The 138,640-nt window shown below is 49.5% G+C and overlaps 11 protein-coding genes across 11 annotated transcripts in view; all 11 read left to right on the top strand.

Annotated features, from left to right (window-relative positions):
* Window positions 1-9,362, top strand: part of LOC148592942 (uncharacterized) — a 14,636-nt gene extending 5,274 nt beyond the window's left edge. The window contains exons 3-4 of the mRNA XM_088533033.1: window positions 3,185-6,793; window positions 9,280-9,362. Coding sequence (XP_088389159.1) covers window positions 3,185-6,793; window positions 9,280-9,362 — 3,692 coding nt within the window. The remainder of the gene's footprint in view (window positions 1-3,184; window positions 6,794-9,279) is intronic.
* A 5,218-nt stretch (window positions 9,363-14,580) lies between these two features.
* Window positions 14,581-37,893, top strand: LOC148592941 (uncharacterized). Its single transcript, XM_088533032.1, has 4 exons — window positions 14,581-14,683; window positions 21,747-25,355; window positions 31,720-35,328; window positions 37,811-37,893. Exons 1-4 carry the CDS (start codon window positions 14,581-14,583, stop codon window positions 37,891-37,893), a joined length of 7,404 nt encoding a protein of 2,467 aa, XP_088389158.1.
* Window positions 37,894-41,809: 3,916 nt separating this feature from the next.
* Window positions 41,810-43,235, top strand: LOC148592940 (uncharacterized). The gene is made up of 2 exons (XM_088533031.1): window positions 41,810-42,994; window positions 43,224-43,235. Exons 1-2 carry the CDS (start codon window positions 41,810-41,812, stop codon window positions 43,233-43,235), a joined length of 1,197 nt encoding a protein of 398 aa, XP_088389157.1.
* Window positions 43,236-51,247: 8,012 nt separating this feature from the next.
* On the top strand, window positions 51,248-56,654 carry LOC148592939 (polycystin family receptor for egg jelly-like). Its single transcript, XM_088533030.1, has 3 exons — window positions 51,248-52,430; window positions 56,241-56,386; window positions 56,553-56,654. The coding sequence occupies exons 1-3, from the start codon at window positions 51,248-51,250 to the stop codon at window positions 56,652-56,654; spliced, it is 1,431 nt and encodes a 476-aa protein (XP_088389156.1).
* Window positions 56,655-61,184: 4,530 nt separating this feature from the next.
* Window positions 61,185-64,933, top strand: LOC148592938 (polycystin family receptor for egg jelly-like). The gene is made up of 2 exons (XM_088533028.1): window positions 61,185-62,367; window positions 64,851-64,933. The coding sequence occupies exons 1-2, from the start codon at window positions 61,185-61,187 to the stop codon at window positions 64,931-64,933; spliced, it is 1,266 nt and encodes a 421-aa protein (XP_088389154.1).
* A 3,890-nt stretch (window positions 64,934-68,823) lies between these two features.
* Window positions 68,824-73,474, top strand: LOC148592937 (polycystin family receptor for egg jelly-like). The gene is made up of 3 exons (XM_088533027.1): window positions 68,824-68,851; window positions 69,875-70,891; window positions 73,392-73,474. Exons 1-3 carry the CDS (start codon window positions 68,824-68,826, stop codon window positions 73,472-73,474), a joined length of 1,128 nt encoding a protein of 375 aa, XP_088389153.1.
* A 3,890-nt stretch (window positions 73,475-77,364) lies between these two features.
* LOC148592936 (polycystin family receptor for egg jelly-like) lies at window positions 77,365-82,014 on the top strand. The gene is made up of 3 exons (XM_088533026.1): window positions 77,365-77,392; window positions 78,416-79,432; window positions 81,932-82,014. The coding sequence occupies exons 1-3, from the start codon at window positions 77,365-77,367 to the stop codon at window positions 82,012-82,014; spliced, it is 1,128 nt and encodes a 375-aa protein (XP_088389152.1).
* Window positions 82,015-85,926: 3,912 nt separating this feature from the next.
* On the top strand, window positions 85,927-90,572 carry LOC148592935 (polycystin family receptor for egg jelly-like). Its single transcript, XM_088533025.1, has 3 exons — window positions 85,927-85,954; window positions 86,978-87,994; window positions 90,490-90,572. The coding sequence occupies exons 1-3, from the start codon at window positions 85,927-85,929 to the stop codon at window positions 90,570-90,572; spliced, it is 1,128 nt and encodes a 375-aa protein (XP_088389151.1).
* A 12,487-nt stretch (window positions 90,573-103,059) lies between these two features.
* LOC148592934 (polycystin family receptor for egg jelly-like) lies at window positions 103,060-107,714 on the top strand. The gene is made up of 3 exons (XM_088533024.1): window positions 103,060-103,087; window positions 104,111-105,127; window positions 107,632-107,714. Exons 1-3 carry the CDS (start codon window positions 103,060-103,062, stop codon window positions 107,712-107,714), a joined length of 1,128 nt encoding a protein of 375 aa, XP_088389150.1.
* Window positions 107,715-111,627: 3,913 nt separating this feature from the next.
* Window positions 111,628-114,044, top strand: LOC148592933 (polycystin family receptor for egg jelly-like). Its single transcript, XM_088533023.1, has 3 exons — window positions 111,628-111,655; window positions 112,679-113,741; window positions 113,978-114,044. The coding sequence occupies exons 1-3, from the start codon at window positions 111,628-111,630 to the stop codon at window positions 114,042-114,044; spliced, it is 1,158 nt and encodes a 385-aa protein (XP_088389149.1).
* A 6,151-nt stretch (window positions 114,045-120,195) lies between these two features.
* On the top strand, window positions 120,196-122,309 carry LOC148592932 (polycystin family receptor for egg jelly-like; the record flags this gene model as incomplete). The annotated part of the gene is made up of 2 exons (XM_088533042.1): window positions 120,196-120,223; window positions 121,247-122,309. Coding segments are annotated over exons 1-2 (1,091 nt in total), but the record flags the coding sequence as incomplete, so codon positions are not given.
* Window positions 122,310-138,640: the final 16,331 nt, after the last annotated feature.

Below are 138,640 nucleotides of genomic sequence, written 5' to 3'. Positions count from 1 at the left end.
GAACAGGAGAGTGATGCCCACTGTGCTTCTGACACTCTGCTAGCTCTCCATTTTACAGAGGAAACCAACCTTTTGCCACAGGGAGACAACAGAGCTAAATAGAAAAGTCTGGGGCTCTGCTTCTGTGGCCTCTAGTCTGCGTGGTATTATACTGGTCCTTGGGAGCAGCTAAACACTTTCTCAGTTGTAAATAACTTATTCTGTTCAAGGAGCTATGAAAAATGTTAAGAAAGGAATGTCTGATCCCATGACGTGGCAGCAACACACCATTTGCTTGCCCAGGGCTGCTGCTGGCACCAGCCATGGTGCATACACTTGAGCGGAATTCAGGAGCAACTGTCTAGAGGTCATCTTGACCCTTTGCTACATCCCAATAATCTCAGGTCGTAACACAACCGCCCAGCTCTGCCACCCGTGCTTCCTACAATCTCCACACTTTCCAACAGCACAAAAGGTGCCAGCACAACAGCACATGCCATACATGCCCACTTTGTACGCAGCGACAGCAAAAAGATTCACGCTGATCAAACCAACTCCCGCCCCTTTCCCCAAATGGCCTGTCACTCACCCATTGGCAAACACATCCAGTGCACATACATGGAGCTTCTCCAGCTCACTCAGTGCCTGTGATTTTGCCAGCATCATCGTTCTTCTCACTGCACTGTCCAGCTCTCTTTTGAGCCACACTGAACTTCCAGCGCCAAGCAGCTCCAATCCATTAGCGATGGCAAGCGCCATTGCTGCAGAAACCAGCGCATTAGAGCTTGCCAAGTAGAGCATTTACCTCTACATAAATTCCTGAAAGGGGCTTGTTTTGCCTGCTTCTTCGTTTGCTTTTTTGTTTGTTTCAAATGGGAACTGTCTTGTAGGTGAAAGCAGTCCCAGGCTTTAAGACATCATCCAGCAGTATCCAGGTGAAGAAGTAAAGGTTACACTTGGTAAAACTTGCATCTGCTGCTTTTAACTTGGAGAGACAGCCCTCACCATCTCCTAGGGTCTCCTTATTGCTCCAGGTTGCACCCTGTAACAGAGAAAGACAACTGCTAGAAAACAGACGATACTGAACTTCTTTGCATTCACACAAGCAAGGCAAATTCAAAAGTAAGCAAGCTAAAGGAGGAAAAGAGAAACTTTATTTTCAGGGAAGAGTTAACTTAGTAGGATGATGGAGATCCTGGCTTCTTTAAGGCATGAGTTTATGTAGTTTATGTCTAGTGGGGGATTTTCCAGTGTCGAGTAGCAAGAGCTGACTGGCTGGAGCTTTGCCCTGCAGATGGAGTATTTAGCATAGCTCTCTGAAAGAAGGCTATTTATTTATTTATTTATTGCTCTCTACTCACACCTTGCCTTAGTGGCCATGTGGCAGCTGGCTTCTGAGGTATCCCCTTCTCGTCTCAGCCAGCCACTTTTTCTCACAAGCCTTGCATGAAGGTCACATGTGTGAGGCCACAAGCTTCTGGTTCCATTTGGCTGAAACATGCACGCACACATGCACGGGCCTTGCTGAAGCCTTCTTTCCTGAACAACCTGAAGTAAAAAAGCCCTGTCTCAAGCACTCACAAGCTGTATTTCTTGAGAGACACTTGCAGAAGACAGAGACACTGCCCAGACACTTTAGCCAGCTCTGGCCAAGGCCAAAGACTGGCCCCTGCTTTAAGACACGAGTTTACTAACAGGATCTGGTGCTTCTTTACCCAGAGCCGTGTCCCTTGTGGAGCCTCTGCTGGCTCTCAGGACCCTCTGCTTCTTCCAGGTCACTCTTTGCACACCTGCTATTGCTCAAGGGACTTTTCCAGAGCTCTGGAGCTCACCAACCTCTCATACTCCCCAAAGATTCCCCAGAACGTTGTTAAGCCTCCTGACCTACCTAACCTTTTCTTGTGGATGAGCGCGTGTCATGCTGACACCTCCTTGCACCTCTTGGTATTTCCTGAAGAAGGCCCTCATTAATAGAACTTTTTCCCAAATACAAATATTCTCTGGGTTGATTCCTAGCTTTTTTTGCTTGCTCGTTTTCGGCTTTGGTTTTTGTGTCTGTTTAACTGGTAACATGACAGCAAACTCTGAGTCACCGCAGAGGAGGCTCCCGCTCCAAGTCGCGGCTCTCGCCGACTAATTCTCACTAACACGGACTCTCTCTGGCAGTGTTAAATGTGGAAAATGCCACAGGCTTGCGGTAGGAACTGCCAAGAAGGAAAGAAGGAGATACGTGTACAGGTACCTAAGAACATAAGCAGCAGAGTGGGAAGGGGAGAAGATGCTGCAGCAGGCACCATGGCTGCAAAGTGAGCGCTGACAAGGAGCAGAGCACCAGGGCCCAGGAGCCTCTGCGGAGCAAGTAGCGAGCGCGGGCAGAGCTGGACCCAGAGCAGGAGGCAGCGCAGAGCTCGCCCCAAAGGCCCCCGGCCTGGGAGAGGCCTGTGAGGGGCTGGCAGGGGCCACCCGCGTGAGGGCCGCTCGCAGCCGACACACAACACGGGCCGCCCTCGCGCCAGCGCCCGTTCTGCGGAGGGCAGCGGGCAGGGGCTCCGCGGCACTCGCAGCACATGGCCACAGCAGCCTCGGCTCGCATCGGCCTCCCTGTGAGGACCCGCTTAGCGGGAGGAGGACAGGCAGGGAGGAAGAACAAACCGCACAGGGTGCTAAAGGCCCCTGCCCGCCGTGCAGCGGCCCTCAGCCTGCAGTCCCTCAGGGGCACCATGACCCTGCTTTGCCAACTCCATCCGCCCAAGAGCGGCCCCACAGCACCTCCGCAGCATCCCCAACGCCTCCCGCCCCATGAAGGGGGAGCCCCTGGGGGTCGCCGGTGGCCAGCCAGGGTCAGGGCCACCTGGGACGTGGGCAGAGCTGCAGCTTTGGGCAAGCTGGCTTCAGGGGGTGGTTTGTTCCAGAGCGGGGGGCAATAGAAGGAGCCGGGCGGCCCCCCCCACGCCTCAGAGGGGATGGGAAGCCCCATTGTTGGGTGTCGTCGCCAGGGGCCACCTGCTTCCTTGATGCCCTCGGGACCCAAGGTGCCCAGCGCAGGGCAAGTGGCCCTGAGGGCACCTCTGGAGCCCAGCGCGCCTGCTTTGTGCAGCAGCAGCAGCACCAATGGCTCTCGGGCCACGGCTCTCCCTCGGCCAAGCGGTGGCGGCGCCAGCGCTGGCCCTTCTGCTCCTCTGGCTTCCCGGCGGCTGCCCTCCAGCCTTGCGGGATGCTGCTCCCCTTCTGCAACCCTCGTCCCTCCTCGTCGTCTCCCTGAGCCCTCACAGACACGTCTCACAGAGACCGGGCATGGAGCACGGCATCTCCTGCTTATGGAGTAAGCCCATGAATCAGGGTTACCAGCCAGCCCCTGGAGCACAACTGCAGCCACAGCCCCCACTGCATTGCTCCTGCTACATCAACCCTGCCTGGGGGAAGAATACACCTTGCTGGTCTGGGCAGCTTGTGCTGCAGGCAACCCTCCTGCCTGGAAGAACGCCACCAGCCACAGCCTCCAGCTTCATTACAATGCAGTGCTCATCAGCTTCATGCTCTGCTCCTGGGGGCCTTCATCACAACTTGAGCATTGAGATGTGCGGGCAGGATATACGACTGCCAGGATTTGGCCCACACATTCACCCGACCCACGGCGGGGAGGCAGTAGAGCTGGGCTGGTGCGCACGCCTCCAGAGTGCAAAGTGGCAATACCGTTTTAGCAGCCACGGAAGCAACTCATCTGCCCTTCTTCCCAGCAACGATCATGAAGAGGCACTACCACCGTCTGCTTACCCAGGAGTCGAGGTGCAACCAACATGTGCAACCCACTCCAACTACGGTTCGACTGTACGCTACAGGCACCATGTGCTCCGTTTAGCTTCAGTCAGCATTGAGCAGATGCCGCACATCAGCTACAAGTGTTCTCTCAAAGTCGAGCTTAACTTACAGCGTGGTCTCAGGATCAGCTCCAAGCTCCTTAGTGTTCCTCACCAGCCCCTTCGCCTCTCCTCGAGTCTTCAGCCTCTTGCACTTAGGGCACTGGCCTACAGGCTGCAGGACACACAGGGTAGAGGAGGTTGCTTCAGTTCCTGCAATTTTTTGACTTTCCAGTGCAACTTCTGTGCTGTACCTGCTCTTCCACAGCTTGGTGAGATGCTAGTGGCGAGCCTCTCCTTTCACGTGGATGGAAAGAACTTCAAAAGCTTGACAGGAGAATCGCATCTAGTCAGTGGTAAAGTGGGCATAACCGCAGGTGGAGAAACTCCGGCCTATGTCAACCTTCACCCTGGCAAAAGCAAGAGAGACACTTACATTTTCAGGTACAGCCGTGGAACTTTTTATACAACTGAAGAAAACCGCACAGACATCAGTTCTCCAGATGGCTCCAACATATGCTACATATTCTACCAACATCAGGAGCTTTCCTACTTGTTCTCCATCGAGTTTGTGAATATTCACTGGTATAAAATCAATATTAATATGCTACAATGTGAGTGGACCTACAATCTGCAGTTATTTGGAACAAAAAGCAACCATCTTATTCAGAATAACAGTTATACCTGCAACAATCACGTAAGTAATGCCGCACGGTTTGTCCATTGCTCTGTTCTGCCTTTTCATCCGGAAAAGTACGCAGGGTTTGTGGCAGAAGTGAACTGCACGAGGAATGGACTGACGCCAGCTCTTTTACAAGTCAGAGTGAATAATTATGCCTCAAAAACCATAGGACCATTGGTGGCTTGTCAGCAAAAGCCCTGTCAGAGACACAAGGTTTGGATTCAGAGACCTACCGTTCATCCTTCTCTCCTACGTCAGGAAAAGGGGGCACCTTTTCACCTGACTGTCAGAGCGCTGGTAGGCTGCAAAAACAGTTTAATGATTAGGCCTTTGTGGCGAATTTATCCTGTTGAGGATACAGAAGCTGTCCCAGACTGGTCAAGACCTATAAACTCATGTGTGATGCACGGTATAAATTCCATATGCATAACTGTTGCCAAATCTACTTTAGATTATGGGCTGTATCTTTTTCATTTCTTTGTCAAAATAACTGCATATTGGAGTAAAAGAGATCTCGATGGCTCAGACAGCATTTATATTCAGATTGACAGATCTGATCTAATTGCAAATATTGCAGGAGGCACATTCTGGACAGTGGGTTTTTCTGACAGGTGGACTCTAGATGGCTCTTCATCCTCTGACCCTGATTCAGTGGGAATCGGGTTTCCTTGGTACTGCGCTAGAAGGCTCTCGGGCTGTGCAGACGTGAAATTGAGTGTAGGAAAGAAGTGCCATCCAGTTCAGAGAAATTTGAAGTGGTTAACATCTTCAGATCCAGTTCAGACGGTGGCAGCAGAAACCCTCTGCAGAAACACTATAAATTACTTTGGTCTAGCGATACAAAGAGAGCCGAGACAGAGTTACGCTGACCATAGTGTTCATGTGAAGCCTGGATCCCCACCTGTTCTGAATGCAGTCTGCCTTGAAAACTGTGGTAAAACTGTAATGCCTACAGAAAGACTTACGTTACCTGGCATGCCGAGAGCTTCTCTTTCTCATCGTAAGAATGTCAATGGTGATGGAAGTAAACAAGTTTTCTTCACTGTGGAAAATTTAACCAGCATAGTTTTCCCTGGAGAAGTAGGAACTGGAATGGAAGCCAAAAACAGGGCTTTCCCTCTCACCAAAAAGGAAAATTGGAATGCTGCCGCTACTTCCTCTGCCATAATAATATGCAAGAATTGTTTTTATCCAAAGCTGGAAAAGGAGAATGATTCCAAATTGGCCAGCGATGCTGTGATTTCCACTGTGCTTCAAGAATTTGACAAGAACCTGCTCCCTCGGATAGGTTATTCATCAGGAATTGCAAGAGCACTGCTGGGGCACAAAACACTTGTAAAAGGCACAGTGTCAAACATAGTCACTTTCAACATCACGTGGCTGGCAGCCAAAGTAATAGTGATGCCCAACGCTGTGAATGTGGAAAAAGCTTTGGGAGCAGCCATAACTCAAAACCCTGTGCCCCTTTTAACAGTTGTGCTAATTTTTCTAGCCTACCTTGTTTTGGCCCTCTGGGCCATGACAAAAGACAAGGCTGACAAGGACACCGAGGACAAGAACCCCATTCTGCCAGACAAGGAGCCTTTTGATAAAGTGCACTTTGCGGTCACGTTGTACACAGGCAGTCGCTTAGGAGCTGGAACCACCGCAGATGTTTTTCTTCAACTCGTTGGCCAGGATGGCACAAGTGACGCCTTTTGCTTACGACACCCACATCTTCCGTCATTCCATCAGGGAAGCACCGATACATTTTTGCTAACTGCAGAGAAAGATTTGGGAGATATTTGTGCCTTAAGGGTCTGGCACAACAACAACGGGCCTTCTCCAAGCTGGTTCCTGAGCAGAGCAAAAGTTGAAAACGTGGACACCAACAAGACCTGGTTCTTTATTTGCCGCAAGTGGCTTGCGCTCAACAAGGATGACGGCTTACTCCAAAGGACATTCCTTGCCATGAGCCCCAAAGCACGTCTCGGCAGAATTGACTATTTTTTGATTAATCTTGAAGCAAAGCTGAGAGATGGTCACCTCTGGTTCTCAGTTTTTGCTCATCCTGGCACCGGCACTTTCAGCAGGCTCCAAAGGTTAACGTGCTGTTTGGCAATGTTACTACTGAACCTGCTTGTTAATTTTATGTTCTTTAGGGCTGACAAAAAGGAAGAATCCCCACTACCTGTGAGCGTTATGAGATCAATAGCATTAGCAGCCGAAAGGGCTTTGATTACGATACCTGTGCAGATGCTCCTCATTTCCTCATTTAGGTATTCCCAGAAGGAACGTTTTAATGCATTAGAAGGGGACAACATTCAGAGACAGAAGACACCACAAAGCGCTGTCCCCTTGTTCTTTCGCAAGAGACCAGCATTAGTTTTTTGCCAGGGATGTGTCTGCCTCTCCTGGACATTAATTACAGTTGTAACGGGGCTGTCTTCATTTTTTATTGTCTTCTATGGCTTGTCTTATGGGCAAGAGACCTCACATCAGTGGCTTTTAGCATCTTCAGTCTCCTTTGCGAAGAACATCTTCTTTTTCCAACCGCTAAAAATCCTGTTTTTCTCTGCCCTGAGTACACTCCTTCACAAATATTGTCAAAGTATTCCGTGGCCAACTCAGGAAAATTATTCTGACTTTAAGCCAGATAAAGCAATGGAGACGGAAGAGGAGGTGAGAGAGATGCACCGTAAACTTGTTCAAATCTTTCCCTTCACTTACATTGCACGTGAACGCCACACCAGACGCCGAGAAAGGAAAGATTATCTTAAGAATAGTTCCAGTATCATCCACTTAGGGTTGAAGTCAATATTATTACTTTTTGCTTTTTTAAAGGTCATAAGGTTTAAGAAGGGAGCAGCTATTGGGAAATTCAACTTATTTCATCCCATCAATTTCAGCCTCAGAGGAGACATCACTGACATTTGGGGCTCAGGGACAGAAAAATAAATGGGAAAGAGTGGTTTATCTGCTCATATGAGCAACACGGGATATTGTATTTAGCACTCTGTGCTTTGTACTTTTCAAATAAATGCTCATCATTGTTTAACTTAATTAGTCATTCTTGCCTGAATTGATTAGTAAATTTTAAGGAGTTCTTAACACTCAGCCACTTGCTTTGGACTCTGTTCTGGTTTTCTCCCAAATTTTGGCCTTGTATCTACCTCAGTGGTACTTTCCCGTCATGGCAGCTGATACCTCTTTTACATAGACAATGACTGGAGAACGAGGCTATGAGGGGTAATCTGGCCTCTGGCAAAGAGGCCATGAGCGGATCTATGCTAAGCTAAACTAAGAGAGAGCTAAAAAAGGTGAGTGCTCTGAAAATGCTGATAAAACCTTTGCTCCTCAAAGCATAAGCAATAAAAGACGAGAGGATGATTTATTGTGCTTTGACCCGGCACAGTTAAATTAGGAGTTCTTAACACTAACAGCACATTTACATTTGTATGTGTGTTTTTACTTTTGCAAGGCATCCATGTCAGCCTCTCCAATAGTATAAAGAGTGTAAAATGGCCTTTCCATAGAATGCTGTTTGCCCAAGAAAGCTCTAAGGGCACGTTAATGGAGGGATTTCTTTTACCCTCCAAGGCACAAAAGGCCATTACTGGAGTATCCCCGAATGCAAACAAACGTTTGATTCCGGTAACACTCTAACATCCTCTCTTACCTGGCAGTTCACGAAACCAAGCGCAAGTCAGTCAAGCCCAATGGCTTAACTGCTGCCATTCGGAGCAGCCACGGCTGCAGTGCAACTGCTCATCTTCCCCAGCACTATCCTTGTCTTAAACTTGCTTCTGCACCACACTCTTAGTCCAAAATAAAGCTGCCCAGCCTCCTTCTCCAAGGAAGCCCCTGCTCCCAGAGGGGAAATACAGAGACTCGCAGAAAAAAAGAAAAAAGCATAAAAGGAGAGCACACAGCAACATACCCTTACCTAGTGAAGGAGTGAACTCTCCAACGAGGATCAACCAGCACAGGAGAAAGAAGTGCAAAACCTGATTTCTTGTCCCGCTGCTCTTTTCCTGGGAAAAACAAAGTGCAAAGCCATTGATAAGTGGGACACCAGCACAATATCTTTTTAATGATATCTCTTATCTATTTATTAAAAATTTGGGAAAAAAAAAAAGGACACATATATGGTCACAAGCATTTTTGCAAGGCTTACTGGGCTGAAGTCCTCGGTTCTGGGCTTAAGTGGCATTGCTGTTGCTTTTCTTTCTGCCTCCTTCCAGAGAGGCAGTGACAGGATGCAGGCAGCAGCTCACGGAGGGAGTCTCTTCCCCAGTTGCTTTGTGGCGCAGGGAGGATATTTTGGTTTCCTCGGGGAGCGGGGGAAGCATTTCTGGGCAGAGGTGGTAGGAGCTCATCAAAGGGCATGCTGCCAGTTTGAAAGCTCAGAGCTGGACTACAATTAGTATCTGTAACCCATCTCTGTCTCTTCTTTTTGGAAAGAGACAATAGGATTCTTATATTGCAGATCCAACCAGCCCTGCCCACTGGGATCAATCTGCAGTACCTGAGTTGGGATAGAAGGCATCGTTCTCCCTTCTTTTGTGATTCCAATGAAAAGGTACCCTAGGAGGGGGGACACTGTTTAAGTGAAAACTTCACTGGGGTTAGATGGTAAAATGTGACAAGAATTCCCTTGGGTTTTTTTTTGTTTGTTTGTTTGTTTGTTTTGGGTGCACGTGCTAGAGATCTAGCATGACTTCCAAAGAGCTTCTGAAAAAATGTGCCAAGCTCTTGTGGACTTCACCTGCCTCTTTATAGCATCGCTCACCATGCCAAGACGCAAATTCAGGACTCCAAAGTCCACTGTTAGAATTGCCATAATGATCAAGTACTTGGGCTGAGAAGATGCCCTGGCTGCATGAACTGTAAGAAAGCCATACAAGACCAGTCCTGTCATGGCTGTCAAGGGATAAGCTTTGGTCTGGAAAGCTGGAGAAAAGGGAATCTCTCCATTCTCTAGAGTTCCATTTGGGCAGTGACTAATACGATGCAGTTCCAAAAGCCCTTTGTTAAAAGGGATGCAGGCGCCTTCCTATCCCTCTGTCATCAGGAGGTTTCTCATGCGCTTGCCAGGCTACTTCCCAAGAACTGACGGGCTAAATTGCCCAGCGGATGACAAATTGCATGTTTCTCTAGCAAACCGAAAGCATTTCCTCTCTTTGCTGCTCTTTCTTGCATTACTCTCTTTCTCAAAACATGAGAGTGGCCCAAATTGTGGAGGCGACAGATTGTCCACTCTCAGCTCTGAAGGAGCTGACTTTGTATACAGACCCGCTATGCTTCAGCTAGCTGCACAGGCATGAAAACGTCAGCTCTCTTCACCCTTGAGCGGCAATCAAGCCAACAGGAACAAGGGCTCCAAACATTTCCCTCATATTTTACCTTTGTTCATAAATCTGTGCTCATCCCTTTGCTTGACAGACAAGAAAAGTGAAATGTGTGCCTTGCTGTCCACCAAGACCTACCTTCATGATACTGAACAGGAGAGTGATGCCCACTGTGCTTCTGACACTCTGCTAGCTCTCCATTTTACAGAGGAAACCAAGCTTTTGCCACAGGGAGACAACAGAGCTAAATAGAAAAGTCTGGGGCTCTGCTTCTGTGGCCTCTAGTCTGCGTGGTATTATACTGGTCCTTGGGAGCAGCTAAACAGTTTCTCAGTTGTAAATAACTTATTCTGCTCAAGGAGCTATGAAAAATGTTAAGAAAGGAATGTCTGATCCCATGATGTAGCGGGAACACACCATTTGCTTGCCCAGGGCTGCTGCTGGCACCAGCCATGGTGCATACAGTTGAGCGGAATTCAGGAGCAACTGTCTAGAGGTCATCTTGACCCTTTGCTACATCCCAATAATCTCAGGTCGTAACACAACCGCCCTGCGCTTCCATCTGTGCTTCCTACAATCTCCACACTTTCCAACAGCACAAAAGGTGCCAGCACAACAGCACATGCCATACATGCCCACTTTGTACGCAGCGACAGCAAAAAGATTCACACTGATCAAACCAACTCCCGCCCCTTTCCCCACATGGCCTGTCACTCACCCATTGGCAAACACATCCAGTGCACATACATGGAGCTTCTCCAGCTCACTCAGTGCCTGTGATTTTGCCAGCATCATCATTCTTCTCACTGCACTGTCCAGCTCTCTGTTGAGCCACACTGAACTTCCAGCGCCAAGCAGCTCCAATCCATTAGCGATGGCAAGTGCCATTGCTGCAGAAACCAGCGCATTAGAGCTTGCCAAGTAGAGCATTTACCTCTACATAAATTCCTGAAAGGGGCTTGTTTTGCCTGCTTCTTCGTTTGCTTGTTTGTTTGTTTCAAATGGGAACTGTCTTGTAGGTGAAAGCAGTCCCAGGCTTTAAGACATCATCCAGCAGTATCCAGGTGAAGAAGTAAAGGTTACACTTGGCAAAACTTGCATCTGCTACTTTTAACTTGGAGAGACAGCCCTCACCATCTCCTAGGGTCTCCTTATTGCTCCAGGTTGCACCCTGTAACAGAGAAAGACAACTGCTAGAAAACAGACGATACTGAACTTCTTTGCATTCACACAAGCAAGGCAAATTCAAAAGTAAGCAAGTCAAAGGAGGAAAAGAGAAACTTTATTTTCAGGGAAGAGTTAACTTAGTAGGATGATGGAGATCCTGGCTTCTTTAAGGCATGAGTTTATGTAGTTTATGTCTAGTGGGGGATTTTCCAGTGTCGAGTAGGAAGAGCTGACTGGCTGGAGCTTTGCCCTGCAGATGGAGTATTTAGCATAGCTCTCTGAAAGAAGGCTATGTATTTATTTATTTATTGCTCTCTACTCACGGCTGGCCTTAGTGGCCATGTGGCAGCTGGCTTCTGAGGTATCCCCTTCTCGTCTCAGCCAGCCACTTTTTCTCACAAGCCTTGCATGAAGGTCACATGTGTGAGGTCACAAGCTTCTGGTTCCATTTGGCTGAAACATGCAGGCACACATGCATGGGCCTTGCTGAAGCCTTCTTTCCTGAACAACCTGAAGTAAAAAAGCCCTGTCTCAAGCACTCACAAGCTGTATTTCTTGAGAGACGCTTGCAGAAGACAGAGACCCTGCCCAGACACTTTAGCCAGCTCTGGCCAAGGCCAAAGACTGGCCCCTGCTTTAAGACAAGAGTTTACTAACAGGATCTGGTGCTTCTTTACCCAGAGCCGTGTCCCTTGTGGAGCCTCTGCTGGCTCTCAGGACCCTCTGCTTCTTCCAGGTCACTCTTTGCACACCTGCTATTGCTCAAGGGACTTTTCCAGAGCTCTGGAGCTCACCAACCTCTCATACTCCCCAAAGATTCCCCAGAACGTTGTTAAGCCTCCTGACCTACCTAACCTTTTCTTGTGGATGAGCGCGTGTCATGCTGACACCTCCTTGCACCTCTTGGTATTTCCTGAAGAAGCCCCTCATTAATAGAACTTTTTCCCAAATACAAATATTCTCTGCGTTGATTCCTAGCTTTTTTTGCTTGCTCGTTTTCGGCTTTGGTTTTTGTGTCTGTTTAACTGGTAACATGACAGCAAACTCTGAGTCACCGCAGAGGAGGCTCCCGCTCCAAGTCGCGGCTCTCGCCGACTAATTCTACCTAACACGGACTCTCTCTGGCAGTGTTAAATGTGGAAAATGCCACAGGCTTGCGGTAGGAACTGCCAAGAAGGAAAGAAGGAGATACGTGTACAGGTACCTAAGAACATAAGCAGCAGAGTGGGAAGGGGAGAAGATGCTGCAGCAGGCACCATGGCGGCAAAGTGAGCGCTGACAAGGAGCAGAGCACCAGAGCCCAGGAGCCTCTGCGGAGCAAGTAGCGAGCGCGGGCAGAGCTGGACCCAGAGCAGGAGGCAGCGCAGAGCTCGCCCCAAAGGCACCCGGCCTGGGAGAGGCCTGTGAGGGGCTGGCAGGGGCCACCCGCGTGAGGGCCGCACGCAGCCGCCACACAACACGGGCCGCCCTCGCGCCAGCGCCCGTTCTGCGGAGGGCAGCGGGCAGGGGCTCCGCGGCACTCGCAGCACATGGCCACAGCAGCCTCGGCTCGCATCGGCCTCCCTGTGAGGACCCGCTTAGCGGGAGGAGGACAGGCAGGGAGGAAGAACAAACTGCATGGGACGATAAAGGCCCCTGCCCGCCGTGCAGCGGCCCTCCGCCTGCATCCCTCAGGGGCACCATGACCCTGCTTTGCCAACTCCATCCGCCCAAGAGCAGCCCCACAGCACCTCCGCAGCATCCCCAACACCTCCCGCCCCATGAAGGAGGAGCCCCTGGGGGTCGCCAGTGGCCAGCCAGGGTCAGGGCCACCTGGGACGTGGGCAGAGCTGCAGCTTTGGGCAAGCAGGTTTCAGGGGGTGGTTTGTTCCAGAGCGGGGGGCAATAGAAGGAGCCGGGCGGCCCCCCCCCCCCGCCTCAGAGGGGATGGGAAGCCCCATTGTTGGGTGTCGTCGCCAGGGGCCACCTGCTTCCTTGATGCCCTCGGGACCCAAGGTGCCCAGCGCAGGGCAAGCGGCCCTGAGGGCACCTCTGGAGCCCAGCGCGCCTGCTTCGTGCAGCAGCAGCACCAATGGCTCTCGGGCCACGGCTCTCCCTCGGCCAAGCGGTGGCGGCGCCAGCGCTGGCCCTTCTGCTCCTCTGGCTTCCCGGCGGCTGCCCTCCAGCCTTGCGGGATGCTGCTCCCCTTCTGCAACCCTCGTCCCTCCTCGTCGTCTCCCTGAGCCCTCACAGACACGTCTCACAGAGACCGGGCATGGAGCACGGCATCTCCTGCTTATGGAGTAAGCCCATGAATCAGGGTTACCAGCCAGCCCCTGGAGCACAACTGCAGCCACAGCCCCCACTGCATTGCTCCTGCTACATCAACCCTGCCTGGGGGAAGAATACACCTTGCTGGTCTGGGCACCTTGTGCTGCAGGCAACCCTCCTGCCTGGAAGAACGCCACCAGCCACAGCCTCCAGCTTCATTAAAATGCAGTGCTCATCAGCTTCAGGCTCTGCTCCTGGAGGCCTTCATCACAACTTGAGCATTGAGATGTGCGGGCAGGATATACAACTGCCAGGATTTGGGCCACACATTCACCCGACCCACGGCGGGGAGGCAGTAGAGCTGGGCTGGTGTGCACGCCTCCAGAGTGCAAAGTGGCAATACCGTTTTAGCAGCCACGGAAGCAACTCATCTGCCCTTCTTCCCAGCAACGATCATGAAGAGGCACTACCACCGTCTGCTTACCCAGGAGTCGAGGTGCAACCCACATGTGCAACCCACTCCAACTACGGTTCGACTGTACGCTACAGGCACCATGTGCTCCGTTTAGCTTCAGTCAGCATTGAGCAGATGCCGCACATCAGCTACAAGTGTTCTCTCAAAGTCAAGCTTAACTTACAGCGTGGTCTCAGGATCAGCTCCAAGCTCCTTAGTGTTCCTCACCAGCCCCTTCGCCTCTCCTCGAGTCTTCAGCCTCTTGCACTTAGGGCACTGGCCTACAGGCTGCAGGACACACAGGGTAGAGGAGGTTGCTTCAGTTCCTACAATTTTTTGACTTTCCAGAGCAACTTCTGTGCTGTACCTGCTCTTCCACAGCTTGGTGAGATGCTAGTGGCGAGCATAGTTTTCCCTGGAGAAGTAGGAACTGGAATGGAAGCCAAAAACAGGGCTTTCCCTCTCACCAAAAAGGAAAATTGGAATGCTGCCGCTACTTCCTCTGCCATAATAATATGCAAGAATTGTTTTTATCCAAAGCTGGAAAAGGAGAATGATTCCAAATTGGCCAGCGATGCTGTGATTTCCGCTGTGCTTCAAGAATTTGACAAGAACCTTCTCCCTCGGATAGGTTATCCATCAGGAATTGCAAGAGCACTGCTGGAGCACAAAACACTTGTAAAAGGCACAGTGTCAAACATAGTCACTTTCAACATCACGTGGCTGGCAGCCAAAGTAATAGTGATGCCCAACGCTGTGAATGTGGAAAAAGCTTTGGGAGCAGCCATAACTCAAAACCCTGTGCCCCTTTTAACAGTTGTGCTAATTTTTCTAGCCTACCTTGTTTTGGCCCTCTGGGCCATGACAAAAGACAAGGCTGACAAGGACACCGAGGACAAGAACCCCATTCTGCCAGACAAGGAGCCCTTTGATAAAGTGCACTTTGCGGTCACGTTGTACACAGGCAGTCGCTTAGGAGCTGGAACCACCGCAGATGTTTTTCTTCAACTCGTTGGCCAGGATGGCACAAGTGACGCCTTTTGCTTACGACACCCACATCTTCCGTCATTCCATCAGGGAAGCACCGATACATTTTTGCTAACTGCAGAGAAAGATTTGGGAGATATTTGTGCCTTAAGGGTCTGGCACAACAACAACGGGCCTTCTCCAAGCTGGTTCCTGAGCAGAGCAAAAGTTGAAAACGTGGACACCAACAAGACCTGGTTCTTTATTTGCCGCAAGTGGCTTGCGCTCAACAAGGATGACGGCTTACTCCAAAGGACATTCCTTGCCATGAGCCCCAAAGCACGTCTCGGCAGAATTGACTATTTTTTGATTAATCTTGAAGCAAAGCTGAGAGATGGTCACCTCTGGTTCTCAGTTTTTGCTCATCCTGGCACCGGCACTTTCAGCAGGCTCCAAAGGTTAACGTGCTGTTTGACAATGTTACTACTGAACCTGCTTGTTAATTTTATGTTCTTTAGGGCTGACAAAAAGGAAGAATCCCCACTACCTGTGAGCGTTATGAGATCAATAGCATTAGCAGCCGAAAGGGCTTTGATTACGATACCTGTGCAGATGCTCATCATTTCCTCATTTAGGTATTCCCAGAAGGAACGTTTTAATGCATTAGAAGGGGACAACATTGAGAGACAGAAGACACCACAAAGCGCTGTCCCCTTGTTCTTTCGCAAGAGATCAGCATTAGTTTTTTGCCGGGGATGTGTCTGCCTCTCCTGGACATTAATTACAGTTGTAACGGGGCTGTCTTCATTTTTTATTGTCTTCTATGGCTTGTCTTATGGGCAAGAGACCTCACATCAGTGGCTTTTAGCATCTTCAGTCTCCTTTGCGAAGAACATCTTCTTTTTCCAACCGCTAAAAATCCTGTTTTTCTCTGCCCTGAGTACACTCCTTCACAAATATTGTCAAAGTATTCCGTGGCCAACTCAGGAAAATTATTCTGACTTTAAGCCAGATAAAGCAATGGAGACGGAAGAGGAGGTGAGAGAGATGCACCGTAAACTTGTTCAAATCTTTCCCTTCACTTACATTGCACGTGAACGCCACACCAGACGCCGAGAAAGGAAAGATTATCTTAAGAATAGTTCCAGTATCATCCACTTAGGGTTGAAGTCAATATTATTACTTTTTGCTTTTTTAAAGGTCATAAGGTTTAAGAAGGGAGCAGCTATTGGGAAATTCAACTTATTTCATCCCCTCAATTTCAGCCTCAGAGGAGACATCACTGACATTTGGGGCTCAGGGACAGAAAAATAAATGGGAAAAAGTGGTTTATCTGGTCATATGAGCAACGCGGGATATTGTATTTAGCACTCTGTGCTTTGTACTTTTCAAATAAATGCTCGTCATTGTTTAACTTAATTAGTCATTCTTGCCTGAATTGATTAGTAAATTTTAAGGAGTTCTTAACACTCAGCCACTTGCTTTGGACTCTGTTCTGGTTTTCTCCCAAATTTTGGCCTTTTATCTACCTCAGTGGTACTTTCCCGTCATGGCAGCTGATACCTCTTTTACATAGACAATGACTGGAGAACAAGGCTATGAGGGGTAATCTGGCCTCTGGCAAAGAGGCCATGAGCGGATCTATGCTAAGCTAAACTAAGAGAGAGCTAAAAAAGGTGAGTGCTCTGAAAATGCTGATAAAACCTTTGCTCCTCAAAGCATAAGCAATAAAAGACGAGAGGATGATTTATTGTGCTTTGACCCGGCACAGTTAAATTAGGAGTTCTTAACACTAACAGCACATTTACATTTGTATGTGTGTGAAACTCATACAGTTTTCTACTTTTGCAAGGCATCCATGTCAGCCTCTCCAATAGTATAAAGAGTGTAAAATGGCCTTTCCATAGAATGCTGTTTGCCCAAGAAAGCTCTAAGGGCACGTTAATGGAGGGATTTCTTTTACCCTCCAAGGCACAAAAGGCCATTACTGGAGTATCCCCGAACGCAAACGAACGTTTGATTCCGGTAACACTCTAACATCCTCTCTTACCTGGCAGCTCACGCAACCAAGCGCAAGTCAGTCAAGCCCAATGGCTTAACTGCTGCCATTCGGAGCAGCCACGGCTGCAGTGCAACTGCTCATCTTCCCCAGCACTATCCTTGTCTTAAACTTGCTTCTGCACCACACTCTTAGTCCAAAATAAAGCTGCCCAGCCTCCTTCTCCAAGGAAGCCCCTGCTCTGAGAGGGGAAATACAGAGACTCGCAGAAAAAAAGAAAAAAGCATAAAAGGAGAGCACACAGCAACATACCCTTACCTAGTGAAGGAGTGAACTCTCCAACGAGGATCAACCAGCACAGGAGAAAGAAGTGCAAAACCTGATTTCTTGTCCCGCTGCTCTTTTCCTGGGAAAAACAAAGTGCAAAGCCATTGATAAGTGGGACACCAGCACAATATCTTTTTAATGATATCTCTTATCTATTTATTAAAAATTTTGGAAAAAAAAAAAGGACACATATATAGTCACAAGCCTTTTTGCAAGGCTTACTGGGCTGAAGTCCTCGGTTCTGGGCTTAAGTGTCATTGCTGTTGCTTTTCTTTCTGCCTCCTTCCAGAGAGGCAGTGACAGGATGCAGGCAGCAGCTCACGGAGGGAGTCTCTTCCCCAGTTGCTTTGTGGCGCAGGGAGGATATTTTGGTTTCCTCGGGGAGCGGGGGAAGCATTTCTGGGCAGAGGTGGTAGGAGCTCATCAAAGGGCATGCTGCCAGTTTGAAAGCTCAGAGCTGGACTACAATTAGTATCTGTAACCCATCTCTGTCTCTTCTTTTTGGAAAGAGACAATAGGATTCTTATATTGCAGATCCAACCTGCCCTGCCCACTGGGATCAATCTGCAGTACCTGAGTTGGGATAGAAGGCATCGTTCTCCCTTCTTTTGTGATTCCAATGAAAAGGTACCCTAGGAGGGGGGACACTGTTTAAGTGAAAACTTCACTGGGGTTAGATGGTAAAATGTGACAAGAATTCCCTTGGGGTTTTTTTTGTTTGTTTGTTTGTTTGTTTTGGGTGCACGTGCTAGAGATCTAGCATGACTTCCAAAGAGCTTCTGAAAAAATGTGCCAAACTCTTGTGGACTTCACCTGCCTCTTTATAGCATCGCTCGCCATGCCAAGACGCAAATTCAGGACTCCAAAGTCCACTGTTAGAATTGCCATAATGATCAAGTACTTGGGCTGAGAAGATGCCCTGGCTGCATGAACTGTAAGAAAGCCATACAAGACCAGTCCTGTCATGGCTGTCAAGGGATAAGCTTTGGCCTGGAAAGCTGGAGAAAAGGGAATCTCTCCATTCTCTAGAGTTCCATTTGGGCAGTGACTAATACGATGCAGTTCCAAAAGCCCTTTGTTAAAAGGGATGCAGGCGCCTTCCTATCCCTCTGTCATCAGGAGGTTTCTCATGTGCTTGCCAGGCTACTTCCCAAGAACGGACGGGCTAAATTGCCCAGCGGATGCCAAATTGCATGTTTCTCTAGCAAACCGAAAGCATTTCCTTGTCTTTGCTGCTCTTTCTTGCATTATTCTCTTTCTCAAAACATGAGAGTGGCGCAAATTGTGGAGGCGACAGATTGTCCACTCTCAGCTCTGAAGGAGCTGACTTTGTATACAGACCCGCTATGCTTCAGCTAGCTGCACAGGCATGAAAACGTCAGCTCTCTTCACCCTTGAGCGGCAATCAAGCCAACAGGAACAAGGGCTCCAAACATTTCCCTCATATTTTACCTTTGTTCATAAATCTGTGCTCATCCGTTTGCTTGACAGACAAGAAAAGTGAAATGTGTGCCTTGCTGTCCACCAAGACCTACCTTCATGATACTGAACAGGAGAGTGATGCCCACTGTGCTTCTGACACTCTGCTAGCTCTCCATTTTACAGAGGAAACCAAGCTTTTGCCACAGGGAGACAACAGAGCTAAATAGAAAAGTCTGGGGCTCTGCTTCTGTGGCCTCTAGTCTGCGTGGTATTATACTGGTCCTTGGGAGCAGCTAAACAGTTTCTCAGTTGTAAATAACTTATTCTGTTCAAGGAGCTATGAAAAATGTTAAGAAAGGAATGTCTGATCCTATGATGTAGCAGGAACACACCATTTGCTTGCCCAGGGATGCTGCTGGCACCAGCCATGGTGCATACAGTTGAGCGGAATTCAGGAGCAACTGTCTAGAGGTCATCTTGACCCTTTGCTACATCCCAATAATCTCAGGTCGTAACACAACCGCCCTGCGCTTCCATCTGTGCTTCCTACAATCTCCACACTTTCCAACAGCACAAAAGGTGCCAGCACAACAGCACATGCCATACATGCCCACTTTGTACGCAGCGACAGCAAAAAGATTCACACTGATCAAACCAACTCCCGCCCCTTTCCCCAAATGGCCTGTCACTCACCCATTGGCAAACACATCCAGTGCACATACATGGAGCTTCTCCCGCTCACTCAGTGCCTGTGATTTTGCCAGCATCATCATTCTTCTCACTGCACTGTCCAGCTCTCTGTTGAGCCACACTGAACTTCCAGCGCCAAGCAGCTCCAATCCATTAGCGATGGCAAGTGCCATTGCTGCAGAAACCAGCGCATTAGAGCTTGCCAAGTAGAGCATTTACCTCTACATAAATTCCTGAAAGGGGCTTGTTTTGCCTGCTTCTTCGTTTGCTTTTTTGTTTGTTTCAAATGGGAACTGTCTTGTAGGTGAAAGCAGTCCCAGGCTTTAAGACATCATCCAGCAGTATCCAGCTGAAGAAGTAAAGGTTACACTTGGTAAAACTTGCATCTGCTGCTTTTAACTTGGAGAGACAGCCCTCACCATCTCCTAGGGTCTCCTTATTGCTCCAGGTTGCACCCTGTAACAGAGAAAGACAACTGCTAGAAAACAGACGATACTGAACTTCTTTGCATTCACACAAGCAAGGCAAATTCAAAAGTAAGCAAGTCAAAGGAGGAAAAGAGAAACTTTATTTTCAGGGAAGAGTTAACTTAGTAGGATGATGGAGATCCTGGCTTCTTTAAGGCATGAGTTTATGTAGTTTATGTCTAGTGGGGGATTTTCCAGTGTCGAGTAGGAAGAGCTGACTGGCTGGAGCTTTGCCCTGCAGATGGAGTATTTAGCATAGCTCTCTGAAAGAAGGCTATTTATTTATTTATTTATTGCTCTCTACTCACGCCTTGCCTTAGTGGCCATGTGGCAGCTGGCTTCTGAGGTATCCCCTTCTCGTCTCAGCCAGCCACTTTTTCTCACAAGCCTTGCATGAAGGTCACATGTGTGAGGCCACAAGCTTCTGGTTCCATTTGGCTGAAACATGCACGCACACATGCACGGGCCTTGCTGAAGCCTTCCTTCCTGAACAACCTGAAGTAAAAAAGCCCTGTCTCAAGCACTCACAAGCTGTATTTCTTGAGAGACGCTTGCAGAAGACAGAGACCCTGCCCAGACACTTTAGCCAGCTCTGGCCAAGGCCAAAGACTGGCCCTTTGCCCCTGCTTTAAGACAAGAGTTTACTAACAGGATCTGGTGCTTCTTTACCCAGAGCCGTGTCCCTTGTGGAGCCTCTGCTGGCTCTCAGGACCCTCTGCTTTTTCCAGGTCACTCTTTGCACACCTGCTATTGCTCAAGGGACTTTTCCAGAGCTCTGGAGCTCACCAACCTCTCATACTCCCCAAAGATTCCCCAGAACGTTGTTAAGCCTCCTGACCTACCTAACCTTTTCTTGTGGATGAGCGCGTGTCATGCTGACACCTCCTTGCACCTCTTGGTATTTCCTGAAGAAGCCCCTCATTAATAGAACTTTTTCCCAAATACAAATATTCTCTGCGTTGATTCCTAGCTTTTTTTGCTTGCTCGTTTTCGGCTTTGGTTTTTGTGTCTGTTTAACTGGTAACATGACAGCAAACTCTGAGTCACCGCAGAGGAGGCTCCCGCTCCAAGTCGCGGCTCTCGCCGACTAATTCTCACTAACACGGACTCTCTCTGGCAGTGTTAAATGTGGAAAATGCCATGGGCTTGCAGTAGGAACTGCCAAGAAGGAAAGAAGGAGATACGTGTACAGGTACCTAAGAACATAAGCAGCAGAGTGGGAAGGGGAGAAGACGCTGCAGCAGGCAGCATGGCTGCAAAGTGAGCGCTGACAAGGAGCAGAGCACCAGGGCCCAGGAGCCTCTGCGGAGCAAGTAGCGAGCGCGGGCAGAGCTGGACCCAGAGCAGGAGGCAGCGCAGAGCTCGCCCCAAAGGCCCCCGGCCTGGGAGAGGCCTGTGAGGGGCTGGCAGGGGCCACCCGCGTGAGGGCCGCTCGCAGCCGCCACACAACACGGGCCGCCCTCGCGCCAGCGCCCGTTCTGCGGAGGGCAGCGGGCAGGGGCTCCGCGGCACTCGCAGCACATGGCCACAGCAGCCTCGGCTCGCATCGGCCTCCCTGTGAGGACCCGCTTAGCGGGAGGAGGACAGGCAGGGAGGAAGCACAAACCGCACAGGGTGCTAAAGGCCCCTGCCCGCCGTGCAGCGGCCCTCAGCCTGCAGTCCCTCAGGGGCACCATGACCCTGCTTTGCCAACTCCATCCGCCCAAGAGCGGCCCCACAGCACCTCCGCAGCATCCACAACGCCTCCCGCCTCATGAAGGGGGAGCCCCTGGGGGTCGCCGGTGGCCAGCCAGGGTCAGGGCCACCTGGGACGTGGGCAGAGCTGCAGCTTTGGGCAAGCAGGTTTCAGGGGGTGGTTTGTTCCAGAGCGGGGGGCAATAGAAGGTGCCGGGCGGCCCCCCCCACGCCTCAGAGGGGATGGGAAGCCCCATTGTTGGGTGTCGTCGCCAGGGGCCACCTGCTTCCTTGATGCCCTCGGGACCCAAGGTGCCCAGCGCAGGGCAAGCGGCCCTGAGGGCACCTCTGGAGCCCAGCGCGCCTGCTTCGTGCAGCAGCAGCACCAATGGCTCTCGGGCCACGGCTCTCCCTCGGCCAAGCGGTGGCGGCGCCAGCGCTGGCCCTTCTGCTCCTCTGGCTTCCCGGCGGCTGCCCTCCAGCCTTGCGGGATACTGCTCCCCTTCTGCAACCCTCGTCCCTCCTCGTCGTCTCCCTGAGCCCTCACAGACACGTCTCACAGAGACCGGGCATGGAGCACGGCATCTCCTGCTTATGGAGTAAGCCCATGAATCAGGGTTACCAGCCAGCCCCTGGAGCACAACTGCAGCCACAGCCCCCACTGCATTGCTCCTGCTACATCAACCCTGCCTGGGGGAAGAATACACCTTGCTGGTCTGGGCAGCTTGTGCTGCAGGCAACCCTCCTGCCTGGAAGAACGCCACCAGCCACAGCCTCCAGCTTCATTACAATGCAGTGCTCATCAGCTTCATGCTCTGCTCCTGGGGGCCTTCATCACAACTTGAGCATTGAGATGTGCGGGCAGGATATACGACTGCCAGGATTTGGCCCACACATTCACCCGACCCACGGCGGGGAGGCAGTAGAGCTGGGCTGGTGCGCACGCCTCCAGAGTGCAAAGTGGCAATACCGTTTTAGCAGCCACGGAAGCAACTCATCTGCCCTTCTTCCCAGCAACGATCATGAAGAGGCACTACCACCGTCTGCTTACCCAGGAGTCGAGGTGCAACCAACATGTGCAACCCACTCCAACTACGGTTCGACTGTACGCTACAGGCACCATGTGCTCCGTTTAGCTTCAGTCAGCATTGAGCAGATGCCGCACATCAGCTACAAGTGTTCTCTCAAAGTCGAGCTTAACTTACAGCGTGGTCTCAGGATCAGCTCCAAGCTCCTTAGTGTTCCTCACCAGCCCCTTCGCCTCTCCTCGAGTCTTCAGCCTCTTGCACTTAGGGCACTGGCCTACAGGCTGCAGGACACACAGGGTAGAGGAGGTTGCTTCAGTTCCTGCAATTTTTTGACTTTCCAGTGCAACTTCTGTGCTGTACCTGCTCTTCCACAGCTTGGTGAGATGCTAGTGGCGAGCCTCTCCTTTCACGTGGATGGAAAGAACTTCAAAAGCTTGACAGGAGAATCGCATCTAGTCAGTGGTAAAGTGGGCATAACCGCAGGTGGAGAAACTCCGGCCTATGTCAACCTTCACCCTGGCAAAAGCAAGAGAGACACTTACATTTTCAGGTACAGCCGTGGAACTTTTTATACAACTGAAGAAAACCGCACAGACATCAGTTCTCCAGATGGCTCCAACATATGCTACATATTCTACCAACATCAGGAGCTTTCCTACTTGTTCTCCATCGAGTTTGTGAATATTCACTGGTATAAAATCAATATTAATATGCTACAATGTGAGTGGACCTACAATCTGCAGTTATTTGGAACAAAAAGCAACCATCTTATTCAGAATAACAGTTATACCTGCAACAATCACGTAAGTAATGCCGCACGGTTTGTCCATTGCTCTGTTCTGCCTTTTCATCCGGAAAAGTACGCAGGGTTTGTGGCAGAAGTGAACTGCACGAGGAATGGACTGACGCCAGCTCTTTTACAAGTCAGAGTGAATAATTATGCCTCAAAAACCATAGGACCATTGGTGGCTTGTCAGCAAAAGCCCTGTCAGAGACACAAGGTTTGGATTCAGAGACCTACCGTTCATCCTTTTCTCCTACGTCAGGAAAAGGGGGCACCTTTTCACCTGACTGTCAGAGCGCTGGTAGGCTGCAAAAACAGTTTAATGATTAGGCCTTTGTGGCGAATTTATCCTGTTGAGGATACAGAAGCTGTCCCAGACTGGTCAAGACCTATAAACTCATGTGTGATGCACGGTATAAATTCCATATGCATAACTGTTGCCAAATCTACTTTAGATTATGGGCTGTATCTTTTTCGTTTCTTTGTCAAAATAACTGCATATTGGAGTAAAAGAGATCTCGATGGCTCAGACAGCATTTATATTCAGATTGACAGATCTGATCTAATTGCAAATATTGCAGGAGGCACATTCTGGACAGTGGGTTTTTCTGACAGGTGGACTCTAGATGGCTCTTCATCCTCTGACCCTGATTCAGTGGGAATCGGGTTTCCTTGGTACTGCGCTAGAAGGCTCTCGGGCTGTGCAGACGTGAAATTGAGTGTAGGAAAGAAGTGCCATCCAGTTCAGAGAAATTTGAAGTGGTTAACATCTTCAGATCCAGTTCAGACGGTGGCAGCAGAAACCCTCTGCAGAAACACTATAAATTACTTTGGTCTAGCGATACAAAGAGAGCCGAGACAGAGTTACGCTGACCATAGTGTTCATGTGAAGCCTGGATCCCCACCTGTTCTGAATGCAGTCTGCCTTGAAAACTGTGGTAAAACTGTAATGCCTACAGAAAGACTTACGTTACCTGGCATGCCGAGAGCTTCTCTTTCTCATCGTAAGAATGTCAATGGTGATGGAAGTAAACAAGTTTTCTTCACTGTGGAAAATTTAACCAGCATAGTTTTCCCTGGAGAAGTAGGAACTGGAATGGAAGCCAAAAACAGGGCTTTCCCTCTCACCAAAAAGGAAAATTGGAATGCTGCCGCTACTTCCTCTGCCATAATAATATGCAAGAATTGTTTTTATCCAAAGCTGGAAAAGGAGAATGATTCCAAATTGGCCAGCGATGCTGTGATTTCCACTGTGCTTCAAGAATTTGACAAGAACCTGCTCCCTCGGATAGGTTATTCATCAGGAATTGCAAGAGCACTGCTGGGGCACAAAACACTTATAAAAGGCACAGTGTCAAACATAGTCACTTTCAACATCACGTGGCTGGCAGCCAAAGTAATAGTGATGCCCAACGCTGTGAATGTGGAAAAAGCTTTGGGAGCAGCCATAACTCAAAACCCTGTGCCCCTTTTAACAGTTGTGCTAATTTTTCTAGCCTACCTTGTTTTGGCCCTCTGGGCCATGACAAAAGACAAGGCTGACAAGGACACCGAGGACAAGAACCCCATTCTGCCAGACAAGGAGCCCTTTGATAAAGTGCACTTTGCGGTCACGTTGTACACAGGCAGTCGCTTAGGAGCTGGAACCACCGCAGATGTTTTTCTTCAACTCGTTGGCCAGGATGGCACAAGTGACGCCTTTTGCTTACGACACCCACATCTTCCGTCATTCCATCAGGGAAGCACCGATACATTTTTGCTAACTGCAGAGAAAGATTTGGGAGATATTTGTGCCTTAAGGGTCTGGCACAACAACAACGGGCCTTCTCCAAGCTGGTTCCTGAGCAGAGCAAAAGTTGAAAACGTGGACACCAACAAGACCTGGTTCTTTATTTGCCGCAAGTGGCTTGCGCTCAACAAGGATGACGGCTTACTCCAAAGGACATTCCTTGCCATGAGCCCCAAAGCACGTCTCGGCAGAATTGACTATTTTTTGATTAATCTTGAAGCAAAGCTGAGAGATGGTCACCTCTGGTTCTCAGTTTTTGCTCATCCTGGCACCGGCACTTTCAGCAGGCTCCAAAGGTTAACGTGCTGTTTGGCAATGTTACTACTGAACCTGCTTGTTAATTTTATGTTCTTTAGGGCTGACAAAAAGGAAGAATCCCCACTACCTGTGAGCGTTATGAGATCAATAGCATTAGCAGCCGAAAGGGCTTTGATTACGATACCTGTGCAGATGCTCATCATTTCCTCATTTAGGTATTCCCAGAAGGAACGTTTTAATGCATTAGAAGGGGAAAACATTCAGAGACAGAAGACACCACAAAGCGCTGTCCCCTTGTTCTTTCGCAAGAGACCAGCATTAGTTTTTTGCCAGGGATGTGTCTGCCTCTCCTGGACATTAATTACAGTTGTAACAGGGCTGTCTTCATTTTTTATTGTCTTCTATGGCTTGTCTTATGGGCAAGAGACCTCACATCAGTGGCTTTTAGCATCTTCAGTCTCCTTTGCGAAGAACATCTTCTTTTTCCAACCGCTAAAAATCCTGTTTTTCTCTGCCCTGAGTACACTCCTTCACAAATATTGTCAAAGTATTCCGTGGCCAACTCAGGAAAATTATTCTGACTTTAAGCCAGATAAAGCAATGGAGACGGAAGAGGAGGTGAGAGAGATGCACCGTAAACTTGTTCAAATCTTTCCCTTCACTTACATTGCACGTGAACGCCACACCAGACGCCAAGAAAGGAAAGATTATCTTAAGAATAGTTCCAGTATCATCCACTTAGGGTTGAAGTCAATATTATTACTTTTTGCTTTTTTAAAGGTCATAAGGTTTAAGAAGGGAGCAGCTATTGGGAAATTCAACTTATTTCATCCCATCAATTTCAGCCTCAGAGGAGACATCACTGACATTTGGGGCTCAGGGACAGAAAAATAAATGGGAAAAAGTGGTTTATCTGGTCATATGAGCAACGCGGGATATTGTATTTAGCACTCTGTGCTTTGTACTTTTCAAATAAATGCTCATCATTGTTTAACTTAATTAGTCATTCTTGCCTGAATTGATTAGTAAATTTTAAGGAGTTCTTAACACTCAGCCACTTGCTTTGGACTCTGTTCTGGTTTTCTCCCAAATTTTGGCCTTGTATCTACCTCAGTGGTACTTTCCCGTCATGGCAGCTGATACCTCTTTTACATAGACAATGACTGGAGAACAAGGCTATGAGGGGTAATCTGGCCTCTGGCAAAGAGGCCATGAGTGGATCTATGCTAAGCTAAACTAAGAGAGAGCTAAAAAAGGTGAGTGCTCTGAAAATGCTGATAAAACCTTTGCTCCTCAAAGCATAAGCAATAAAAGACGAGAGGATGATTTATTGTGCTTTGACCCGGCACAGTTAAATTAGGAGTTCTTAACACTAACAGCACATTTACATTTGTATGTGTGTTTTTACTTTTGCAAGGCATCCATGTCAGCCTCTCCAATAGTATAAAGAGTGTAAAATGGCCTTTCCATAGAATGCTGCTTGCCCAAGAAAGCTCTAAGGGCACGTTAATGGAGGGATTTCTTTTACCCTCCAAGGCACAAAAGGCCATTACTGGAGTATCCCCGAACGCAAACGAACGTTTGATTCCGGTAACACTCTAACATCCTCTCTTACCTGGCAGCTCACGAAACCAAGCGCAAGTCAGTCAAGCCCAATGGCTTAACTGCTGCCATTCGGAGCAGCCACGGCTGCAGTGCAACTGCTCATCTTCCCCAGCACTATCCTTGTCTTAAACTTGCTTCTGCACCACACTCTTAGTCCAAAATGAAGCTGCCCAGCCTCCTTCTCCAAGGAAGCCCCTGCTCTGAGAGGGGAAATACAGAGACTCGCAGAAAAAAAGAAAAAAGCATAAAAGGAGAGCACACAGCAACATACCCTTACCTAGTGAAGGAGTGAACTCTCCAACGAGGATCAACCAGCACAGGAGAAAGAAGTGCAAAACCTGATTTCTTGTCCCGCTGCTCTTTTCCTGGGAAAAACAAAGTGCAAAGCCATTGATAAGTGGGACACCAGCACAATATCTTTTTAAAGATATCTCTTATCTATTTATTAAAAATTTGGAAAAAAAAAAAAGGACACATATATGGTCACAAGCATTTTTGTAAGGCTTACTGGCCTTAAGTCCTCGGTTCTGGGCTTAAGTGGCATTGCTGTTGCTTTTCTTTCTGCCTCCTTCCAGAGAGGCAGTGACAGGATGCAGGCAGCAGCTCACGGAGGGAGTCTCTTCCCCAGTTGCTTTGTGGCGCAGGGAGGATATTTTGGTTTCTTCGGGGAGCGGGGGAAGCATTTCTGGGCAGAGGTGGTAGGAGCTCATCAAAGGGCATGCTGCCAGTTTGAAAGCTCAGAGCTGGACTACAATTAGTATCTGTAACCCATCTCTGTCTCTTCTTTTTGGAAAGAGACAATAGGATTCTTATATTGCAGATCCAACCAGCCCTGCCCACTGGGATCAATCTGCAGTACCTGAGTTGGGATAGAAGGCATCGTTTTCCCTTCTTTTGTGATTCCAATGAAAAGGTACCCTAGGAGGGGGGACACTGTTTAAGTGAAAACTTCACTGGGGTTAGATGGTAAAATGTGACAAGAATTCCCTTGGTTTTTTTTTTTTTTGTTTGTTTGTTTTGGGTGCACGTGCTAGAGATCTAGCATGACTTCCAAAGAGCTTCTGAAAAAATGTGCCAAACTCTTGTGGAGTTCACCTGCCTCTTTATAGCATCGCTCGCCATGCCCAGACGCAAATTCAGGACTCCAAAATCCACTGTTAGAATTGCCATAATGATCAAGTACTTGGGCTGAGAAGATGCCCTGGCTGCATGAACTGTAAGAAAGCCAGACAAGACCAGTCCTGTCATGGCTGTCAAGGGACAAGCTTTGGCCTGGAAAGCTGGAGAAAAGGGAATCTCTCCATTCTCTAGAGTTCCATTGGGGCAGTGACTAATACGATGCAGTTCCAAAAGCCCTTTGTTAAAAGGGATGCAGGCGCCTTCCTATCCCTCTGTCATCAGGAGGTTTCTCATGCGCTTGCCAGGCTACTTCCCAAGAACTGACGGGCTAAATTGCCCAGCGGATGCCAAATTGCATGTTTCTCTAGCAAACGGAAAGCATTTCCTCTCTTTGCTGCTCTTTCTTGCATTACTCTCTTTCTCAAAACATGAGAGTGGCCCAAATTGTGGAGGCGACAGATTGTCCACTCTCAGCTCTGAAGGAGCTGACTTTGTATACAGACCCGCTATGCTTCAGCTAGCTGCACAGGCATGAAAACGTCAGTTCTCTTCACCCTTGAGCGGCACCCAAGCCAACAGGAACAAGGGCTCCAAACATTTCCCTCATATTTTACCTTTGTTCATAAATCTGTGCTCATCCGTTTGCTTGACAGACAAGAAAAGTGAAATGTGTGCCTTGCTGTCCACCAAGACCTACCTTCATGATACTGAACAAGAGAGTGATGCCCACTGTGCTTCTGACACTCTGCTAGCTCTCCATTTTACAGAGGAAACCAAGCTTTTGCCACAGGGAGACAACAGAGCTAAATAGAAAAGTCTGTGGCTCTGCTTCTGTGGCCTCTAGTCTGCGTGGTATTATACTGGTCCTTGGGAGCAGCAAAACACTTTCTCAGTTGTAAATAACTTATTCTGTTCAAGGAGCTATAAAAAATGTTAAGAAAGGAATGTCTGATCCTATGATGTAGCAGGAACTGCTGGCACCAGCCATGGTGCATACAGTTGAGCGGAATTCAGGAGCAACTGTCTAGAGGTCATCTTGACCCTTTGCTACATCCCAATAATCTCAGGTCGTAACACAACCGCCCTGCGCTTCCATCTGTGCTTCCTACAATCTCCACACTTTCCAACAGCACAAAAGGTGCCAGCACAACAGCACATGCCATACATGCCCACTTTGTACGCAGCGACAGCAAAAAGATTCACACTGATCAAACCAACTCCCGCCCCTTTCCCCAAATGGCCTGTCACTCACCCATTGGCAAACACATCCAGTGCACATACATGGAGCTTCTCCCGCTCACTCAGTGCCTGTGATTTTGCCAGCATCATCATTCTTCTCACTGCACTGTCCAGCTCTCTGTTGAGCCACACTGAACTTCCAGCGCCAAGCAGCTCCAATCCATTAGCGATGGCAAGTGCCATTGCTGCAGAAACCAGCGCATTAGAGCTTGCCAAGTAGAGCATTTACCTCTACATAAATTCCTGAAAGGGGCTTGTTTTGCCTGCTTCTTCGTTTGCTTTTTTGTTTGTTTCAAATGGGAACTGTCTTGTAGGTGAAAGCAGTCCCAGGCTTTAAGACATCATCCAGCAGCATCCAGGTGAAGAAGTAAAGGTTACACTTGGTAAAACTTGCATCTGCTACTTTTAACTTGGAGAGACAGCCCTCACCATCTCCTAGGGTCTCCTTATTGCTCCAGGTTGCACCCTGTAACAGAGAAAGACAACTGCTAGAAAACAGACGATACTGAACTTCTTTGCATTCACACAAGCAAGGCAAATTCAAAAGTAAGCAAGCCAAAGGAGGAAAAGAGAAACTTTATTTTCAGGGAAGAGTTAACTTAGTAGGATGATGGAGATCCTGGCTTCTTTAAGGCATGAGTTTATGTAGTTTATGTCTAGTGGGGGATTTTCCAGTGTCGAGGAGGAAGAGCTGACTGGCTGGAGCTTTGCCCTGCAGATGGAGTATTTAGCATAGCTCTCTGAAAGAAGGCTATTTATTTATTTATTTATTGCTCTCTACTCACGCCTTGCCTTAGTGGCCATGTGGCAGCTGGCTTCTGAGGTATCCCCTTCTCGTCTCAGCCAGCCACTTTTTCTCACAAGCCTTGCATGAAGGTCACATGTGTGAGGCCACAAGCTTCTGGTTCCATTTGGCTGAAACATGCACGCACACATGCACGGGCCTTGCTGAAGCCTTCCTTCCTGAACAACCTGAAGTAAAAAAGCCCTGTCCCAAGCACTCACAAGCTGTATTTCTTGAGAGACGCTTGCAGAAGACAGAGACCCTGCCCAGACACTTTAGCCAGCTCTGGCCAAGGCCAAAGACTGGCCCTTTGCCCCTGCTTTAAGACAAGAGTTTACTAACAGGATCTGGTGCTTCTTTACCCAGAGCCGTGTCCCTTGTGGAGCCTCTGCTGGCTCTCAGGACACTCTGCTTTTTCCAGGTCACTCTTTGCACACCTGCTATTGCTCAAGGGACTTTTCCAGAGCTCTGGAGCTCACCAACCTCTCATACTCCCCAAAGATTCCCCAGAACGTTGTTAAGCCTCCTGACCTACCTAACCTTTTCTTGTGGATGAGCGCGTGTCATGCTGACACCTCCTTGCACCTCTTGGTATTTCCTGAAGAAGCCCCTCATTAATAGAACTTTTTCCCAAATACAAATATTCTCTGCGTTGATTCCTAGCTTTTTTTGCTTGCTCGTTTTCGGCTTTGGTTTTTGTGTCTGTTTAACTGGTAACATGACAGCAAACTCTGAGTCACCGCAGAGGAGGCTCCCGCTCCAAGTCGCGGCTCTCGCCGACTAATTCTCACTAACACGGACTCTCTCTGGCAGTGTTAAATGTGGAAAATGCCATGGGCTTGCAGTAGGAACTGCCAAGAAGGAAAGAAGGAGATACGTGTACAGGTACCTAAGAACATAAGCAGCAGAGTGGGAAGGTGAGAAGATGCTGCAGCAGGCACCATGGCTGCAAAGTGAGCGCTGACAAGGAGCAGAGCACCAGGGCCCAGGAGCCTCTGCGGAGCAAGTAGCGAGCGCGGGCAGAGCTGGACCCAGAGCAGGAGGCAGCGCAGAGCTCGCCCCAAAGGCCCCCGGCCTGGGAGAGGCCTGTGAGGGGCTGGCAGGGGCCACCCGCGTGAGGGCCGCTCGCAGCCGCCACACAACACGGGCCGCCCTCGCGCCAGCGCCCGTTCTGCAGAGGGCAGCGGGCAGGGGCTCCGCGGCACTCGCAGCACATGGCCACAGCAGCCTCGGCTCGCATCGGCCTCCCTGTGAGGACCCGCTTAGCGGGAGGAGGACAGGCAGGGAGGAAGCACAAACCGCACAGGGTGCTAAAGGCCCCTGCCCGCCGTGCAGCGGCCCTCAGCCTGCAGTCCCTCAGGGGCACCATGACCCTGCTTTGCCAACTCCATCCGCCCAAGAGCGGCCCCACAGCACCTCCGCAGCATCCCCAACGCCTCCCGCCTCATGAAGGGGGAGCCCCTGGGGGTCGCCGGTGGCCAGCCAGGGTCAGGGCCACCTGGGACGTGGGCAGAGCTGCAGCTTTGGGCAAGCAGGTTTCAGGGGGTGGTTTGTTCCAGAGCGGGGGGCAATAGAAGGTGCCGGGCGGCCCCCCCCACGCCTCAGAGGGGATGGGAAGCCCCATTGTTGGGTGTCGTCGCCAGGGGCCACCTGCTTCCTTGATGCCCTCGGGACCCAAGGTGCCCAGCGCAGGGCAAGTGGCCCTGAGGGCACCTCTGGAGCCCAGCGCGCCTGCTTCGTGCAGCAGCAGCACCAATGGCTCTCGGGCCACGGCTCTCCCTCGGCCAAGCGGTGGCGGCGCCAGCGCTGGCCCTTCTGCTCCTCTGGCTTCCCGGCGGCTGCCCTCCAGCCTTGCGGGATACTGCTCCCCTTCTGCAACCCTCGTCCCTCCTCGTCGTCTCCCTGAGCCCTCACAGACACGTCTCACAGAGACCGGGCATGGAGCACGGCATCTCCTGCTTATGGAGTAAGCCCATGAATCAGGGTTACCAGCCAGCCCCTGGAGCACAACTGCAGCCACAGCCCCCACTGCATTGCTCCTGCTACATCAACCCTGCCTGGGGGAAGAATACACCTTGCTGGTCTGGGCAGCTTGTGCTGCAGGCAACCCTCCTGCCTGGAAGAACGCCACCAGCCACAGCCTCCAGCTTCATTACAATGCAGTGCTCATCAGCTTCATGCTCTGCTCCTGGGGGCCTTCATCACAACTTGAGCATTGAGATGTGCGGGCAGGATATACGACTGCCAGGATTTGGCCCACACATTCACCCGACCCACGGCGGGGAGGCAGTAGAGCTGGGCTGGTGCGCACGCCTCCAGAGTGCAAAGTGGCAATACCGTTTTAGCAGCCACGGAAGCAACTCATCTGCCCTTCTTCCCAGCAACGATCATGAAGAGGCACTACCACCGCCTGCTTACCCAGGAGTCGAGGTGCAACCCACATGTGCAACCCACTCCAACTACGGTTCGACTGTACGCTACAGGCACCATGTGCTCCGTTTAGCTTCAGTCAGCATTGAGCAGATGCCGCACATCAGCTACAAGTGTTCTCTCAAAGTCGAGCTTAACTTACAGCGTGGTCTCAGGATCAGCTCCAAGCTCCTTAGTGTTCCTCACCAGCCCCTTCGCCTCTCCTCGAGTCTTCAGCCTCTTGCACTTAGGGCACTGGCCTACAGGCTGCAGGACACACAGGGTAGAGGAGGTTGCTTCAGTTCCTGCAATTTTTTGACTTTCCAGTGCAACTTCTGTGCTGTACCTGCTCTTCCACAGCTTGGTGAGATGCTAGTGGCGAGCCTCTCCTTTCACGTGGATGGAAAGAACTTCAAAAGCTTGACAGGAGAATCGCATCTAGTCAGTGGTAAAGTGGGCATAACCGCAGGTGGAGAAACTCCGGCCTATGTCAACCTTCACCCTGGCAAAAGCAAGAGAGACACTTACATTTTCAGGTACAGCCGTGGAACTTTTTATACAACTGAAGAAAACCGCACAGACATCAGTTCTCCAGATGGCTCCAACATATGCTACATATTCTACCAACATCAGGAGCTTTCCTACTTGTTCTCCATCGAGTTTGTGAATATTCACTGGTATAAAATCAATATTAATATGCTACAATGTGAGTGGACCTACAATCTGCAGTTATTTGGAACAAAAAGCAACCATCTTATTCAGAATAACAGTTATACCTGCAACAATCACGTAAGTAATGCCGCACGGTTTGTCCATTGCTCTGTTCTGCCTTTTCATCCGGAAAAGTACGCAGGGTTTGTGGCAGAAGTGAACTGCACGAGGAATGGACTGACGCCAGCTCTTTTACAAGTCAGAGTGAATAATTATGCCTCAAAAACCATAGGACCATTGGTGGCTTGTCAGCAAAAGCCCTGTCAGAGACACAAGGTTTGGATTCAGAGACCTACCGTTCATCCTTCTCTCCTACGTCAGGAAAAGGGGGCACCTTTTCACCTGACTGTCAGAGCGCTGGTAGGCTGCAAAAACAGTTTAATGATTAGGCCTTTGTGGCGAATTTATCCTGTTGAGGATACAGAAGCTGTCCCAGACTGGTCAAGACCTATAAACTCATGTGTGATGCACGGTATAAATTCCATATGCATAACTGTTGCCAAATCTACTTTAGATTATGGGCTGTATCTTTTTCGTTTCTTTGTCAAAATAACTGCATATTGGAGTAAAAGAGATCTCGATGGCTCAGACAGCATTTATATTCAGATTGACAGATCTGATCTAATTGCAAATATTGCAGGAGGCACATTCTGGACAGTGGGTTTTTCTGACAGGTGGACTCTAGATGGCTCTTCATCCTCTGACCCTGATTCAGTGGGAATCGGGTTTCCTTGGTACTGCGCTAGAAGGCTCTCGGGCTGTGCAGACGTGAAATTGAGTGTAGGAAAGAAGTGCCATCCAGTTCAGAGAAATTTGAAGTGGTTAACATCTTCAGATCCAGTTCAGACGGTGGCAGCAGAAACCCTCTGCAGAAACACTATAAATTACTTTGGTCTAGCGATACAAAGAGAGCCGAGACAGAGTTACGCTGACCATAGTGTTCATGTGAAGCCTGGATCCCCACCTGTTCTGAATGCAGTCTGCCTTGAAAACTGTGGTAAAACTGTAATGCCTACAGAAAGACTTACGTTACCTGGCATGCCGAGAGCTTCTCTTTCTCATCGTAAGAATGTCAATGGTGATGGAAGTAAACAAGTTTTCTTCACTGTGGAAAATTTAACCAGCATAGTTTTCCCTGGAGAAGTAGGAACTGGAATGGAAGCCAAAAACAGGGCTTTCCCTCTCACCAAAAAGGAAAATTGGAATGCTGCCGCTACTTCCTCTGCCATAATAATATGCAAGAATTGTTTTTATCCAAAGCTGGAAAAGGAGAATGATTCCAAATTGGCCAGCGATGCTGTGATTTCCACTGTGCTTCAAGAATTTGACAAGAACCTGCTCCCTCGGATAGGTTATTCATCAGGAATTGCAAGAGCACTGCTGGGGCACAAAACACTTATAAAAGGCACAGTGTCAAACATAGTCACTTTCAACATCACATGGCTGGCAGCCAAAGTAATAGTGATGCCCAACGCTGTGAATGTGGAAAAAGCTTTGGGAGCAGCCATAACTCAAAACCCTGTGCCCCTTTTAACAGTTGTGCTAATTTTTCTAGCCTACCTTGTTTTGGCCCTCTGGGCCATGACAAAAGACAAGGCTGACAAGGACACCGAGGACAAGAACCCCATTCTGCCAGACAAGGAGCCTTTTGATAAAGTGCACTTTGCGGTCACGTTGTACACAGGCAGTCGCTTAGGAGCTGGAACCACCGCAGATGTTTTTCTTCAACTCGTTGGGCAGGATGGCACAAGTGACGCCTTTTGCTTACGACACCCACATCTTCCGTCATTCCATCAGGGAAGCACCGATACATTTTTGCTAACTGCAGAGAAAGATTTGGGAGATATTTGTGCCTTAAGGGTCTGGCACAACAACAACGGGCCTTCTCCAAGCTGGTTCCTGAGCAGAGCAAAAGTTGAAAACGTGGACACCAACAAGACCTGGTTCTTTATTTGCCGCAAGTGGCTTGCGCTCAACAAGGATGACGGCTTACTCCAAAGGACATTCCTTGCCATGAGCCCCAAAGCACGTCTCGGCAGAATTGACTATTTTTTGATTAATCTTGAAGCAAAGCTGAGAGATGGTCACCTCTGGTTCTCAGTTTTTGCTCATCCTGGCACCGGCACTTTCAGCAGGCTCCAAAGGTTAACGTGCTGTTTGGCAATGTTACTACTGAACCTGCTTGTTAATTTTATGTTCTTTAGGGCTGACAAAAAGGAAGAATCCCCACTACCTGTGAGCGTTATGAGATCAATAGCATTAGCAGCCGAAAGGGCTTTGATTACGATACCTGTGCAGATGCTCATCATTTCCTCATTTAGGTATTCCCAGAAGGAACGTTTTAATGCATTAGAAGGGGAAAACATTCAGAGACAGAAGACACCACAAAGCGCTGTCCCCTTGTTCTTTCGCAAGAGACCAGCATTAGTTTTTTGCCAGGGATGTGTCTGCCTCTCCTGGACATTAATTACAGTTGTAACGGGGCTGTCTTCATTTTTTATTGTCTTCTATGGCTTGTCTTATGGGCAAGAGACCTCACATCAGTGGCTTTTAGCATCTTCAGTCTCCTTTGCGAAGAACATCTTCTTTTTCCAACCGCTAAAAATCCTGTTTTTCTCTGCCCTGAGTACACTCCTTCACAAATATTGTCAAAGTATTCCGTGGCCAACTCAGGAAAATTATTCTGACTTTAAGCCAGATAAAGCAATGGAGACGGAAGAGGAGGTGAGAGAGATGCACCGTAAACTTGTTCAAATCTTTCCCTTCACTTACATTGCACGTGAACGCCACACCAGACGCCGAGAAAGGAAAGATTATCTTAAGAATAGTTCCAGTATCATCCACTTATGGTTGAAGTCAATATTATTACTTTTTGCTTTTTTAAAGGTCATAAGGTTTAAGAAGGGAGCAGCTATTGGGAAATTCAACTTATTTCAGCCCATCAATTTCAGCCTCAGAGGAGACATCACTGACATTTGGGGCTCAGGGACAGAAAAATAAATGGGAAAAAGTGGTTTATCTGGTCATATGAGCAACGCGGGATATTGTATTTAGCACTCTGTGCTTTGTACTTTTCAAATAAATGCTCATCATTGTTTAACTTAATTAGTCATTCTTGCCTGAATTGATTAGTAAATTTTAAGGAGTTCTTAACACTCAGCCACTTGCTTTGGACTCTGTTCTGGTTTTCTCCCAAATTTTGGCCTTGTATCTACCTCAGTGGTACTTTCCCGTCATGGCAGCTGATACCTCTTTTACATAGACAATGACTGGAGAACAAGGCTATGAGGGGTAATCTGGCCTCTGGCAAAGAGGCCATGAGTGGATCTATGCTAAGCTAAACTAAGAGAGAGCTAAAAAAGGTGAGTGCTCTGAAAATGCTGATAAAACCTTTGCTCCTCAAAGCATAAGCAATAAAAGACGAGAGGATGATTTATTGTGCTTTGACCCGGCACAGTTAAATTAGGAGTTCTTAACACTAACAGCACATTTACATTTGTATGTGTGTTTTTACTTTTGCAAGGCATCCATGTCAGCCTCTCCAATAGTATAAAGAGTGTAAAATGGCCTTTCCATAGAATGCTGCTTGCCCAAGAAAGCTCTAAGGGCACGTTAATGGAGGGATTTCTTTTACCCTCCAAGGCACAAAAGGCCATTACTGGAGTATCCCCGAACGCAAACGAACGTTTGATTCCGGTAACACTCTAACATCCTCTCTTACCTGGCAGCTCACGAAACCAAGCGCAAGTCAGTCAAGCCCAATGGCTTAACTGCTGCCATTCGGAGCAGCCACGGCTGCAGTGCAACTGCTCATCTTCCCCAGCACTATCCTTGTCTTAAACTTGCTTCTGCACCACACTCTTAGTCCAAAATAAAGCTGCCCAGCCTCCTTCTCCAAGGAAGCCCCTGCTCTGAGAGGGGAAATACAGAGACTCGCAGAAAAAAAGAAAAAAGCATAAAAGGAGAGCACACAGCAACATACCCTTACCTAGTGAAGGAGTGAACTCTCCAACGAGGATCAACCAGCACAGGAGAAAGAAGTGCAAAACCTGATTTCTTGTCCCGCTGCTCTTTTCCTGGGAAAAACAAAGTGCAAAGCCATTGATAAGTGGGACACCAGCACAATATCTTTTTAAAGATATCTCTTATCTATTTATTAAAAATTTGGAAAAAAAAAAAAAGGACACATATATGGTCACAAGCATTTTTGTAAGGCTTACTGGCCTTAAGTCCTCGGTTCTGGGCTTAAGTGGCATTGCTGTTGCTTTTCTTTCTGCCTCCTTCCAGAGAGGCAGTGACAGGATGCAGGCAGCAGCTCACGGAGGGAGTCTCTTCCCCAGTTGCTTTGTGGCGCAGGGAGGATATTTTGGTTTCTTCGGGGAGCGGGGGAAGCATTTCTGGGCAGAGGTGGTAGGAGCTCATCAAAGGGCATGCTGCCAGTTTGAAAGCTCAGAGCTGGACTACAATTAGTATCTGTAACCCATCTCTGTCTCTTCTTTTTGGAAAGAGACAATAGGATTCTTATATTGCAGATCCAACCAGCCCTGCCCACTGGGATCAATCTGCAGTACCTGAGTTGGGATAGAAGGCATCGTTTTCCCTTCTTTTGTGATTCCAATGAAAAGGTACCCTAGGAGGGGGGACACTGTTTAAGTGAAAACTTCACTGGGGTTAGATGGTAAAATGTGACAAGAATTCCCTTGGTTTTTTTTTTTTTGTTTGTTTGTTTTGGGTGCACGTGCTAGAGATCTAGCATGACTTCCAAAGAGCTTCTGAAAAAATGTGCCAAACTCTTGTGGACTTCACCTGCCTCTTTATAGCATCGCTCGCCATGCCCAGACGCAAATTCAGGACTCCAAAATCCACTGTTAGAATTGCCATAATGATCAAGTACTTGGGCTGAGAAGATGCCCTGGCTGCATGAACTGTAAGAAAGCCAGACAAGACCAGTCCTGTCATGGCTGTCAAGGGACAAGCTTTGGCCTGGAAAGCTGGAGAAAAGGGAATCTCTCCATTCTCTAGAGTTCCATTGGGGCAGTGACTAATACGATGCAGTTCCAAAAGCCCTTTGTTAAAAGGGATGCAGGCGCCTTCCTATCCCTCTGTCATCAGGAGGTTTCTCATGCGCTTGCCAGGCTACTTCCCAAGAACTGACGGGCTAAATTGCCCAGCGGATGCCAAATTGCATGTTTCTCTAGCAAACGGAAAGCATTTCCTCTCTTTGCTGCTCTTTCTTGCATTACTCTCTTTCTCAAAACATGAGAGTGGCCCAAATTGTGGAGGCGACAGATTGTCCACTCTCAGCTCTGAAGGAGCTGACTTTGTATACAGACCCGCTGTGCTTCAGCTAGCTGCACAGGCATGAAAACGTCAGTTCTCTTCACCCTTGAGCGGCACCCAAGCCAACAGGAACAAGGGCTCCAAACATTTCCCTCATATTTTACCTTTGTTCATAAATCTGTGCTCATCCGTTTGCTTGACAGACAAGAAAAGTGAAATGTGTGCCTTGCTGTCCACCAAGACCTACCTTCATGATACTGAACAAGAGAGTGATGCCCACTGTGCTTCTGACACTCTGCTAGCTCTCCATTTTACAGAGGAAACCAAGCTTTTGCCACAGGGAGACAACAGAGCTAAATAGAAAAGTCTGGGGCTCTGCTTCTGTGGCCTCTAGTCTGCGTGGTATTATACTGGTCCTTGGGAGCAGCAAAACACTTTCTCAGTTGTAAATAACTTATTCTGTTCAAGGAGCTATGAAAAATGTTAAGAAAGGAATGTCTGATCCTATGATGTAGCAGGAACACACCATTTGCTTGCCCAGGGCTGCTGCTGGCACCAGCCATGCTGCATAGACTTGAGCGGAATTCAGGAGCAACTGTCTAGAGGTCATCTTGACCCTTTGCTACATCCCAATAATCTCAGGTCGTACCACGACCGCCCAGCGCTGCCACCCGTGCTTCCTACAATCTCCACACTTTCCAACAGCACAAAAGGTGCCAGCACAACAGCACATGCCATACATGCCCACTTTGTACGCAGCGACAGCAAAAAGATTCACACTGATCAAACCAAATCCCGCCCCTTTCCCCAAATGGCCTGTCACTCACCCATTGGCAAACACATCCAGTGCACATACATGGAGCTTCTCCAGCTCACTCAGTGCCTGTGATTTTGCCAGCATCATCGTTCTTCTCACTGCACTGTCCAGCTCTCTGTTGAGCCACACTGAACTTCCAGCGCCAAGCAGCTCCAATCCATTAGCGATGGCAAGCGCCATTGCTGCAGAAACCAGCGCATTAGAGCTTGCCAAGTAGAGCATTTACCTCTACATAAATTCCTGAAAGGGGCTTGTTTTGCCTGCTTCTTTGTTTGCTTGTTTGTTTGTTTCAAATGGGAACTGTCTTGTAGGTGAAAGCAGTCCCAGGCTTTAAGACATCATCCAGCAGTATCCAGCTGAAGAAGTAAAGGTTACACTTGGTAAAACTTGCATCTGCTGCTTTTAACTTGGAGAGACAGCCCTCACCATCTCCTAGGGTCTCCTTATTGCTCCAGGTTGCACCCTGTAACAGAGAAAGACAACTGCTAGAAAACAGACGATACTGAACTTCTTTGCATTCACACAAGCAAGGCAAATTCAAAAGTAAGCAAGCCAAAGGAGGAAAAGAGAAACTTTATTTTCAGGGAAGAGTTAACTTAGTAGGATGATGGAGATCCTGGCTTCCTTAAGGCATGAGTTTATGTAGTTTATGTCTAGTGGGGGATTTTCCAGTGTCGAGTAGCAAGAGCTGACTGGCTGGAGCTTTGCCCTGCAGATGGAGTATTTAGCATAGCTCTCTGAAAGAAGGCTATTTATTTATTTATTTATTGCTCTCTACTCACACCTTGCCTTAGTGGCCATGTGGCAGCTGGCTTCTGAGGTTTCCCCTTCTCGTCTCAGCCAGCCACTTCTTCTCGCAAGCCTTGCATGAAGGTCACATGTCTGAGGCCACAAGCTTCTGGTTCCATTTGGCTGAAACATGCACGCACACATGCACGGGCCTTGCTGAAGCCTTCTTTCCTGAACAACCTGAAGTAAAAAAGGCCTGTCTCAAGCACTCACAAGCTGTATTTCTTGAGAGACGCTTGCAGAAGACAGAGACCCTGCCCAGACACTTTAGCCAGCTCTGGCCAAGGCCAAAGACTGGCCCTTTGCCCCTGCTTTAAGACAAGAGTTTACTAACAGGATCTGGTGCTTCTTTACCCAGAGCCATGTCCCTTGTGGAGCCTCTGCTGGCTCTCAGGACCCTCTGCTTCTTCCAGGTCACTCTTTGCACACCTGCTATTGCTCAAGGGACTTTTCCAGAGCTCTGGAGCTCACCAACCTCTCATACTCCCCAAAGATTCCCCAGAACGTTGTTAAGCCTCCTGACCTACCTAACCTTTTCTTGTGGATGAGCGCGTGTCATGCTGACACCTCCTTGCACCTCTTGGTATTTCCTGAAGAAGGCCCTCATTAATAGAACTTTTTCCCAAATACAAATATTCTCTGCGTTGATTCCTAGCTTTTTTTCCTTGCTCGTTTTCGGCTTTGGTTTTTGTGTCTGTTTAACTGGTAACATGACAGCAAACTCTGAGTCACCGCAGAGGACGCTCCCGCTCCAAGTCGCGGCTCTCGCCGACTAATTCTCACTAACACGGACTCTCTCTGGCAGTGTTAAATGTGGAAAATGCCACAGGCTTGCGGTAGGAACTGCCAAGAAGGAAAGAAGGAGATACGTGTACAGGTACCTAAGAACATAAGCAGCAGAGTGGGAAGGGGAGAAGACGCTGCAGCAGGCACCATGGCTGCAAAGTGAGCGCTGACAAGGAGCAGAGCACCTGGGCCCAGGAGCCTCTGCGGAGCAAGCAGCGAGCGCGGGCAGAGCTGGACCCAGAGCAGGAGGCAGCGCAGAGCTCGCCCCAAAGGCACCCGGCCTGGGAGAGGCCTGTGAGGGGCTGGCAGGGGCCACCCGCGTGAGGGCCGCTCGCAGCCGCCACACAACACGGGCCGCCCTCGCGCCAGCGCCCGTTCTGCGGAGGGCAGCGGGCAGGGGCTCCGCGGCACTCGCAGCACATGGCCACAGCAGCCTCGGCTCGCATCGGCCTCCCTGTGAGGACCCGCTTAGCGGGAGGAGGACAGGCAGGGAGGAAGCACAAACCGCACAGGGTGCTAAAGGCCCCTGCCTGCCGTGCAGCGGCCCTCAGCCTGCGGTCCCTCAGGGGCACCATGACCCTGCTTTGCCAACTCCATCCGCCCAAGAGCGGCCCCACAGCACCTCCGCAGCATCCCCAACGCCTCCCGCCTCATGAAGGGGGAGCCCCTGGGGGTCGCCAGTGGCCAGCCAGGGTCAGGGCCACCTGGGACGTGGGCAGAGCTGCAGCTTTGGGCAAGCAGCTTTCAGGGGGTGGTTTGTTCCAGAGTGGGGGGCAATAGAAGGAGCCGGGCGGCCCCCCCCACGCCTCAGAGGGGATGGGAAGCCCCATTGTTGGGTGTCGTCGCCAGGGGCCACCTGCTTCCTTGATGCCCTCGGGACCCAAGGTGCCCAGCGCAGGGCAAGTGGCCCTGAGGGCACCTCTGGAGCCCAGCGCGCCTGCTTCGTGCAGCAGCAGCAGCACCAATGGCTCTCGGGCCACGGCTCTCCCTCGGCCAAGCGGTGGCGGCGCCAGCGCTGGCCCTTCTGCTCCTCTGGCTTCCCGGCGGCTGCCCTCCAGCCTTGCGGGATGCTGCTCCCCTTCTGCAACCCTCGTCCCTCCTCGTCGTCTCCCTGAGCCCTCACAGACACGTCTCACAGAGACCGGGCATGGAGCACGGCATCTCCTGCTTATGGAGTAAGCCCATGAATCAGGGTTACCAGCCAGCCCCTGGAGCACAACTGCAGCCACAGCCCCCACTGCATTGCTCCTGCTACATCAACCCTGCCTGGGGGAAGAATACACCTTGCTGGTCTGGGCAGCTTGTGCTGCAGGCAACCCTCCTGCCTGGAAGAACGCCACCAGCCACAGCCTCCAGCTTCATTACAATGCAGTGCTCATCAGCTTCATGCTCTGCTCCTGGAGGCCTTCATCACAACTTGAGCATTGAGATGTGCGGGCAGGATATACGACTGCCAGGATTTGGCCCACACATTCACCCGACCCACGGCGGGGAGGCAGTAGAGCTGGGCTGGTGTGCACGCCTCCAGAGTGCAAAGTGGCAATACCGTTTTAGCAGCCACGGAAGCAACTCATCTGCCCTTCTTCCCAGCAACGATCATGAAGAGGCACTACCACCGTCTGCTTACCCAGGAGTCGAGGTGCAACCCACATGTGCAACCCACTCCAACTACGGTTCGACTGTACGCTACAGGCACCATGTGCTCCGTTTAGCTTCAGTCAGCATTGAGCAGATGCCGCACATCAGCTACAAGTGTTCTCTCAAAGTCAAGCTTAACTTGCAGCGTGGTCTCAGGATCAGCTCCAAGCTCCTTAGTGTTCCTCACCAGCCCCTTCGCCTCTCCTCGAGTCTTCAGCCTCTTGCACTTAGGGCACTGGCCTACAGGCTGCAGGACACACAGGGTAGAGGAGGTTGCTTCAGTTCCTACAATTTTTTGACTTTCCAGAGCAACTTCTGTGCTGTACCTGCTCTTCCACAGCTTGGTGAGATGCTAGTGGCGAGCATAGTTTTCCCTGGAGAAGTAGGAACTGGAATGGAAGCCAAAAACAGGGCTTTCCCTCTCACCAAAAAGGAAAACTGGAATGCCGCCGCTACTTCCTCTGCCATAATAATATGCAAGAATTGTTTTTATCCAAAGCTGGAAAAGGAGAATGATTCCAAATTGGCCAGCGATGCTGAGATTTCCACTGTGCTTCAAGAATTTGACAAGAACCTTCTCCCTCGCATAGGTTATCCATCAGGAATTGCAAGAGCACTACTGGAGCACAAAACACTTGTAAAAGGCACAGTGTCAAACATAGTCACTTTCAACATCACGTGGCTGGCAGCCAAAGTAATAGTGATGCCCAACGCTGTGAATGTGGAAAAAGCTTTGGGAGCAGCCATAACTCAAAACCCTGTGCCCCTTTTAACAGTTGTGCTAATTTTTCTAGCCTACCTTGTTTTGGCCCTCTGGGCCATGACAAAAGACAAGGCTGACAAGGACACCGAGGACAAGAACCCCATTCTGCCACACAAGGAGCCCTTTGATAAAGTGCACTTTGCGGTCACGTTGTACACAGGCAGTCGCTTAGGAGCTGGAACCACCGCAGATGTTTTTCTTCAACTCGTTGGCCAGGATGGCACAAGTGACGCCTTTTGCTTACGACACCCACATCTTCCGTCATTCCATCGGGGAAGCACCGATACATTTTTGCTAACTGCGGAGAAAGATTTGGGAGATATTTGTGCCTTAAGGGTCTGGCACAACAACAACGGGCCTTCTCCAAGCTGGTTCCTGAGCAGAGCAAAAGTTGAAAACGTGGACACCAACAAGACCTGGTTCTTTATTTGCCACAAGTGGCTTGCGCTCAACAAGGATGACGGCTTACTCCAAAGGACATTCCTTGCCATGAGCCCAAAAGCATGTCTCGGCAGAATTGACTATTTTTTGATTAATCTTGAAGCAAAGCTGAGAGATGGTCACCTCTGGTTCTCAGTTTTTGCTCATCCTGGCACCGGCACTTTCAGCAGGCTCCAAAGGTTAACGTGCTGTTTGGCAATGTTACTACTGAACCTGCTTGTTAATTTTATGTTCTTTAGGGCTGACAAAAAGGAAGAATCCCCACTACCTGTGAGCGTTATGAGATCAATAGCATTAGCAGCCGAAAGGGCTTTGATTACGATACCTGTGCAGATGCTCCTCATTTCCTCATTTAGGTATTCCCAGAAGGAACGTTTTAATGCATTAGAAGGGGACAACATTCAGAGACAGAAGACACCACAAAGCGCTGTCCCTTTGTTCTTTCGCAAGAGACCAGCATTAGTTTTTTGCCGGGGATGTGTCTGCCTCTCCTGGACATTAATTACAGTTGTGACGGGGCTGTCTTCATTTTTTATTGTCTTCTATGGCTTGTCTTATGGGCAAGAGACCTCACATCAGTGGCTTTTAGCATCTTCAGTCTCCTTTGCGAAGAACATCTTCTTTTTCCAACCGCTAAAAATCCTATTTTTCTCAGCCCTGAGTACACTCCTTCACAAATATTGTCAAAGTATTCTGTGGCCAACTCAGGAAAATTATTCTGACTTTAAGCCAGATAAAGCAATGGGGACGGAAGAGGAGGTGAGAGAGATGCACCGTAAACTTGTTCAAATTTTTCCCTTCACTTACATTGCACGTGACCGCCACACCAGACGCCGAGAAAGGAAAGATTATATTAAGAATAGTTCCAGTATCATCCACTTAGGGTTGAAGTCAATATTATTACTTTTTGCTTTTTTAAAGGTCATAAGGTTTAAGAAGGGAGCAGCTATTGGGAAATTCAACTTATTTCATCCCATCAATTTTAGCCTCAGAGGAGACATCACTGACATTTGGGGATCAGGGACAGAAAAATAAATGGGAAAAAGTGGTTTATCTGGTCATATGAGCAACGCGGGATATTGTATTTAGCACTCTGTGCTTTGTACTTTTCAAATAAATGCTCATCATTGTTTAACTTAATTAGTCATTCTTGCCTGAATTGATTAGTAAATTTTAAGGAGTTCTTAACACTCAGCCACTTGCTTTGGACTCTGTTCTGGTTTTCTCCCAAATTTTGGCCTTGTATCTACCTCAGTGGTACTTTCCCGTCATGGCAGCTGATACCTCTTTTACATAGACAATGACTGGAGAACAAGGCTATGAGGGGTAATCTGGCCTCTGGCAAAGAGGCCATGAGCGGATCTATGCTAAGCTAAACTAAGAGAGAGCTAAAAAAGGTGAGTGCTCTGAAAATGCTGATAAAACCTTTGCTCCTCAAAGCATAAGCAATAAAAGACGAGAGGATGATTTATTGTGCTTTGACCCGGCACAGTTAAATTAGGAGTTCTTAACACTAACAGCACATTTACATTTGTATGTGTGTGAAACTCATACAGTTTTTACTTTTGCAAGGCATCCATGTCAGCCTCTCCAATAGTATAAAGAGTGTAAAATGGCCTTTCCATAGAATGCTGCTTGCCCAAGAAAGCTCTAAGGGCACGTTAATGGAGGGATTTCTTTTACCCTCCAAGGCACAAAAGGCCATTACTGGAGTATCCCCAAACGCAAACAAACGTTTGATTCCGGTAATACTCTAACATCCTCTCTTACCTGGCAGCTCACGAAACCAAGCGCAAGACAGTCAAGCCCAATGGCTTAACTGCTGCCATTCGGAGCAGCCACAGCTGCAGTGCAACTGCTCATCTTCCCCAGCACTATCCTTGTCTTAAACTTGCTTCTGCACCACACTCTTAGTCCAAAATAAAGCTGCCCAGCCTCCTTCTCCAAGGAAGCCCCTGCTCTGAGAGGGGAAATACAGAGACTCGCAGAAAAAAAGAAAAAAGCATAAAAGGAGAGCACACAGCAACACACCCTTACCTAGTGAAGGAGTGAACTCTCCAATGAGGATCAACCAGCACAGGAGAAAAGTGCAAAACCTGATTTCTTGTCCTGCTGCTCTTTTCCTGGGAAAAACAAAGTGCAAAGCCATTGATAAGTGGGACACCAGCACAATATCTTTTTAAAGATATCTCTTATCTATTTATTAAAAATTTGGAAAAAAAAAAAAAAAGGACACATATATAGTCACAAGCCTTTTTGCAAGGCTTACTGGCCTTAAGTCCTCGGTTCTGGGCTTAAGTGGCATTGCTGTTGCTTTTCTTTCTGGCTCCTTCCAGAGAGGCAGTGACAGGATGCAGGCAGCAGCTCACGGAGGGAGTCTCTTCCCGAGTTGCTTTGTGGCGCAGGGAGGATATTTTGGTTTCTTCGGGGACCGGGGGAAGCATTTCTGGGCAGAGGTCGTAGGAGCTCATCAAAGGGCATGCTGCCAGTTTGAAAGCTCAGAGCTGGACTACAATTAGTATCTGTAACCCCATCTCTGACTCTTCTTTTTGAAAGAGACAGTAGGATTCTTATATTGCAGATCCAACCAGCCCTGCCCACTGGGATCAATCTGCAGTACCTGAGTTGGGATAGAAGGCATCGTTTTCCCTTCTTTTGTGATTCCAATGAAAAGGTACCCTAGGAGGGGGGACACTGTTTAAGTGAAAACTTCACTGGGGTTAGATGGTAAAATGTGACAAGAATTCCCTTGGGTTTTTTTTTGTTTGTTTGTTTGTTTTGGGTGCACCTGCTAGAGATCTAGCATGACTTCCAAAGAGCTTCTGAAAAAATGTGCCAAACTCTTGTGGACTTCACCTGCCTCTTCATAGCATCGCTCGCCATGCCAAGACGCAAATGCAGGACTCCAAAGTCCACTGTTAGAATTGCCATAATGATCAAGTACTTGGGCTGAGAAAATGCCCTGGCTGCATGAACTGTAAGAAAGCCATACAAGACCAGTCCTGTCATGGCTGTCAAGGGATAAGCTTTGGCCTGGAAAGCTGGAGAAAAGGGAATCTCTCCATTCTCTAGAGTTCCATTTGGGCAGTGACTAATACGATGCAGTTCCAAAAGCCCTTTGTTAAAAGGGATGCAGGCGCCTTCCTATCCCTCTGTCATCAGGAGGTTTCTCATGCGCTTGCCAGGCTACTTCCCAAGAACTGACGGGCTAAATTGCCCAGCGGATACCAAATTGCATGTTTCTCTAGCAAACCGAAAGCATTTCCTCTCTTTGCTGCTCTTTCTTGCATTACTCTCTTTCTCAAAACATGAGAGTGGCCCAAACTGTGGAGGCGACAGATTGTCCACTCTCAGCTCTGAAGGAGCTGACTTTGTATACAGACCCGCTATGCTTCAGCTAGCTGCACAGGCATGAAAATGTCAGCTCTCTTCACCCTTGAGCGGCAATCAAGCCAACAGGAACAAGGGCTCCAAACATTTCCCTCATATTTTACCTTTGTTCATAAATCTGTGCTCATCCGTTTGCTTGACAGACAAGAAAAGTGAAATGTGTGCCTTGCTGTCCACCAAGACCTACCTTCATGATACTGAACAAGAGAGTGATGCCCACTGTGCTTCTGACACTCTGCTAGCTCTCCATTTTACAGAGGAAACCAAGCTTTTGCCACAGGGAGACAACAGAGCTAAATAGAAAAGTCTGTGGCTCTGCTTCTGTGGCCTCTAGTCTGCGTGGTATTATACTGGTCCTTGGGAGCAGCTAAACAGTTTCTCAGTTGTAAATAACTTATTCTGTTCAAGGAGCTATGAAAAATGTTAAGAAAGGAATGTCTGATCCTATGATGTAGCAGGAACACACCATTTGCTTGCCCAGGGCTGCTGCTGGCACCAGCCATGGTGCATACACTTGAGCGGAATTCAGGAGCAACTGTCTAGAGGTCATCTTGACCCTTTGCTACATCCCAATAATCTCAGGTCGTAACACAACCGCCCTGCGCTTCCATCTGTGCTTCCTACAATCTCCACACTTTCCAACAGCACAAAAGGTGCCAGCACAACAGCACATGCCATACATGCCCACTTTGTACGCAGCGACAGCAAAAAGATTCGTGCTGATCAAACCAACTCCCGCCCCTTTCCCCAAATGGCCTGTCACTCACCCATTGGCAAACACATCCAGTGCACATACATGGAGCTTCTCCAGCTCACTCAGTGCCTGTGATTTTGCCAGCATCATCATTCTTCTCACTGCACTGTCCAGCTCTCTGTTGAGCCACACTGAACTTCCAGCGCCAAGCAGCTCCAATCCATTAGCGATGGCAAGTGCCATTGCTGCAGAAACCAGCGCATTAGAGCTTGCCAAGTAGAGCATTTACCTCTACATAAATTCCTGAAAGGGGCTTGTTTTGCCTGCTTCTTCGTTTGCTTTTTTGTTTGTTTCAAATGGGAACTGTCTTGTAGGTGAAAGCAGTCCCAGGCTTTAAGACATCATCCAGCAGTATCCAGCTGAAGAAGTAAAGGTTACACTTGGCAAAACTTGCATCTGCTGCTTTTAACTTGGAGAGACAGCCCTCACCATCTCCTAGGGTCTCCTTGTTGCTCCAGGTTGCACCCTGTAACAGAGAAAGACAACTGCTAGAAAACAGATGATACTGAACTTCTTTGCATTCACACAAGCAAGGCAAATTCAAAAGTAAGCAAGCCAAAGGAGGAAAAGAGAAACTTTATTTTCAGGGAAGAGTTAACTTAGTAGGATGATGGAGATCCTGGCTTCTTTAAGGCATGAGTTTATGTAGTTTATGTCTAGTGGGGGATTTTCCAGTGTCGAGTAGCAAGAGCTGACTGGCTGGAGCTTTGCCCTGCAGATGGAGTATTTAGCATAGCTCTCTGAAAGAAGGCTATTTATTTATTTATTTATTGCTCTCTACTCGCGCCTTGCATTAGTGGCCATGTGGCAGCTGGCTTCTGAGGTATCCCCTTCTCGTCTCAGCCAGCCACTTCTTCTCACAAGCCTTGCATGAAGGTCACATGTGTGAGGCCACAAGCTTCTGGTTCCATTTGGCTGAAACATGCAGGCACACATGCACGGGCCTTGCTGAAGCCTTCTTTCCTGAACAAGCTGAAGTAAAAAAGCCCTGTCTCAAGCACTCACAAGCTGTATTTCTTGAGAGACGCTTGCAGAAGACAGAGACACTGCCCAGACACTTTAGCCAGCTCTGGCCAAGGCCAAAGACTGGCCCTTTGCCCCTGCTTTAAGACAAGAGTTTACTAACAGGATCTGGTGCTTCTTTACCCAGAGCCGTGTCCCTTGTGGAGCCTCTGCTGGCTCTCAGGACCCTCTGCTTCTTCCAGGTCACTCTTTGCACACCTGCTATCGCTCAAGGGACTTTTCCAGAGCTCTGGAGCTCACCAACCTCTCATACTCCCCAAAGATTCCCCAGAACGTTGTTAAGCCTCCTGACCTACCTAACCTTTTCTTGTGGATGAGCGCGTGTCATGCTGACACCTCCTTGCACCTCTTGGTATTTCCTGAAGAAGGCCCTCATTAATAGAACTTTTTCCCAAATACAAATATTCTCTGGGTTGATTCCTAGCTTTTTTTGCTTGCTCGTTTTCGGCTTTGCTTTTTGTGTCTGTTTAACTGGTAACATGACAGCAAACTCTGAGTCACCGCAGAGGAGGCTCCCGCTCCAAGTCGCGGCTCTCGCCGACTAATTCTCCCTAACACGGACTCTCTCTGGCAGTGTTAAATGTGGAAAATGCCACAGGCTTGCGGTAGGAACTGCCAAGAAGGAAAGAAGGAGATACGTGTACAGGTACCTAAGAACATAAGCAGCAGAGTGGGAAGGTGAGAAGATGCTGCAGCAGGCACCATGGCTGCAAAGTGAGCGCTGACAAGGAGCAGAGCACCAGGGCCCAGGAGCCTCTGCGGAGCAAGCAGCGAGCGCGGGCAGAGCTGGACCCAGAGCAGGAGGCAGCGCAGAGCTCGCCCCAAAAGCACCTGGCCTGGGAGAGGCCTGTGAGGGGCTGGCAGGGGCCACCCGCGTGAGGGCCGCTCGCAGCCGCCACACAACACGGGCCGCCCTCGCGCCAGCGCCCGTTCTGCGGAGGGCAGCGGGCAGGGGCTCCGCGGCACTCGCAGCACATGGCCACAGCAGCCTCAGCTCGCATCGGCCTCCCTGTTGAGGACTCGCTTACCGGGAGGAGGACAGGCAGGGAGGAAGAACAGGGTGCTAAAGGCCCCTGCCCGCCGTGCAGCGGCCCTCAGCCTGCAGTCCCTCAGGGGCACCATGACCCTGCTTTGCCAACTCCATCCGCCCAAGAGCGGCCCCACAGCACCTCCGCAGCATCCCCAACGCCTCCCGCCTCATGAAGGGGGAGCCCCTGGGGGTCGCCAGTGGCCAGCCAGGGTCAGGGCCACCTGGGATGTGGCCAGAGCTGCAGCTTTGGGTAAGCAGGTTTCAGGGGGTGGTTTGTTCCAGAGCGGGGGGCAATAGAAGGAGCCGGGCGGCCCCCCCCACGCCTCAGAGGGGATGGGAAGCCCCATTGTTGGGTGTCGTCGCCAGGGGCCACCTGCTTCCTTGATGCCCTCGGGACCCAAGGTGCCCAGCGCAGGGCAAGCGGCCCTGAGGGCACCTCTGGAGCCCAGCGCGCCTGCTTCGTGCAGCAGCAGCACCAATGGCTCTCGGGCCACGGCTCTCCCTCGGCCAAGCGGTGGCGGCGCCAGCGCTGGCCCTTCTGCTCCTCTGGCTTCCCGGCGGCTGCCCTCCAGCCTTGCGGGATACTGCTCCCCTTCTGCAACCCTCGTCCCTCCTCGTCGTCTCCCTGAGCCCTCACAGACACGTCTCACAGAGACCGGGCATGGAGCACGGCATCTCCTGCTTATGGAGTAAGCCCATGAATCAGGGTTACCAGCCAGCCCCTGGAGCACAACTGCAGCCACAGCCCCCACTGCATTGCTCCTGCTACAACAACCCTGCCTGGGGGAAGAATACACCTTGCTGGTCTGGGCAGCTTGTGCTGCAGGCAACCCTCCTGCCTGGAAGAACGCCACCAGCCACAGCCTCCAGCTTCATTACAATGCAGTGCTCATCAGCTTCAGGCTCTGCTCCTGGAGGCCTTCATCACAACTTGAGCATTGAGATGTGCGGGCAGGATATACGACTGCCAGGATTTGGGCCACACATTCACCCGACCCACGGCGGGGAGGCAGTAGAGCTGGGCTGGTGTGCACGCCTCCAGAGTGCAAAGTGGCAATACCGTTTTAGCAGCCACGGAAGCAACTCATCTGCCCTTCTTCCCAGCAACGATCATGAAGAGGCACTACCACCGTCTGCTTACCCAGGAGTCGAGGTGCAACCCACATGTGCAACCCACTCCAACTACGGTTCGACTGTACGCTACAGGCACCATGTGCTCCGTTTAGCTTCAGTCAGCATTGAGCAGATGCCGCACATCAGCTACAAGTGTTCTCTCAAAGTCAAGCTTAACTTACAGCGTGGTCTCAGGATCAGCTCCAAGCTCCTTAGTGTTCCTCACCAGCCCCTTCGCCTCTCCTCGAGTCTTCAGCCTCTTGCACTTAGGGCACTGGCCTACAGGCTGCAGGACACACAGGGTAGAGGAGGTTGCTTCAGTTCCTACAATTTTTTGACTTTCCAGAGCAACTTCTGTGCTGTACCTGCTCTTCCACAGCTTGGTGAGATGCTAGTGGCGAGCATAATTTTCCCTGGAGAAGTAGGAACTGGAATGGAAGCCAAAACCAGGGCTTTCCCTCTCACCAAAAAGGAAAATTGGAATGCTGCCGCTACTTCCTCTGCCATAATAATATGCAAGAATTGTTTTTATCCAAAGCTGGAAAAGGAGAATGATTCCAAATTGGCCAGCGATGCTGTGATTTCCACTGTGCTTCAAGAATTTGACAAGAACCTTCTCCCTCGGATAGGTTATCTATCAGGAATTGCAAGAGCACTGCTGGAGCACAAAACACTTGTAAAAGGCACAGTGTCAAACAGAGTCACTTTCAACATCACGTGGCTGGCAGCCAAAGTAATAGTGATGCCCAACGCTGTGAATGTGGAAAAAGCTTTGGGAGCAGCCATAACTCAAAACCCTGTGCCCCTTTTAACAGTTGTGCTAATTTTTCTAGTCTACCTTGTTTTGGCCCTCTGGGCCATGACAAAAGACAAGGCTGACAAGGACACCGAGGACAAGAACCCCATTCTGCCAGACAAGGAGCCTTTTGATAAAGTGCACTTTGCGGTCACGTTGTACACAGGGAGTCGCTTAGGAGCTGGAACCACCGCAGATGTTTTTCTTCAACTCGTTGGCCAGGATGGCACAAGTGACGCCTTTTGCTTACGACACCCACATCTTCCGTCATTCCATCAGGGAAGCACCGATACATTTTTGCTAACTGCAGAGAAAGATTTGGGAGATATTTGTGCCTTAAGGGTCTGGCACAACAACAACGGGCCTTCTCCAAGCTGGTTCCTGAGCAGAGCAAAAGTTGAAAACGTAGACACCAACAAGACCTGGTTCTTTATTTGCCGCAAGTGGCTTGCGCTCAACAAGGATGACGGCTTACTCCAAAGGACATTCCTTGCCATGAGCCCCAAAGCACGTCTCGGCAGAATTGACTATTTTTTGATTAATCTTGAAGCAAAGCTGAGAGATGGTCACCTCTGGTTCTCAGTTTTTGCTCATCCTGGCACCGGCACTTTCAGCAGGCTCCAAAGGTTAACGTGCTGTTTGGCAATGTTACTACTGAACCTGCTTGTTAATTTTATGTTCTTTAGGGCTGACAAAAAGGAAGAATCCCCACTACCTGTGAGCGTTATGAGATCAATAGCATTAGCAGCCGAAAGGGCTTTGATTACGATACCTGTGCAGATGCTCCTCATTTCCTCATTTAGGTATTCCCAGAAGGAACGTTTTAATGCATTAGAAGGGGACAACATTCAGAGACAGAAGACTCCACAAAGCGCTGTCCCCTTGTTCTTTCGCAAGAGACCAGCATTAGTTTTTTGCCAGGGATGTGTCTGCCTCTCCTGGACATTAATTACAGTTGTAACGGGGCTGTCTTCATTTTTTATTGTCTTCTATGGCTTGTCTTATGGGCAAGAGACCTCACATCAGTGGCTTTTAGCATCTTCAGTCTCCTTTGCGAAGAACATCTTCTTTTTCCAACCGCTAAAAATCCTATTTTTCTCAGCCCTGAGTACACTCCTTCACAAATATTGTCAAAGTATTCCGTGGCCAACTCAGGAAAATTATTCTGACTTTAAGCCAGATAAAGCAATGGAGACGGAAGACGAGGTGAGAGAGATGCACCGTAAACTTGTTCAAATCTTTCCCTTCACTTACATTGCACGTGAACGCCACACCAGACGCCGAGAAAGGAAAGATTATATTAAGAATAGTTCCAGTATCATCCACTTAGGGTTGAAGTCAATATTATTACTTTTTGCTTTTTTAAACGTCATAAGGTTTAAGAAGGGAGCAGCTATTGGGAAATTCAACTTATTTCATCCCATCAATTTCAGCCTCAGAGGAGACATCACTGACATTTGGGGCTCAGGGACAGAAAAATAAATGGGAAAAAGTGGTTTCTGGTCATATGAGCAACGCGGGATATTGTATTTAGCACTCTGTGCTTTGTACTTTTCAAATAAATGTTCATCATTGTTTAACTTAATTAGTCATTCTTGCCTGAATTGATTAGTAAATTTTAAGGAGTTCTTAACACTCAGCCACTTGCTTTGGACTCTGTTCTGGTTTTCTCCCAAATTTTGGCCTTGTATCTACCTCAGTGGTACTTTCCCGTCATGGCAGCTGATACCTCTTTTACATAGACAATGACTGGAGAACAAAGGCTATGAGGGGTAATCTGGCCTCTGGAAAAGAGGCCATGAGCGGATCTATGCTAAGCTAAACTAAGAGAGAGCTAAAAAAGGTGAGTGCTCTGAAAATGCTGATAAAACCTTTGCTCCTCAAAGCATAAGCAATAAAAGACGAGAGGATGATTTATTGTGCTTTGACCCGGCACAGTTAAATTAGGAGTTCTTAACACTAACAGCACATTTACATTTGTATGTGTGTGAAACTCATACAGTTTTTACTTTTGCAAGGCATCCATGTCAGCCTCCCCAATAGTATAAAGAGTGTAAAATGGCCTTTCCATAGAATGCTGCTTGCCCAAGAAAGCTCTAAGGGCACGTTAATGGAGGGATTTCTTTTACCCTCCAAGGCACAAAAGGCCATTACTGGAGTATCCCCAAACGCAAACGAACGTTTGATTCCGGTAACACTCTAACATCCTCTCTTACCTGGCAGCTCACGAAACCAAGCGCAAGTCAGTCAAGCCCAATGGCTTAACTGCTGCCATTCGGAGCAGCCACGGCTGCAGTGCAACTGCTCATCTTCCCCAGCACTATCCTTGTCTTAAACTTGCTTCTGCACCACACTCTTAGTCCAAAATAAAGCTGCACAGCCTCCTTCTCCAAGGAAGCCCCTGCTCTGAGAGGGGAAATACAGAGACTCGCAGAAAAAAAGAAAAAAGCATAAAGGGAGAGCACACAGCAACATACCCTTACCTAGTGAAGGAGTGAACTCTCCAACGAGGATCAACCAGCACAGGAGAAAGAAGTGCAAAACCTGATTTCTTGTCCCGCTGCTCTTTTCCTGGGAAAAACAAAGCGCAAAGCCATTGATAAGTGGGACACCAACACAATATCTTTTTAAAGATATCTCTTATCCATTTATTAAAAATTTGGAAAAAAAAAAAAAAAAAGGACACATATATAGTCACAAGCCTTTTTGCAAGGCTTACTGGGCTTAAGTCTTCGGTTCTGGGCTTAAGTGGCATTGCTGTTGCTTTTCTTTCTGGCTCCTTCCAGAGAGGCAGTGACAGGATGCAGGCAGCAGCTCATGGAGGGAGTCTCTTCCCCAGTTGCTTTGTGGCGCAGGGAGGATATTTTGGTTTCTTTGGGGAGCGGGGGAAGCATTTCTGGGCAGAGGTGGTAGGAGCTCATCAAAGGGCATGCTGCCAGTTTGAAAGCTCAGAGCTGGACTACAATTAGTATCTGTAACCCCATCTCTGTCTCTTCTTTTTGGAAAGAGACAATAGGATTCTTATATTGCAGATCCAACCAGCCCTGCCCACTGGGATCAATCTGCAGTACCTGACTTGGGATAGAAGGCATCCTTTTCCCTTCTTTTGTGATTCCAATGAAAAGGTACCCTAGGAGGGGGGACACTGTTTAAGTGAAAACTTCACTGGGGTTAGATGGTAAAATGTGACAAGAATTCCCTTGGGTTTTTTTTGTTTGTTTGTTTGTTTTGGGTGCACATGCTAGAGATCTAGCATGACTTCCAAAGAGCTTCTGAAAAAATGTGCCAAACTCTTGTGGACTTCACCTGCCTCTTTATAGCATCGCTCACCACGCCAAGACGCAAATTCAGGACTCCAAAGTCCACTGTTAGAATTGCCATAATGATCAAGTACTTGGGCTGAGAAGACGCCCTGGCTGCATGAACGGTAAAAAAGACATACAAGACCAGTCCTGTCATGGCTGTCAAGGGATAAGCTTTGGTCTGGAAAGCTGGAGAAAAGGGAATCTCTCCATTCTCTAGAGTTCCATTTGGGCAGTGACTAATACGATGCAGTTCCAAAAGCCCTTTGTTAAAAGGGATGCAGGCGCCTTCCTATCCCTCTATCATCAGGAGGTTTCTCATGTGTCGCAGTTGCTGCGCTCCTCCATGCTGGCTGTGCTGCAGGTCTTCTCCTGCGCTCCCTTGCGCTGCAGCTTCTGACCTCGGCCAGAACCCCCAGTGCCACGTCCACCAGCTCTGCCTCGGTCATGCAACAGATGGTTGCTGCCCTGCCGGCCCCTGCCCCTGGCCAGCCCCTGCCTCTGCCGCTGGTACCGCCGGGCTGCCGTGGGGGGAGGCCCAATCGGTGCTGCAGGCTGTTCTGCCGCTGCCATCCGGGCAGGCCGCAGCCGCCGGCTGCCTGCCGCCATCTTATGTACCCGCCCCGAGAGAGGGGGCGGTCTGCGCAGGGCTCCGGGCATGCGCTCCGCCCCGCAGAGGTCATGGCCGCCTCCGGGGGCGCCAGCCCCCGAGCCCACCGGCAGACCAGCCACAATCCCCGACAATTCCCCCTTTTTTTTTTTTATTTGTGTTGCAATTCTTTCTTCACTTCCACTCGGCCAACTGTTGCGCAGGTGTAGTAAGTGAAGTCTTCCTTGTCAGGTGAAGTCTTCCTTGTCAGGTGTTCCACACCTTCGAGAGGTGTCAATACCATTCCACACCTTCGAGAGGTGCCAGTCCACACCTTCGAGAGGTGCCAATCCCATACCACACCTTCAAGAGGTGTCAGTCCACACCTTTGAGAGGTGCCAATCCCATACCACACCTTCAAGAGGTGCCAGTCCACACCTTCGAGAGGTGCCAATCCCATTCTACCACACCTTCGAGAGGCGTCAATCCCATACCACACCTTCAAATGGTGCCAGTCCCATATCACACCTTCAAGAGGTGCCAGTCCCACACCTTAACAAGGAGTCGAATCACAAGTCCGGATAGCTGCTTCCCTGCTGCTCTCAGGTTCCACCAGGCTCCGCTACCACTACCAGTCGTCAGGTGGTCCGCTTCTTGTTATCACGTCGGGTTCTTGTTATCACGTCGGGGTCACCATTTGTCGCAGTTGCTGCGCTCCTCCATGCTGGCTGTGCTGCAGGTCTTCTCCTGGGCTTCCTCGCGCTGCAGCTTCTGACCTCGGCCAGAACCCCCAGTGCCACGTCCACCAGCTCTGCCTCGGTCATGCAACAGATGGTTGCTGCCCTGCCGGCCCCTGCCCCTGGCCAGCCCCTGCCTCTGCCGCTGGTACCGCCGGGCTGCCGTGGGGGGAGGCCCAATCGGTGCTGCAGGCTGTTCTGCCGCTGCCATCCGGGCAGGCCGCAGCCGCCGGCTGCCTGCCGCCATCTTATGTACCCGCCCCGAGAGAGGGGGCGGTCTGCGCAGGGCTCCGGGCATGCGCTCCGCCCCGCAGAGGTCATGGCCGCCTCCGGGGGCGCCAGCCCCCGAGCCCACCGGCAGACCAGCCACAATCCCCGACACTCATGCGCTTGCCAGGCTACTTCCCAAGAACTGACGGGCTAAATTGCGCAGCGGATGCCAAATTGCATGTTTCTCTAGCAAACCGAAAGCATTTCCTCTCTTTGCTGCTCTTTCTTGCATTACTCTCTTTCTCAAAACATGAGAGTGGCCCAAATTGTGGAGGCGACAGATTGTCCACTCTCAGCTCTGAAGGAGCTGACTTTGTATACAGACCCGCTATGCTTCATCTAGCTGCACAGGCATGAAAACGTCAGCTCTCTTCACCCTCGAGCAGCAATCAAGCCAACAGGAACAAGGGCTCCAAACATTTCCCTCATATTTTACCTTTGTTCATAAATCTGTGCTCATCCGTTTGCTTGACAGACAAGAAAAGTGAAATGTGTGCCTTGCTGTCCACCAAGACCTACCTTCATGATACTGAACAAGAGAGTGATGCCCATTGTGCTTCTGACACTCTGCTAGCTCTCCATTTTACAGAGGAAACCAACCTTTTGCCACAGGGAGACAACAGAGCTAAATAGAAAAGTCTGGGGCTCTGCTTCTGTGGCCTCTAGTCTGCGTGGTATTATACTGGTCCTTGGGAGCAGCTAAACACTTTCTCAGTTGTAAATAACTTACTCTGTTCAAGGAGCTATGAAAAATGTTAAGAAAGGAATGTCTGATCCTATGATGTAGCAGGAACACACCATTTGCTTGCCCAGGGCTGCTGCTGGCACCAGCCATGGTGCATACACTTGAGCGGAATTCAGGAGCAACTGTCTAGAGACCCTTTGCTACATCCCAATAATCTCAGGTCGTAACACAACCGCCCTGCGCTTCCATCTGTGCTTCCTACAATCTCCACACTTTCCAACAGCACAAAAGGTGCCAGCACAACAGCACATGCCATACATGCCCACTTTGTACGCAGCGACAGCAAAAAGATTCGTGCTGATCAAACCAACTCCCGTCCCTTTCCCCAAATGGCCTGTCACTCACCCATTGGCAAACACATCCAGTGCACATACATGGAGCTTATCCCGCTCACTCAGTGCCTGTGATTTTGCCAGCATCATTATTCTTCTCACTGCACTGTCCAGCTCTCTGTTGAGCCACACTGAACTTCCAGCGCCAAGCAGCTCCAATCCATTAGCGATGGCAAGTGCCATTGCTGCAGAAACCAGCGCATTAGAGCTTGCCAAGTAGAGCATTTACCTCTACATAAATTCCTGAAAGGGGCTTGTTTTGCCTGCTTCTTCGTTTGCTTTTTTGTTTGTTTCAAATGGGAACTGTCTTGTAGGTGAAAGCAGTCCCAGGCTTTAAGACATCATCCAGCAGTATCCAGCTGAAGAAGTAAAGGTTACACTTGGCAAAACTTGCATCTGCTGCTTTTAACTTGGAGAGACAGCCCTCACCATCTCCTAGGGTCTCCTTGTTGCTCCAGGTTGCACCCTGTAACAGAGAAAGACAACTGCTAGAAAACAGATGATACTGAACTTCTTTGCATTCACACAAGCAAGGCAAATTCAAAAGTAAGCAAGCCAAAGGAGGAAAAGAGAAACTTTATTTTCAGGGAAGAGTTAACTTAGTAGGATGATGGAGATCCTGGCTTCTTTAAGGCATGAGTTTATGTAGTTTATGTCTAGTGGGGGATTTTCCAGTGTCGAGTAGGAAGAGCTGACTGGCTGGAGCTTTGCCCTGCAGATGGAGTATTTAGCATAGCTCTCTGAAAGAAGGCTATTTATTTATTTATTTATTGCTCTCTACTCACGCCTTGCATTAGTGGCCATGTGGCAGCTGGCTTCTGAGGTATCCCCTTCTCGTCTCAGCCAGCCACTTCTTCTCACAAGCCTTGCATGAAGGTCACATGTGTGAGGCCACAAGCTTCTGGTTCCATTTGGCTGAAACATGCAGGCACACATGCACGGGCCTTGCTGAAGCCTTCTTTCCTGAACAAGCTGAAGTAAAAAAGCCCTGTCTCAAGCACTCACAAGCTGTATTTCTTGAGAGACGCTTGCAGAAGACAGAGACACTGCCCAGACACTTTTGCCAGCTCTGGCCAAGGCCAAAGACTGGCCCTTTGCCCCTGCTTTAAGACAAGAGTTTACTAACAGGATCTGGTGCTTCTTTACCCAGAGCCGTGTCCCTTGTGGAGCCTCTGCTGGCTCTCAGGACCCTCTGCTTCTTCCAGGTCACTCTTTGCACACCTGCTATTGCTCAAGGGACTTTTCCAGAGCTCTGGAGCTCACCAACCTCTCATACTCCCCAAAGATTCCCCAGAACGTTGTTAAGCCTCCTGACCTACCTAACCTTTTCTTGTGGATGAGCGCGTGTCATGCTGACACCTCCTTGCACCTCTTGGTATTTCCTGAAGAAGGCCCTCATTAATAGAACTTTTTCCCAAATACAAATATTCTCTGGGTTGATTCCTAGCTTTTTTTGCTTGCTCGTTTTCGGCTTTGCTTTTTGTGTCTGTTTAACTGGTAACATGACAGCAAACTCTGAGTCACCGCAGAGGAGGCTCCCGCTCCAAGTCGCGGCTCTCGCCGACTAATTCTCACTAACACGGACTCTCTCTGGCAGTGTTAAATGTGGAAAATGCCACAGGCTTGCGGTAGGAACTGCCAAGAAGGAAAGAAGGAGATACGTGTACAGGTACCTAAGAACATAAGCAGCAGAGTGGGAAGGGGAGAAGATGCTGCAGCAGGCACCATGGCTGCAAAGTGAGCGCTGACAAGGAGCAGAGCACCAGGGCCCAGGAGCCTCTGCGGAGCAAGCAGCAAGCGCGGGCAGAGCTGGACCCAGAGCAGGAGGCAGCGCAGAGCTCGCCCCAAAAGCACCCGGCCTGGGAGAGGCCTGTGAGGGGCTGGCAGGGGCCACCCGCGTGAGGGCCGCTCGCAGCCGCCACACAACACGGGCCGCCCTCGCGCCAGCGCCCGTTCTGCGGAGGGCAGCGGGCAGGGGCTCCGCGGCACTCGCAGCACATGGCCACAGCAGCCTCAGCTCGCATCGGCCTCCCTGTTGAGCACTCGCTTACCGGGAGGAGGACAGGCAGGGAGGAAGAACAGGGTGCTAAAGGCCCCTGCCCGCCGTGCAGCGGCCCTCAGCCTGCAGTCCCTCAGGGGCACCATGACCCTGCTTTGCCAACTCCATCCGCCCAAGAGCGGCCCCACAGCACCTCCGCAGCATCCCCAACGCCTCCCGCCCCATGATGGGGGAGCCCCTGGGGGTCGCCAGTGGCCAGCCAGGGTCAGGGCCCCCTGGGATGTGGCCAGAGCTGCAGCTTTGGGTAAGCAGGTTTCAGGGGGTGGTTTGTTCCAGAGCGGGGGGCAATAGAAGGAGCCGGGCGGCCCCCCCCACGCCTCAGAGGGGATGGGAAGCCCCATTGTTGGGTGTCGTCGCCAGGGGCCACCTGCTTCCTTGATGCCCTCGGGACCCAAGGTGCCCAGCGCAGGGCAAGCGGCCCTGAGGGCACCTCTGGAGCCCAGCGCGCCTGCTTCGTGCAGCAGCAGCACCAATGGCTCTCGGGCCACGGCTCTCCCTCGGCCAAGCGGTGGCGGCGCCAGCGCTGGCCCTTCTGCTCCTCTGGCTTCCCGGCGGCTGCCCTCCAGCCTTGTGGGATGCTGCTCCCCTTCTGCAACCCTCGTCCCTCCTCGTCGTCTCCCTGAGCCCTCACAGACACGTCTCACAGAGACCGGGCATGGAGCACGGCATCTCCTGCTTATGGAGTAAGCCCATGAATCAGGGTTACCAGCCAGCCCCTGGAGCACAACTGCAGCCACAGCCCCCACTGCATTGCTCCTGCTACAACAACCCTGCCTGGGGGAAGAATACACCTTGCTGGTCTGGGCAGCTTGTGCTGCAGGCAACCCTCCTGCCTGGAAGAACGCCACCAGCCACAGCCTCCAGCTTCATTACAATGCAGTGCTCATCAGCTTCAGGCTCTGCTCCTGGAGGCCTTCATCACAACTTGAGCATTGAGATGTGCGGGCAGGATATACGACTGCCAGGATTTGGGCCACACATTCACCCGACCCACGGCGGGGAGGCAGTAGAGCTGGGCTGGTGTGCACGCCTCCAGAGTGCAAAGTGGCAATACCGTTTTAGCAGCCACGGAAGCAACTCATCTGCCCTTCTTCCCAGCAACGATCATGAAGAGGCACTACCACCGTCTGCTTACCCAGGAGTCGAGGTGCAACCCACATGTGCAACCCACTCCAACTACGGTTCGACTGTACGCTACAGGCACCATGTGCTCCGTTTAGCTTCAGTCAGCATTGAGCAGATGCGGCACATCAGCTACAAGTGTTCTCTCAAAGTCAAGCTTAACTTACAGCGTGGTCTCAGGATCAGCTCCAAGCTCCTTAGTGTTCCTCACCAGCCCCTTCGCCTCTCCTCGAGTCTTCAGCCTCTTGCACTTAGGGCACTGGCCTACAGGCTGCAGGACACACAGGGTAGAGGAGGTTGGTTCAGTTCCTACAATTTTTTGACTTTCCAGAGCAACTTCTGTGCTGTACCTGCTCTTCCACAGCTTGGTGAGATGCTAGTGGCGAGCATAATTTTCCCTGGAGAAGTAGGAACTGGAATGGAAGCCAAAACCAGGGCTTTCCCTCTCACCAAAAAGGAAAATTGGAATGCTGCCGCTACTTCCTCTGCCATAATAATATGCAAGAATTGTTTTTATCCAAAGCTGGAAAAGGAGAATGATTCCAAATTGGCCAGCGATGCTGTGATTTCCACTGTGCTTCAAGAATTTGACAAGAACCTTCTCCCTCGGATAGGTTATCTATCAGGAATTGCAAGAGCACTGCTGGAGCACAAAACACTTGTAAAAGGCACAGTGTCAAACAGAGTCACTTTCAACATCACGTGGCTGGCAGCCAAAGTAATAGTGATGCCCAACGCTGTGAATGTGGAAAAAGCTTTGGGAGCAGCCATAACTCAAAACCCTGTGCCCCTTTTAACAGTTGTGCTAATTTTTCTAGCCTACCTTGTTTTGGCCCTCTGGGCCATGACAAAAGACAAGGCTGACAAGGACACCGAGGACAAGAACCCCATTCTGCCAGACAAGGAGCCTTTTGATAAAGTGCACTTTGCGGTCACGTTGTACACAGGGAGTCGCTTAGGAGCTGGAACCACCGCAGATGTTTTTCTTCAACTCGTTGGGCAGGATGGCACAAGTGACGCCTTTTGCTTACGACACCCACATCTTCCGTCATTCCATCAGGGAAGCACCGATACATTTTTGCTAACTGCAGAGAAAGATTTGGGAGATATTTGTGCCTTAAGGGTCTGGCACAACAACAACGGGCCTTCTCCAAGCTGGTTCCTGAGCAGAGCAAAAGTTGAAAACGTAGACACCAACAAGACCTGGTTCTTTATTTGCCGCAAGTGGCTTGCGCTCAACAAGGATGACGGCTTACTCCAAAGGACATTCCTTGCCATGAGCCCCAAAGCACGTCTCGGCAGAATTGACTATTTTTTGATTAATCTTGAAGCAAAGCTGAGAGATGGTCACCTCTGGTTCTCAGTTTTTGCTCATCCTGGCACCGGCACTTTCAGCAGGCTCCAAAGGTTAACGTGCTGTTTGGCAATGTTACTACTGAACCTGCTTGTTAATTTTATGTTCTTTAGGGCTGACAAAAAGGAAGAATCCCCACTACCTGTGAGCGTTATGAGATCAATAGCATTAGCAGCCGAAAGGGCTTTGATTACGATACCTGTGCAGATGCTCATCATTTCCTCATTTAGGTATTCCCAGAAGGAACGTTTTAATGCATTAGAAGGGGACAACATTCAGAGACAGAAGACTCCACAAAGCGCTGTCCCCTTGTTCTTTCGCAAGAGACCAGCATTAGTTTTTTGCCAGGGATGTGTCTGCCTCTCCTGGACATTAATTACAGTTGTAACGGGGCTGTCTTCATTTTTTATTGTCTTCTATGGCTTGTCTTATGGGCAAGAGACCTCACATCAGTGGCTTTTAGCATCTTCAGTCTCCTTTGCGAAGAACATCTTCTTTTTCCAACCGCTAAAAATCCTATTTTTCTCAGCCCTGAGTACACTCCTTCACAAATATTGTCAAAGTATTCCGTGGCCAACTCAGGAAAATTATTCTGACTTTAAGCCAGATAAAGCAATGGAGACGGAAGAGGAGGTGAGAGAGATGCACCGTAAACTTGTTCAAATCTTTCCCTTCACTTACATTGCACGTGAACGCCACACCAGACGCCGAGAAAGGAAAGATTATATTAAGAATAGTTCCAGTATCATCCACTTAGGGTTGAAGTCAATATTATTACTTTTTGCTTTTTTAAACGTCATAAGGTTTAAGAAGGGAGCAGCTATTGGGAAATTCAACTTATTTCATCCCATCAATTTCAGCCTCAGAGGAGACATCACTGACATTTGGGGCTCAGGGACAGAAAAATAAATGGGAAAAAGTGGTTTCTGGTCATATGAGCAACGCGGGATATTGTATTTAGCACTCTGTGCTTTGTACTTTTCAAATAAATGTTCATCATTGTTTAACTTAATTAGTCATTCTTGCCTGAATTGATTAGTAAATTTTAAGGAGTTCTTAACACTCAGCCACTTGCTTTGGACTCTGTTCTGGTTTTCTCCCAAATTTTGGCCTTGTATCTACCTCAGTGGTACTTTCCCGTCATGGCAGCTGATACCTCTTTTACATAGACAATGACTGGAGAACAAGGCTGTGAGGGGTAATCTGGCCTCTGGCAAAGAGGCCATGAGCGGATCTATGCTAAGCTAAACTAAGAGAGAGCTAAAAAAGGTGAGTGCTCTGAAAATGCTGATAAAACCTTTGCTCCTCAAAGCATAAGCAATAAAAGACGAGAGGATGATTTATTGTGCTTTGACCCGGCACAGTTAAATTAGGAGTTCTTAACGCTAACAGCACATTTACATTTGTATGTGTGTTTTTACTTTTGCAAGGCATCCATGTCAGCCTCTCCAATAGTATAAAGAGTGTAAAATGGCCTTTCCATAGAATGCTGCTTGCCCAAGAAAGCTCTAAGGGCACGTTAATGGAGGGATTTCTTTTACCCTCCAAGGCACAAAAGGCCATTACTGGAGTATCCCCGAACGCAAACGAACGTTTGATTCCGGTAACACTCTAACATCCTCTCTTACCTGGCAGTTCACAAAACCAAGCGCAAGTCAGTCAAGCCCAATGGCTTAACTGCTGCCATTCGGAGCAGCCACGGCTGCAGTGCAACTGCTCATCTTCCCCAGCACTATCCTTGTCTTAAACTTGCTTCTGCACCACACTCTTAGTCCAAAATAAAGCTGCCCAGCCTCCTTCTCCAAGGAAGCCCCTGCTCCCAGAGGGGAAATACAGAGACTCGCAGAAAAAAAGAAAAAAGCATAAAAGGAGAGCACACAGCAACATACCCTTACCTAGTGAAGGAGTGAACTCTCCAACAAGGATCAACCAGCACAGGAGAAAGAAGTGCAAAACCTGATTTCTTGTCCCGCTGCTCTTTTCCTGGGAAAAACAAAGTGCAAAGCCATTGATAAGTGGGACACCAGCACAATATCTTTTTAAAGATATCTCTTATCTATTTATTAAAAATTTGGGAGAAAAAAAAAAAGGACACATATATAGTCACAAGCCTTTTTACAAGGCTTAGTGGCCTTCAGTCCTCGGTTCTGGGCTTAAGTGGCATTGCTGTTGCTTTTCTTTCTGGCTCCTTCCAGAGAGGCAGTGACAGGATGCAGGCAGCAGCTCATGGAGGGAGTCTCTTCCCCAGTTGCTTTGTGGCGCAGGGAGGATATTTTGGTTTCTTCGGGGAGCGGGGGAAGCATTTCTGGGCAGAGGTCGTAGGAGCTCATCAAAGGGCATGCTGCCAGTTTGAAAGCTCAGAGTTGGACTACAATTAGTATCTGTAACCCATCTCTGTCTCTTCTTTTTGGAAAGAGACAATAGGATTCTTATATTGCAGATCCAACCAGCCCTGCCCACTGGGATCAATCTGCAGTACCTGAGTTGGGATAGAAGGCATCCTTTTCCCTTCTTTTGTGATTCCAATGAAAAGGTACCCTAGGAGGGGGGACACTGTTTAAGTGAAAACTTCACTGGGGTTAGATGGTAAAATGTGACAAGAATTCCCTTGGTTTTTTTTTTTGTTTGTTTGTTTGTTTTGGGTGCACGTGCTAGAGATCTAGCATGACTTCCAAAGAGCTTCTGAAAAAATGTGCCAAACTCTTGTGGACTTCACCTGCCTTTTTATAGCATCGCTCGCCATGCCAAGACGCAAATTCAGGACTCCAAAGTCCACTGTTAGAATTGCCATAATGATCAAGTACTTGGGCTGAGAAGATGCCCTGGCTGCATGAACTGTAAGAAAGCCATACAAGACCAGTCCTGTCATGGCTGTCAAGGGATAAGCTTTGGTCTGGAAAGCTGGAGAAAAGGGAATCTCTCCATTCTCTAGAGTTCCATTTGGGCAGTGACTAATACGATGCAGTTCCAAAAGCCCTTTGTTAAAAGGGATGCAGGCGCCTTCCTATCCCTCTGTCATCAGGAGGTTTCTCATGCGCTTGCCAGGCTACTTCCCAAGAACTGACGGGCTAAATTGCCCAGCGGATGCCAAATTGCATGTTTCTCTAGCAAACGGAAAGCATTTCCTCTCTTTGCTGCTCTTTCTTGCATTACTCTCTTTCTCAAAACATGAGAGTGGCCCAAATTGTGGAGGCGACAGATTGTCCACTCTCAGCTCTGAAGGAGCTGACTTTGTATACAGACCCGCTATGCTTCAGCTAGCTGCACAGGCATGAAAACGTCAGCTCTCTTCACCCTTGAGCGGCAATCAAGCCAACAGGAACAAGGGCTCCAAACATTTCCCTCATATTTTACCTTTGTTCATAAATCTGTGCTCATCCGTTTGCTTGACAGACAAGAAAAGTGAAATGTGTGCCTTGCTGTCCACCAAGACCTACCTTCATGATACTGAACAGGAGAGTGATGTCCACTGTGCTTCTGACACTCTGCTAGCTCTCCATTTTACAGAGGAAACCAAGCTTTTGCCACAGGGAGACAACAGAGCTAAATAGAAAAGTCTGGGGCTCTGCTTCTGTGGCCTCTAGTCTGCGTGGTATTATACTGGTCCTTGGGAGCAGCTAAACAGTTTCTCAGTTGTAAATAACTTATTCTGCTCAAGGAGCTATGAAAAATGTTAAGAAAGGAATGTCTGATCCTATGATGTAGCAGGAACACACCATTTGCTTGCCCAGGGCTGCTGCTGGCACCAGCCATGGTGCATACAGTTGAGCGGAATTCAGGAGCAACTGTCTAGAGGTCATCTTGACCCTTTGCTACATCCCAATAATCTCAGGTCGTAACACAACCGCCCTGCGCTTCCATCTGTGCTTCCTACAATCTCCACACTTTCCAACAGCACAAAAGGTGCCAGCACAACAGCACATGCCATACATGCCCACTTTGTACGCAGCGACAGCAAAAAGATTCGTGCTGATCAAACCAACTCCCGCCCCTTTCCCCAAATGGCCTGTCACTCACCCATTGGCAAACACATCCAGTACACATACATGGAGCTTCTCCAGCTCACTCAGTGCCTGTGATTTTGCCAGCATCATCATTCTTCTCACTGCACTGTCCAGCTCTCTGTTGAGCCACACTGAACTTCCAGCGCCAAGCAGCTCCAATCCATTAGCGATGGCAAGTGCCATTGCTGCAGAAACCAGCGCATTAGAGCTTGCCAAGTAGAGCATTTACCTCTACATAAATTCCTGAAAGGGGCTTGTTTTGCCTGCTTCTTCGTTTGCTTGTTTGTTTGTTTCAAATGGGAACTGTCTTGTAGGTGAAAGCAGTCCCAGGCTTTAAGACATCATCCAGCAGTATCCAGCTGAAGAAGTAAAGGTTACACTTGGTGAAACTTGCATCTGCTGCTTTTAACTTGGAGAGACAGCCCTCACCATCTCTTAGGGTCTCCTTATTGCTCCAGGTTGCACCCTGTAACAGAGAAAGACAACTGCTAGAAAACAGATGATACTGAACTTCTTTGCATTCACACAAGCAAGGCAAATTCAAAAGTAAGCAAGCCAAAGGAGGAAAAGAGAAACTTTATTTTCAGGGAAGAGTTAACTTAGTAGGATGATGGAGATCCTGGCTTCTTTAAGGCATGAGTTTATGTAATTTATGTCTAGTGGGGGATTTTCCAGTGTCGAGTAGGAAGAGCTGACTGGCTGGAGCTTTGCCCTGCAGATGGAGTATTTAGCATAGCTCTCTGAAAGAAGGCTATGTAATTATTTATTTATTGCTCTCTACTCACACCTTGCCTTAGTGGCCATGTGGCAGCTGGCTTCTGAGGTATCCCCTTCTCGTCTCAGCCAGCCACTTTTTCTCACAAGCCTTGCATGAAGGTCACAAGTGTGAGGCCACAAGCTTCTGGTTCCATTTGGCTGAAACATGCAGGCACACATGCACGGGCCTTGCTGAAGCCTTCTTTCCTGAACAACCTGAAGTAAAAAAGCCCTGTCTCAAGCACTCACAAGCTGTATTTCTTGAGAGACGCTTGCAGAAGACAGAGACCCTGCCCAGACACTTTAGCCAGCTCTTTGGCCCTGCTTTAAGACAAGAGTTTACTAACAGGATCTGGTGCTTCTTTACCCAGAGCCGTGTCCCTTGTGGAGCCTCTGCTGGCTCTCAGGACCCTCTGCTTCTTCCAGGTCACTCTTTGCACACCTGCTATTGCTCAAGGGACTTTTCCAGAGCTCTGGAGCTCACCAACCTCTCATACTCCCCAAAGATTCCCCAGAACGTTGTTAAGCCTCCTGACCTACCTAACCTTTTCTTGTGGATGAGCGCGTGTCATGCTGACACCTCCTTGCACCTCTTGGTATTTCCTGAAGAAGGCCCTCATTAATAGAACTTTTTCCCAAATACAAATATTCTCTGGGTTGATTCCTAGCTTTTTTTGCTTGCTCGTTTTCGGCTTTGCTTTTTGTGTCTGTTTAACTGGTAACATGACAGCAAACTTTGAGTCACCGCAGAGGACGCTCCCGCTCCAAGTCGCGGCTCTCGCCGACTAATTCTCACTAACACGGACTCTCTCTGGCAGTGTTAAATGTGGAAAATGCCACGGGCTTGCGGTAGGAACTGCCAAGAAGGAAAGAAGGAGATACGTGTACAGGTACCTAAGAACATAAGCAGCAGAGTGGGAAGGGGAGAAGATGCTGCAGCAGGCAGCATGGCTGCAAAGTGAGCGCTGACAAGGAGCAGAGCACCTGGGCCCAGGAGCCTCTGCGGAGCAAGTAGCGAGCGCGGGCAGAGCTGGACCCAGAGCAGGAGGCAGCGCAGAGCTCGCCCCAAAGGCACCCGGCCTGGGAGAGGCCTGTGAGGGGCTGGCAGGGGCCACCCGCGTGAGGGCCGCTCGCAGTCGCCACACAACACGGGCCGCCCTCGCGCCAGCGCCCGTTCTGCGGAGGGCAGCGGGCAGGGGCTCCGCGGCACTCGCAGCACATGGCCACAGCAGCCTCGGCTCGCATCGGCCTCCCTGTGAGGACCCGCTTAGCGGGAGGAGGACAGGCAGGGAGGAAGCACAAACCGCACAGGGTGCTAAAGGCCCCTGCCCGCCGTGCAGCGGCCCTCAGCCTGCAGTCCCTCAGGGGCACCATGACCCTGCTTTGCCAACTCCATCAGCCCAAGAGCGGCCCCACAGCACCTCCGCAGCATCCCCAACGCCTCCCGCCCCATGAAGGGGGAGCCCCTGGGGACAGCCAGTGTCCAGCCAGGGTCAGGGCCACCTGGGATGTGGCCAGAGCTGCAGCTTTGGGCAAGCAGGTTTCAGGGGGTGGTTTGTTCCAGAGCGGGGGGCAATAGAAGGAGCCGGGCGGCAACCCCCATGCCTCAGAGGGGATGGGAAGCCCCATTGTTGGGTGTCGTCGCCAGGGGCCACCTGCTTCCTTGATGCCCTCGGGACCCAAGGTGCCCAGCGCAGGGCAAGCGGCCCTGAGGGCACCTCTGGAGCCCAGCGCGCCTGCTTCGTGCAGCAGCAGCACCAATGGCTCTCGGGCCACGGCTCTCCCTCGGCCAAGCGGTGGCGGCGCCAGCGCTGGCCCTTCTGCTCCTCTGGCTTCCCGGCGGCTGCCCTCCAGCCTTGCGGGATGCTGCTCCCCTTCTGCAACCCTCGTCCCTCCTCGTCGTCTCCCTGAGCCCTCACAGACACGTCTCACAGAGACCGGGCATGGAGCACGGCATCTCCTGCTTATGGAGTAAGCCCATGAATCAGGGTTACCAGCCAGCCCCTGGAGCACAACTGCAGCCACAGCCCCCACTGCATTGCTCCTGCTACATCAACCCTGCCTGGGGGAAGAATACACCTTGCTGGTCTGGGCAGCTTGTGCTGCAGGCAACCCTCCTGCCTGGAAGAACGCCACCAGCCACAGCCTCCAGCTTCATTACAATGCAGTGCTCATCAGCTTCATGTTCTGCTCCTGGAGGCCTTCATCACAACTTGAGCATTGAGATGTGCGGGCAGGATATACGACTGCCAGGATTTGGCCCACACATTCACCCGACCCACGGCGGGGAGGCAGTAGAGCTGGGCTGGTGTGCACGCCTCCAGAGTGCAAAGTGGCGATACCGTTTTAGCAGCCACGGAAGCAACTCATCTGCCCTTCTTCCCAGCAACGATCATGAAGAGGCACTACCACCGTCTGCTTACCCAGGAGTCGAGGTGCAACCCACATGTGCAACCCACTCCAACTACGGTTCGACTGTACGCTACAGGCACCATGTGCTCCGTTTAGCTTCAGTCAGCATTGAGCAGATGCGGCACATCAGCTACAAGTGTTCTCTCAAAGTCAAGCTTAACTTACAGCGTGGTCTCAGGATCAGCTCCAAGCTCCTTAGTGTTCCTCACCAGCCCCTTCGCCTCTCCTCGAGTCTTCAGCCTCTTGCACTTAGGGCACTGGCCTACAGGCTGCAGGACACACAAGGTAGAGGAGGTTGGTTCAGTTCCTACAATTTTTTGACTTTCCAGAGCAACTTCTGTGCTGTACCTGCTCTTCCACAGCTTGGTGAGATGCTAGTGGCGAGCATAGTTTTCCCTGGAGAAGTAGGAACTGGAACGGAAGCCAAAAACAGGGCTTTCCCTCTCACCAAAAAGGAAAATTGGAATGCTGCCGCTACTTCCTCTGCCATAATAATATGCAAGAATTGTTTTTATCCAAAGCTGGAAAAGGAGAATGATTCCAAATTGGCCAGCGATGCTGTGATTTCCGCTGTGCTTCAAGAATTTGACAAGAACCTTCTCCCTCGGATAGGTTATCCATCAGGAATTGCAAGAGCACTGCTGGAGCACAAAACACTTCTAAAAGGCACAGTGTCAAACATAGTCACTTTCAACATCACGTGGCTGGCAGCCAAAGTAATAGTGATGCCCAACGCTGTGAATGTGGAAAAAGCTTTGGGAGCAGCCATAACTCAAAACCCTGTGCCCCTTTTAACAGTTGTGCTAATTTTTCTAGCCTACCTTGTTTTGGCCCTCTGGGCCATGACAAAAGACAAGGCTGACAAGGACACAGAGGACAAGAACCCCATTCTGCCAGACAAGGAGCCTTTTGATAAAGTGCACTTTGCGGTCACGTTGTACACAGGGAGTCGCTTAGGAGCTGGAACCACCGCAGATGTTTTTCTTCAACTCGTTGGGCAGGATGGCACAAGTGACGCCTTTTGCTTACGACACCCACATCTTCCGTCATTCCATCAGGGAAGCACCGATACATTTTTGCTAACTGCAGAGAAAGATCTGGGAGATATTTGTGCCTTAAGGGTCTGGCACAACAACAACGGGCCTTCTCCAAGCTGGTTCCTGAGCAGAGCAAAAGTTGAAAACGTGGACACCAACAAGACCTGGTTCTTTATTTGCCGCAAGTGGCTTGCGCTCAACAAGGATGACGGCTTACTCCAAAGGACATTCCTTGCCATGAGCCCAAAAGCACGTCTCGGCAGAATTGACTATTTTTTGATTAATCTTGAAGCAAAGCTGAGAGATGGTCACCTCTGGTTCTCAGTTTTTGCTCATCCTGGCACCGGCACTTTCAGCAGGCTCCAAAGGTTAACGTGCTGTTTGGCAATGTTACTACTGAACCTGCTTGTTAATTTTATGTTCTTTAGGGCTGACAAAAAGGAAGAATCCCCACTACCTGTGAGCGTTATGAGATCAATAGCATTAGCAGCCGAAAGGGCTTTGATTACGATACCTGTGCAGATGCTCATCATTTCCTCATTTAGGTATTCCCAGAAGGAACGTTTTAATGCATTAGAAGGGGACAACATTCAGAGACAGAAGACACCGCAAAGCGCTGTCCCCTTGTTCTTTCGCAAGAGACCAGCATTAGTTTTTTGCCGGGGATGTGTCTGCCTCTCCTGGACATTAATTACAGCTGTAACGGGGCTGTCTTCATTTTTTATTGTCTTCTATGGCTTGTCTTATGGCCAAGAGACCTCACATCAGTGGCTTTTAGCATCTTCAGTCTCCTTTGCGAAGAACATCTTCTTTTTCCAACCACTAAAAATCCTGTTTTTCTCTGCCCTGAGTACACTCCTTCACAAATATTGTCAAAGTATTCCGTGGCCAACTCAGGAAAATTATTCTGACTTTAAGCCAGATAAAGCAATGGAGACGGAAGACGAGGTGAGAGAGATGCACCGTAAACTTGTTCAAATCTTTCCCTTCACTTACATTGCACGTGAACGCCACACCAGACGCCGAGAAAGGAAAGATTATCTTAAGAATAGTTCCAGTATCATCCACTTAGGGTTGAAGTCAATATTATTACTTTTTGCTTCTTTAAAGGTCATAAGGGTTAAGAAGGGAGCAGCTATTGGGAAATTCAACTTATTTCATCCCATCAATTTCAGCCTCAGAGGAGACATCACTGACATTTGGGGCTCAGGGACAGAAAAATAAATGGGGAAAAGTGGTTTATCTGGTCATATGAGCAACGCGGGATATTGTATTTAGCACTCTGTGCTTTGTACTTTTCAAATAAATGCTCATCATTGTTTAACTTAATTAGTCATTCTTGCCTGAATTGATTAGTAAATTTTAAGGAGTTCTTAACACTCAGCCACTTGCTTTGGACTCTGTTCTGGTTTTCTCCCAAATTTTGGCCTTGTATCTACCTCAGTGGTACTTTCCCGTCATGGCAGCTGATACTTCTTTTACATAGACAATGACTGGAGAACAAGGCTATGAGGAGTAATCTGGCCTCTGGCAAAGAGGCCATGAGCGGATCTATGCTAAGCTAAACTAAGAGAGAGCTAAAAAAGGTGAGTGCTCTGAAAATGCTGATAAAACCTTTGCTCCTCAAAGCATAAGCAATAAAAGACGAGAGGATGATTTATTGTGCTTTGACCCGGCACAGTTAAATTAGGAGTTCTTAACACTAACAGCACATTTACATTTGTATGTGTGTGAAACTCATACAGTTTTTTACTTTTGCAAGGCATCCATGTCAGCCTCTCCAATAGTATAAAGAGTGTAAAATGGCCTTTCCATAGAATGCTGCTTGCCCAAGAAAGCTCTAAGGGCACGTTAATGGAGGGATTTCTTTTACCCTCCAAGGCACAAAAGGCCATTACTGGAGTATCCCCGAACGCAAACAAACGTTTGATTCCGGTAACACTCTAACATCCTCTCTTACCTGGCAGTTCACGAAACCAAGCGCAAGTCAGTCAAGCCCAATGGCTTAACTGCTGCCATTCGGAGCAGCCACGGCTGCAGTGCAACTGCTCATCTTCCCCAGCACTATCCTTGTCTTAAACTTGCTTCTGTACCACACTCTTAGTCCAAAATAAAGCTGCCCAGCCTCCTTCTCCAAGGAAGCCCCTGCTCTGAGAGGGGAAATACAGAGACTCGCAGAAAAAAAGAAAAAAGCATAAAAGGAGAGCACACAGCAACATACCCTTACCTAGTGAAGGAGTGAACTCTCCAACGAGGATCAACCAGCACAGGAGAAAGAAGTGCAAAACCTGATTTCTTGTCCCGCTGCTCTTTTCCTGGGAAAAACAAAGTGCAAAGCCATTGATAAGTGGGACACCAGTACAATATCTTTTTAAAGATATCTCTTATCTATTTATTAAAAATTTGGAAAAAAAAAAAAAAGGACACATATATAGTCACAAGCCTTTTTGCAAGGCTTACTGGGCTTAAGTCTTCGGTTCTGGGCTTAAGTGGCATTGCTGTTGCTTTTCTTTCTGGCTCCTTCCAGAGAGGCAGTGACAGGATGCAGGCAGCAGCTCACGGAGGGAGTCTCTTCCCCAGTTGCTTTGTGGCGCAGGGAGGATATTTTGGTTTCTTCGGGGAGCGGGGGAAGCATTTCTGGGCAGAGGTGGTAGGAGCTCATCAAAGGGCATGCTGCCAGTTTGAAAGCTCAGAGTTGGACTACAATTAGTATCTGTAACCCCATCTCTGTCTCTTCTTTTTGGAAAGAGACAATAGGATTCTTATATTGCAGATCCAACCAGCCCTGCCCACTGGGATCAATCTGCAGTACCTGAGTTGGGATAGAAGGCATCCTTTTCCCTTCTTTTGTGATTCCAATGAAAAGGTACCCTAGGAGGGGGGACACTGTTTAAGTGAAAACTTCACTGGGGTTAGATGGTAAAATGTGACAAGAATTCCCTTGTTTTTTTTTTTGTTTGTTTGTTTGTTTTGGGTGCACGTGCTAGAGATCTAGCATGACTTCCAAAGAGCTTCTGAAAAAATGTGCCAAACTCTTGTGGACTTCACCTGCCTTTTTATAGCATCGCTCGCCATGCCAAGACGCAAATTCAGGACTCCAAAGTCCACTGTTAGAATTGCCATAATGATCAAGTACTTGGGCTGAGAAGATGCCCTGGCTGCATGAACTGTAAGAAAGCCATACAAGACCAGTCCTGTCATGGCTGTCAAGGGATAAGCTTTGGTCTGGAAAGCTGGAGAAAAGGGAATCTCTCCATTCTCTAGAGTTCCATTTGGGCAGTGACTAATACGATGCAGTTCCAAAAGCCCTTTGTTAAAAGGGATGCAGGCGCCTTCCTATCCCTCTGTCATCAGGAGGTTTCTCATGCGCTTGCCAGGCTACTTCCCAAGAACTGACGGGCTAAATTGCCCAGCGGATGCCAAATTGCATGTTTCTCTAGCAAACGGAAAGCATTTCCTCTCTTTGCTGCTCTTTCTTGCATTACTCTCTTTCTCAAAACATGAGAGTGGCCCAAATTGTGGAGGCGACAGATTGTCCACTCTCAGCTCTGAAGGAGCTGACTTTGTATACAGACCCGCTATGCTTCAGCTAGCTGCACAGGCATGAAAACGTCAGCTCTCTTCACCCTTGAGCGGCAATCAAGCCAACAGGAACAAGGGCTCCAAACATTTCCCTCATATTTTACCTTTGTTCATAAATCTGTGCTCATCCGTTTGCTTGACAGACAAGAAAAGTGAAATGTGTGCCTTGCTGTCCACCAAGACCTACCTTCATGATACTGAACAGGAGAGTGATGTCCACTGTGCTTCTGACACTCTGCTAGCTCTCCATTTTACAGAGGAAACCAAGCTTTTGCCACAGGGAGACAACAGAGCTAAATAGAAAAGTCTGGGGCTCTGCTTCTGTGGCCTCTAGTCTGCGTGGTATTATACTGGTCCTTGGGAGCAGCTAAACAGTTTCTCAGTTGTAAATAACTTATTCTGCTCAAGGAGCTATGAAAAATGTTAAGAAAGGAATGTCTGATCCTATGATGTAGCAGGAACACACCATTTGCTTGCCCAGGGCTGCTGCTGGCACCAGCCATGGTGCATACAGTTGAGCGGAATTCAGGAGCAACTGTCTAGAGGTCATCTTGACCCTTTGCTACATCCCAATAATCTCAGGTCGTAACACAACCGCCCTGCGCTTCCATCTGTGCTTCCTACAATCTCCACACTTTCCAACAGCACAAAAGGTGCCAGCACAACAGCACATGCCATACATGCCCACTTTGTACGCAGCGACAGCAAAAAGATTCGTGCTGATCAAACCAACTCCCGCCCCTTTCCCCAAATGGCCTGTCACTCACCCATTGGCAAACACATCCAGTACACATACATGGAGCTTCTCCAGCTCACTCAGTGCCTGTGATTTTGCCAGCATCATCATTCTTCTCACTGCACTGTCCAGCTCTCTGTTGAGCCACACTGAACTTCCAGCGCCAAGCAGCTCCAATCCATTAGCGATGGCAAGTGCCATTGCTGCAGAAACCAGCGCATTAGAGCTTGCCAAGTAGAGCATTTACCTCTACATAAATTCCTGAAAGGGGCTTGTTTTGCCTGCTTCTTCGTTTGCTTGTTTGTTTGTTTCAAATGGGAACTGTCTTGTAGGTGAAAGCAGTCCCAGGCTTTAAGACATCATCCAGCAGTATCCAGCTGAAGAAGTAAAGGTTACACTTGGTGAAACTTGCATCTGCTGCTTTTAACTTGGAGAGACAGCCCTCACCATCTCTTAGGGTCTCCTTATTGCTCCAGGTTGCACCCTGTAACAGAGAAAGACAACTGCTAGAAAACAGATGATACTGAACTTCTTTGCATTCACACAAGCAAGGCAAATTCAAAAGTAAGCAAGCCAAAGGAGGAAAAGAGAAACTTTATTTTCAGGGAAGAGTTAACTTAGTAGGATGATGGAGATCCTGGCTTCTTTAAGGCATGAGTTTATGTAATTTATGTCTAGTGGGGGATTTTCCAGTGTCGAGTAGGAAGAGCTGACTGGCTGGAGCTTTGCCCTGCAGATGGAGTATTTAGCATAGCTCTCTGAAAGAAGGCTATGTAATTATTTATTTATTGCTCTCTACTCACACCTTGCCTTAGTGGCCATGTGGCAGCTGGCTTCTGAGGTATCCCCTTCTCGTCTCAGCCAGCCACTTTTTCTCACAAGCCTTGCATGAAGGTCACAAGTGTGAGGCCACAAGCTTCTGGTTCCATTTGGCTGAAACATGCAGGCACACATGCACGGGCCTTGCTGAAGCCTTCTTTCCTGAACAACCTGAAGTAAAAAAGCCCTGTCTCAAGCACTCACAAGCTGTATTTCTTGAGAGACGCTTGCAGAAGACAGAGACCCTGCCCAGACACTTTAGCCAGCTCTTTGGCCCTGCTTTAAGACAAGAGTTTACTAACAGGATCTGGTGCTTCTTTACCCAGAGCCGTGTCCCTTGTGGAGCCTCTGCTGGCTCTCAGGACCCTCTGCTTCTTCCAGGTCACTCTTTGCACACCTGCTATTGCTCAAGGGACTTTTCCAGAGCTCTGGAGCTCACCAACCTCTCATACTCCCCAAAGATTCCCCAGAACGTTGTTAAGCCTCCTGACCTACCTAACCTTTTCTTGTGGATGAGCGCGTGTCATGCTGACACCTCCTTGCACCTCTTGGTATTTCCTGAAGAAGGCCCTCATTAATAGAACTTTTTCCCAAATACAAATATTCTCTGGGTTGATTCCTAGCTTTTTTTGCTTGCTCGTTTTCGGCTTTGCTTTTTGTGTCTGTTTAACTGGTAACATGACAGCAAACTTTGAGTCACCGCAGAGGACGCTCCCGCTCCAAGTCGCGGCTCTCGCCGACTAATTCTCACTAACACGGACTCTCTCTGGCAGTGTTAAATGTGGAAAATGCCACGGGCTTGCGGTAGGAACTGCCAAGAAGGAAAGAAGGAGATACGTGTACAGGTACCTAAGAACATAAGCAGCAGAGTGGGAAGGGGAGAAGATGCTGCAGCAGGCAGCATGGCTGCAAAGTGAGCGCTGACAAGGAGCAGAGCACCTGGGCCCAGGAGCCTCTGCGGAGCAAGTAGCGAGCGCGGGCAGAGCTGGACCCAGAGCAGGAGGCAGCGCAGAGCTCGCCCCAAAGGCACCCGGCCTGGGAGAGGCCTGTGAGGGGCTGGCAGGGGCCACCCGCGTGAGGGCCGCTCGCAGTCGCCACACAACACGGGCCGCCCTCGCGCCAGCGCCCGTTCTGCGGAGGGCAGCGGGCAGGGGCTCCGCGGCACTCGCAGCACATGGCCACAGCAGCCTCGGCTCGCATCGGCCTCCCTGTGAGGACCCGCTTAGCGGGAGGAGGACAGGCAGGGAGGAAGCACAAACCGCACAGGGTGCTAAAGGCCCCTGCCCGCCGTGCAGCGGCCCTCAGCCTGCAGTCCCTCAGGGGCACCATGACCCTGCTTTGCCAACTCCATCAGCCCAAGAGCGGCCCCACAGCACCTCCGCAGCATCCCCAACGCCTCCCGCCCCATGAAGGGGGAGCCCCTGGGGACAGCCAGTGTCCAGCCAGGGTCAGGGCCACCTGGGATGTGGCCAGAGCTGCAGCTTTGGGCAAGCAGGTTTCAGGGGGTGGTTTGTTCCAGAGCGGGGGGCAATAGAAGGAGCCGGGCGGCAACCCCCATGCCTCAGAGGGGATGGGAAGCCCCATTGTTGGGTGTCGTCGCCAGGGGCCACCTGCTTCCTTGATGCCCTCGGGACCCAAGGTGCCCAGCGCAGGGCAAGCGGCCCTGAGGGCACCTCTGGAGCCCAGCGCGCCTGCTTCGTGCAGCAGCAGCACCAATGGCTCTCGGGCCACGGCTCTCCCTCGGCCAAGCGGTGGCGGCGCCAGCGCTGGCCCTTCTGCTCCTCTGGCTTCCCGGCGGCTGCCCTCCAGCCTTGCGGGATGCTGCTCCCCTTCTGCAACCCTCGTCCCTCCTCGTCGTCTCCCTGAGCCCTCACAGACATGTCTCACAGAGACCGGGCATGGAGCACGGCATCTCCTGCTTATGGAGTAAGCCCATGAATCAGGGTTACCAGCCAGCCCCTGGAGCACAACTGCAGCCACAGCCCCCACTGCATTGCTCCTGCTACATCAACCCTGCCTGGGGGAAGAATACACCTTGCTGGTCTGGGCAGCTTGTGCTGCAGGCAACCCTCCTGCCTGGAAGAACGCCACCAGCCACAGCCTCCAGCTTCATTACAATGCAGTGCTCATCAGCTTCATGTTCTGCTCCTGGAGGCCTTCATCACAACTTGAGCATTGAGATGTGCGGGCAGGATATACGACTGCCAGGATTTGGCCCACACATTCACCCGACCCACGGCGGGGAGGCAGTAGAGCTGGGCTGGTGTGCACGCCTCCAGAGTGCAAAGTGGCGATACCGTTTTAGCAGCCACGGAAGCAACTCATCTGCCCTTCTTCCCAGCAACGATCATGAAGAGGCACTACCACCGTCTGCTTACCCAGGAGTCGAGGTGCAACCCACATGTGCAACCCACTCCAACTACGGTTCGACTGTACGCTACAGGCACCATGTGCTCCGTTTAGCTTCAGTCAGCATTGAGCAGATGCGGCACATCAGCTACAAGTGTTCTCTCAAAGTCAAGCTTAACTTACAGCGTGGTCTCAGGATCAGCTCCAAGCTCCTTAGTGTTCCTCACCAGCCCCTTCGCCTCTCCTCGAGTCTTCAGCCTCTTGCACTTAGGGCACTGGCCTACAGGCTGCAGGACACACAAGGTAGAGGAGGTTGGTTCAGTTCCTACAATTTTTTGACTTTCCAGAGCAACTTCTGTGCTGTACCTGCTCTTCCACAGCTTGGTGAGATGCTAGTGGCGAGCATAGTTTTCCCTGGAGAAGTAGGAACTGGAACGGAAGCCAAAAACAGGGCTTTCCCTCTCACCAAAAAGGAAAATTGGAATGCTGCCGCTACTTCCTCTGCCATAATAATATGCAAGAATTGTTTTTATCCAAAGCTGGAAAAGGAGAATGATTCCAAATTGGCCAGCGATGCTGTGATTTCCGCTGTGCTTCAAGAATTTGACAAGAACCTTCTCCCTCGGATAGGTTATCCATCAGGAATTGCAAGAGCACTGCTGGAGCACAAAACACTTCTAAAAGGCACAGTGTCAAACATAGTCACTTTCAACATCACGTGGCTGGCAGCCAAAGTAATAGTGATGCCCAACGCTGTGAATGTGGAAAAAGCTTTGGGAGCAGCCATAACTCAAAACCCTGTGCCCCTTTTAACAGTTGTGCTAATTTTTCTAGCCTACCTTGTTTTGGCCCTCTGGGCCATGACAAAAGACAAGGCTGACAAGGACACAGAGGACAAGAACCCCATTCTGCCAGACAAGGAGCCTTTTGATAAAGTGCACTTTGCGGTCACGTTGTACACAGGGAGTCGCTTAGGAGCTGGAACCACCGCAGATGTTTTTCTTCAACTCGTTGGGCAGGATGGCACAAGTGACGCCTTTTGCTTACGACACCCACATCTTCCGTCATTCCATCAGGGAAGCACCGATACATTTTTGCTAACTGCAGAGAAAGATCTGGGAGATATTTGTGCCTTAAGGGTCTGGCACAACAACAACGGGCCTTCTCCAAGCTGGTTCCTGAGCAGAGCAAAAGTTGAAAACGTGGACACCAACAAGACCTGGTTCTTTATTTGCCGCAAGTGGCTTGCGCTCAACAAGGATGACGGCTTACTCCAAAGGACATTCCTTGCCATGAGCCCAAAAGCACGTCTCGGCAGAATTGACTATTTTTTGATTAATCTTGAAGCAAAGCTGAGAGATGGTCACCTCTGGTTCTCAGTTTTTGCTCATCCTGGCACCGGCACTTTCAGCAGGCTCCAAAGGTTAACGTGCTGTTTGGCAATGTTACTACTGAACCTGCTTGTTAATTTTATGTTCTTTAGGGCTGACAAAAAGGAAGAATCCCCACTACCTGTGAGCGTTATGAGATCAATAGCATTAGCAGCCGAAAGGGCTTTGATTACGATACCTGTGCAGATGCTCATCATTTCCTCATTTAGGTATTCCCAGAAGGAACGTTTTAATGCATTAGAAGGGGACAACATTCAGAGACAGAAGACACCGCAAAGCGCTGTCCCCTTGTTCTTTCGCAAGAGACCAGCATTAGTTTTTTGCCGGGGATGTGTCTGCCTCTCCTGGACATTAATTACAGCTGTAACGGGGCTGTCTTCATTTTTTATTGTCTTCTATGGCTTGTCTTATGGCCAAGAGACCTCACATCAGTGGCTTTTAGCATCTTCAGTCTCCTTTGCGAAGAACATCTTCTTTTTCCAACCACTAAAAATCCTGTTTTTCTCTGCCCTGAGTACACTCCTTCACAAATATTGTCAAAGTATTCCGTGGCCAACTCAGGAAAATTATTCTGACTTTAAGCCAGATAAAGCAATGGAGACGGAAGACGAGGTGAGAGAGATGCACCGTAAACTTGTTCAAATCTTTCCCTTCACTTACATTGCACGTGAACGCCACACCAGACGCCGAGAAAGGAAAGATTATCTTAAGAATAGTTCCAGTATCATCCACTTAGGGTTGAAGTCAATATTATTACTTTTTGCTTCTTTAAAGGTCATAAGGTTTAAGAAGGGAGCAGCTATTGGGAAATTCAACTTATTTCATCCCATCAATTTCAGCCTCAGAGGAGACATCACTGACATTTGGGGCTCAGGGACAGAAAAATAAATGGGGAAAAGTGGTTTATCTGGTCATATGAGCAACGCGGGATATTGTATTTAGCACTCTGTGCTTTGTACTTTTCAAATAAATGCTCATCATTGTTTAACTTAATTAGTCATTCTTGCCTGAATTGATTAGTAAATTTTAAGGAGTTCTTAACACTCAGCCACTTGCTTTGGACTCTGTTCTGGTTTTCTCCCAAATTTTGGCCTTGTATCTACCTCAGTGGTACTTTCCCGTCATGGCAGCTGATACTTCTTTTACATAGACAATGACTGGAGAACAAGGCTATGAGGAGTAATCTGGCCTCTGGCAAAGAGGCCATGAGCGGATCTATGCTAAGCTAAACTAAGAGAGAGCTAAAAAAGGTGAGTGCTCTGAAAATGCTGATAAAACCTTTGCTCCTCAAAGCATAAGCAATAAAAGACGAGAGGATGATTTATTGTGCTTTGACCCGGCACAGTTAAATTAGGAGTTCTTAACACTAACAGCACATTTACATTTGTATGTGTGTGAAACTCATACAGTTTTTTACTTTTGCAAGGCATCCATGTCAGCCTCTCCAATAGTATAAAGAGTGTAAAATGGCCTTTCCATAGAATGCTGCTTGCCCAAGAAAGCTCTAAGGGCACGTTAATGGAGGGATTTCTTTTACCCTCCAAGGCACAAAAGGCCATTACTGGAGTATCCCCGAACGCAAACAAACGTTTGATTCCGGTAACACTCTAACATCCTCTCTTACCTGGCAGTTCACGAAACCAAGCGCAAGTCAGTCAAGCCCAATGGCTTAACTGCTGCCATTCGGAGCAGCCACGGCTGCAGTGCAACTGCTCATCTTCCCCAGCACTATCCTTGTCTTAAACTTGCTTCTGTACCACACTCTTAGTCCAAAATAAAGCTGCCCAGCCTCCTTCTCCAAGGAAGCCCCTGCTCTGAGAGGGGAAATACAGAGACTCGCAGAAAAAAAGAAAAAAGCATAAAAGGAGAGCACACAGCAACATACCCTTACCTAGTGAAGGAGTGAACTCTCCAACGAGGATCAACCAGCACAGGAGAAAGAAGTGCAAAACCTGATTTCTTGTCCCGCTGCTCTTTTCCTGGGAAAAACAAAGTGCAAAGCCATTGATAAGTGGGACACCAGTACAATATCTTTTTAAAGATATCTCTTATCTATTTATTAAAAATTTGGAAAAAAAAAAAAAAGGACACATATATAGTCACAAGCCTTTTTGCAAGGCTTACTGGGCTTAAGTCTTCGGTTCTGGGCTTAAGTGGCATTGCTGTTGCTTTTCTTTCTGGCTCCTTCCAGAGAGGCAGTGACAGGATGCAGGCAGCAGCTCACGGAGGGAGTCTCTTCCCCAGTTGCTTTGTGGCGCAGGGAGGATATTTTGGTTTCTTCGGGGAGCGGGGGAAGCATTTCTGGGCAGAGGTGGTAGGAGCTCATCAAAGGGCATGCTGCCAGTTTGAAAGCTCAGAGTTGGACTACAATTAGTATCTGTAACCCCATCTCTGTCTCTTCTTTTTGGAAAGAGACAATAGGATTCTTATATTGCAGATCCAACCAGCCCTGCCCACTGGGATCAATCTGCAGTACCTGAGTTGGGATAGAAGGCATCCTTTTCCCTTCTTTTGTGATTCCAATGAAAAGGTACCCTAGGAGGGGGGACACTGTTTAAGTGAAAACTTCACTGGGGTTAGATGGTAAAATGTGACAAGAATTCCCTTGGGTTTTTTTTGTTTGTTTGTTTGTTTTGGGTGCACATGCTAGAGATCTAGCATGACTTCCAAAGAGCTTCTGAAAAAATGTGCCAAACTCTTGTGGACTTCACCTGCCTCTTTATAGCATCGCTCGCCATGCCAAGACGCAAATTCAGGACTCCAAAGTCCACTGTTAGAATTGCCATAATGATCAAGTACTTGGGCTGAGAAGATGCCCTGGCTGCATGAATTGTAAGAAAGCCATACAAGACCAGTCCTGTCATGGCTGTCAAGGGATAAGCTTTGGCCTGGAAAGCTGGAGAAAAGGGAATCTCTCCATTCTCTAGAGTTCCATTTGGGCAGTGACTAATACGATGCAGTTCCAAAAGCCCTTGTTAAAAGGGATGCAGGCGCCTTCCTATCCCTCTGTCATCAGGAGGTTTCTCATGAGCTTGCCAGGCTACTTCCCAAGAACTGACGGGCTAAATTGCCCAGCGGATGCCAAATTGCATGTTTCTCTAGCAAACCGAAAGCATTTCCTCTCTTTGCTGCTCTTTCTTGCATTACTCTCTTTCTCAAAACATGAGAGTGGCCCAAATTGTGGAGGCGACAGATTGTCCACTCTCAGCTCTGAAGGAGCTGACTTTGTATACAGACCCGCTATGCTTCAGCTAGCTGCACAGGCATGAAAACGTCAGCTCTCTTCACCCTTGAGCGGCAATCAAGCCAACAGGAAAAAGGGCTCCAAACATTTCCCTCATATTTTACTTTTGTTCATAAATCTGTGCTCATCCCTTTGCTTGACAGACAAGAAAAGTGAAATGTGTGCCTTGCTGTCCACCAAGACCTACCTTCATGATACTGAACAAGAGAGTGATGCCCATTGTGCTTCTGACACTCTGCTAGCTCTCCATTTTACAGAGGAAACCAACCTTTTGCCACAGGGAGACAACAGAGCTAAATAGAAAAGTCTGGGGCTCTGCTTCGGTGGCCTCTAGTCTGCGTGGTATTATACTGGTCCTTGGGAGCAGCTAAACAGTTTCTCAGTTGTAAATAACTTATTCTGTTCAAGGAGCTATGAAAAATGTTAAGAAATGAATGTCTGATCCTATGATGTAGCAGGAACACACCATTTGCTTGCCCAGGGCTGCTGCTGGCACCAGCCATGGTGCATAGACTTGAGCGGAATTCAGGAGCAACTGTCTAGAGGTCATCTTGACCCTTTGCTACATCCCAATAATCTCAGGTCGTAACACAACCGCCCTGCGCTTCCATCTGTGCTTCCTACAATCTCCACACTTTCCAACAGCACAAAAGGTGCCAGCACAACAGCGCATGCCATACATGCCCACTTTGTACGCAGCGACAGCAAAAAGATTCGTGCTGATCAAACCAACTCCCGCCCCTTTCCCCACATGGCCTGTCACTCACCCATTGGCAAACACATCCAGTGCACATACATGGAGCTTCTCCAGCTCACTCAGTGCCTGTGATTTTGCCAGCATCATCATTCTTCTCACTGCACTGTCCAGCTCTCTGTTGAGCCACACTGAACTTCCAGCGCCAAGCAGCTCCAATCCATTAGCGATGGCAAGTGCCATTGCTGCAGAAACCAGCGCATTAGAGCTTGCCAAGTAGAGCATTTACCTCTACATAAATTCCTGAAAGGGGCTTGTTTTGCCTGCTTCTTCGTTTGCTTTTTTGTTTGTTTCAAATGGGAACTGTCTTGTAGGTGAAAGCAGTCCCAGGCTTTAAGACATCATCCAGCAGTATCCAGGTAAAGAAGTAAAGGTTACACTTGGTAAAACTTGCATCTGCTGCTTTTAACTTGGAGAGACAGCCCTCACCATCTCCTAGGGTCTCCTTATTGCTCCAGGTTGCACCCTGTAACAGAGAAAGACAACTGCTAGAAAACAGACGATACTGAACTTCTTTGCATTCACACAAGCAAGGAAAATTCAAAAGTAAGCAAGCCAAAGGAGGAAAAGAGAAACTTTATTTTCAGGGAAGAGTTAACTTAGTAGGATGATGGAGATCCTGGCTTCTTTAAGGCATGAGTTTATGTAGTTTATGTCTAGTGGGGGATTTTCCAGTGTCGAGTAGCAAGAGCTGACTGTCTGGAGCTTTGCCCTGCAGATGGAGTATTTAGCATAGCTCTCTGAAAGAAGGCTATTTATTTATTTATTTATTGCTCTCTACTCACGCCTTGCCTTAGTGGCCATGTGGCAGCTGGCTTCTGAGGTATCCCCTTCTCGTCTCAGCCAGCCACTTTTTCTCACAAGCCTTGCATGAAGGTCACATGTGTGAGGCCACAAGCTTCTGGTTCCATTTGGCTGAAACCTGCAGGCACACATGCACGGGCCTTGCTGAAGCCTTCTTTCCTGAACAACCTGAAGTAAAAAAGGCCTGTCTCAAGCACTCACAAGCTGTATTTCTTGAGAGACGCTTGCAGAAGACAGAGACCCTGCCCAGACACTTTAGCCAGCTCTGGCCAAGGCCAAAGACTGGCCCTTTGCCCCTGCTTTAAGACAAGAGTTTACTGACAGGATCTGGTGCTTCTTTACCCAGAGCCGTGTCCCTTGTGGAGCCTCTGCTGGCTCTCAGGACCCTCTGCTTCTTCCAGGTCACTCTTTGCACACCTGCTATTGCTCAAGGGACTTTTCCAGAGCTCTGGAGCTCACCAACCTCTCATACTCCCCAAAGATTCCCCAGAACGTTGTTAAGCCTCCTGACCTACCTAACCTTTTCTTGTGGATGAGCGCGTGTCATGCTGACACCTCCTTGCACCTCTTGGTATTTCCTGAAGAAGGCCCTCATTAATAGAACTTTTTCCCAAATACAAATATTCTCTGGGTTGATTCCTAGCTTTTTTTGCTTGCTCGTTTTCGGCTTTGCTTTTTGTGTCTGTTTAACTGGTAACATGACAGCAAACTCTGAGTCACCGCAGAGGAGGCTCCCGCTCCAAGTCGCGGCTCTCGCCGACTAATTCTCACTAACACGGACTCTCTCTGGCAGTGTTAAATGTGGAAAATGCCATGGGCTTGCGGTAGGAACTGCCAAGAAGGAAAGAAGGAGATACGTGTACAGGTACCTAAGAACATAAGCAGCAGAGTGGGAAGGGGAGAAGATGCTGCAGCAGGCAGCATGGCTGCAAAGTGAGCGCTGACAAGGAGCAGAGCACCAGGGCCCAGGAGCCTCTGCGGAGCAAGCAGCAAGCGCGGGCAGAGCTGGACCCAGAGCAGGAGGCAGTGCAGAGCTCGCCCCAAAGGCACCCGGCCTGGGAGAGGCCTGTGAGGGGCTGGCAGGGGCCACCCGCGTGAGGGCCGCTCGCAGCCGCCACACAACACGGGCCGCCCTCGCGCCAGCGCCCGTTCTGCGGAGGGCAGCGGGCAGGGGCTCCGCGGCACTCGCAGCACATGGCCACAGCAGTCTCGGCTCGCATCGGCCTCCCTGTGAGGACCCGCTTAGCGGGAGGAGGACAGGCAGGGAGGAAGCACAAACCGCACAGGGTGCTAAAGGCCCCTGCCCGCCGTGCAGCGGCCCTCAGCCTGCAGTCCCTCAGGGGCACCATGACCCTGCTTTGCCAACTCCATCCGCCCAAGAGCGGCCCCACAGCACCTCCGCAGCATCCCCAACGCCTCCCGCCTCATGAAGGGGGAGCCCCTGGGGGCTGCCAGTGGCCAGCCAGGGTCAGGGCCACCTGGGACGTGGGCAGAGCTGCAGCTTTGGGCAAGCAGGTTTCAGGGGGTGGTTTGTTCCAGAGCGGGGGGCAATAGAAGGAGCCGGGCGGCCCCCCCCACGCCTCAGAGGGGATGGGAAGCCCCATTGTTGGGTGTCGTCGCCAGGGGCCACCTGCTTCCTTGATGCCCTCGGGACCCAAGGTGCCCAGCGCAGGGCAAGCGGCCCTGAGGGCACCTCTGGAGCCCAGCGCGCCTGCTTCGTGCAGCAGCAGCACCAATGGCTCTCGGGCCACGGCTCTCCCTCGGCCAAGCGGTGGCGGCGCCAGCGCTGGCCCTTCTGCTCCTCTGGCTTCCCGGCGGCTGCCCTCCAGCCTTGCGGGATGCTGCTCCCCTTCTGCAACCCTCGTCCCTCCTCGTCGTCTCCCTGAGCCCTCACAGACACGTCTCACAGAGACCGGGCATGGAGCACGGCATCTCCTGCTTATGGAGTAAGCCCATGAATCAGGGTTACCAGCCAGCCCCTGGAGCACAACTGCAGCCACAGCCCCCACTGCATTGCTCCTGCTACATCAACCCTGCCTGGGGGAAGAATACACCTTGCTGGTCTGGGCAGCTTGTGCTGCAGGCAACCCTCCTGCCTGGAAGAACGCCACCAGCCACAGCCTCCAGCTTCATTACAATGCAGTGCTCATCAGCTTCATGCTCTGCTCCTGGAGGCCTTCATCACAACTTGAGCATTGAGATGTGCGGGCAGGATATACGACTGCCAGGATTTGGGCCACACATTCACCCGACCCACGGCGGGGAGGCAGTAGAGCTGGGCTGGTGTGCACGCCTCCAGAGTGCAAAGTGGCAATACCGTTTTAGCAGCCACGGAAGCAACTCATCTGCCCTTCTTCCCAGCAACGATCATGAAGAGGCACTACCACCGTCTGCTTACCCAGGAGTCGAGGTGCAACCCACATGTGCAACCCACTCCAACTACGGTTCGACTGTACGCTACAGGCACCATGTGCTCCGTTTAGCTTCAGTCAGCATTGAGCAGATGCGGCACATCAGCTACAAGTGTTCTCTCAAAGTCAAGCTTAACTTACAGCGTGGTCTCAGGATCAGCTCCAAGCTCCTTAGTGTTCCTCACCAGCCCCTTCGCCTCTCCTCGAGTCTTCAGCCTCTTGCACTTAGGGCACTGGCCTACAGGCTGCAGGACACACAGGGTAGAGGAGGTTGCTTCAGTTCCTACAATTTTTTGACTTTCCAGAGCAACTTCTGTGCTGTACCTGCTCTTCCACAGCTTGGTGAGATGCTAGTGGCGAGCATAGTTTTCCCTGGAGAAGTAGGAACTGGAATGGAAGCCAAAAACAGGGCTTTCCCTCTCACCAAAAAGGAAAATTGGAATGCTGCCGCTACTTCCTCTGCCATAATAATATGCAAGAATTGTTTTTATCCAAAGCTGGAAAAGGAGAATGATTCCAAATTGGCCAGCGATGCTGTGATTTCCGCTGTGCTTCAAGAATTTGACAAGAACCTTCTCCCTCGGATAGGTTATCCATCAGGAATTGCAAGAGCACTGCTGGAGCACAAAACACTTGTAAAAGGCACAGTGTCAAACATAGTCACTTTCAACATCACGTGGCTGGCAGCCAAAGTAATAGTGATGCCCAACGCTGTGAATGTGGAAAAAGCTTTGGGAGCAGCCATAACTCAAAACCCTGTGCCCCTTTTAACAGTTGTGCTAATTTTTCTAGCCTACCTTGTTTTGGCCCTCTGGGCCATGACAAAAGACAAGGCTGACAAGGACACCAAGGACAAGAACCCCATTCCGCCAGACAAGGAGCCCTTTGATAAAGTGCACTTTGCGGTCACGTTGTACACAGGGAGTCGCTTAGGAGCTGGAACCACCGCAGATGTTTTTCTTCAACTCGTTGGGCAGGATGGCACAAGTGACGCCTTTTGCTTACGACACCCACATCTTCCGTCATTCCATCAGGGAAGCACCGATACATTTTTGCTAACTGCAGAGAAAGATCTGGGAGATATTTGTGCCTTAAGGGTCTGGCACAACAACAACGGGCCTTCTCCAAGCTGGTTCCTGAGCAGAGCAAAAGTTGAAAACGTGGACACCAACAAGACCTGGTTCTTTATTTGCCGCAAGTGGCTTGCGCTCAACAAGGATGACGGCTTACTCCAAAGGACATTCCTTGCCATGAGCCCAAAAGCACGTCTCGGCAGAATTGACTATTTTTTGATTAATCTTGAAGCAAAGCTGAGAGATGGTCACCTCTGGTTCTCAGTTTTTGCTCATCCTGGCACCGGCACTTTCAGCAGGCTCCAAAGGTTAACGTGCTGTTTGGCAATGTTACTACTGAACCTGCTTGTTAATTTTATGTTCTTTAGGGCTGACAAAAAGGAAGAATCCCCACTACCTGTGAGCGTTATGAGATCAATAGCATTAGCAGCCGAAAGGGCTTTGATTACGATACCTGTGCAGATGCTCATCATTTCCTCATTTAGGTATTCCCAGAAGGAACGTTTTAATGCATTAGAAGGGGACAACATTCAGAGACAGAAGAGACCGCAAAGCGCTGTCCCCTTGTTCTTTCGCAAGAGACCAGCATTAGTTTTTTGCCAGGGATGTGTCTGCCTCTCCTGGACATTAATTACAGTTGTAACGGGGCTGTCTTCATTTTTTATTGTCTTCTATGGCTTGTCTTATGGCCAAGAGACCTCACATCAGTGGCTTTTAGCATCTTCAGTCTCCTTTGCAAAGAACATCTTCTTTTTCCAACCGCTAAAAATCCTATTTTTCTCAGCCCTGAGTACACTCCTTCACAAATATTGTCAAAGTATTCCGTGGCCAACTCAGGAAAATTATTCTGACTTTAAGCCAGATAAAGCAATGGAGACGGAAGACGAGGTGAGAGAGATGCACCGTAAACTTGTTCAAATCTTTCCCTTCACTTACATTGCACATGAACGCCACACCAGACGCCGAGAAAGGAAAGATTATCTTAAGAATAGTTCCAGTATCATCCACTTAGGGTTGAAGTCAATATTATTACTTTTTGCTTCTTTAAAGGTCATAAGGTTTAAGAAGGGAGCAGCTATTGGGAAATTCAACTTATTTCATCCCATCAATTTCAGCCTCAGAGGAGACATCACTGACATTTGGGGCTCAGGGACAGAAAAATAAATGGGGAAAAGTGGTTTATCTGGTCATATGAGCAACGCGGGATATTGTATTTAGCACTCTGTGCTTTGTACTTTTCAAATAAATGCTCATCATTGTTTAACTTAATTAGTCATTCTTGCCTGAATTGATTAGTAAATTTTAAGGAGTTCTTAACACTCAGCCACTTGCTTTGGACTCTGTTCTGGTTTTCTCCCAAATTTTGGCCTTGTATCTACCTCAGTGGTACTTTCCCGTCATGGCAGCTGATACCTCTTTTACATAGACAATGACTAGAGAACAAGGCTATGAGGGGTAATCTGGCCTCTGGCAAAGAGGCCATGAGCGGATCTATGCTAAGCTAAACTAAGAGAGAGCTAAAAAAGGTGAGTGCTCTGAAAATGCTGATAAAACCTTTGCTCCTCAAAGCATAAGCAATAAAAGACGAGAGGATGATTTATTGTGCTTTGACCCAGCACAGTTAAATTAGGAGTTCTTAACACTAACAGCACATTTACATTTGTATGTGTGTGAAACTCATACACTTTTTACTTTTGCAAGGCATCCATGTCAGCCTCTCCAATAGTATAAAGAGTGTAAAATGGCCTTTCCATAGAATGCTGCTTGCCCAAGAAAGCTCTAAGGGCACGTTAATGGAGGGATTTCTTTTACCCTCCAAGGCACAAAAGGCCATTATGGAGTATCCCCGAACGCAAACGAACGTTTGATTCCAGTAACACTCTAACATCCTCTCTTACCTGGCAGTTCACGAAACCAAGCGCAAGTCAGTCAAGCCCAATGGCTTAACTGCTGCCATTCGGAGCAGCCACGGCTGCAGTGCAACTGCTCATCTTCCCCAGCACTATCCTTGTCTTAAACTTGCTTCTGTACCACACTCTTAGTCCAAAATAAAGCTGCCCAGCCTCCTTCTCCAAGGAAGCCCCTGCTCTGAGAGGGGAAATACAGAGACTCGCAGAAAAAAAGAAAAAAGCATAAAAGGAGAGCACACAGCAACATACCCTTACCTAGTGAAGGAGTGAACTCTCCAACGAGGATCAACCAGCACAGGAGAAAAAAGTGCAAAACCTGATTTCTTGTCCCGCTGCTCTTTTCCTGGGAAAAACAAAGTGCAAAGCCATTGATAAGTGGGACACCAGCACAATATCTTTTTAAAGATATCTCTTATCTATTTATTAAAAATTTGGAAAAAAAAAAAAGGACACATATATAGTCACAAGCCTTTTTGCAAGGCTTACTGGGCTTAAGTCTTCGGTTCTGGGCTTAAGTGGCATTGCTGTTGCTTTTCTTTCTGGCTCCTTCCAGAGAGGCAGTGACAGGATGCAGGCAGCAGCTCACGGAGGGAGTCTCTTCCCCAGTTGCTTTGTGGCGCAGGGAGGATATTTTGGTTTCTTCGGGGAGCGGGGGAAGCATTTCTGGGCAGAGGTGGTAGGAGCTCATCAAAGGGCATGCTGCCAGTTTGAAAGCTCAGAGCTGGACTACAATTAGTATCTGTAACCCCATCTCTGTCTCTTCTTTTTGGAAAGAGACAATAGGATTCTTATATTGCAGATCCAACCAGCCCTGCCCACTGGGATCAATCTGCAATACCTGAGTTGGGATAGAAGGCATCCTTTTCCCTTCTTTTGTGATTCCAATGAAAAGGTACCCTAGGAGGGGGGACACTGTTTAAGTGAAAACTTCACTGGGGTTAGATGGTAAAATGTGACAAGAATTCCCTTGGTTTTTTTTTGTTTGTTTGTTTGTTTTGGGTGCACGTGCTAGAGATCTAGCATGACTTGAAAAGAGCTTCTGAAAAAATGTGCCAAACTCTTGTGGACTTCACCTGCCTCTTTATAGCATCGCTCGCCATGCCAAGACGCAAATTCAGGACTCCAAAGTCCACTGTTAGAATTGCCATAATGATCAAGTACTTGGGCTGAGAAGATGCCCTGGCTGCATGAACTGTAAGAAAGCCATACTAGACCAGTCCTGTCATGGCTGTCAAGGGATAAGCTTTGGCCTGGAAAGCTGGAGAAAAGGGAATCTCTCCATTCTCTAGAGTTCCATTTGGGCAGTGACTAATACGATGCAGTTCCAAAAGCCCTTTGTTAAAAGGGATTCAGGCGCCTTCCTATCCCTCTGTCATCAGGAGGTTTCTCATGCGCTTGCCAGGCTACTTCCCAAGAACTGACGGGCTAAATTGCCCAGCGGATGCCAAATTGCATGTTTCTCTAGCAAACCGAAAGCATTTCCTCTCTTGGCTGCTCTTTCTTGCATTACTCTCTTTCTCAAAACATGAGAGTGGCCCAAATTGTGGAGGCGACAGATTGTCCACTCTCAGCTCTGAAGGAGCTGACTTTGTATACAGACCCGCTATGCTTCAGCTAGCTGCACAGGCATGAAAACGTCAGCTCTCTTCACCCTTGAGCGGCAATCAAGCCAACAGGAAAAAGGGCTCCAAACATTTCCCTCATATTTTACCTTTGTTCATAAATCTGTGCTCATCCCTTTGCTTGACAGACAAGAAAAGTGAAATGTGTGCCTTGCTGTCCACCAAGACCTACCTTCATGATACTGAACAAGAGAGTGATGCCCATTGTGCTTCTGACACTCTGCTAGCTCTCCATTTTACAGAGGAAACCAACCTTTTGCCACAGGGAGACAACAGAGCTAAATAGAAAAGTCTGGGGCTCTGCTTCGGTGGCCTCTAGTCTGCGTGGTATTATACTGGTCCTTGGGAGCAGCTAAACAGTTTCTCAGTTGTAAATAACTTATTCTGTTCAAGGAGCTATGAAAAATGTTAAGAAAGGAATGTCTGATCCTATGATGTAGCAGGAACACACCATTTGCTTGCCCAGGGCTGCTGCTGGCACCAGCCATGCTGCATACAGTTGAGCGGAATTCAGGAGCAACTGTCTAGAGGTCATCTTGACCCTTTGCTACATCCCAATAATCTCAGGTCGTAACACAACCGCCCTGCGCTTCCATCTGTGCTTCCTACAATCTCCACACTTTCCAACAGCACAAAAGGTGCCAGCACAACAGCGCATGCCATACATGCCCACTTTGTACGCAGCGACAGCAAAAAGATTCGTGCTGATCAAACCAACTCCCGCCCCTTTCCCCAAATGGCCTGTCACTCACCCATTGGCAAACACATCCAGTGCACATACATGGAGCTTCTCCAGCTCACTCAGTGCCTGTGATTTTGCCAGCATCATCATTCTTCTCACTGCACTGTCCAGCTCTCTGTTGAGCCACACTGAACTTCCAGCGCCAAGCAGCTCCAATCCATTAGCGATGGCAAGTGCCATTGCTGCAGAAACCAGCGCATTAGAGCTTGCCAAGTAGAGCATTTACCTCTACATAAATTCCTGAAAGGGGCTTGTTTTGCCTGCTTCTTCGTTTGCTTTTTTGTTTGTTTCAAATGGGAACTGTCTTGTAGGTGAAAGCAGTCCCAGGCTTTAAGACATCATCCAGCAGTATCCAGGTAAAGAAGTAAAGGTTACACTTGGTAAAACTTGCATCTGCTGCTTTTAACTTGGAGAGACAGCCCTCACCATCTCCTAGGGTCTCCTTATTGCTCCAGGTTGCACCCTGTAACAGAGAAAGACAACTGCTAGAAAACAGACGATACTGAACTTCTTTGCATTCACACAAGCAAGGCAAATTCAAAAGTAAGCAAGCCAAAGGAGGAAAAGAGAAACTTTATTTTCAGGGAAGAGTTAACTTAGTAGGATGATGGAGATCCTGGCTTCTTTAAGGCATGAGTTTATGTAGTTTATGTCTAGTGGGGGATTTTCCAGTGTCGAGTAGCAAGAGCTGACTGTCTGGAGCTTTGCCCTGCAGATGGAGTATTTAGCATAGCTCTCTGAAAGAAGGCTATGTATTTATTTATTTATTGCTCTCTACTCACGCCTTGCCTTAGTGGCCATGTGGCAGCTGGCTTCTGAGGTATCCCCTTCTCGTCTCAGCCAGCCACTTTTTCTCACAAGCCTTGCATGAAGGTCACATGTGTGAGGCCACAAGCTTCTGGTTCCATTTGGCTGAAACCTGCAGGCACACATGCACGGGCCTTGCTGAAGCCTTCTTTCCTGAACAACCTGAAGTAAAAAAGCCCTGTCTCAAGCACTCACAAGCTGTATTTCTTGAGAGACGCTTGCAGAAGACAGAGACCCTGCCCAGACACTTTAGCCAGCTCTGGCCAAGGCCAAAGACTGGCCCTTTGCCCCTGCTTTAAGACAAGAGTTTACTAACAGGATCTGGTGCTTCTTTACCCAGAGCCGTGTCCCTTGTGGAGCCTCTGCTGGCTCTCAGGACCCTCTGCTTCTTCCAGGTCACTCTTTGCACACCTGCTATTGCTCAAGGGACTTTTCCAGAGCTCTGGAGCTCACCAACCTCTCATACTCCCCAAAGATTCCCCAGAACGTTGTTAAGCCTCCTGACCTACCTAACCTTTTCTTGTGGATGAGCGCGTGTCATGCTGACACCTCCTTGCACCTCTTGGTATTTCCTGAAGAAGGCCCTCATTAATAGAACTTTTTCCCAAATACAAATATTCTCTGGGTTGATTCCTAGCTTTTTTTGCTTGCTCGTTTTCGGCTTTGCTTTTTGTGTCTGTTTAACTGGTAATATGACAGCAAACTCTGAGTCACCGCAGAGGAGGCTCCCGCTCCAAGTCGCGGCTCTCGCCGACTAATTCTCACTAACACGGACTCTCTCTGGCAGTGTTAAATGTGGAAAATGCCACAGGCTTGCGGTAAGAACTGCCAAGAAGGAAAGAAGGAGATATGTGTACAGGTACCAAAGAACATAAGCAGCAGAGTGGGAAGGGGAGAAGATGCTGCAGCAGGCAGCATGGCTGCAAAGTGAGCGCTGACAAGGAGCAGAGCACCTGGGCCCAGGAGCCTCTGCGGAGCAAGTAGCGAGCGCGGGCAGAGCTGGACCCAGAGCAGGAGGCAGTGCAGAGCTCGCCCCAAAGGCACCCGGCCTGGGAGAGGCCTGTGAGGGGCTGGCAGGGGCCACCCGCGTGAGGGCCGCTCGCAGCCGCCACACAACACGGGCCGCCCTCGCGCCAGCGCCCGTTCTGCGGAGGGCAGCGGGCAGGGGCTCCGCGGCACTCGAGCACATGGCCACAGCAGCCTCGGCTCGCATCGGCCTCCCTGTGAGGACCCGCTTAGCGGGAGGAGGACAAGCAGGGAGGAAGAACAAACCGCACAGGGTGCTAAAGGCCCCTGCCCGCCGTGCAGCGGCCCTCAGCCTGCAGTCCCTCAGGGGCACCATGACCCTGCTTTGCCAACTCCATCCGCCCAAGAGCGGCCCCACAGCACCTCCGCAGCATCCCCAACGCCTCCCGCCCCATGAAGGGGGAGCCCCTGGGGGTCGCTGGTGGCCAGCCAGGGTCAGGGCCACCTGGGACGTGGGCAGAGCTGCAGCTTTGGGCAAGCTGGCTTCAGGGAGTGGTTTGTTCCAGAGCGGGGGGCAATAGAAGGAGCCGGGCGGCCCCCCCACGCCTCAGAGGGGATGGGAAGCCCCATTGTTGGGTGTCGTCGCCAGGGGCCACCTGCTTCCTTGATGCCCTCGGGACCCAAGGTGCCCAGCGCAGGGCAAGCGGCCCTGAGGGCACCTCTGGAGCCCAGCGCGCCTGCTTCGTGCAGCAGCAGCACCAATGGCTCTCGGGCCACGGCTCTCCCTCGGCCAAGCGGTGGCGGCGCCAGCGCTGGCCCTTCTGCTCCTCTGGCTTCCCGGCGGCTGCCCTCCAGCCTTGCGGGATGCTGCTCCCCTTCTGCAACCCTCGTCCCTCCTCGTCGTCTCCCTGAGCCCTCACAGACACGTCTCACAGAGACCGGGCATGGAGCACAGCATCTCCTGCTTATGGAGTAAGCCCATGAATCAGGGTTACCAGCCAGCCCCTGGAGCACAACTGCAGCCACAGCCCCCACTGCATTGCTCCTGCTACATCAGCCCTGCCTGGGGGAAGAATACACCTTGCTGGTCTGGGCAGCTTGTGCTGCAGGCAACCCTCCTGCCTGGAAGAACGCCACCAGCCACAGCCTCCAGCTTCATTACAATGCAGTGCTCATCAGCTTCAGGCTCTGCTCCTGGAGGCCTTCATCACAACTTGAGCATTGAGATGTGCGGGCAGGATATACGACTGCCAGGATTTGGCCCACACATTCACCCGACCCACGGCGGGGAGGCAGTAGAGCTGGGCTGGTGTGCACGCCTCCAGAGTGCAAAGTGGCAATACCCTTTTAGCAGCCACGGAAGCAACTCATCTGCCCTTCTTCCCAGCAACGATCATGAAGAGGCACTACCACCGCCTGCTTACCCAGGAGTCGAGGTGCAACCCACATGTGCAACCCACTCCAACTACGGTTCGACTGTACGCTACAGGCAGCATGTGCTCTGTTTAGCTTCAGTCAGCATTGAGCAGATGCGGCACATCAGCTACAAGTGTTCTCTCAAAGTCAAGCTTAACTTACAGCGTGGTCTCAGGATCAGCTCCAAGCTCCTTAGTGTTCCTCACCAGCCCCTTCGCCTCTCCTCGAGTCTTCAGCCTCTTGCACTTAGGGCACTGGCCTACAGGCTGCAGGACACACAGGGTAGAGGAGGTTGCTTCAGTTCCTACAATTTTTTGACTTTCCAGAGCAACTTCTGTGCTGTACCTGCTCTTCCACAGCTTGGTGAGATGCTAGTGGCGAGCATAGTTTTCCCTGGAGAAGTAGGAACTGGAACGGAAGCCAAAAACAGGGCTTTCCCTCTCACCAAAAAGGAAAATTGGAATGCTGCCGCTACTTCCTCTGCCATAATAATATGCAAGAATTGTTTTTATCCAAAGCTGGAAAAGGAGAATGATTCCAAATTGGCCAGCGATGCTGTGATTTCCGCTGTGCTTCAAGAATTTGACAAGAACCTTCTCCCTCGGATAGGTTATCCATCAGGAATTGCAAGAGCACTGCTGGAGCACAAAACACTTGTAAAAGGCACAGTGTCAAACATAGTCACTTTCAACATCACGTGGTTGGCAGCCAAAGTAATAGTGATGCCCAACGCTGTGAATGTGGAAAAAGCTTTGGGAGCAGCCATAACTCAAAACCCTGTGCCCCTTTTAACAGTTGTGCTAATTTTTCTAGCCTACCTTGTTTTGGCCCTCTGGGCCATGACAAAAGACAAGGCTGACAAGGACACCGAGGACAAGAACCCCATTCTGCCAGACAAGGAGCCCTTTGATAAAGTGCACTTTGCGGTCACGTTGTACACAGGCAGTCGCTTAGGAGCTGGAACCACCGCAGATGTTTTTCTTCAACTCGTTGGCCAGGATGGCACAAGTGACGCCTTTTGCTTACGACACCCACATCTTCCGTCATTCCATCAGGGAAGCACCGATACATTTTTGCTAACTGCAGAGAAAGATTTGGGAGATATTTGTGCCTTAAGGGTCTGGCACAACAACAACGGGCCTTCTCCAAGCTGGTTCCTGAGCAGAGCAAAAGTTGAAAACGTGGACACCAACAAGACCTGGTTCTTTATTTGCCGCAAGTGGCTTGCGCTCAACAAGGATGACGGCTTACTCCAAAGGACATTCCTTGCCATGAGCCCAAAAGCACGTCTCGGCAGAATTGACTATTTTTTGATTAATCTTGAAGCAAAGCTGAGAGATGGTCACCTCTGGTTCTCAGTTTTTGCTCATCCTGGCACCGGCACTTTCAGCAGGCTCCAAAGGTTAACGTGCTGTTTGGCAATGTTACTACTGAACCTGCTTGTTAATTTTATGTTCTTTAGGGCTGACAAAAAGGAAGAATCCCCACTACCTGTGAGCGTTATGAGATCAATAGCATTAGCAGCCGAAAGGGCTTTGATTACGATACCGGTGCAGATGCTCATCATTTCCTCATTTAGGTATTCCCAGAAGGAACGTTTTAATGCATTAGAAGGGGACAACATTCAGAGACAGAAGACACCACAAAGCGCTGTCCCCTTGTTCTTTCGCAAGAGACCAGCATTAGTTTTTTGCCGGGGATGTGTCTGCCTCTCCTGGACATTAATTACAGTTGTAACGGGGCTGTCTTCATTTTTTATTGTCTTCTATGGCTTGTCTTATGGGCAAGAGACCTCACATCAGTGGCTTTTAGCATCTTCAGTCTCCTTTGCGAAGAACATCTTCTTTTTCCAACCGCTAAAAATCCTATTTTTCTCAGCCCTGAGTACACTCCTTCACAAATATTGTCAAAGTATTCCGTGGCCAACTCAGGAAAATTATTCTGACTTTAAGCCAGATAAAGCAATGGAGACGGAAGAGGAGGTGAGAGAGATGCACCGTAAACTTGTTCAAATCTTTCCCTTCACTTACATTGCACGTGAACGCCACACCAGACGCCGAGAAAGGAAAGATTATCTTAAGAATAGTTCCAGTATCATCCACTTAGGGTTGAAGTCAATATTATTACTTTTTGCTTCTTTAAAGGTCATAAGGTTTAAGAAGGGAGCAGCTATTGGGAAATTCAACTTATTTCATCCCATCAATTTCAGCCTCAGAGGAGACATCACTGACATTTGGGGCTCAGGGACAGAAAAATAAATGGGAAAAAGTGGTTTATCTGGTCATATGAGCAACGCGGGATATTGTATTTAGCACTCTGTGCTTTGTACTTTTCAAATAAATGCTCATCATTGTTTAACTTAATTAGTCATTCTTGCCTGAATTGATTAGTAAATTTTAAGGAGTTCTTAACACTCAGCCACTTGCTTTGGACTCTGTTCTGGTTTTCTCCCAAATTTTGGCCTTGTATCTACCTCAGTGGTACTTTCCCGTCATGGCAGCTGATACCTCTTTTACATAGACAATGACTGGAGAACAAGGCTATGAGGGGTAATCTGGCCTCTGGCAAAGAGGCCATGAGCGGAAGCTAAGCTAAACTATGCTAAGCTAAACTAAGAGAGAGCTAAAAAAGGTGAGTGCTCTGAAAATGCTGATAAAACCTTTGCTCCTCAAAGCATAAGCAATAAAAGACGAGAGGATGATTTATTGTGCTTTGACCCGGCACAGTTAAAGTAGGAGTTCTTAACACTAACAGCACATTTACATTTGTATGTGTGTGAAACTCATACAGTTTTTTACTTTTGCAAGGCATCCATGTCAGACTCTCCAATAGTATAAAGAGGGTAAAACGGCCTTTCCATAGAATGCTGCTTGCCCAAGAAAGCTCTAAGGGCACGTTAATGGAGGGATTTCTTTTACCCTCCAAGGCACAAAAGGCCATTACTGGAGTATCCCCGAACGCAAACGAACGTTTGCTTCCGGTAACACTCTAACATCCTCTCTTACCTGGCAGCTCACGAAACCAAGCGCAAGTCAGTCAAGCCCAATGGCTTAACTGCTGCCATTCGGAGCAGCCACAGCTGCAGTGCAACTGCTCATCTTCCCCAGCACTATCCTTGTCTTAAACTTGCTTCTGTACCACACTCTTAGTCCAAAATAAAGCTGCCCAGCCTCCTTCTCCAAGGAAGCCCCTGCTCTGAGAGGGGAAATACAGAGACTTGCAGAAAAAAAGAAAAAAGCATAAAAGGAGAGCACACAGCAACATACCCTTACCTAGTGAAGGAGTGAACTCTCCAACGAGGATCAACCAGCACAGGAGAAAGAAGTGCAAAACCTGATTTCTTGTCCCGCTGCTCTTTTCCTGGGAAAAACAAAGCGCAAAGCCATTGATAAGTGGGACACCAGCACAATATCTTTTTAATGATATCTCTTATCTATTTATTAAAAATTTGGAAAAAAAAAAAAAAAAGGACACATATATAGTCACAAGCCTTTTTGCAAGGCTTACTGGGCTTAAGTCCTTGGTTCTGGGCTTAAGTGGCATTGCTGTTGCTTTTCTTTCTGCCTCCTTCCAGAGAGGCAGTGACAGGATGCAGGCAGCAGCTCACGGAGGGAGTCTCTTCCCCAGTTGCTTTGTGGCGCAGGGAGGATATTTTGGTTTCTTCGGGGAGCGGGGGAAGCATTTCTGGGCAGAGGTGGTAGGAGCTCATCAAAGGGCATGCTGCCAGTTTGAAAGCTCAGAGCTGGACTACAATTAGTATCTGTAACCCCATCTCTGTCTCTTCTTTTTGGAAAGAGACAATAGGATTCTTATATTGCAGATCCAACCAGCCCTGCCCACTGGGATCAATCTGCAGTACCTGAGTTGGGATAGAAGGCATCGTTTTCCCTTCTTTTGTGATTCCAATGAAAAGGTACCCTAGGAGGGGGGACACTGTTTAAGTGAAAACTTCACTGGGGTTAGATGGTAAAATGTGACAAGAATTCCCTTGGTTTTTTTTTTTTTTGTTTGTTTGTTTGTTTTGGGTGCACGTGCTAGAGATCTAGCATGACTTCCAAAGAGCTTCTGAAAAAATGTGCCAAACTCTTGTGGACTTCACCTGCCTTTTTATAGCATCGCTCGCCATGCCAAGACGCAAATTCAGGACTCCAAAGTCCACTGTTAGAATTGCCATAATGATCAAGTACTTGGGCTGAGAAGATGCCCTGGCTGCATGAACTGTAAGAAAGCCATACAAGACCAGTCCTGTCATGGCTGTCAAGGGATAAGCTTTGGCCTGGAAAGCTGGAGAAAAGGGAATCTCTCCATTCTCTAGAGTTCCATTTGGGCAGTGACTAATACGATGCAGTTCCAAAAGCCCTTTGTTAAAAGGGATGCAGGTGCCTTCCTATCCCTCTGTCATCAGGAGGTTTCTCATGCGCTTGCCAGGCTACTTCCCAAGAACTGATGGGCTAAATTGCCCAGCGGATACCAAATTGCATGTTTCTCTAGCAAACCGAAAGCACTTCCTCTCTTTGCTGCTCTTTCTTGCATTACTCTCTTTCTCAAAACATGAGAGTGGCCCAAATTGTGGAGGCGACAGATTGTCCACTCTCAGCTCTGAAGGAGCTGACTTTGTATACAGACCCGCTATGCTTCAGCTAGCTGCACAGGCATGAAAACGTCAGCTCTCTTCACCCTCGAGCGGCAATCAAGCCAACAGGAACAAGGGCTCCAAACATTTCCCTCATATTTTACCTTTGTTCATAAATCTGTGCTCATCCCTTTGCTAGACAGACAAGAAAAGTGAAATGTGTGCCTTGCTGTCCACCAAGACCTACCTTCATGATACTGAACAAGAGAGTGATGCCCACTGTGCTTCTGACACTCTGCTAGCTCTCCATTTTACAGAGGAAACCAACCTTTTGCCACAGGGAGACAACAGAGCTAAATAGAAAAGTCTGGGGCTCTGCTTCTGTGGCCTCTAGTCTGCGTGGTATTATACTGGTCCTTGGGAGCAGCTAAACAGTTTCTCAGTTGTAAATAACTTATTCTGTTCAAGGAGCTATGAAAAATGTTAAGAAAGGAATGTCTGATCCTATGATGTAGCAGGAACACACCATTTGCTTGCCCAGGGCTGCTGCTGGCACCAGCCATGGTGCATACAGTTGAGCGGAATTCAGGAGCAACTGTCTAGAGGTCATCTTGACCCTTTGCTACATCCCAATAATCTCAGGTCGCAACACAACCGCCCTGCGCTTCCATCTGTGCTTCCTACAATCTCCACACTTTCCAACAGCACAAAAGGTGCCAGCACAACAGCACATGCCATACATGCCCACTTTGTACGCAGCGACAGCAAAAAGATTCGTGCTGATCAAACCAACTCCCGCCCCTTTCCCCAAATGGCCTGTCACTCACCCATTGGCAAACACATCCAGTGCACATACATGGAGCTTCTCCAGCTCACTCAGTGCCTGTGATTTTGCCAGCATCATCATTCTTCTCACTGCACTGTCCAGCTCTCTGTTGAGCCACACTGAACTTCCAGCGCCAAGCAGCTCCAATCCATTAGCGATGGCAAGTGCCATTGCTGCAGAAACCAGCGCATTAGAGCTTGCCAAGTAGAGCATTTACCTCTACATAAATTCCTGAAAGGGGCTTGTTTTGCCTGCTTCTTCGTTTGCTTTTTTGTTTGTTTCAAATGGGAACTGTCTTGTAGGTGAAAGCAGTCCCAGGCTTTAAGACATCATCCAGCAGTATCCAGCTGAAGAAGTAAAGGTTACACTTGGTAAAACTTGCATCTGCTGTTTTAACTTGGAGAGACAGCCCTCACCATCTCCTAGGGTCTCCTTATTGCTCCAGGTTGCACCCTGTAACAGAGAAAGACAACTGCTAGAAAACAGACGATACTGAACTTCTTTGCATTCACACAAGCAAGGCAAATTCAAAAGTAAGCAAGTCAAAGGAGGAAAAGAGAAACTTTATTTTCAGGGAAGAGTTAACTTAGTAGGATGATGGAGATCCTGGCTTCTTTAAGGCATGAGTTTATGTAGTTTATGTCTAGTGGGGGATTTTCCAGTGTCGAGTAGGAAGAGCTGACTGGCTGGAGCTTTGCCCTGCAGATGGAGTATTTAGCATAGCTCTCTGAAAGAAGGCTATTTATTTATTTATTGCTCTCTACTCACGCCTTGCCTTAGTGGCCATGTGGCAGCTGGCTTCTGAGGTATCCCCTTCTCGTCTCAGCCAGCCACTTTTTCTCACAAGCCTTGCATGAAGGTCACATGTGTGAGGCCACAAGCTTCTGGTTCCATTTGGCTGAAACATGCAGGCACACATGCACGGGCCTTGCTGAAGCCTTCTTTCCTGAACAACCTGAAGTAAAAAAGCCCTGTCTCAAGCACTCACAAGCTGTATTTCTTGAGAGACGCTTGCAGAAGACAGAGACCCTGCCCAGACACTTTAGCCAGCTCTGGCCAAGGCCAAAGACTGGCCCTTTGCCCCTGCTTTAAGACAAGAGTTTACTGACAGGATCTGGTGCTTCTTTACCCAGAGCCGTGTCCCTTGTGGAGCCTCTGCTGGCTCTCAGGACCCTCTGCTTCTTCCAGGTCACTCTTTGCACACCTGCTATTGCTCAAGGGACTTTTCCAGAGCTCTGGAGCTCACCAACCTCTCATACTCCCCAAAGATTCCCCAGAACGTTGTTAAGCCTCCTGACCTACCTAACCTTTTCTTGTGGATGAGCGCGTGTCATGCTGACACCTCCTTGCACCTCTTGGTATTTCCTGAAGAAGGCCCTCATTAATAGAACTTTTTCCCAAATACAAATATTCTCTGGATTGATTCCTACCTTTTTTTGCTTGCTTGTTTTCGGCTTTGGTTTTTGTGTCTGTTTAACTGGTAACATGACAGCAAACTCTGAGTCACCGCAGAGGAGGCTCCCGCTCCAAGTCGCGGCTCTCGCCGACTAATTCTCACTAACACGGACTCTCTCTGGCAGTGTTAAATGTGGAAAATGCCACAGGCTTGCGGTAGGAACTGCCAAGAAGGAAAGAAGGAGATACGTGTACAGGTACCTAAGAACATAAGCAGCAGAGTGGGAAGGGGAGAAGATGCTGCAGCAGGCAGCATGGCTGCAAAGTGAGCGCTGACAAGGAGCAGAGCACCTGGGCCCAGGAGCCTCTGCGGAGCAAGTAGCGAGCGCGGGCAGAGCTGGACCCAGAGCAGGAGGCAGTGCAGAGCTCGCCCCAAAGGCACCCGGCCTGGGAGAGGCCTGTGAGGGGCTGGCAGGGGCCACCCGCGTGAGGGCCGCTCGCAGCCGCCACACAACACGGGCCGCCCTCGCGCCAGCGCCCGTTCTGCGGAGGGCAGCGGGCAGGGGCTCCGCGGCACTCGCAGCACATGGCCACAGCAGCCTCGGCTCGCATCGGCCTCCCTGTGAGGACCCGCTTAGCGGGAGGAGGACAGGCAGGGAGGAAGCACAAACCGCACAGGGTGCTAAAGGCCCCTGCCCGCCGTGCAGCGGCCCTCAGCCTGCAGTCCCTCAGGGGCACCATGACCCTGCTTTGCCAACTCCATCCGCCCAAGAGCGGCCCCACAGCACCTCCGCAGCATCCACAACGGCTCCCGCCTCATGAAGGGGGAGCCCCTGGGGGCTGCCAGTGGCCAGCCAGGGTCAGGGCCACCTGGGACGTGGGCAGAGCTGCAGCTTTGGGCAAGCAGGTTTCAGGGGGTGGTTTGTTCCAGAGCGGGGGGCAATAGAAGGAGCCGGGCGGCCCCCCCCACGCCTCAGAGGGGATGGGAAGCCCCATTGTTGGGTGTCGTCGCCAGGGGCCACCTGCTTCCTTGATGCCCTCGGGACCCAAGGTGCCCAGCGCAGGGCAAGCGGCCCTGAGGGCACCTCTGGAGCCCAGCGCGCCTGCTTCGTGCAGCAGCAGCACCAATGGCTCTCGGGCCACGGCTCTCCCTCGGCCAAGCGGTGGCGGCGCCAGCGCTGGCCCTTCTGCTCCTCTGGCTTCCCGGCGGCTGCCCTCCAGCCTTGCGGGATGCTGCTCCCCTTCTGCAACCCTCGTCCCTCCTCGTCGTCTCCCTGAGCCCTCACAGACACGTCTCACAGAGACCGGGCATGGAGCACGGCATCTCCTGCTTATGGAGTAAGCCCATGAATCAGGGTTACCAGCCAGCCCCTGGAGCACAACTGCAGCCACAGCCCCCACTGCATTGCTCCTGCTACATCAACCCTGCCTGGGGGAAGAATACACCTTGCTGGTCTGGGCAGCTTGTGCTGCAGGCAACCCTCCTGCCTGGAAGAACGCCACCAGCCACAGCCTCCAGCTTCATTACAATGCAGTGCTCATCAGCTTCATGCTCTGCTCCTGGAGGCCTTCATCACAACTTGAGCATTGAGATGTGCGGGCAGGATATACGACTGCCAGGATTTGGGCCACACATTCACCCGACCCACGGCGGGGAGGCAGTAGAGCTGGGCTGGTGTGCACGCCTCCAGAGTGCAAAGTGGCAATACCGTTTTAGCAGCCACGGAAGCAACTCATCTGCCCTTCTTCCCAGCAACGATCATGAAGAGGCACTACCACCGTCTGCTTACCCAGGAGTCGAGGTGCAACCCACATGTGCAACCCACTCCAACTACGGTTCGACTGTACGCTACAGGCACCATGTGCTCCGTTTAGCTTCAGTCAGCATTGAGCAGATGCGGCACATCAGCTACAAGTGTTCTCTCAAAGTCAAGCTTAACTTACAGCGTGGTCTCAGGATCAGCTCCAAGCTCCTTAGTGTTCCTCACCAGCCCCTTCGCCTCTCCTCGAGTCTTCAGCCTCTTGCACTTAGGGCACTGGCCTACAGGCTGCAGGACACACAGGGTAGAGGAGGTTGCTTCAGTTCCTACAATTTTTTGACTTTCCAGAGCAACTTCTGTGCTGTACCTGCTCTTCCACAGCTTGGTGAGATGCTAGTGGCGAGCATAGTTTTCCCTGGAGAAGTAGGAACTGGAATGGAAGCCAAAAACAGGGCTTTCCCTCTCACCAAAAAGGAAAATTGGAATGCTGCCGCTACTTCCTCTGCCATAATAATATGCAAGAATTGTTTTTATCCAAAGCTGGAAAAGGAGAATGATTCCAAATTGGCCAGCGATGCTGTGATTTCCGCTGTGCTTCAAGAATTTGACAAGAACCTTCTCCCTCGGATAGGTTATCCATCAGGAATTGCAAGAGCACTGCTGGAGCACAAAACACTTGTAAAAGGCACAGTGTCAAACATAGTCACTTTCAACATCACGTGGCTGGCAGCCAAAGTAATAGTGATGCCCAACGCTGTGAATGTGGAAAAAGCTTTGGGAGCAGCCATAACTCAAAACCCTGTGCCCCTTTTAACAGTTGTGCTAATTTTTCTAGCCTACCTTGTTTTGGCCCTCTGGGCCATGACAAAAGACAAGGCTGACAAGGACACCAAGGACAAGAACCCCATTCCGCCAGACAAGGAGCCCTTTGATAAAGTGCACTTTGCGGTCACGTTGTACACAGGGAGTCGCTTAGGAGCTGGAACCACCGCAGATGTTTTTCTTCAACTCGTTGGGCAGGATGGCACAAGTGACGCCTTTTGCTTACGACACCCACATCTTCCGTCATTCCATCAGGGAAGCACCGATACATTTTTGCTAACTGCAGAGAAAGATCTGGGAGATATTTGTGCCTTAAGGGTCTGGCACAACAACAACGGGCCTTCTCCAAGCTGGTTCCTGAGCAGAGCAAAAGTTGAAAACGTGGACACCAACAAGACCTGGTTCTTTATTTGCCGCAAGTGGCTTGCGCTCAACAAGGATGACGGCTTACTCCAAAGGACATTCCTTGCCATGAGCCCAAAAGCACGTCTCGGCAGAATTGACTATTTTTTGATTAATCTTGAAGCAAAGCTGAGAGATGGTCACCTCTGGTTCTCAGTTTTTGCTCATCCTGGCACCGGCACTTTCAGCAGGCTCCAAAGGTTAACGTGCTGTTTGGCAATGTTACTACTGAACCTGCTTGTTAATTTTATGTTCTTTAGGGCTGACAAAAAGGAAGAATCCCCACTACCTGTGAGCGTTATGAGATCAATAGCATTAGCAGCCGAAAGGGCTTTGATTACGATACCTGTGCAGATGCTCATCATTTCCTCATTTAGGTATTCCCAGAAGGAACGTTTTAATGCATTAGAAGGGGACAACATTCAGAGACAGAAGAGACCGCAAAGCGCTGTCCCCTTGTTCTTTCGCAAGAGACCAGCATTAGTTTTTTGCCAGGGATGTGTCTGCCTCTCCTGGACATTAATTACAGTTGTAACGGGGCTGTCTTCATTTTTTATTGTCTTCTATGGCTTGTCTTATGGCCAAGAGACCTCACATCAGTGGCTTTTAGCATCTTCAGTCTCCTTTGCAAAGAACATCTTCTTTTTCCAACCGCTAAAAATCCTATTTTTCTCAGCCCTGAGTACACTCCTTCACAAATATTGTCAAAGTATTCCGTGGCCAACTCAGGAAAATTATTCTGACTTTAAGCCAGATAAAGCAATGGAGACGGAAGACGAGGTGAGAGAGATGCACCGTAAACTTGTTCAAATCTTTCCCTTCACTTACATTGCACGTGAACGCCACACCAGACGCCGAGAAAGGAAAGATTATCTTAAGAATAGTTCCAGTATCATCCACTTAGGGTTGAAGTCAATATTATTACTTTTTGCTTCTTTAAAGGTCATAAGGTTTAAGAAGGGAGCAGCTATTGGGAAATTCAACTTATTTCATCCCATCAATTTCAGCCTCAGAGGAGACATCACTGACATTTGGGGCTCAGGGACAGAAAAATAAATGGGGAAAAGTGGTTTATCTGGTCATATGAGCAACGCGGGATATTGTATTTAGCACTCTGTGCTTTGTACTTTTCAAATAAATGCTCATCATTGTTTAACTTAATTAGTCATTCTTGCCTGAATTGATTAGTAAATTTTAAGGAGTTCTTAACACTCAGCCACTTGCTTTGGACTCTGTTCTGGTTTTCTCCCAAATTTTGGCCTTGTATCTACCTCAGTGGTACTTTCCCGTCATGGCAGCTGATACCTCTTTTACATAGACAATGACTGGAGAACAAGGCTATGAGGGGTAATCTGGCCTCTGGCAAAGAGGCCATGAGTGGATCTATGCTAAGCTAAACTAAGAGAGAGCTAAAAAAGGTGAGTGCTCTGAAAATGCTGATAAAACCTTTGCTCCTCAAAGCATAAGCAATAAAAGACGAGAGGATGATTTATTGTGCTTTGACCCAGCACAGTTAAATTAGGAGTTCTTAACACTAACAGCACATTTACATTTGTATGTGTGTGAAACTCATACACTTTTTACTTTTGCAAGGCATCCATGTCAGCCTCTCCAATAGTATAAAGAGTGTAAAATGGCCTTTCCATAGAATGCTGCTTGCCCAAGAAAGCTCTAAGGGCACGTTAATGGAGGGATTTCTTTTACCCTCCAAGGCACAAAAGGCCATTACTGGAGTATCCCCGAACGCAAACGAACGTTTGATTCCGGTAACACTCTAACATCCTCTCTTACCTGGCAGTTCACGAAACCAAGCGCAAGTCAGTCAAGCCCAATGGCTTAACTGCTGCCATTCGGAGCAGCCACGGCTGCAGTGCAACTGCTCATCTTCCCCAGCACTATCCTTGTCTTAAACTTGCTTCTGTACCACACTTTTAGTCCAAAATAAAGCTGCCCAGCCTCCTTCTCCAAGGAAGCCCCTGCTCTGAGAGGGGAAATACAGAGACTCGCAGAAAAAAAGAAAAAAGCATAAAAGGAGAGCACACAGCAACATACCCTTACCTAGTGAAGGAGTGAACTCTCCAACGAGGATCAACCAGCACAGGAGAAAGAAGTGCAAAACCTGATTTCTTGTCCCGCTGCTCTTTTCCTGGGAAAAACAAAGTGCAAAGCCATTGATAAGTGGGACACCAGCACAATATCTTTTTAAAGATATCTCTTATCTATTTATTAAAAATTTGGAAAAAAAAAAAAGGACACATATATAGTCACGAGCCTTTTTGCAAGGCTTACTGGGCTTAAGTCTTCGGTTCTGGGCTTAAGTGGCATTGCTGTTGCTTTTCTTTCTGGCTCCTTCCAGAGAGGCAGTGACAGGATGCAGGCAGCAGCTCACGGAGGGAGTCTCTTCCCCAGTTGCTTTGTGGCGCAGGGAGGATATTTTGGTTTCTTCGGGGAGCGGGGGAAGCATTTCTGGGCAGAGGTGGTAGGAGCTCATCAAAGGGCATGCTGCCAGTTTGAAAGCTCAGAGTTGGACTACAATTAGTATCTGTAACCCCATCTCTGTCTCTTCTTTTTGGAAAGAGACAATAGGATTCTTATATTGCAGATCCAACCAGCCCTGCCCACTGGGATCAATCTGCAGTACCTGAGTTGGGATAGAAGGCATCCTTTTCCCTTCTTTTGTGATTCCAATGAAAAGGTACCCTAGGAGGGGGGACACTGTTTAAGTGAAAACTTCACTGGGGTTAGATGGTAAAATGTGACAAGAATTCCCTTGGTTTTTTTTTGTTTGTTTGTTTGTTTGTTTGTTTTGGGTGCACGTGCTAGAGATCTAGCATGACTTCCAAAGAGCTTCTGAAAAAATGTGCCAAACTCTTGTGGACTTCACCTGCCTCTTTATAGCATCGCTCGCCATGCCAAGACGCAAATTCAGGACTCCAAAGTCCACTGTTAGAATTGCCATAATGATCAAGTACTTGGGCTGAGAAGATGCCCTGGCTGCATGAACTGTAAGAAAGCCATACAAGACCAGTCCTGTCATGGCTGTCAAGGGATAAGCTTTGGCCTGGAAAGCTGGAGAAAAGGGAATCTCTCCATTCTCTAGAGTTCCATTTGGGCAGTGACTAATACGATGCAGTTCCAAAAGCCCTTTGTTAAAAGGGATGCAGGCGCCTTCCTATCCCTCTGTCATCAGGAGGTTTCTCATGCGCTTGCCAGGCTACTTCCCAAGAAGTGACGGGCTAAATTGCCCAGCGGATGCCAAATTGCATGTTTCTCTAGCAAACCGAAAGCATTTCCTCTCTTGGCTGCTCTTTCTTGCATTACTCTCTTTCTCAAAACATGAGAGTGGCCCAAATTGTGGAGGCGACAGATTGTCCACTCTCAGCTCTGAAGGAGCTGACTTTGTATACAGACCCGCTATGCTTCAGCTAGCTGCACAGGCATGAAAACGTCAGCTCTCTTCACCCTTGAGCGGCAATCAAGCCAACAGGAAAAAGGGCTCCAAACATTTCCCTCATATTTTACCTTTGTTCATAAATCTGTGCTCATCCCTTTGCTTGACAGACAAGAAAAGTGAAATGTGTGCCTTGCTGTCCACCAAGACCTACCTTCATGATACTGAACAAGAGAGTGATGCCCATTGTGCTTCTGACACTCTGCTAGCTCTCCATTTTACAGAGGAAACCAACCTTTTGCCACAGGGAGACAACAGAGCTAAATAGAAAAGTCTGGGGCTCTGCTTCGGTGGCCTCTAGTCTGCGTGGTATTATACTGGTCCTTGGGAGCAGCTAAACAGTTTCTCAGTTGTAAATAACTTATTCTGTTCAAGGAGCTATGAAAAATGTTAAGAAAGGAATGTCTGATCCTATGATGTAGCAGGAACACACCATTTGCTTGCCCAGGGCTGCTGCTGGCACCAGCCATGGTGCATACACTTGAGCGGAATTCAGGAGCAACTGTCTAGAGGTCATCTTGACCCTTTGCTACATCCCAATAATCTCAGGTCGTAACACAACCGCCCTGCGCTTCCATCTGTGCTTCCTACAATCTCCACACTTTCCAACAGCACAAAAGGTGCCAGCACAACAGCGCATGCCATACATGCCCACTTTGTACGCAGCGACAGCAAAAACATTCGTGCTGATCAAACCAACTCCCGCCCCTTTCCCCAAATGGCCTGTCACTCACCCATTGGCAAACACATCCAGTGCACATACATGGAGCTTCTCCAGCTCACTCAGTGCCTGTGATTTTGCCAGCATCATCATTCTTCTCACTGCACTGTCCAGCTCTCTGTTGAGCCACACTGAACTTCCAGCGCCAAGCAGCTCCAATCCATTAGCGATGGCAAGTGCCATTGCTGCAGAAACCAGCGCATTAGAGCTTGCCAGGTAGAGCATTTACCTCTACATAAATTCCTGAAAGGGGCTTGTTTTGCCTGCTTCTTCGTTTGCTTTTTTGTTTGTTTCAAATGGGAACTGTCTTGTAGGTGAAAGCAGTCCCAGGCTTTAAGACATCATCCAGCAGTATCCAGGTAAAGAAGTAAAGGTTACACTTGGTAAAACTTGCATCTGCTGCTTTTAACTTGGAGAGACAGCCCTCACCATCTCCTAGGGTCTCCTTATTGCTCCAGGTTGCACCCTGTAACAGAGAAAGACAACTGCTAGAAAACAGACGATACTGAACTTCTTTGCATTCACACAAGCAAGGAAAATTCAAAAGTAAGCAAGCCAAAGGAGGAAAAGAGAAACTTTATTTTCAGGGAAGAGTTAACTTAGTAGGATGATGGAGATCCTGGCTTCTTTAAGGCATGAGTTTATGTAGTTTATGTCTAGTGGGGGATTTTCCAGTGTCGAGTAGGAAGAGCTGACTGTCTGGAGCTTTGCCCTGCAGATGGAGTATTTAGCATAGCTCTCTGAAAGAAGGCTATGTATTTATTTATTTATTGCTCTCTACTCACGCCTTGCCTTAGTGGCCATGTGGCAGCTGGCTTCTGAGGTATCCCCTTCTCGTCTCAGCCAGCCACTTTTTCTCACAAGCCTTGCATGAAGGTCACATGTGTGAGGCCACAAGCTTCTGGTTCCATTTGGCTGAAACCTGCAGGCACACATGCACGGGCCTTGCTGAAGCCTTCTTTCCTGAACAACCTGAAGTAAAAAAGGCCTGTCTCAAGCACTCACAAGCTGTATTTCTTGAGAGACGCTTGCAGAAGACAGAGACCCTGCCCAGACACTTTAGCCAGCTCTGGCCAAGGCCAAAGACTGGCCCTTTGCCCCTGCTTTAAGACAAGAGTTTACTAACAGGATCTGGTGCTTCTTTACCCAGAGCCGTGTCCCTTGTGGAGCCTCTGCTGGCTCTCAGGACCCTCTGCTTCTTCCAGGTCACTCTTTGCACACCTGCTATTGCTCAAGGGACTTTTCCAGAGCTCTGGAGCTCACCAACCTCTCATACTCCCCAAAGATTCCCCAGAACGTTGTTAAGCCTCCTGACCTACCTAACCTTTTCTTGTGGATGAGCGCGTGTCATGCTGACACCTCCTTGCACCTCTTGGTATTTCCTGAAGAAGGCCCTCATTAATAGAACTTTTTCCCAAATACAAATATTCTCTGGGTTGATTCCTAGCTTTTTTTGCTTGCTCGTTTTCGGCTTTGCTTTTTGTGTCTGTTTAACTGGTAACATGACAGCAAACTCTGAGTCACCGCAGAGGAGGCTCCCGCTCCAAGTCGCGGCTCTCGCCGACTAATTCTCACTAACACGGACTCTCTCTGGCAGTGTTAAATGTGGAAAATGCCACAGGCTTGCGGTAGGAACTGCCAAGAAGGAAAGAAGGAGATACGTGTACAGGTACCTAAGAACATAAGCAGCAGAGTGGGAAGGGGAGAAGATGCTGCAGCAGGCACCATGGCTGCAAAGTGAGCGCTGACAAGGAGCAGAGCACCAGGGCCCAGGAGCCTCTGCGGAGCAAGCAGCGAGCGTGGGCAGAGCTGGACCCAGAGCAGGAGGCAGCGCAGAGCTCGCCCCAAAGGCACCCGGCCGGGGAGAAGCCTGTGAGGGGCTGGCAGGGGCCACCCGCGTGAGGGCCGCTCGCAGCCGCCACACAACACGGGCCGCCCTCGCGCCAGCGCCCGTTCTGCGGAGGGCAGCGGGCAGGGGCTCCGCGGCACTCGCAGCACATGGCCACAGCAGCCTCGGCTCGCATCGGCCTCCCTGTGAGGACCCGCTTAGCGGGAGGAGGACAGGCAGGGAGGAAGCACAAACCGCACAGGGTGCTAAAGGCCCCTGCCCGCCGTGCAGCGGCCCTCAGCCTGCAGTCCCTCAGGGGCACCATGACCCTGCTTTGCCAACTCCATCCGCCCAAGAGCGGCCCCACAGCACCTCCGCAGCATCCACAACGCCTCCCGCCTCATGAAGGGGGAGCCCCTGGGGGTCGCCGGTGGCCAGCCAGGGTCAGGGCCACCTGGGACGTGGGCAGAGCTGCAGCTTTGGGCAAGCAGGTTTCAGGGGGTGGTTTGTTCCAGAGCGGGGGGCAATAGAAGGAGCTGGGCGGCACCCCCCACGCCTCAGAGGGGATGGGAAGCCCCATTGTTGGGTGTCGTCGCCAGGGGCCACCTGCTTCCTTGATGCCCTCGGGACCCAAGGTGCCCAGCGCAGGGCAAGCGGCCCTGAGGGCACCTCTGGAGCCCAGCGCGCCTGCTTCGCGCAGCAGCAGCACCAATGGCTCTCGGGCCACGGCTCTCCTTCGGCCAAGCGGTGGCGGCGCCAGCGCTGGCCCTTCTGCTCCTCTGGCTTCCCGGCGGCTGCCCTCCAGCCTTGCGGGATGCTGCTCCCCTTCTGCAACCCTCGTCCCTCCTCGTCGTCTCCCTGAGCCCTCACAGACACGTCTCACAGAGACCGGGCATGGAGCACGGCATCTCCTGCTTATGGAGTAAGCCCATGAATCAGGGTTACCAGCCAGCCCCTGGAGCACAACTGCAGCCACAGCCCCCACTGCATTGCTCCTGCTACATCAACCCTGCCTGGGGGAAGAATACACCTTGCTGGTCTGGGCAGCTTGTGCTGCAGGCAACCCTCCTGCCTGGAAGAACGCCACCAGCCACAGCCTCCAGCTTCATTACAATGCAGTGCTCATCAGCTTCATGCTCTGCTCCTGGAGGCCTTCATCACAACTTGAGCATTGAGATGTGCGGGCAGGATATACGACTGCCAGGATTTGGCCCACACATTCACCCGACCCGCGGCGGGGAGGCAGTAGAGCTGGGCTGGTGTGCACGCCTCCAGAGTGCAAAGTGGCAATACCGTTTTAGCAGCCACGGAAGCAACTCATCTGCCCTTCTTCCCAGCAACGATCATGAAGAGGCACTACCACCGTCTGCTTACCCAGGAGTCGAGGTGCAACCCACATGTGCAACCCACTCCAACTACGGTTCGACTGTACGCTACAGGCACCATGTGCTCCGTTTAGCTTCAGTCAGCATTGAGCAGATGCGGCACATCAGCTACAAGTGTTCTCTCAAAGTCAAGCTTAACTTACAGCGTGGTCTCAGGATCAGCTCCAAGCTCCTTAGTGTTCCTCACCAGCCCCTTCGCCTCTCCTCGAGTCTTCAGCCTCTTGCACTTAGGGCACTGGCCTACAGGCTGCAGGACACACAGGGTAGAGGAGGTTGCTTCAGTTCCTACAATTTTTTGACTTTCGAGAGCAACTTCTGTGCTGTACCTGCTCTTCCACAGCTTGGTGAGATGCTAGTGGCGAGCATAGTTTTCCCTGGAGAAGTAGGAACTGGAATGGAAGCCAAAAACAGGGCTTTCCCTCTCACCAAAAAGGAAAATTGGAATGCTGCCGCTACTTCCTCTGCCATAATAATATGCAAGAATTGTTTTTATCCAAAGCTGGAAAAGGAGAATGATTCCAAATTGGCCAGCGATGCTGTGATTTCCGCTGTGCTTCAAGAATTTGACAAGAACCTTCTCCCTCGGATAGGTTATCCATCAGGAATTGCAAGAGCACTGCTGGAGCACAAAACACTTGTAAAAGGCACAGTGTCAAACATAGTCACTTTCAACATCACGTGGCTGGCAGCCAAAGTAATAGTGATGCCCAACGCTGTGAATGTGGAAAAAGCTTTGGGAGCAGCCATAACTCAAAACCCTGTGCCCCTTTTAACAGTTGTGCTAATTTTTCTAGCCTACCTTGTTTTGGCCCTCTGGGCCATGACAAAAGACAAGGCTGACAAGGACACCGAGGACAAGAACCCCATTCTGCCAGACAAGGAGCCCTTTGATAAAGTGCACTTTGCGGTCACGTTGTACACAGGGAGTCGCTTAGGAGCTGGAACCACCGCAGATGTTTTTCTTCAACTCGTTGGGCAGGATGGCACAAGTGACGCCTTTTGCTTACGACACCCACATCTTCCGTTATTCCATCAGGGAAGCACCGATACATTTTTGCTAACTGCAGAGAAAGATCTGGGAGATATTTGTGCCTTAAGGGTCTGGCACAACAACAACGGGCCTTCTCCAAGCTGGTTCCTGAGCAGAGCAAAAGTTGAAAACGTGGACACCAACAAGACCTGGTTCTTTATTTGCCGCAAGTGGCTTGCGCTCAACAAGGATGACGGCTTACTCCAAAGGACATTCCTTGCCATGAGCCCAAAAGCACGTCTCGGCAGAATTGACTATTTTTTGATTAATCTTGAAGCAAAGCTGAGAGATGGTCACCTCTGGTTCTCAGTTTTTGCTCATCCTGGCACCGGCACTTTCAGCAGGCTCCAAAGGTTAACGTGCTGTTTGGCAATGTTACTACTGAACCTGCTTGTTAATTTTATGTTCTTTAGGGCTGACAAAAAGGAAGAATCCCCACTACCTGTGAGCGTTATGAGATCAATAGCATTAGCAGCCGAAAGGGCTTTGATTACGATACCTGTGCAGATGCTCATCATTTCCTCATTTAGGTATTCCCAGAAGGAACGTTTTAATGCATTAGAAGGGGACAACATTCAGAGACAGAAGAGACCGCAAAGCGCTGTCCCCTTGTTCTTTCGCAAGAGACCAGCATTAGTTTTTTGCCAGGGATGTGTCTGCCTCTCCTGGACATTAATTACAGTTGTAACGGGGCTGTCTTCATTTTTTATTGTCTTCTATGGCTTGTCTTATGGCCAAGAGACCTCACATCAGTGGCTTTTAGCATCTTCAGTCTCCTTTGCAAAGAACATCTTCTTTTTCCAACCGCTAAAAATCCTATTTTTCTCAGCCCTGAGTACACTCCTTCACAAATATTGTCAAAGTATTCCGTGGCCAACTCAGGAAAATTATTCTGACTTTAAGCCAGATAAAGCAATGGAGACGGAAGACGAGGTGAGAGAGATGCACCGTAAACTTGTTCAAATCTTTCCCTTCACTTACATTGCACGTGAACGCCACACCAGACGCCGAGAAAGGAAAGATTATCTTAAGAATAGTTCCAGTATCATCCACTTAGGGTTGAAGTCAATATTATTACTTTTTGCTTCTTTAAAGGTCATAAGGTTTAAGAAGGGAGCAGCTATTGGGAAATTCAACTTATTTCATCCCATCAATTTCAGCCTCAGAGGAGACATCACTGACATTTGGGGCTCAGGGACAGAAAAATAAATGGGGAAAAGTGGTTTATCTGGTCATATGAGCAACGTGGGATATTGTATTTAGCACTCTGTGCTTTGTACTTTTCAAATAAATGCTCATCATTGTTTAACTTAATTAGTCATTCTTGCCTGAATTGATTAGTAAATTTTAAGGAGTTCTTAACACTCAGCCACTTGCTTTGGACTCTGTTCTGGTTTTCTCCCAAATTTTGGCCTTGTATCTACCTCAGTGGTACTTTCCCGTCATGGCAGCTGATACCTCTTTTACATAGACAATGACTGGAGAACAAGGCTATGAGGGGTAATCTGGCCTCTGGCAAAGAGGCCATGAGCGGATCTATGCTAAGCTAAACTAAGAGAGAGCTAAAAAAGGTGAGTGCTCTGAAAATGCTGATAAAACCTTTGCTCCTCAAAGCATAAGCAATAAAAGACGAGAGGATGATTTATTGTGCTTTGACCCAGCACAGTTAAATTAGGAGTTCTTAACACTAACAGCACATTTACATTTGTATGTGTGTGAAACTCATACACTTTTTACTTTTGCAAGGCATCCATGTCAGCCTCTCCAATAGTATAAAGAGTGTAAAATGGCCTTTCCATAGAATGCTGCTTGCCCAAGAAAGCTCTAAGGGCACGTTAATGGAGGGATTTCTTTTACCCTCCAAGGCACAAAAGGCCATTACTGGAGTATCCCCGAACGCAAACGAACGTTTGATTCCGGTAACACTCTAACATCCTCTCTTACCTGGCAGTTTACGAAACCAAGCGCAAGTCAGTCAAGCCCAATGGCTTAACTGCTGCCATTGGGAGCAGCCACGGCTGCAGTGCAACTGCTCATCTTCCCCAGCACTATCCTTGTCTTAAACTTGCTTCTGCACCACACTCTTAGTCCAAAAGAAAGCTGCCCAGCCTCCTTCTCCAAGGAAGCCCCTGCTCTGAGAGGGGAAATACAGAGACTCGCAGAAAAAAAGAAAAAAGCATAAAAGGAGAGCACACAGCAACATACCCTTACCTAGTGAAGGAGTGAACTCTCCAACGAGGATCAACCAGCACAGGAGAAAGAAGTGCAAAACCTGATTTCTTGTCCCGCTGCTCTTTTCCTGGGAAAAACAAAGTGCAAAGCCATTGATAAGTGGGACACCAGTACAATATCTTTTTAAAGATATCTCTTATCTATTTATTAAAAATTTGGAAAAAAAAAAAAAAAGGACACATATATAGTCACAAGCCTTTTTGCAAGGCTTACTGGGCTTAAGTCTTCGGTTCTGGGCTTAAGTGGCATTGCTGTTGCTTTTCTTTCTGGCTCCTTCCAGAGAGGCAGTGACAGGATGCAGGCAGCAGCTCACGGAGGGAGTCTCTTCCCCAGTTGCTTTGTGGCGCAGGGAGGATATTTTGGTTTCTTCGGGGAGCGGGGGAAGCATTTCTGGGCAGAGGTGGTAGGAGCTCATCAAAGGGCATGCTGCCAGTTTGAAAGCTCAGAGCTGGACTACAATTAGTATCTGTAACCCCATCTCTGTCTCTTCTTTTTGGAAAGAGACAATAGGATTCTTATATTGCAGATCCAACCAGCCCTGCCCACTGGGATCAATCTGCAGTACCTGAGTTGGGATAGAAGGCATCGTTTTCCCTTCTTTTGTGATTCCAATGAAAAGGTACCCTAGGAGGGGGGACACTGTTTAAGTGAAAACTTCACTGGGGTTAGATGGTAAAATGTGACAAGAATTCCCTTGGGTTTTTTTTTGTTTGTTTGTTTGTTTGTTTTGGGTGCACGTGCTAGAGATCTAGCATGACTTCCAAAGAGCTTCTGAAAAAATGTGCCAAACTCTTGTGGACTTCACCTGCCTTTTTATAGCATCGCTCGCCATGCCAAGACGCAAATTCAGGACTCCAAAGTCCACTGTTAGAATTGCCATAATGATCAAGTACTTGGGCTGAGAAGATGCCCTGGCTGCATGAATTGTAAGAAAGCCATACAAGACCAGTCCTGTCATGGCTGTCAAGGGATAAGCTTTGGCCTGGAAAGCTGGAGAAAAGGGAATCTCTCCATTCTCTAGAGTTCCATTTGGGCAGTGACTAATACGATGCAGTTCCAAAAGCCCTTTGTTAAAAGGGATGCAGGCGCCTTCCTATCCCTCTGTCATCAGGAGGTTTCTCATGCGCTTGCCAGGCTACTTCCCAAGAAGTGACGGGCTAAATTGCCCAGCGGATGCCAAATTGCATGTTTCTCTAGCAAACCGAAAGCATTTCCTCTCTTGGCTGCTCTTTCTTGCATTACTCTCTTTCTCAAAACATGAGAGTGGCCCAAATTGTGGAGGCGACAGATTGTCCACTCTCAGCTCTGAAGGAGCTGACTTTGTATACGGACCCGCTATGCTTCAGCTAGCTGCACAGGCATGAAAACGTCAGCTCTCTTCACCCTTGAGCGGCAATCAAGCCAACAGGAAAAAGGGCTCCAAACATTTCCCTCATATTTTACCTTTGTTCATAAATCTGTGCTCATCCCTTTGCTTGACAGACAAGAAAAGTGAAATGTGTGCCTTGCTGTCCACCAAGACCTACCTTCATGATACTGAACAAGAGAGTGATGCCCATTGTGCTTCTGACACTCTGCTAGCTCTCCATTTTACAGAGGAAACCAACCTTTTGCCACAGGGAGACAACAGAGCTAAATAGAAAAGTCTGGGGCTCTGCTTCGGTGGCCTCTAGTCTGCGTGGTATTATACTGGTCCTTGGGAGCAGCTAAACAGTTTCTCAGTTGTAAATAACTTATTCTGTTCAAGGAGCTATGAAAAATGTTAAGAAAGGAATGTCTGATCCTATGATGTAGCAGGAACACACCATTTGCTTGCCCAGGGCTGCTGCTGGCACCAGCCATGGTGCATACACTTGAGCGGAATTCAGGAGCAACTGTCTAGAGGTCATCTTGACCCTTTGCTACATCCCAATAATCTCAGGTCGTAACACAACCGCCCTGCGCTTCCATCTGTGCTTCCTACAATCTCCACACTTTCCAACAGCACAAAAGGTGCCAGCACAACAGCGCATGCCATACATGCCCACTTTGTACGCAGCGACAGCAAAAACATTCGTGCTGATCAAACCAACTCCCGCCCCTTTCCCCAAATGGCCTGTCACTCACCCATTGGCAAACACATCCAGTGCACATACATGGAGCTTCTCCAGCTCACTCAGTGCCTGTGATTTTGCCAGCATCATCATTCTTCTCACTGCACTGTCCAGCTCTCTGTTGAGCCACACTGAACTTCCAGCGCCAAGCAGCTCCAATCCATTAGCGATGGCAAGTGCCATTGCTGCAGAAACCAGCGCATTAGAGCTTGCCATGTAGAGCATTTACCTCTACATAAATTCCTGAAAGGGGCTTGTTTTGCCTGCTTCTTTGTTTGCTTTTTTGTTTGTTTCAAATGGGAACTGTCTTGTAGGTGAAAGCAGTCCCAGGCTTTAAGACATCATCCAGCAGTATCCAGGTGAAGAAGTAAAGGTTACACTTGGTAAAACTTGCATCTGCTGCTTTTAACTTGGAGAGACAGCCCTCACCATCTCCTAGGGTCTCCTTATTGCTCCAGGTTGCACCCTGTAACAGAGAAAGACAACTGCTAGAAAACAGACGATACTGAACTTCTTTGCATTCACACATGCAAGGCAAATTCAAAAGTAAGCAAGCCAAAGGAGGAAAAGAGAAACTTTATTTTCAGGGAAGAGTTAACTTAGTAGGATGATGGAGATCCTGGCTTCTTTAAGGCATGAGTTTATGTAGTTTATGTCTAGTGGGGGATTTTCCAGTGTCGAGTAGCAAGAGCTGACTGGCTGGAGCTTTGCCCTGCAGATGGAGTATTTAGCATAGCTCTCTGAAAGAAGGCTATGTATTTATTTATTTATTGCTCTCTACTCACGCCTTGCCTTAGTGGCCATGTGGCAGCTGGCTTCTGAGGTATCCCCTTCTCGTCTCAGCCAGCCACTTTTTCTCACAAGCCTTGCATGAAGGTCACATGTGTGAGGCCACAAGCTTCTGGTTCCATTTGGCTGAAACCTGCAGGCACACATGCACGGGCCTTGCTGAAGCCTTCTTTCCTGAACAACCTGAAGTAAAAAAGCCCTGTCTCAAGCACTCACAAGCTGTATTTCTTGAGAGACGCTTGCAGAAGACAGAGACCCTGCCCAGACACTTTAGCCAGCTCTGGCCAAGGCCAAAGACTGGCCCTTTGCCCCTGCTTTAAGACAAGAGTTTACTAACAGGATCTGGTGCTTCTTTACCCAGAGCCGTGTCCCTTGTGGAGCCTCTGCTGGCTCTCAGGACCCTCTGCTTCTTCCAGGTCACTCTTTGCACACCTGCTATTGCTCAAGGGACTTTTCCAGAGCTCTGGAGCTCACCAACCTCTCATACTCCCCAAAGATTCCCCAGAACGTTGTTAAGCCTCCTGACCTACCTAACCTTTTCTTGTGGATGAGCGCGTGTCATGCTGACACCTCCTTGCACCTCTTGGTATTTCCTGAAGAAGGCCCTCATTAATAGAACTTTTTCCCAAATACAAATATTCTCTGGGTTGATTCCTAGCTTTTTTTGCTTGCTCGTTTTCGGCTTTGCTTTTTGTGTCTGTTTAACTGGTAACATGACAGCAAACTCTGAGTCACCGCAGAGGAGGCTCCCGCTCCAAGTCGCGGCTCTCGCCGACTAATTCTCACTAACACGGACTCTCTCTGGCAGTGTTAAATGTGGAAAATGCCACAGGCTTGCGGTAGGAACTGCCAAGAAGGAAAGAAGGAGATACGTGTACAGGTACCTAAGAACATAAGCAGCAGAGTGGGAAGGGGAGAAGATGCTGCAGCAGGCACCATGGCTGCAAAGTGAGCGCTGACAAGGAGCAGAGCACCAGGGCCCAGGAGCCTCTGCGGAGCAAGCAGCGAGCGTGGGCAGAGCTGGACCCAGAGCAGGAGGCAGCGCAGAGCTCGCCCCAAAGGCACCCGGCCGGGGAGAAGCCTGTGAGGGGCTGGCAGGGGCCACCCGCGTGAGGGCCGCTCGCAGCCGCCTCACAACACGGGCCGCCCTCGCGCCAGCGCCCGTTCTGCGGAGGGCAGCGGGCAGGGGCTCCGCGGCACTCGCAGCACATGGCCACAGCAGCCTCGGCTCGCATCGGCCTCCCTGTGAGGACCCGCTTAGCGGGAGGAGGACAGGCAGGGAGGAAGCACAAACCGCACAGGGTGCTAAAGGCCCCTGCCCGCCGTGCAGCGGCCCTCAGCCTGCAGTCCCTCAGGGGCACCATGACCCTGCTTTGCCAACTCCATCCGCCCAAGAGCGGCCCCACAGCACCTCCGCAGCATCCACAACGCCTCCCGCCTCATGAAGGGGGAGCCCCTGGGGGTCGCCGGTGGCCAGCCAGGGTCAGGGCCACCTGGGACGTGGGCAGAGCTGCAGCTTTGGGCAAGCAGGTTTCAGGGGGTGGTTTGTTCCAGAGCGGGGGGCAATAGAAGGAGCTGGGCGGCACCCCCCACGCCTCAGAGGGGATGGGAAGCCCCATTGTTGGGTGTCGTCGCCAGGGGCCACCTGCTTCCTTGATGCCCTCGGGACCCAAGGTGCCCAGCGCAGGGCAAGCGGCCCTGAGGGCACCTCTGGAGCCCAGCGCGCCTGCTTCGTGCAGCAGCAGCACCAATGGCTCTCGGGCCACGGCTCTCCTTCGGCCAAGCGGTGGCGGCGCCAGCGCTGGCCCTTCTGCTCCTCTGGCTTCCCGGCGGCTGCCCTCCAGCCTTGCGGGATGCTGCTCCCCTTCTGCAACCCTCGTCCCTCCTCGTCGTCTCCCTGAGCCCTCACAGACACGTCTCACAGAGACCGGGCATGGAGCACGGCATCTCCTGCTTATGGAGTAAGCCCATGAATCAGGGTTACCAGCCAGCCCCTGGAGCACAACTGCAGCCACAGCCCCCACTGCATTGCTCCTGCTACATCAACCCTGCCTGGGGGAAGAATACACCTTGCTGGTCTGGGCAGCTTGTGCTGCAGGCAACCCTCCTGCCTGGAAGAACGCCACCAGCCACAGCCTCCAGCTTCATTACAATGCAGTGCTCATCAGCTTCATGCTCTGCTCCTGGAGGCCTTCATCACAACTTGAGCATTGAGATGTGCGGGCAGGATATACGACTGCCAGGATTTGGCCCACACATTCACCCGACCCGCGGCGGGGAGGCAGTAGAGCTGGGCTGGTGTGCACGCCTCCAGAGTGCAAAGTGGCAATACCGTTTTAGCAGCCACGGAAGCAACTCATCTGCCCTTCTTCCCAGCAACGATCATGAAGAGGCACTACCACCGTCTGCTTACCCAGGAGTCGAGGTGCAACCCACATGTGCAACCCACTCCAACTACGGTTCGACTGTACGCTACAGGCACCATGTGCTCCGTTTAGCTTCAGTCAGCATTGAGCAGATGCGGCACATCAGCTACAAGTGTTCTCTCAAAGTCAAGCTTAACTTACAGCGTGGTCTCAGGATCAGCTCCAAGCTCCTTAGTGTTCCTCACCAGCCCCTTGGCCTCTCCTCGAGTCTTCAGCCTCTTGCACTTAGGGCACTGGCCTACAGGCTGCAGGACACACAGGGTAGAGGAGGTTGCTTCAGTTCCTACAATTTTTTGACTTTCCAGAGCAACTTCTGTGCTGTACCTGCTCTTCCACAGCTTGGTGAGATGCTAGTGGCGAGCATAGTTTTCCCTGGAGAAGTAGGAACTGGAATGGAAGCCAAAAACAGGGCTTTCCCTCTCACCAAAAAGGAAAATTGGAATGCTGCCGCTACTTCCTCTGCCATAATAATATGCAAGAATTGTTTTTATCCAAAGCTGGAAAAGGAGAATGATTCCAAATTGGCCAGCGATGCTGTGATTTCCGCTGTGCTTCAAGAATTTGACAAGAACCTTCTCCCTCGGATAGGTTATCCATCAGGAATTGCAAGAGCACTGCTGGAGCACAAAACACTTGTAAAAGGCACAGTGTCAAACATAGTCACTTTCAACATCACGTGGCTGGCAGCCAAAGTAATAGTGATGCCCAACGCTGTGAATGTGGAAAAAGCTTTGGGAGCAGCCATAACTCAAAACCCTGTGCCCCTTTTAACAGTTGTGCTAATTTTTCTAGCCTACCTTGTTTTGGCCCTCTGGGCCATGACAAAAGACAAGGCTGACAAGGACACAGAGGACAAGAACCCCATTCTGCCAGACAAGGAGCCTTTTGATAAAGTGCACTTTGCGGTCACGTTGTACACAGGGAGTCGCTTAGGAGCTGGAACCACCGCAGATGTTTTTCTTCAACTCGTTGGGCAGGATGGCACAAGTGACGCCTTTTGCTTACGACACCCACATCTTCCGTCATTCCATCAGGGAAGCACCGATACATTTTTGCTAACTGCAGAGAAAGATCTGGGAGATATTTGTGCCTTAAGGGTCTGGCACAACAACAACGGGCCTTCTCCAAGCTGGTTCCTGAGCAGAGCAAAAGTTGAAAACGTGGACACCAACAAGACCTGGTTCTTTATTTGCCGCAAGTGGCTTGCGCTCAACAAGGATGACGGCTTACTCCAAAGGACATTCCTTGCCATGAGCCCAAAAGCACGTCTCGGCAGAATTGACTATTTTTTGATTAATCTTGAAGCAAAGCTGAGAGATGGTCACCTCTGGTTCTCAGTTTTTGCTCATCCTGGCACCGGCACTTTCAGCAGGCTCCAAAGGTTAACGTGCTGTTTGGCAATGTTACTACTGAACCTGCTTGTTAATTTTATGTTCTTTAGGGCTGACAAAAAGGAAGAATCCCCACTACCTGTGAGCGTTATGAGATCAATAGCATTAGCAGCCGAAAGGGCTTTGATTACGATACCTGTGCAGATGCTCATCATTTCCTCATTTAGGTATTCCCAGAAGGAACGTTTTAATGCATTAGAAGGGGACAACATTCAGAGACAGAAGAGACCGCAAAGCGCTGTCCCCTTGTTCTTTCGCAAGAGACCAGCATTAGTTTTTTGCCAGGGATGTGTCTGCCTCTCCTGGACATTAATTACAGTTGTAACGGGGCTGTCTTCATTTTTTATTGTCTTCTATGGCTTGTCTTATGGCCAAGAGACCTCACATCAGTGGCTTTTAGCATCTTCAGTCTCCTTTGCAAAGAACATCTTCTTTTTCCAACCGCTAAAAATCCTATTTTTCTCAGCCCTGAGTACACTCCTTCACAAATATTGTCAAAGTATTCCGTGGCCAACTCAGGAAAATTATTCTGACTTTAAGCCAGATAAAGCAATGGAGACGGAAGACGAGGTGAGAGAGATGCACCGTAAACTTGTTCAAATCTTTCCCTTCACTTACATTGCACGTGAACGCCACACCAGACGCCGAGAAAGGAAAGATTATCTTAAGAATAGTTCCAGTATCATCCACTTAGGGTTGAAGTCAATATTATTACTTTTTGCTTCTTTAAAGGTCATAAGGTTTAAGAAGGGAGCAGCTATTGGGAAATTCAACTTATTTCATCCCATCAATTTCAGCCTCAGAGGAGACATCACTGACATTTGGGGCTCAGGGACAGAAAAATAAATGGGGAAAAGTGGTTTATCTGGTCATATGAGCAACGTGGGATATTGTATTTAGCACTCTGTGCTTTGTACTTTTCAAATAAATGCTCATCATTGTTTAACTTAATTAGTCATTCTTGCCTGAATTGATTAGTAAATTTTAAGGAGTTCTTAACACTCAGCCACTTGCTTTGGACTCTGTTCTGGTTTTCTCCCAAATTTTGGCCTTGTATCTACCTCAGTGGTACTTTCCCGTCATGGCAGCTGATACCTCTTTTACATAGACAATGACTGGAGAACAAGGCTATGAGGGGTAATCTGGCCTCTGGCAAAGAGGCCATGAGCGGATCTATGCTAAGCTAAACTAAGAGAGAGCTAAAAAAGGTGAGTGCTCTGAAAATGCTGATAAAACCTTTGCTCCTCAAAGCATAAGCAATAAAAGACGAGAGGATGATTTATTGTGCTTTGACCCAGCACAGTTAAATTAGGAGTTCTTAACACTAACAGCACATTTACATTTGTATGTGTGTGAAACTCATACACTTTTTACTTTTGCAAGGCATCCATGTCAGCCTCTCCAACAGTATAAAGAGTGTAAAATGGCCTTTCCATAGAATGCTGCTTGCCCAAGAAAGCTCTAAGGGCACGTTAATGGAGGGATTTCTTTTACCCTCCAAGGCACAAAAGGCCATTACTGGAGTATCCCCGAACGCAAACGAACGTTTGATTCCGGTAACACTCTAACATCCTCTCTTACCTGGCAGTTTACGAAACCAAGCGCAAGTCAGTCAAGCCCAATGGCTTAACTGCTGCCATTGGGAGCAGCCACGGCTGCAGTGCAACTGCTCATCTTCCCCAGCACTATCCTTGTCTTAAACTTGCTTCTGCACCACACTCTTAGTCCAAAAGAAAGCTGCCCAGCCTCCTTCTCCAAGGAAGCCCCTGCTCTGAGAGGGGAAATACAGAGACTCGCAGAAAAAAAGAAAAAAGCATAAAAGGAGAGCACACAGCAACATACCCTTACCTAGTGAAGGAGTGAACTCTCCAACGAGGATCAACCAGCACAGGAGAAAGAAGTGCAAAACCTGATTTCTTGTCCCGCTGCTCTTTTCCTGGGAAAAACAAAGTGCAAAGCCATTGATAAGTGGGACACCAGTACAATATCTTTTTAAAGATATCTCTTATCTATTTATTAAAAATTTGGAAAAAAAAAAAAAAAAGGACACATATATAGTCACAAGCCTTTTTGCAAGGCTTACTGGGCTTAAGTCTTCGGTTCTGGGCTTAAGTGGCATTGCTGTTGCTTTTCTTTCTGGCTCCTTCCAGAGAGGCAGTGACAGGATGCAGGCAGCAGCTCACGGAGGGAGTCTCTTCCCCAGTTGCTTTGTGGCGCAGGGAGGATATTTTGGTTTCTTCGGGGAGCGGGGGAAGCATTTCTGGGCAGAGGTGGTAGGAGCTCATCAAAGGGCATGCTGCCAGTTTGAAAGCTCAGAGCTGGACTACAATTAGTATCTGTAACCCCATCTCTGTCTCTTCTTTTTGGAAAGAGACAATAGGATTCTTATATTGCAGATCCAACCAGCCCTGCCCACTGGGATCAATCTGCAGTACCTGAGTTGGGATAGAAGGCATCGTTTTCCCTTCTTTTGTGATTCCAATGAAAAGGTACCCTAGGAGGGGGGACACTGTTTAAGTGAAAACTTCACTGGGGTTAGATGGTAAAATGTGACAAGAATTCCCTTGGGTTTTTTTTTTTTTTGTTTGTTTGTTTGTTTTGGGTGCACGTGCTAGAGATCTAGCATGACTTCCAAAGAGCTTCTGAAAAAATGTGCCAAACTCTTGTGGACTTCACCTGCCTCTTTATAGCATCGCTCGCCATGCCAAGACGCAAATTCAGGACTCCAAAGTCCACTGTTAGAATTGCCATAATGATCAAGTACTTGGGCTGAGAAGATGCCCTGGCTGCATGAACTGTAAGAAAGCCATACAAGACCAGTCCTGTCATGGCTGTCAAGGGATAAGCTTTGGCCTGGAAAGCTGGAGAAAAGGGAATCTCTCCATTCTCTAGAGTTCCATTTGGGCAGTGACTAATACGATGCAGTTCCAAAAGCCCTTTGTTAAAAGGGATGCAGGCGCCTTCCTATCCCTCTGTCATCAGGAGGTTTCTCATGCGCTTGCCAGGCTACTTCCCAAGAAGTGACGGGCTAAATTGCCCAGCGGATGCCAAATTGCATGTTTCTCTAGCAAACCGAAAGCATTTCCTCTCTTGGCTGCTCTTTCTTGCATTACTCTCTTTCTCAAAACATGAGAGTGGCCCAAATTGTGGAGGCGACAGATTGTCCACTCTCAGCTCTGAAGGAGCTGACTTTGTATACAGACCCGCTATGCTTCAGCTAGCTGCACAGGCATGAAAACGTCAGCTCTCTTCACCCTTGAGCGGCAATCAAGCCAACAGGAAAAAGGGCTCCAAACATTTCCCTCATATTTTACCTTTGTTCATAAATCTGTGCTCATCCCTTTGCTTGACAGACAAGAAAAGTGAAATGTGTGCCTTGCTGTCCACCAAGACCTACCTTCATGATACTGAACAAGAGAGTGATGCCCATTGTGCTTCTGACACTCTGCTAGCTCTCCATTTTACAGAGGAAACCAACCTTTTGCCACAGGGAGACAACAGAGCTAAATAGAAAAGTCTGGGGCTCTGCTTCGGTGGCCTCTAGTCTGCGTGGTATTATACTGGTCCTTGGGAGCAGCTAAACAGTTTCTCAGTTGTAAATAACTTATTCTGTTCAAGGAGCTATGAAAAATGTTAAGAAAGGAATGTCTGATCCTATGATGTAGCAGGAACACACCATTTGCTTGCCCAGGGCTGCTGCTGGCACCAGCCATGGTGCATACACTTGAGCGGAATTCAGGAGCAACTGTCTAGAGGTCATCTTGACCCTTTGCTACATCCCAATAATCTCAGGTCGTAACACAACCGCCCTGCGCTTCCATCTGTGCTTCCTACAATCTCCACACTTTCCAACAGCACAAAAGGTGCCAGCACAACAGCGCATGCCATACATGCCCACTTTGTACGCAGCGACAGCAAAAACATTCGTGCTGATCAAACCAACTCCCGCCCCTTTCCCCAAATGGCCTGTCACTCACCCATTGGCAAACACATCCAGTGCACATACATGGAGCTTCTCCAGCTCACTCAGTGCCTGTGATTTTGCCAGCATCATCATTCTTCTCACTGCACTGTCCAGCTCTCTGTTGAGCCACACTGAACTTCCAGCGCCAAGCAGCTCCAATCCATTAGCGATGGCAAGTGCCATTGCTGCAGAAACCAGCGCATTAGAGCTTGCCATGTAGAGCATTTACCTCTACATAAATTCCTGAAAGGGGCTTGTTTTGCCTGCTTCTTTGTTTGCTTTTTTGTTTGTTTCAAATGGGAACTGTCTTGTAGGTGAAAGCAGTCCCAGGCTTTAAGACATCATCCAGCAGTATCCAGGTGAAGAAGTAAAGGTTACACTTGGTAAAACTTGCATCTGCTGCTTTTAACTTGGAGAGACAGCCCTCACCATCTCCTAGGGTCTCCTTATTGCTCCAGGTTGCACCCTGTAACAGAGAAAGACAACTGCTAGAAAACAGACGATACTGAACTTCTTTGCATTCACACATGCAAGGCAAATTCAAAAGTAAGCAAGCCAAAGGAGGAAAAGAGAAACTTTATTTTCAGGGAAGAGTTAACTTAGTAGGATGATGGAGATCCTGGCTTCTTTAAGGCATGAGTTTATGTAGTTTATGTCTAGTGGGGGATTTTCCAGTGTCGAGTAGCAAGAGCTGACTGGCTGGAGCTTTGCCCTGCAGATGGAGTATTTAGCATAGCTCTCTGAAAGAAGGCTATGTATTTATTTATTTATTGCTCTCTACTCACGCCTTGCCTTAGTGGCCATGTGGCAGCTGGCTTCTGAGGTATCCCCTTCTCGTCTCAGCCAGCCACTTTTTCTCACAAGCCTTGCATGAAGGTCACATGTGTGAGGCCACAAGCTTCTGGTTCCATTTGGCTGAAACCTGCAGGCACACATGCACGGGCCTTGCTGAAGCCTTCTTTCCTGAACAACCTGAAGTAAAAAAGCCCTGTCTCAAGCACTCACAAGCTGTATTTCTTGAGAGACGCTTGCAGAAGACAGAGACCCTGCCCAGACACTTTAGCCAGCTCTGGCCAAGGCCAAAGACTGGCCCTTTGCCCCTGCTTTAAGACAAGAGTTTACTAACAGGATCTGGTGCTTCTTTACCCAGAGCCGTGTCCCTTGTGGAGCCTCTGCTGGCTCTCAGGACCCTCTGCTTCTTCCAGGTCACTCTTTGCACACCTGCTATTGCTCAAGGGACTTTTCCAGAGCTCTGGAGCTCACCAACCTCTCATACTCCCCAAAGATTCCCCAGAACGTTGTTAAGCCTCCTGACCTACCTAACCTTTTCTTGTGGATGAGCGCGTGTCATGCTGACACCTCCTTGCACCTCTTGGTATTTCCTGAAGAAGGCCCTCATTAATAGAACTTTTTCCCAAATACAAATATTCTCTGGGTTGATTCCTAGCTTTTTTTGCTTGCTCGTTTTCGGCTTTGCTTTTTGTGTCTGTTTAACTGGTAACATGACAGCAAACTCTGAGTCACCGCAGAGGAGGCTCCCGCTCCAAGTCGCGGCTCTCGCCGACTAATTCTCACTAACACGGACTCTCTCTGGCAGTGTTAAATGTGGAAAATGCCACAGGCTTGCGGTAGGAACTGCCAAGAAGGAAAGAAGGAGATACGTGTACAGGTACCTAAGAACATAAGCAGCAGAGTGGGAAGGGGAGAAGATGCTGCAGCAGGCACCATGGCTGCATGCTGCAGCAGGCACCATAGCTGCAAAGTGAGCGCTGACAAGGAGCAGAGCACCAGGGCCCAGGAGCCTCTGCGGAGCAAGCAGCGAGCGTGGGCAGAGCTGGACCCAGAGCAGGAGGCAGCGCAGAGCTCGCCCCAAAGGCACCCGGCCGGGGAGAAGCCTGTGAGGGGCTGGCAGGGGCCACCCGCGTGAGGGCCGCTCGCAGCCGCCTCACAACACGGGCCGCCCTCGCGCCAGCGCCCGTTCTGCGGAGGGCAGCGGGCAGGGGCTCCGCGGCACTCGCAGCACATGGCCACAGCAGCCTCGGCTCGCATCGGCCTCCCTGTGAGGACCCGCTTAGCGGGAGGAGGACAGGCAGGGAGGAAGCACAAACCGCACAGGGTGCTAAAGGCCCCTGCCCGCCGTGCAGCGGCCCTCAGCCTGCAGTCCCTCAGGGGCACCATGACCCTGCTTTGCCAACTCCATCCGCCCAAGAGCGGCCCCACAGCACCTCCGCAGCATCCACAACGCCTCCCGCCTCATGAAGGGGGAGCCCCTGGGGGTCGCCGGTGGCCAGCCAGGGTCAGGGCCACCTGGGACGTGGGCAGAGCTGCAGCTTTGGGCAAGCAGGTTTCAGGGGGTGGTTTGTTCCAGAGCGGGGGGCAATAGAAGGAGCTGGGCGGCACCCCCCACGCCTCAGAGGGGATGGGAAGCCCCATTGTTGGGTGTCGTCGCCAGGGGCCACCTGCTTCCTTGATGCCCTCGGGACCCAAGGTGCCCAGCGCAGGGCAAGCGGCCCTGAGGGCACCTCTGGAGCCCAGCGCGCCTGCTTCGTGCAGCAGCAGCACCAATGGCTCTCGGGCCACGGCTCTCCTTCGGCCAAGCGGTGGCGGCGCCAGCGCTGGCCCTTCTGCTCCTCTGGCTTCCCGGCGGCTGCCCTCCAGCCTTGCGGGATGCTGCTCCCCTTCTGCAACCCTCGTCCCTCCTCGTCGTCTCCCTGAGCCCTCACAGACACGTCTCACAGAGACCGGGCATGGAGCACGGCATCTCCTGCTTATGGAGTAAGCCCATGAATCAGGGTTACCAGCCAGCCCCTGGAGCACAACTGCAGCCACAGCCCCCACTGCATTGCTCCTGCTACATCAACCCTGCCTGGGGGAAGAATACACCTTGCTGGTCTGGGCAGCTTGTGCTGCAGGCAACCCTCCTGCCTGGAAGAACGCCACCAGCCACAGCCTCCAGCTTCATTACAATGCAGTGCTCATCAGCTTCATGCTCTGCTCCTGGAGGCCTTCATCACAACTTGAGCATTGAGATGTGCGGGCAGGATATACGACTGCCAGGATTTGGCCCACACATTCACCCGACCCGCGGCGGGGAGGCAGTAGAGCTGGGCTGGTGTGCACGCCTCCAGAGTGCAAAGTGGCAATACCGTTTTAGCAGCCACGGAAGCAACTCATCTGCCCTTCTTCCCAGCAACGATCATGAAGAGGCACTACCACCGTCTGCTTACCCAGGAGTCGAGGTGCAACCCACATGTGCAACCCACTCCAACTACGGTTCGACTGTACGCTACAGGCACCATGTGCTCCGTTTAGCTTCAGTCAGCATTGAGCAGATGCGGCACATCAGCTACAAGTGTTCTCTCAAAGTCAAGCTTAACTTACAGCGTGGTCTCAGGATCAGCTCCAAGCTCCTTAGTGTTCCTCACCAGCCCCTTCGCCTCTCCTCGAGTCTTCAGCCTCTTGCACTTAGGGCACTGGCCTACAGGCTGCAGGACACACAGGGTAGAGGAGGTTGCTTCAGTTCCTACAATTTTTTGACTTTCCAGAGCAACTTCTGTGCTGTACCTGCTCTTCCACAGCTTGGTGAGATGCTAGTGGCGAGCATAGTTTTCCCTGGAGAAGTAGGAACTGGAATGGAAGCCAAAAACAGGGCTTTCCCTCTCACCAAAAAGGAAAATTGGAATGCTGCCGCTACTTCCTCTGCCATAATAATATGCAAGAATTGTTTTTATCCAAAGCTGGAAAAGGAGAATGATTCCAAATTGGCCAGCGATGCTGTGATTTCCGCTGTGCTTCAAGAATTTGACAAGAACCTTCTCCCTCGGATAGGTTATCCATCAGGAATTGCAAGAGCACTGCTGGAGCACAAAACACTTGTAAAAGGCACAGTGTCAAACATAGTCACTTTCAACATCACGTGGCTGGCAGCCAAAGTAATAGTGATGCCCAACGCTGTGAATGTGGAAAAAGCTTTGGGAGCAGCCATAACTCAAAACCCTGTGCCCCTTTTAACAGTTGTGCTAATTTTTCTAGCCTACCTTGTTTTGGCCCTCTGGGCCATGACAAAAGACAAGGCTGACAAGGACACAGAGGACAAGAACCCCATTCTGCCAGACAAGGAGCCTTTTGATAAAGTGCACTTTGCGGTCACGTTGTACACAGGGAGTCGCTTAGGAGCTGGAACCACCGCAGATGTTTTTCTTCAACTCGTTGGGCAGGATGGCACAAGTGACGCCTTTTGCTTACGACACCCACATCTTCCGTCATTCCATCAGGGAAGCACCGATACATTTTTGCTAACTGCAGAGAAAGATCTGGGAGATATTTGTGCCTTAAGGGTCTGGCACAACAACAACGGGCCTTCTCCAAGCTGGTTCCTGAGCAGAGCAAAAGTTGAAAACGTGGACACCAACAAGACCTGGTTCTTTATTTGCCGCAAGTGGCTTGCGCTCAACAAGGATGACGGCTTACTCCAAAGGACATTCCTTGCCATGAGCCCAAAAGCACGTCTCGGCAGAATTGACTATTTTTTGATTAATCTTGAAGCAAAGCTGAGAGATGGTCACCTCTGGTTCTCAGTTTTTGCTCATCCTGGCACCGGCACTTTCAGCAGGCTCCAAAGGTTAACGTGCTGTTTGGCAATGTTACTACTGAACCTGCTTGTTAATTTTATGTTCTTTAGGGCTGACAAAAAGGAAGAATCCCCACTACCTGTGAGCGTTATGAGATCAATAGCATTAGCAGCCGAAAGGGCTTTGATTACGATACCGGTGCAGATGCTCATCATTTCCTCATTTAGGTATTCCCAGAAGGAACGTTTTAATGCATTAGAAGGGGACAACATTCAGAGACAGAAGAGACCGCAAAGCGCTGTCCCCTTGTTCTTTCGCAAGAGACCAGCATTAGTTTTTTGCCAGGGATGTGTCTGCCTCTCCTGGACATTAATTACAGTTGTAACGGGGCTGTCTTCATTTTTTATTGTCTTCTATGGCTTGTCTTATGGCCAAGAGACCTCACATCAGTGGCTTTTAGCATCTTCAGTCTCCTTTGCAAAGAACATCTTCTTTTTCCAACCGCTAAAAATCCTATTTTTCTCAGCCCTGAGTACACTCCTTCACAAATATTGTCAAAGTATTCCGTGGCCAACTCAGGAAAATTATTCTGACTTTAAGCCAGATAAAGCAATGGAGATGGAAGACGAGGTGAGAGAGATGCACCGTAAACTTGTTCAAATCTTTCCCTTCACTTACATTGCACGTGAACGCCACACCAGACGCCGAGAAAGGAAAGATTATCTTAAGAATAGTTCCAGTATCATCCACTTAGGGTTGAAGTCAATATTATTACTTTTTGCTTCTTTAAAGGTCATAAGGTTTAAGAAGGGAGCAGCTATTGGGAAATTCAACTTATTTCATCCCATCAATTTCAGCCTCAGAGGAGACATCACTGACATTTGGGGCTCAGGGACAGAAAAATAAATGGGGAAAAGTGGTTTATCTGGTCATATGAGCAACGTGGGATATTGTATTTAGCACTCTGTGCTTTGTACTTTTCAAATAAATGCTCATCATTGTTTAACTTAATTAGTCATTCTTGCCTGAATTGATTAGTAAATTTTAAGGAGTTCTTAACACTCAGCCACTTGCTTTGGACTCTGTTCTGGTTTTCTCCCAAATTTTGGCCTTGTATCTACCTCAGTGGTACTTTCCCGTCATGGCAGCTGATACCTCTTTTACATAGACAATGACTGGAGAACAAGGCTATGAGGGGTAATCTGGCCTCTGGCAAAGAGGCCATGAGCGGATCTATGCTAAGCTAAACTAAGAGAGAGCTAAAAAAGGTGAGTGCTCTGAAAATGCTGATAAAACCTTTGCTCCTCAAAGCATAAGCAATAAAAGACGAGAGGATGATTTATTGTGCTTTGACCCAGCACAGTTAAATTAGGAGTTCTTAACACTAACAGCACATTTACATTTGTATGTGTGTGAAACTCATACAGTTTTTACTTTTGCAAGGCATCCATGTCAGCCTCTCCAATAGTATAAAGAGTGTAAAATGGCCTTTCCATAGAATGCTGCTTGCCCAAGAAAGCTCTAAGGGCACGTTAATGGAGGGATTTCTTTTACCCTCCAAGGCACAAAAGGCCATTACTGGAGTATCCCCGAACGCAAACGAACGTTTGATTCCGGTAACACTCTAACATCCTCTCTTACCTGGCAGTTTACGAAACCAAGCGCAAGTCAGTCAAGCCCAATGGCTTAACTGCTGCCATTGGGAGCAGCCACGGCTGCAGTGCAACTGCTCATCTTCCCCAGCACTATCCTTGTCTTAAACTTGCTTCTGCACCACACTCTTAGTCCAAAATAAAGCTGCCCAGCCTCCTTCTCCAAGGAAGCCCCTGCTCTGAGAGGGGAAATACAGAGACTCGCAGAAAAAAAGAAAAAAGCATAAAAGGAGAGCACACAGCAACATACCCTTACCTAGTGAAGGAGTGAACTCTCCAACGAGGATCAACCAGCACAGGAGAAAGAAGTGCAAAACCTGATTTCTTGTCCCGCTGCTCTTTTCCTGGGAAAAACAAAGTGCAAAGCCATTGATAAGTGGGACACCAGTACAATATCTTTTTAAAGATATCTCTTATCTATTTATTAAAAATTTGGAAAAAAAAAAAAAAAGGACACATATATAGTCACAAGCCTTTTTGCAAGGCTTACTGGGCTTAAGTCTTCGGTTCTGGGCTTAAGTGGCATTGCTGTTGCTTTTCTTTCTGGCTCCTTCCAGAGAGGCAGTGACAGGATGCAGGCAGCAGCTCACGGAGGGAGTCTCTTCCCCAGTTGCTTTGTGGCGCAGGGAGGATATTTTGGTTTCTTCGGGGAGCGGGGGAAGCATTTCTGGGCAGAGGTGGTAGGAGCTCATCAAAGGGCATGCTGCCAGTTTGAAAGCTCAGAGCTGGACTACAATTAGTATCTGTAACCCCATCTCTGTCTCTTCTTTTTGGAAAGAGACAATAGGATTCTTATATTGCAGATCCAACCAGCCCTGCCCACTGGGATCAATCTGCAGTACCTGAGTTGGGATAGAAGGCATCCTTTTCCCTTCTTTTGTGATTCCAATGAAAAGGTACCCTAGGAGGGGGGACACTGTTTAAGTGAAAACTTCACTGGGGTTAGATGGTAAAATGTGACAAGAATTCCCTTGGTTTTTTTTTTGTTTGTTTGTTTGTTTGTTTTGGGTGCACGTGCTAGAGATCTAGCATGACTTCCAAAGAGCTTCTGAAAAAATGTGCCAAACTCTTGTGGACTTCACCTGCCTCTTTATAGCATCGCTCGCCATGCCAAGACGCAAATTCAGGACTCCAAAGTCCACTGTTAGAATTGCCATAATGATCAAGTACTTGGGCTGAGAAGATGCCCTGGCTGCATGAACTGTAAGAAAGCCATACAAGACCAGTCCTGTCATGGCTGTCAAGGGATAAGCTTTGGCCTGGAAAGCTGGAGAAAAGGGAATCTCTCCATTCTCTAGAGTTCCATTTGGGCAGTGACTAATACGATGCAGTTCCAAAAGCCCTTTGTTAAAAGGGATGCAGGCGCCTTCCTATCCCTCTGTCATCAGGAGGTTTCTCATGCGCTTGCCAGGCTACTTCCCAAGAAGTGACGGGCTAAATTGCCCAGCGGATGCCAAATTGCATGTTTCTCTAGCAAACCGAAAGCATTTCCTCTCTTGGCTGCTCTTTCTTGCATTACTCTCTTTCTCAAAACATGAGAGTGGCCCAAATTGTGGAGGCGACAGATTGTCCACTCTCAGCTCTGAAGGAGCTGACTTTGTATACAGACCCGCTATGCTTCAGCTAGCTGCACAGGCATGAAAACGTCAGCTCTCTTCACCCTTGAGCGGCAATCAAGCCAACAGGAAAAAGGGCTCCAAACATTTCCCTCATATTTTACCTTTGTTCATAAATCTGTGCTCATCCCTTTGCTTGACAGACAAGAAAAGTGAAATGTGTGCCTTGCTGTCCACCAAGACCTACCTTCATGATACTGAACAAGAGAGTGATGCCCATTGTGCTTCTGACACTCTGCTAGCTCTCCATTTTACAGAGGAAACCAACCTTTTGCCACAGGGAGACAACAGAGCTAAATAGAAAAGTCTGGGGCTCTGCTTCGGTGGCCTCTAGTCTGCGTGGTATTATACTGGTCCTTGGGAGCAGCTAAACAGTTTCTCAGTTGTAAATAACTTATTCTGTTCAAGGAGCTATGAAAAATGTTAAGAAAGAAATGTCTGATCCTATGATGCAGCAGGAACACACCATTTGCTTGCCCAGGGCTGCTGCTGGCACCAGCCATGCTGCATACACTTGAGCGGAATTCAGGAGCAACTGTCTAGAGGTCATCTTGACCCTTTGCTACATCCCAATAATCTCAGGTCGTAACACAACCGCCCTGCGCTTCCATCTGTGCTTCCTACAATCTCCACACTTTCCAACAGCACAAAAGGTGCCAGCACAACAGCGCATGCCATACCTGCCCACTTTGTACGCAGCGACAGCAAAAAGATTCGTGCTGATCAAACCAACTCCCGCCCCTTTCCCCACATGGCCTGTCACTCACCCATTGGCAAACACATCCAGTGCACATACATGGAGCTTTTCCAGCTCACTCAGTGCCTGTGATTTTGCCAGCATCATCATTCTTCTCACTGCACTGTCCAGCTCTCTGTTGAGCCACACTGAACTTCCAGCGCCAAGCAGCTCCAATCCATTAGCGATGGCAAGTGCCATTGCTGCAGAAACCAGCGCATTAGAGCTTGCCATGTAGAGCATTTACCTCTACATAAATTCCTGAAAGGGGCTTGTTTTGCCTGCTTCTTCATTTGCTTTTTTGTTTGTTTCAAATGGGAACTGTCTTGTAGGTGAAAGCAGTCCCAGGCTTTAAGACATCATCCAGCAGTATCCAGCTGAAGAAGTAAAGGTTACACTTGGTAAAACTTGCATCTGCTACTTTTAACTTGGAGAGACAGCCCTCACCATCTCCTAGGGTCTCCTTATTGCTCCAGGTTGCACCCTGTAACAGAGAAAGACAACTGCTAGAAAACAGACGATACTGAACTTCTTTGCATTCACACATGCAAGGAAAATTCAAAAGTAAGCAAGCCAAAGGAGGAAAAGAGATACTTTATTTTCAGGGAAGAGTTAACTTAGTAGGACGATGGAGATCCTGGCTTCTTTAAGGCATGAGTTTATGTAGTTTATGTCTAGTGGGGGATTTTCCAGTGTCGAGTAGCAAGAGCTGACTGGCTGGAGCTTTGCCCTGCAGATGGAGTATTTAGCATAGCTCTCTGAAAGAAGGCTATTTATTTATTTATTTATTGCTCTCTACTCACGCCTTGCCTTAGTGGCCATGTGGCAGCTGGCTTCTGAGGTATCCCCTTCTCGTCTCAGCCAGCCACTTTTTCTCACAAGCCTTGCATGAAGGTCACATGTGTGAGGCCACAAGCTTCTGGTTCCATTTGGCTGAAACATGCACGCACACATGCACGGGCCTTGCTGAAGCCTTCTTTCCTGAACAACCTGAAGTAAAAAAGCCCTGTCTCAAGCACTCACAAGCTGTATTTCTTGAGAGACGCTTGCAGAAGACAGAGACCCTGCCCAGACACTTTAGCCAGCTCTGGCCAAGGCCAAAGACTGGCCCTTTGCCCCTGCTTTAAGACAAGAGTTTACTAACAGGATCTGGTGCTTCTTTACCCAGAGCCATGTCCCTTGTGGAGCCTCTGCTGGCTCTCAGGACCCTCTGCTTCTTCCAGGTCACTCTTTGCACACCTGCTATTGCTCAAGGGACTTTTCCAGAGCTCTGGAGCTCACCAACCTCTCATACTCCCCAAAGATTCCCCAGAACGTTGTTAAGCCTCCTGACCTACCTAACCTTTTCTTGTGGATGAGCGCGTGTCATGCTGACACCTCCTTGCACCTCTTGGTATTTCCTGAAGAAGGCCCTCATTAATAGAACTTTTTCCCAAATACAAATATTCTCTGGGTTGATTCCTAGCTTTTTTTGCTTGCTCGTTTTCGGCTTTGGTTTTTGTGTCTGTTTAACTGGTAACATGACAGCAAACTCTGAGTCACCGCAGAGGAGGCTCCCGCTCCAAGTCGCGGCTCTCGCCGACTAATTCTCACTAACACGGACTCTCTCTGGCAGTGTTAAATGTGGAAAATGCCACAGGCTTGCGGTAGGAACTGCCAAGAAGGAAAGAAGGAGATACGTGTACAGGTACCTAAGAACATAAGCAGCAGAGTGGGAAGGGGAGAAGATGCTGCAGCAGGCACCATGGCTGCAAAGTGAGCGCTGACAAGGAGCAGAGCACCTGGGCCCAGGAGCCTCTGTGGAGCAAGCAGCAAGCGCGGGCAGAGCTGGACCCAGAGCAGGAGGCAGCGCAGAGCTCGCCCCAAAGGCACCCGGCCTGGGAGAGGCCTGTGAGGGGCTGGCAGGGGCCACCCGCGTGAGGGCCGCTCGCAGCCGCCACACAACACGGGCCGCCCTCGCGCCAGCGCCCGTTCTGCGGAGGGCAGCGGGCAGGGGCTCCGCGGCACTCGCAGCACATGGCCACAGCAGCCTCGGCTCGCATCGGCCTCCCTGTGAGGACCCGCTTAGCGGGAGGAGGACAGGCAGGGAGGAAGCACAAACCGCACAGGGTGCTAAAGGCCCCTGCCCGCCGTGCAGCGGCCCTCAGCCTGCAGTCCCTCAGGGGCACCATGACCCTGCTTTGCCAACTCCATCCGCCCAAGAGCGGCCCCACAGCACCTCCGCAGCATCCCCAACGCCTCCCGCCTCATGAAGGGGGAGCCCCTGGGGGCTGCCAGTGGCCAGCCAGGGTCAGGGCCACCTGGGACGTGGGCAGAGCTGCAGCTTTGGGCAAGCAGGTTTCAGGGGGTGGTTTGTTCCAGAGCGGGGGGCAATAGAAGGAGCCGGGCGGCCCCCCCCACGCCTCAGAGGGGATGGGAAGCCCCATTGTTGGGTGTCGTCGCCAGGGGCCACCTGCTTCCTTGATGCCCTCGGGACCCAAGGTGCCCAGCGCAGGGCAAGCGGCCCTGAGGGCACCTCTGGAGCCCAGCGCGCCTGCTTCGTGCAGCAGCAGCACCAATGGCTCTCGGGCCACGGCTCTCCCTCGGCCAAGCGGTGGCGGCGCCAGCGCTGGCCCTTCTGCTCCTCTGGCTTCCCGGCGGCTGCCCTCCAGCCTTGCGGGATGCTGCTCCCCTTCTGCAACCCTCGTCCCTCCTCGTCGTCTCCCTGAGCCCTCACAGACACGTCTCACAGAGACCGGGCATGGAGCACGGCATCTCCTGCTTATGGAGTAAGCCCATGAATCAGGGTTACCAGCCAGCCCCTGGAGCACAACTGCAGCCACAGCCCCCACTGCATTGCTCCTGCTACATCAACCCTGCCTGGGGGAAGAATACACCTTGCTGGTCTGGGCAGCTTGTGCTGCAGGCAACCCTCCTGCCTGGAAGAACGCCACCAGCCACAGCCTCCAGCTTCATTACAATGCAGTGCTCATCAGCTTCATGCTCTGCTCCTGGAGGCCTTCATCACAACTTGAGCATTGAGATGTGCGGGCAGGATATACGACTGCCAGGATTTGGGCCACACATTCACCCGACCCACGGCGGGGAGGCAGTAGAGCTGGGCTGGTGTGCACGCCTCCAGAGTGCAAAGTGGCAATACCGTTTTAGCAGCCACGGAAGCAACTCATCTGCCCTTCTTCCCAGCAACGATCATGAAGAGGCACTACCACCGTCTGCTTACCCAGGAGTCGAGGTGCAACCCACATGTGCAACCCACTCCAACTACGGTTCGACTGTACGCTACAGGCACCATGTGCTCTGTTTAGCTTCAGTCAGCATTGAGCAGATGCGGCACATCAGCTACAAGTGTTCTCTCAAAGTCAAGCTTAACTTACAGCGTGGTCTCAGGATCAGCTCCAAGCTCCTTAGTGTTCCTCACCAGCCCCTTGGCCTCTCCTTGAGTCTTCAGCCTCTTGCACTTAGGGCACTGGCCTACAGGCTGCAGGACACACAGGGTAGAGGAGGTTGCTTCAGTTCCTACAATTTTTTGACTTTCCAGAGCAACTTCTGTGCTGTATCTGCTCTTCCACAGCTTGGTGAGATGCTAGTGGCGAGCATAGTTTTCCCTGGAGAAGTAGGAACTGGAACGGAAGCCAAAAACAGGGCTTTCCCTCTCACCAAAAAGGAAAATTGGAATGCTGCCGCTACTTCCTCTGCCATAATAATATGCAAGAATTGTTTTTATCCAAAGCTGGAAAAGGAGAATGATTCCAAATTGGCCAGCGATGCTGTGATTTCCGCTGTGCTTCAAGAATTTGACAAGAACCTTCTCCCTCGGATAGGTTATCCATCAGGAATTGCAAGAGCACTGCTGGAGCACAAAACACTTGTAAAAGGCACAGTGTCAAACATAGTCACTTTCAACATCACGTGGCTGGCAGCCAAAGTAATAGTGATGCCCAACGCTGTGAATGTGGAAAAAGCTTTGGGAGCAGCCATAACTCAAAACCCTGTGCCCCTTTTAACAGTTGTGCTAATTTTTC

The sequence above is a fragment of the Tinamus guttatus genome, unplaced genomic scaffold (genome assembly GCF_059628265.1).
Source record: "Tinamus guttatus ecotype Peru unplaced genomic scaffold, ASM5962826v1 Tinamus_guttatus_pri_ptg000475l, whole genome shotgun sequence".
NCBI classification, from domain to species: domain Eukaryota; kingdom Metazoa; phylum Chordata; class Aves; order Tinamiformes; family Tinamidae; genus Tinamus; species Tinamus guttatus.
The sequence above is the reverse complement of the archived record's forward strand: the minus strand, read 5'-3'. Positions and strand labels throughout refer to the sequence as shown.

Bases quoted from the DNA above. Each gene is read 5' to 3' on its own strand.
- LOC148592941 (XM_088533032.1), top strand. From the start codon at position 14,581: ATGACAAAAGACAAGGCTGACAAGGACACCGAGGACAAGAACCCCATT. The intron at 14,684-21,746 runs GCAGTCGCTTAG...GCTGCCCTCCAG, and splicing joins TGCGGTCACGTTGTACACAG to CCTTGCGGGATACTGCTCCC. The intron at 35,329-37,810 runs GTTTTAATGCAT...GCCTCTTTATAG, and splicing joins TAGGTATTCCCAGAAGGAAC to CATCGCTCGCCATGCCCAGA.
- LOC148592940 (XM_088533031.1), top strand. From the start codon at position 41,810: ATGGAGCACGGCATCTCCTGCTTATGGAGTAAGCCCATGAATCAGGGT.
- LOC148592939 (XM_088533030.1), top strand. From the start codon at position 51,248: ATGGAAGCCAAAACCAGGGCTTTCCCTCTCACCAAAAAGGAAAATTGG. The intron at 52,431-56,240 runs GTTTTAATGCAT...GCTGTGCTGCAG, and splicing joins TAGGTATTCCCAGAAGGAAC to GTCTTCTCCTGGGCTTCCTC. The intron at 56,387-56,552 runs GTACCGCCGGGC...TCCGCCCCGCAG, and splicing joins AGCCCCTGCCTCTGCCGCTG to AGGTCATGGCCGCCTCCGGG.
- LOC148592938 (XM_088533028.1), top strand. From the start codon at position 61,185: ATGGAAGCCAAAACCAGGGCTTTCCCTCTCACCAAAAAGGAAAATTGG. The intron at 62,368-64,850 runs GTTTTAATGCAT...GCCTTTTTATAG, and splicing joins TAGGTATTCCCAGAAGGAAC to CATCGCTCGCCATGCCAAGA.
- LOC148592937 (XM_088533027.1), top strand. From the start codon at position 68,824: ATGGAGCACGGCATCTCCTGCTTATGGA. The intron at 68,852-69,874 runs GTAAGCCCATGA...CTGTGCTTCAAG, and splicing joins CGGCATCTCCTGCTTATGGA to AATTTGACAAGAACCTTCTC. The intron at 70,892-73,391 runs GTTTTAATGCAT...GCCTTTTTATAG, and splicing joins TAGGTATTCCCAGAAGGAAC to CATCGCTCGCCATGCCAAGA.
- LOC148592936 (XM_088533026.1), top strand. From the start codon at position 77,365: ATGGAGCACGGCATCTCCTGCTTATGGA. The intron at 77,393-78,415 runs GTAAGCCCATGA...CTGTGCTTCAAG, and splicing joins CGGCATCTCCTGCTTATGGA to AATTTGACAAGAACCTTCTC. The intron at 79,433-81,931 runs GTTTTAATGCAT...GCCTCTTTATAG, and splicing joins TAGGTATTCCCAGAAGGAAC to CATCGCTCGCCATGCCAAGA.
- LOC148592935 (XM_088533025.1), top strand. From the start codon at position 85,927: ATGGAGCACGGCATCTCCTGCTTATGGA. The intron at 85,955-86,977 runs GTAAGCCCATGA...CTGTGCTTCAAG, and splicing joins CGGCATCTCCTGCTTATGGA to AATTTGACAAGAACCTTCTC. The intron at 87,995-90,489 runs GTTTTAATGCAT...GCCTCTTTATAG, and splicing joins TAGGTATTCCCAGAAGGAAC to CATCGCTCGCCATGCCAAGA.
- LOC148592934 (XM_088533024.1), top strand. From the start codon at position 103,060: ATGGAGCACGGCATCTCCTGCTTATGGA. The intron at 103,088-104,110 runs GTAAGCCCATGA...CTGTGCTTCAAG, and splicing joins CGGCATCTCCTGCTTATGGA to AATTTGACAAGAACCTTCTC. The intron at 105,128-107,631 runs GTTTTAATGCAT...GCCTCTTTATAG, and splicing joins TAGGTATTCCCAGAAGGAAC to CATCGCTCGCCATGCCAAGA.
- LOC148592933 (XM_088533023.1), top strand. From the start codon at position 111,628: ATGGAGCACGGCATCTCCTGCTTATGGA. The intron at 111,656-112,678 runs GTAAGCCCATGA...CTGTGCTTCAAG, and splicing joins CGGCATCTCCTGCTTATGGA to AATTTGACAAGAACCTTCTC. The intron at 113,742-113,977 runs GCAAAGCGCTGT...TATTTTTCTCAG, and splicing joins ATTCAGAGACAGAAGAGACC to CCCTGAGTACACTCCTTCAC.